Source organism: Gopherus flavomarginatus, chromosome 7, assembly GCF_025201925.1.
Source record: "Gopherus flavomarginatus isolate rGopFla2 chromosome 7, rGopFla2.mat.asm, whole genome shotgun sequence".
Taxonomy (NCBI): Eukaryota; Metazoa; Chordata; order Testudines; family Testudinidae; genus Gopherus; species Gopherus flavomarginatus.
Window position 1 is genome coordinate 9,810,558 of NC_066623.1, and position 144,179 is coordinate 9,954,736.

Below are 144,179 nucleotides of genomic sequence, written 5' to 3' on the forward strand. Positions count from 1 at the left end.
TGGTATTTACCTTCATCCCTACCCCTGATTTGGAGTATCTCTCTGTGTGGATGCAAGCTGTTTTTATAATTATTAGGTCTTAGAATAGTACATTTCTTTAGTGTAGCCTTAGATAAGTGCACTGATCATCCCTGTCTTTGCAACTATCTGTTGGTACCATTGTCACACTGTAGTTGCGTTTCTGTTGCTGCATAAGGGCCTGATACTGGGTGTACTGAGGATCCTAACTCCTTGAAGTCTAGAAACTCAGGGAGATCTTGTTCTTAAATACTTAATTGCAGCTTGGAAAACCTATTCTTGTTTGCTTTAAACTTTTCTGGTTTCTGAAAAATAATACACATCAAAGAACACTATGAAATTATGGTACTCTATTGTGTGCATGGTGGAGAGCATATACAAAGTATTTTGGTGGAAAGAAAGGTGTTCACTATGGCAATCTGGTCAAACACAACATTTGCTTAACTTATGGGTGAGCTGGTACCCATTAGAGTTTTCTCAAGGCAGTGTCCATTCTCTTTTTTTTCACAGAAGTTGATCACTTAATCTGTGAATAGATTTCATGTGGTATAATTCCCTATGGAACCTTAAGGGATGAAAGTGTTCTTAAATATGAAAAACTAATCTTGGTGAAAAGTGAAATTTTGTTTACATAAAAGTTCCCTGGCTCAATGTACTCTGGCTGAAAATTTACCCCAAAACCCCAAAGTTTCTTTCCCTAACTACAACTAGAGTTTACGAAGTGTTATGGGTTAACTGACCTTCCTTCATGGTTCCTTCTGTTAACTGATGTGTAACTCTTAGTTAAGAGGAGGTGCCTGCTTGTACATTGTGTTTAAAATGAATAAAAGCAGATTTACATCTTACTTGCTTTAAAATGCAATATGATACACAATGGAGTTAAAAGCCCGCCTAATGACCATTTGAGTTATATTTCTACAGCATTTACTAATTACTCTTTAAAATACTCAGAAAAATATGTGCTTACCTGTAATAGATATGCATATATTGATATGTAAAGGCTATGAGTAATTGCCTCCTACCCCCTTTCTGGCATCGGTCTATATTTGTGAGGAAATTAGAGGCTGTAGCAAAGTGTGTGTTCTTTGAGAATTTTCTGGCACTTTTGTGTTCTAGGCTGGGTTCTAGGTTAAAGAAGCCAAGGGAATTGGGTCCCCATCTTTCTGAGGTTCCTTTGACAATCCCACTGTAATTTTCTACCTTCTCTACTCCAAGAATTCTTTATGGAATTTCCTTAATTGATAAAAAGGGGAGGAAAGCTACAATCACTCTATACAACTAGCAGAGATCAGTTCAAATCCTAACAGCTGTTTATCTCAATATCCAAACCAGCTCCCGGAGGGAGGGAAAGAGGAGTGCAGTGGGGGTACTGCAGGAGCAAATACTGCAAGAGATTGAATAATAGCTGTAGTTTGGTCAGAAGTGACAGCTATTCCTGATTCCTTTTTTCCTTGAAAGATCTAAGTTCCAGCCTGAATCCTGCTTAGGTACAAAGACTGAACATCACAGACCTTTTAGGTTGTACCTACTGTAAAGAGATTTTGGGAGGGTGGGTGCGGGGGAGGGGGAGGAAAGGGCAGGATTCCCATAGGTGCTACCACTAGTTAAGAACTGTATACTGGACACAGCTCTGGCAGCACCCGGTGTTTTGCATTAGTGCTACCCTGGTGCAGTTAACCTGGTAGTAGCATGAGTTGGAATTTTGTGCTAAAAGTATGTTGTAGACAGGAACTTAGTGTCAGTTACTGCTGGCTGCCACTGGGACACATCAAGCTTAAAACAGTAGATATATCCTCTGTCAGCCATCCAAGTAACCAAGCCCAAAGCTCCTTAGCTTTGAAAACCTAGATATCAAGCCTGGGTTTGACTAATACCATCTGTTTTGAAGCTTCCAGTAGTTAGCTCTGGAATTCTGACTATATATAGCAATTGTGAAAATGATCAAAGCTCTGCAAATACAAGATGCATAGTTAGTCACAACCATTAAACGTATGAGTGGCTAATGAACATTATAGGAATTCCCCTGACAAGCGGAGGTGCTTCTGCCCATGAAAAGCTTTAGCAGTTTAAATGTTAATTTAAAAGGAGGGGGGAAAAGGCAAAATATTCATGCATGTCTAAGATGCCCTGTTCTCACTAGAGATTAAAGTCTGACTTCTTAAAGTATGATGTGTAATATCAGAACACTATTTTGGAAATGAAATAGTTTTTTAAGCCACATATCTTAAAGGGGTATAGTCAATTCAAAATCTAGTCCACTGCAAAAGTGACTTTAAAATATTCAAGTATTATATCTGCTAGTTTTGCGGTTTTTTACAATATTTTCCTGTTTTTTAAATTTTTTTTCTTTTCCTGTTGGTGTGGGAAAGGCCCATGGAACCAGGGGAAAGTAGCAAACATATACACAGTGGTGTCAAATATGTAGGTCCTTACCAAATTCACAGCTGTGAAAAATGCATCTAGGACTGTGGAATCTGGTCTTTCATTTACTTTACACTATACAGGTGCACAGAGGAGACCAGCATTTCTCAAATTGGGGGTCCCAACCCAAAAGAGTGTTAGTGGAGGGAGGGAGGGAGGGGTCTCAAAGTTTTATTATAGTGGAGTTGCAGTATTGCCACCCATACTCCTGCACTTCCTTCAGAGCTGGGAGGCCAGAGAATGATGGCTGGGCGTCCAGCTTTGAAGGCAGCATCCCACCAGCAGCAGTGCAGAAGTAAGAGTGGCAATACCATACCATGTCACGCTTCTGTGCTGCTGTCTTCAGAGTTGGGTCAGGACCCCTACCGTTACAACACTGAAATTTTAGATTTAAATATCTGAAATCATGAAATTTACAACTTAAAATCCTGTGACCAAAATGGACCATCAATTTGGATGGGCCCTACAAATATGCATGGTAAGCAAAGTGAAAAATGACAGTTTCTCTTTACTTGGGTCTCCAACCTCCATTGTGAGACTAGTTAGCTGTTTGATTTTTGGTTCTCTGTGACTGCCAACATGAGCCACCTCTTCCATGTTCCATTCCAGCTACCTGTGCGGCAGCTTCCTCAGTCTAACTCTGGAACTCTGTCCCTTTCTGACCACAGATAGCAAGGAAGCTGCCTGCAGGAGCTGAGCACCAAATGTAATCTGCTGCTCCTCTGGCTCTTTTTTTTTTTTTTGATGCTGCCTTTTGTTTCGTATAACTCTTCTGCTGCATCTTTTTATTGGTTTCTCCTTCAGTCGTTCCAATTGCGTCTGGTTTTGAATTGGTACTGAGCCCCAATCTCAGGTCTGAGCTGTAAATTCTTTTGAAGTATCCACAGTGTTCCTTGGATCTGTGTTAAGTACTAGAATGGGGAGAATCAGTTCCTGGTTTGTGAATTGCTTTGTCCTTGAATTGTTTCCTATGTGTAACTGGCGAAGACAGTTACTTTGTTCTTGAAGCACGTGTCAGGGCTGAGGGCAGTTGTTTCTTCAGTCTAATGACCGAGGGCTTAATGTTTAAGGGTAATTAGGTGCCTAAAAATGCTAATAGATGCCTAGTGAGATTTTCAAAAGTACCTCGGCTGCTTAAGCATTTCTGAAAATCCAACCAGGCTCCCATCTGAATCTTTAGGCACTTAAATACATTTAAAAATATCTGGCCCTAACTACCTGGTTCAGTTTATGTAGATTATTATTTTTTTAATCATGTTTCTTCCTCCTCTCCCTTGGTTTTCATCTGTTTCAGCATGCTGTCTTCCCACTTAACTGATGAGGTATTTCTTTAGGTGTGTTTGGAGGGAAGATTCCCTGATCCAGGGGCCATCTGTCACTAGATTCTTGAAGCTTAATGGTTCTGGAGTTGTAAGGCAAATTTCCCTAACTCAAGTTAGCAGAAGACTGTAGGCCATAGCCTGGATCCATAAAGGGAACCTACCTGTTGGGATGTTCAGTGTCACAGAACCTAACTTATGCACCTGTAAAATCACAGAAACAATATTGCGATCCCCAAAGTATGGGTTAGGCACCTAAGCTCCTTAAATGGTGAACAGGGGGAGAGAGGTGCCTAAGAATAGGATCCATTAATGCTGGTAGGCTAGCCAATGGGACATGCTCATGACAGGTGTTTTGTAGATGCCTATTTCTGTGAACTGGGCGGGACTTAAGTATGGCCTGTAGGGAGGCACTTCTCTGCTGGCAAACCGTGAATGGGAACCTGTTGCTTGGAGCAGGGGTGGGCAAAATACGGGCCACAGGCAGGATCTGGCCCATCTAACATTTGTCTGGCCCACCAGGCTCTTTGGGGCTGCGTGCTCAGGAAGGCTCCCTGCCTGCTGTGGCCCTACGCTGCTCCTGGAGGCAGCTGGCTGCTGCTGGCATGTCTGTGCGCCCCTGTCTTGGGGAGGTAGCTCTGTGTGCTGCCCCTGGCCTCAGCACCATCCTCTCAGCTTCCGTTGGCCGGAAACCGGACGATGGGAGCTGCGAGGATGGTGCTTGTGGGCACAGGCAGCACACGGACACCTGCCAGCAGCAGTCAGCCAGAGCGGCATGGGGCTGCGGCAGGCAGGCAGCCTGCCTGCCTGAGCCTGGCAGTGCTGCTGGTTGGGAGCTGCCTGTGGTAAGCACCTCCCAGCCAGAGCCTGCACCTTGCACCCCTGCCTGCACCTGAACCCCCTGCCCCAGGTCAGACCCCTCTCCTGCACCCCAACTCCCTCCCAGACCCTGCACCACCTCCTGCACCCGAATCCCCTGCCCTGGAACCCCCTCCTGCACCCAAAGTAACTCCCAGAGCCCATACCCCTCACCCTTTCCTGCACCCCAGCACTCTGCACCAGCATGGAGCTCCCTCCTGCACTCAAACTCCCTCCCAGACCTTGCATCTCCTCCATTAATATAGTAGAAATGTGCAGCCCATGACGACTTACCAAAGTTCGTGGAGTGTTCCCCCTGCGAAAATTATTACCCACCCCTGGCTTGGAGTCAGGCAGCTTAGGTAGCAAAGTAGTTTCTTGTGGGAATAAGTTAGGTGCCTGCTACACAATGGTCAGAAGAGGCAGCTGTGGTGATGGTTGTGCCCACCTTATAACATTTAGCCCGCTGATTGAGAGCCACTTCTGAGTTTTCCAGACTACTGTACCCCTTTCAGGAGTCTTTGTCTTGCATACCCCCAAGTTTCACCTCGCTTAAAAACAACTTGCTTACAAAATCAGACATAAAAATACATACAGTTACTAAAAAATTGCTTGCTTTTTATAAAATTGGAATATACATACTGTACTTACATTTCACTGTACAGTATATAGAGCAGTATGAACGAGTCCTTGTTTTTGAAATTTTAATTTGTACTGACTTCACTAGCGCTTTTTATGTAGCCTGTTGTAAAACTAGGCAAATATCTAGATGAGTTGATGTGGCTGCAGAAAGACCTCTGAATACCCCCAGAAATACACACACCCCTGGTTGAGAACCATGGGGTAAGTGTGCATTCATCTGGGATGAGAGAGACCCAGGTTCAGTTCTCGCTGCTGCTGGAGAAATCCTTTTCTCTTCGAGAGTGGGGAACTGAATCTGGGTCTCCCACATCCCAGTGGAGTGCTCTAACCACTGGGCTAAAAGGTATAAGGTGGGCACCAGCACCTTCTCTGGTGAAATTTTGAATAAGATCTGATCCTGCAGGTCACCTCTAAGCTTGCCAACTAGATTGGGCCCCTCACATGCCTTAGGAAGATGAACACCAGTCTTCCCCTGGTTTGTAGACCAGTTTGGGGCTTAGATGGAATATAAGTGTCTGGATGCCTAGAGTGAGGCAGCAGGACGCATGACCAGAGGCAGAAACTTGGGGACCTGGTGAGTTTAGGCACCAATGAAGTTCTGGAGTTTTGTGGATTGTGGTGGAGCCTAAAACTTGGATGACTTGTTTGAGTGGTGTCCCAATGGGCACTCCACTTCTGGTGCGCTAACACTCCTGGCGCCTTTAATTGGAGATTTTTGGTGGTAGTGCCTGTTCGGGCTTGTGCACGCTCCCTATGCTTCCTCATGCCCTGCTTTGAGCCTGTTTAAGGCTATGTGGGTGAACCATCCTCCTCTCCTTCTCAGCAGCATGGGCCTGAGATGCAATGCTAGTGTGCCTTACTTTTGAAGTCTCTTAGCCTAACTGCCATTCTTTTTGTTTCTCAAGTTATTTTATTTACTTATTATGTTGGGGGGTTTTCTCTCGATTCCTCTCCCCTGGGGGGAGGAAGACCTTCCCCTGCTAGATACTGTTACCCTGGGTCCTCTCTCTTTGGGAGATGTCTTCCTTGTTCCATGGACAAGAGACTTTCTACATGCGTTTCACCTCAATGCCCCTGATTCTGAAGGTAATCAACAAGATCAAGTGTGACAAAGCCAGAAATATATTGATAGTCCCTATGTGGGACTTCCCATCCATTCCTCCTCATCTTTCCCAGGATGCGACCTGCACTCTTCATCCCAACCTGAAGATACTTCGTCTGAAAGCATGGCTTCTCGATGGCTCATGAGATAGTCGACTTGTTCTCAGGAGGTACAAAAGATATTCTTGAACAGTAGGAAAGATTTGATGAGATACACTTGACTCTGCAAGTGGAAAAGACTGAGCCTGTGATGTCCAGAGAAGTGTTCCACCGGTTACTCACCTTGGACAGTAACTGAAACTCTTTGAGATATGTCTCTCTGTGGATGTTCCGTTACCCACCCTCCTTCCCCTCTTCTTCAGTGTTTCCTGTGGAGACTTTGCGTCAGAGAAAGAACTGAGGTCGGTTCATCTGCCTAGCCCTGTATAGCCTAGGAGTGGGGCTTGAGGAAATGTAGTGCCCGGGCTGGCCGAATGGACACTGCTACCAAAAATCTTCAATTTAAAGGCGCAAGGGGTGTGAGCACACTTGACGTCAAACACCTATAGGGGGACACATCTTAACGAACTTCAGTTATTGCACAAGGTAACTGCTCCTTAGGTGCCTAAGTATCACAGTGAATTGGGGGCTACATGCCTTGTCTTTCTGAATGCCAGGAGAGAGTATTAAAGTCAGTCTATAAAAGCATTTAAGTGACAATCATGGAGGTTGGGGCCAGCACCTTGTCCTTGCGTAAGTGCTACTGCTTCAATATATTTAACTGGTACCTCTCACTGGGCTCAGCAGGGCCCTACAGCACACACCTCTGCCTTGGTTCATCAGTGCTATGAAGGGGAGGCATGTGAGTATGTCAATATCTTCCCCCATAAGAGCATCAGCACTTATGAAGAGGGTTTTCCCGGTAAATTGACTCTTCCCTTGCAAATCAGCAGCACCTCAAAAGGGATGTGCCTTTGGTGCCTCAAATGGGGCACCCTCGGGCCAAGATAGGGAAGCCCAGATCGCTCTACCTTTAGAGTCAGTGATTCTAAGGGGAAGGTGAACTGTTGTACTGATTCCTTGCCCTTTGTGCCATGGAAGAAGGGATGCCCATGTGCATTAGTTCTTCACTCTTGGCACTTTGGTGCTAAGGAAAAGGTGCCTCATACTTAGGGTATCATATCCAGGGAAGAAGGAGCACCCCAACATGTCCATGCTTCCTCACTGGTGTAGTTCTCCACTTTCGGTGAATCAGTGTGTAGCGAGGCGGTCTGGCTCCCCGCTGCCCCGGAGGGGGATGAGCCCCAGCCAACCAGCTTACACAGCACTATGGAGTGCTAGAATGGAAGGGAAGTGGATGAACACACCAATCTTACTATATATATATATATATATATATATCTTTTTAAAAAACATGCTCTAGTTCAAGCAAGAATTTGTTTGAGGAAGTCCTATGGCCTGTGCTAGGCAGGAGATGAGACTAGATGATCATAAAGATCCCATTTGGCCTTGCAATCTCTGAATCTGTAACTGCATCACAGGAGGAGATTCCTTGCAATAGCGCCAGGCAGAGGAGGTGTTTCATCCCTGGTGTGTTGGGCTTCAGTACATCTGTCTACCACAGCAGTGTCATGGGTAGTCAGCCCTCTGGCTCTCTGATGTTAGCGAGTGCATTAGCATATAGAGAATCACCATCCTTGATGCCATGCAGATTGTGGGGTCTAGTTCAGTGGTTCTCAACCTTTTGAACACCTTTCACGTAGAAAGCCTCTGAGTGCGACCCCTCCTTATAATTTTTAAAACACTCTTTATATATTTAACACCATTTTATAAATGCTGAAGGCAAAGCAGGGCTTGAGGTGAAGGCTGACAGCTCATGACCCCCCCCCCCACGTGAGAACCCCGGTCTAGTGTATGTTTGCTTTGGCAAAGTGTCTCTTGGCCCCAGCACACTGGTCGAGTTTGTTAGACCCTTTATCACATCCCCTTGTTACATCCATTGTGTTAATGACATGATCTGTTGAGCCTAGACTATCTGGGCGTGGACACCCTGCCCATTGTGCTGTGCAAAGAGGCAGCTATGGCTCATAGTTGCTCTGATGTCCCTGCTTTGGTGGTCTGATCACTACGCACGACTAGCATAGGGACACCTATTATCAAATTTGCATTTTAGAAGTAGACACTTTGCCAAGTAGGTACTCTTGCCTCAGAATGCTGAGTGCCAAGGCTGGGTTCCCTCAATGCATTGACACTACTGGTGGTCCCTCAGGTGTTGTTTCTAAAAGGAACACAGCCAGATGGTTTATGTATGTTCTGTGCCAGTGGCTGAGTTTACTCTGGTGCTCTCACTAGGTCTCAGGAAATCAATACTGTCTGGAGGCTAGTGTGCCTTCCTGAGTACTGGGAAGCTATTCTAACTGGGACTCTAGTCAGCAATGGTGACTTGTAAGACTTGTACCTTTACTGACTGCTTTCTGGTTGGGTAGAGTTTTAGAGGAACGTGAAATTTCCTATCCTAGTGTCCCAATCACATCTGTGTGACTACCTTACATGTTGCCCAACAAAGTTGTATGCTAATAAACCAGAAACAAGACTAGACTATTGTAGGCCAATCCTCATCTCTTCAAGTGATGTGTGGTTTTGGGGTTTGACACATTCAGTCCTATTGCCTCCACCAGGCTGTTTTAAAGAATATTGACATAGTTTGATTAAGGGCTGGTCTATGTGGCGGGTTAATGTGTGGTGGACTAGTGTACTGAATGGTCACACCCCAGCTTCCTGTGCCCTAACTCTTCATGTAGGGCTGTGTAGACAGACCCTTAATTGAAGGAAACTCCTTTGAGTCATGCCAGGTTTGTGAGCTCAGATCTTCTTGAGAGTCAGTTTACGAAGTACCTAGTCTGCAGAATGAACCAACTGTGTGGTATAATGACTAATTCCCCTTATAATGGATTACATGGATAAGGGGGTGCTGTGAATTCTGTTAAGATTCCTACTGTAGGTGACAATGGTATAGCCCCTATAATATTCTCATGCCTACGTATCCTGTTCAAACTGTTTCTTTGTCTCAGTCCCGGGTGGAAGGAGTCTAGAGTGGACGATAGTGCTTAGCTAGTTCTCCTGCCTTTTTAGGTAAGTCTGCCATATTTTGTGTCAGATATTTGAGGGTTGTCATGCACTAATAGGGTGTGATGGATGTGGGCAAGATTTATTTCACAATCCTGCTGCTGTGCTTTGGCTTCGGAGGGACAAATCAGCTCATTTTCAGTATGGAGGTAGACAGTATGCAAACTTTTGTTTGCAGTGCCTCTTCCTTCTTTGAAGATATTGCCCAGGATTTTCACTTAGCCACCCACCTCACCTCACTGGCTGAGGTTTCCATTTTAGGTGGTGTGTTATTTGAAAGGCCTGCTGTATTCAGCACTGAGATGGCCCTTGTGAATTTTGGAAATATTACACTGTGGGTGTATATAATTGGTGGCTTTGGGGGAGCTCATGTTTTCTGTGCACTTGGGAACTGACTGAAGGAATGTGAGAGGGTGCTGAGAAATTGTTTGGAATGGAAATTTGGGGAGGCTCCTCTTAACTGTCAGTGCTGCAGAGGACCAAACTGTAACAGCTGGAGGTGTTCCTACCTGTGTCATGTTACAGGTTTGAGACCCAAGAGTTGGAATTCTGTGAGCTGATGCACTCCAATGAGTAGAAATACAGGTAACTGTCCATTTCCCCATATCTTTCAGTTAAACTTGTGTACTAACAATACCAAATTGTGTATTACAATAGTGGGTTAAAATAATGCACACACAAGTGTGCTTCTTGAGTTAGCAGTCTCTCCGTAAAACATTTGTAGCTGAGTCTATAGACTGAACAATGATTATCTGTTCAAAGAAGTATCAAGCTGGTTCATGAGGTAGAAGCCATTATTTAGGTGTCCGTAGACATTCTCTGAGTCTCTTTGCTGATTAAACAAACAATATGCTTATGAGACTATTAGACAAAGCAGTGTGACCATGTTTACTGGACCGCTGCAAAGAACAAAAATTGAAGGTAGGGGTGCGTGTGTGTGTGTATGTATGTGTAATATATATATATATATATATATATATATATATATATATATATATATATATATATATAATTTAATTAAAAAGAAATTAGAGGTAAAGGACATACAGGGCTAATAGATTTGGCTTGGAATGGGGGTGGTAATTTGCCCTTGTATACAACCATTTATGTCAGTATCTCAAAGTTACACTACAGTAGGGGTCGGTAACCTTTCAGAAGTGGTATGCCGAGTCTTCATTTATTCACTCTTAAGGTTTCGTGTGCCAGTAAAATATTTTAATGTTTTTAGGTCTTTCTATAATATATTACTAAACTATAGTTGTTTGTAAAGTAAATAAGGTTTTTAAAATGTTTAAGAAGCTTCATTTAAAATTAAATAAAAATGCAGAGCCCCCCGGACGGTGGCCAGGACCCGGGCAGTGTGAGTGTCACTGAAAATCAGCTCATGTACCGCCTTTGGCATGTGTGCCATAGGTTGCCTACCCCTGCAGTACACAAATATTGAGCCTCAATATGCTTATGAATTGTATAAGTAGTTTTCCCATTTTACAGAGGGTGGACATGGAAGAATTAAAGGTAGCTTTTCAAAAACTCAAATGGTACTCAACTCCAGCTGAAAGTCAATGGGAACTAGGCACTTCAGTGCTATTGAAAATCTACCCCTAAGTGACTTGGCAAGGAGTCAGTGACGTGACTGGAACTAGAACCCTGGAGTTCTGAATCCCATGACTGCCTTAGCCACTACACCGCACACCCTTCCCTAACTGGAAAATAAAATAGAAATACTTGATTTTTCTCAAGTTAAAATGTGCCTAACTCCCTGTCTATGGGCAAATGTTTAAATAGTTTATAGTTAATAAATTAAAATGTTTGTAATGTATTGTAATTTGGCTCATTGTGTTTTTCTTCTAACCATTTACAAGACCCTGGGCCCTTATCTCTGTCAGGTAGAGAAAACTTTTACCTTTGTTCAGATGTTGACATATCTTGGTGGGGTGTGTGTGTTGTCAACTTGTCTTGTGATTCTGTCCACTTTAGGGTGACCAGATGGGATGAAGGAAATATCGGGACACATGCGGGGAGAGGGGAAACCCACCAACACAGCGCCAAAAAAAAAAAAGCCCAGGGAGTCCCGCTGGCAGAGAGAGAGGAAAAAAAATAACCGAGTCCCAGAGTCCCGCCGGTGGGGGGGGGATGAGAGGGGAAAAAAAAATGGAGTCTCACCGGCAGAGAGAGGGGAAAACCCCCACAAATCCAGAGTCCTGCTGGCGAGGGGGGAAGCAGAGTCCCGTCGGCGGAACAAAACAAAACAGGAGTGCGAAATATTGGGACTAAATGCATCCCAAGCAAATATCAATCAGGACACGGGACTAACACCTAAAAATTGGGACAGTCCTGATTTTATCAGGACATCGGGTCACCCTAGTCCACTTAGAATCATAGAATATCAGGGTAGGAAAGGACTTCAAGAGGGCATCTAGTCCAACCCCCTGCTCAAAGCAGGACCAATTCCCAACTAAATCATCCCAGCCAGGGCTTTGTCAAGCCTGATCTTAAAAACCTCTACAGAAGGAGATTCCACCACCTCCCTAGGAAATCCATTCCAGTGCTTCACCACCCTCCTAGTGAAAAAGTTTTTCCTAATACCAACCTAAACCTCCCCCACTGCAACTTGAGACCATTACTCCTTGTTCTCTCATCTGCTACCACTGAGAACAGTCTAGATCCAACCTCTTTGGAACCTCCTTTCAGGCAGTTGAAAGCAGCTATCAAATTGCCCCCTCATTCTTCTCTTCTGCAGACTAAACAATCCCAGTTCCCTCAGCCTCTCCTCATAAGTCATATGCTCCAGCCCCCTAATCATTTTTGTTGCCCTCTGCTGGACTCTCTCCAATTTTTCCACATCCTTCTTATAGTGGGGGGCCCAAAGCTGGACACAGTACTCCAGATGAGGCCTCACCAATGTTAAATAGAGGGGAATGATCACATCCCTCAATCTGCTGGCAATGCCCCTACTTATACAGCCCAAAATGCCATTAGCCTTCTTGGTAACAAGGACACACTGACTCATATCCAGCTTCTCATCCACTGTAACCCCTAGGTCCTTTTCTGCAGAACTGCTGCCTAGCCATTCGGTCCCTAGTCTGTAGCAGTGCATGGGATGCTTCCGTCCTAAGTGCAGGACTCTGCACTTGAATGGTCTCTTGGGACCTGTGTTAACTCTTGATGCGTAACTATGTTTCACTTTGTATTTAGCTGTCATGCTAATTACATTTCCAAAGTTTGTCTCTTACCAACCAAGGATGGTCCAATACAAGCTATTACTTCACCCATCTTGTGTCTACAAAATTCATAGGTAGGTTGTAATCGTGGCCGCTTGTTGTCTTTAAATCCTAAATGTAAGGGGGAATGATCGGCATACGTCATGGATCATTTAAAATTAAAAATAAAGGAATGTTCCTGCATGCCACAAGCTAGAAAAATGTTCAAAAACAACAAGGAGTCCAGTGGCACCTTAAAGACTAACAGATTTATTTGGGCATAAGATTTTGTGGGTAAAAAAACCTCACTTCTTCAGATGCAGCCTTTAAGGTGCTGCTGGACTCCTTGTTGTTTTTGTGGATACAGACTAACACGGCTACCCCCCAATACTAGAAAAATGTTTTTTAAATGAGTGTGGCTTTTTGAACTAGTGGAAAACAGGATTAGTGTAAAAAATATACATCCACCAGTAGAGGGCAGCAGTCACAGAGTTTAAAAAAAATTAACATTCCATAGAAAGATTTTCTCTTGCATCTCAGTCTGGGGCAGAGTGCTTGGTCCTCAAGTTAGTTGCTTGTGTAGAAAGAATTCTGGCACATTGTCTTCACCAAAGCCTTTTTCAATGTATCATGGAAGGCAAAAGCTTAAAGCAAAGGTGATCCCAATGTTTTTACCTCCTACGCTTTCGCTACCAAAACTGTTAATTGCCTGATCTGAAGAAGTCCTTATCTTGAGCTCTTCCCAGACCTTTCTCTAGAGTATTCTGATGATTTGGGGCCTTATGATGTTAGATGTTTTGGTTGTCATTTCACTTCTGTTTGTCTCAAGAAAAAGGACAAATATTGGCTGCATTCTCTGAGTTCTGTCAAGTTTGAATATTATTTTTTCAGGTGCCAAAGATATGCTAAGCATCTCACAAGATATAGGTCAATTTTTTTCCCCAAAAATGGCCTTGGTTTTTAATGATGGAAGTGCTGGGTGTCCAAACTGAGAGAGGCCATATTTTCAGAAGTGTTCAGCACTCATACTTCTCTTGAAGTCCCATGTGTACTGTGTGAGAGAGCCTCTGAAAATCAGGCCCAAGATGTCTCAGGTTGGGCACCTAAAAATGAAGGCATGGCATCCTATTTCATTAGTTGCAGTCAGCTGAGGGTCCCTGCCCTGAAGAGTTTATGGTCTCAGTTCAGCTCAATATCCACTTAGTGTGCTTTTTTGTTTTGTTTTTGTTTTTTACAGACTGGGATTATGGACTCCAAATGTGTTTTTTTTTCTCTAATTAAAGAAAAATAATTAGACTATTTGTCAAGATGCAGATTTGGAAACACAACCACACATGCCAAATAGGAAGATAACGGTTTTACACACCCAGTTCCAGTTTTACTAGGAGCATTGTAAATGAGCCCTGAAAAATTCCACTCTGAGTAACTCTTTTGGCAGAGTAAAATATCCACTTTTTCATGACCATCAGTCCTTGCAGTAAATAGTAAGGAAGCAATTATGTGCCTTGGGTAAACGGTCATGACTAGTTTGCAAGGCTGCTGTAAAGACAATCACTGATTACTAGAACTTGCCTCTGTCCCATCCCAGGAGTTACTATCCACTGATTAGCTGTAGTCTCTGGTTTGGGATTTAACACTCCAAGCCATTCGCATCAGAGGGAATTCAAGGTTCAGTATTAAATATACCTGTTTAACAGAGCATTTAAAGGGTTGTTGGTTTAGCTGTTTGGATAGCTGTTTGTTTAATAAATGTATGCTGCTCAGGGGGTTGGCACTGGGCACCAATGGCAGGGCCTGCTCTTGCTTGTCTAGAAATCAGTTGGGAGTTTTGCCATTTGCCATTGACTTCTATGGGAGCAGGACTGGACCTTCAATTTCTAAAATATTTACTTTTCGTGTTTGCTGTGTGCCTTGAACTCTTATGCTTTCACTACCTTGTATACCATATGCCATGAGCACGTGATTGAATGGGTACTCAGTTAAACGGTATTTTCAAAGGGAAAAGATCCTCGGTGTTCTTCTGAATCTTGTGTGAAACTCTGCTTTATGCTCTGTTTTCTCTGTCTATGGGGAGACAGCTGAACTTGTTTAAACTGTAGGACTGGATGGTGGGAGACATTGACTCTATTCTGTTAAGCATCTTTGTGTGACTTTAGCCAAGTCATTTAACCGACGTGTCCTAAGTTTTCTCAGTTGTAAAATGGAGATGCTAGAACCTTGTTTAGATATTTAATATTTGCAAAGAGCTTCTATTAAAAGGCTCTAGAAATGTAAATTATTAACTTGTCATTACCAACACATTTTAAAAGACATGGAACCAAGATGGGGAACAAAAAGGGTAAGGATAATGCAACTGAGAAATTTTAAAGACTAGAATTATTTCATTGAGAAAGGAGACCGTTTAGAAGATAGTAAGTGCCCAGAAGGCCATCGCTGTGCCATATAAAACCATCTCTTTCCGTAGTGAAAGAACATTAGATGAAATGAAAAAGCAATGAAGAAAGTAAATACTTCTCTGTGCTAATTATATATTAGTTTTTGGAGCTAACTGCCAGAGAGTATGATGGAGGGGGAAAAAAACTTAATAAAATTAATAAATGATTAAAATGAGGCATAGAATCTGCAGTTAAGTTAGCTAGGGGTAAACCTAGCAAGTGTTACTGGGTCACATGCTTCAGGGCATGAACTGACTTGCACCTGGAGTCCAGAAGAAGCATTTTCTCTACCGAAGAGTGGGTTACATTTGGCCTCGTATATTATGCATACTATACGTCTGTAGGGGAGGGCTAAATACCCCATTAGTCTGTCTTGTTAAGAAATCATACAGTATTCTGCATTATTGCCAAATATACTGTAATAAGCTTCTATAATACACTGACAGTGGTTTATGTGCTCTTTAAAGATCAGTGTCCAGTTGAGTTGCAGGTTATTTTTGGTGTGTGCATCCTAATTTTACTCTAGATGGCATGTTGGTGGGTGTTTGGCAAAGATGGACCCCCAGGGCAGAGCTGTTTTAAAAGAGAAACAATAGGGAAAACCATTGGGAAAAGCATTTGAAAAAGGAAATGTCCGTAGTCAAATGTGACAGTATTTGACAATAGTGGTACAAATCACTGTAGTTTAGTCATTTTACAGCAGTGTTTGGGGCCTTTTCTGCAGTATTTCTATAAAAATAGAAGCGAGAGGCAAAGCCTCTGCTCCCTGTAAAGTGAGTGTGAATGGGGGCACCACGTGAGGGTTGCAGAGTAGCTCAGAGGCAGAGCACCACTGGAACAGTGCAACCACATCTGCTGCGTCCTGCTCTTACACCTGGGATCTGTGTAATTGTTGGGGCCCATAACTAGTCATGCTCCTGACCTGTTGTCATAAACAGATAGCTAAGGGTTAACGTCTCTTTCACCTGGAAATAAGTATCTGAAGCACCTGACCAGAGGACCAATCAGGAAACAGGATTTTTTCAACTCTGGGTGGAGGGAAGTTTGTGTGTGAGTCCTTTGTTCTTGGTCTTCTGCCTGTCTCTCTCAGCTATGAGAAGGATTTTTCTATTTCCTGCTTTCTAATCTTCTGTTTCCGAGTTGTGAGTACAAAGTTGGTTTGTTGTTTTGTATTTACATGTTTATAGTTGCTGGAGTGCTTTGAATTGTATTTTTTGAATAAGGCTGTTTGTTCATATTTCGTTTAAGCAAAGGACCCTGTATTTGTCACCTTGATACAGAGAGACCATTTTTATGTATTTTTCTTTCTTTTTATATAAAGCTTTCTTTTAAGACCTGTTGGAGTTTTTCTTTAGTGGGGAACTCCAGGGAATTGAGTCTGCAGCACCAGGGAATTGGTGGGAGGAAGAAGTCGGGGAAATCTGTGTGTGTTAGATTTACTAGCCTGACTTTGCATTCCCTCTGGGTGAAGAGGGAAGTACTTCTGTTTTCCAGGACTGGAAATAGAGAGGGTGGACTCCCTCTGTTTAGATTCACGGAGTTTGCTTCTGTGTATCTCTCCAGGAACACCTGGAGGGGGGAAGGGAAAAGGTTTATATCCCTTTGTTGTGAGACTCAAGGGATTTGGGTCTTGGGGTCCCCAGGGAAGGTTTTTGGGGGGACCAGAGTGCCCCAAAACACTCTAATTTTTTGGGTGTTGGCAGCTTTACCAGGTCCAAGCTGGTAATTAAGCTTGGAGGTTTTCATGCTAACCCCCATATTTTGGACGCTAAGGTCCAAATCTGGGACTAAGTTATGACACCTGTCTCCTCCCCTAGAGGCTAGAGGAGATGGGAATGATAGAAGAGAAAGCATATATAGATAGATCTGCTTCAGAGGGGGTCACAGATCTTAAATTCAGTGAGTAATTGACCATGGGAAGAATTTACCAATGGTCTTGGTGGATTCTTCATCGCTGGCGATTTTAAAATCAAGACTGGATGTTTTTCTAAAAGAGCTGCTCTAGGAATTATTTTGGGGAAGTTCTGTGGTCTCTGCTGTACCGGAGATCAGACTAGATAGATGATCACAACAATCCCTTTTAGCCTAGAAATCCGTGAATAAGTCTCCTCAAGTAGGAATGTCACTGTCAGGTGTCCTACATGGATTGGCTCAAAAGCAATTCATTTTAATAGTTTCATAGCCATTAAAATCAGATCTGGTCCATGATCTATTGGTTGGTTATCTTTTACATTTGCGAGGATTTCTACTGTGTGGATTACAGCCTCTAAAAGGGACAGCCGCAGGTTGAAGTGGGACCATTATCCGTGTTTTGCTGGACAATGCCTAGGATAGGACAAGCCACGGGTGTGTGTGTGTTTGGGGAAATAAGTTCCCTGCAGCTGGAGGGTATGGAAATGTGGCAAGCCAGAACCTTTCCTGAATTCTCTGTCCCCCCTTGACAAAATCCCAGGCTGGGGCTAAAGAGACTGGAGGATGCATTGTACAGAGGCAGCAGCTGGAGAGGTGTAAACTTAACACAGCCCGGGCAGTTGCTGTTGCCAGGAGACCGAGTAGCAAGCTTGGAGGGAAAGGGGAGGGAAAGAGGAGGAGGAGGAGGAGGGAGTGGGCTGCAGTAGCAGCTGCTGCAGGGAGCTCTGGGTAAGGAGGTGCTGTGGCTGCTGCATTAGCTGCTGCCGCTGCTTTTAGGAGCAAGCGAGAGGCAGCAGCTCTGAAGCGGGCGGCGGGGCAGATCCGACTGCAGCTGTGCGGGATCACAGGCGCTGATTAATCCCTGCAAGCGGCCGCAGGATTGCGAGAGGAGCGGAGTGCATGCAGAGTTCAGGCTGCAGTCCGGCTGCGCACAATGGAGGAGGAAAGGTATGTGCTGTCCAGGGCAGACGCCTTTGTGTTTGCATGGGGGCTGGCAGGGCATGCCAGGCACCCCGCAGGAGACGCAGCGTAGCCAGGCGCTTATTTGTAAGTGTCACGGCATTCTTCGGGGGGGGGGGTGTGAGGAGGGGGTTGTCAAAGCTTTGCATTGTGAGGGATGACCGTCTCCGTGAAACACATCACCCCTGGGCACTCCCCCCCCGTGCTTCCTCGTACAAATTGTCCCAGGTTAACTATCTCTGAGTGGGGAGTGTGTGTGCTTTCAAGATTCAAAATCCGCCTGTGTGAGCGCCTGAACTAGTGGACTTTGGAGCTGTGCAATACAAGAATCTCAGCTTTTTTTTTTTAAACAGTCTAAGAGGAAACATTCTCGTGGGAACTGCCTTTTAACTTAACTTGGAAATAAGCTTGCTTAGAGTTGCATAAGCTGATCAGCAAGAATGTGAGATGTGTGACTTGTAAGAACCAGATCACGTAGCCAGTGGCTCTCATTGGCATGCAAGAAGCAGTGATTTAAGTAAAGGACTGTCAAGTATGGGGGGGGAGGGCGGGGTGGCCGTGTTAGTCTGTATCCACAAAAACAAGGAGTCTGGTACCACCTTAAAGCCTAACAGATTCTCAGTGATTCTGAGAATTGACCTTAGTTCTGAAGCATGTCAGGCTCCTGTTCTTGCAAGGCCTTTTTTTCCTAATCCCCTGCACAAAATATCTGTTGTTTTATCTTCTAATTACTAGACATTGCAATATCATAGGTGAAGGTTACTTTTGCTCAGAAATGAAAGGAATTTATTTCCATGCAGAACTTTCCATAAAAAAGACTTTTTTATGAGATGTTGGAATGCATTTTGTCTTATTGACACTGGCATTTAAGGAACATACGGAGGTGAGGTGTAGAAATTTATGGCGGATTGATGTAGTGCAGCCTACCAGTAAAGTTTTAAACTCTGATTTAGTGTTTGCCGTACTCTTTAATTTCAGCTAGTTGATTTCAGTTCTGTAAATCTTGACTTGTACCCAGTGGCAGCCATGTAGAACTTTTTGTAGTTAACACACAAGTTTATGAATTTTGCAAATATACTGAGAGTATATTGACACATCCTTTGTAAGCCAAAACCACAGACCTGTGTTTTATGACAGGTAGAGAGAGACAGCAGGACCGAGCTGTATAGCTGCTCATAGGGTAGATAGGCCATTAACTATTTCCTGTGCAGTCTTGTTTTTGTCTGTGCTACCTTGGTTGCTGTAGTTTTCTAAGAAAAAGCCAAGCTCATAATGGCCACTGAACATACTGCAAATAATGAGAGATGGCTCTTGTGATTGTTGCATGGAAATGCCCTAGAGAAGAGTTTCAAAAACGGGCTCCAAGGAGAAACTGCTGAACTTGAATTGATATGCAAACTAGATACAATCAATGTAGGCTTGAATAGAGACTGGGAATGGCTGAGCCATTACAAACATTGATTCAATCTCCTGATGTAAGTATTCGCACACTTCTTATCAAACTGTCTGTACTGGGCTATCTTGATTATCACTTCAAAAGTTTTTTTTTCTATTACTTGGCCTCTCAGAGTTGGTAAGACAACTCACATCTTTTCAGTGTGTGTGTGTGTATACATACATACATACAATCTCCTCAATATATGTTCCAGTCTAAGCATCCGATGAAGTGGGCTGTAGCCCACGAAAGCTTATGCTCAAATAAATTTGTTAGTCTCTAAGGTGCCACAAGTACTCCTGTTCTTTTGCAGATACAGACTGACACGGCTGCTACTCTGAAACCTAGAGAAGAGGGGAATATAAAATATTTACCATGTAGGCATTCTTCTTTGAATCCCCTTGACGCTTTCTGAAGCCAGAAACTTAAACTTCTAGAAGCTGAAAATCAGCAGAGTGCTCCCTTTCCAAGTTGTGCTGGAGACCTTTGTGTGGGGGGAAAGTTTTCACTGAATAATATTGATGGAACTGCTGCCTTTTGGGATGTGAGGAAAGCTTTGCTTCTCCAACATACTGTACCTAAAACAAAACCTGGCTGCAGTCCTTGAGCAAAATTCTCATCGCAGCCAAAGGGGGCTGATTTTCAGGGCAAGATTGTGGTTTATTCACAGCAACTTATCCCGAGCGACATAAGTTATGCAGAAATAAGCTGTAGTATAGCCATAACCCTAACCCAGGGGTGGGCAACCTATGGCACAGGTGCTGAAGGCAGCACGCAAGCTGATTTTCATTTGCACTCACACTGCCCAGGTCCTGGCCACCGGTCCAAGGGGCTTTGTGTTGTAATTTAATTTTACATGAAGCTTCTTAAACATTTTAAAAACCTTATTTACTTTACATACAACAATAGTTTAATTATATATTATAGACTTATAGAAAGAGACCTTCTAAAAACGTTAAAATGTGTGACTGGCACGCGAAACCTTAAATTAGGTGAATAAATGAAGGCTTGACACAGCACTTCTGAAAGGTTGCCGACCCCTGTCCTACACACTTAAAAGTGGGGACCTGCGTGAACACTTTTAAGCTTAATTACTAGCTTAAATCTGGTACGCTGCCACCAGCCAGAATTTAGTGTCTGGCACACTTTCTGTTCCCCCAAAACCTTCCCTGGGGAACCCAGACCCAAACCCGCTTGGGTCTTAACACAAGGAGAAATTAACCATCCCCCTCCTTTTCACCCCAGACTTTCCCCTACCTGGGTTGCCTTGAGAGGCTTCACACCGATCCAAACTTCTTGGATCTTAAAACAAGGAGGAATTAACCTTCCCCCCTCTTTTCCTCCCCACCAATCCCTGGTGAGTTCAGACTCAACCCCTTGGATTTTAAAACAAGGAAAATCAATCAAGTTATTAAAAAGAAAATTTTTACCTTTTCTTCCTTTAATTAAAAGCCATCTCTGTAAAATCAGGATGGAAAATGCTTTACAGGGTACTCAGATTTATATAGATCAGAGGGACTCCCCCGCTAGCCTTAGATTCAAAGTTACAGCGAACAGAGGTAAAAATCCTTCCAGCAAAAAGACACATTTACAAGTTAAGAAAACGAACAAGACTAATCCGCCTTGCCTGGCTATTACTTACAATTTTGAAACCTGAAAGACTGATTCAGAAAGATAGGGAAAGCCTGGGTGTACGTCTGGTCCCTCTTAGCCCCAAGAGCGAACAACACAAAAAGCACAAACAAAGACTTTCCTCCACCAAGATTTGAAAATATCTTGTCCCCCTATTGGTCCTCTGGTCAGGTATCAGCCAGGTTTAGTGAGCTTCTTAACCCTTTACAGGTAAAAGAGACATTAACCCTTAACCATCTATTTATGATAATAGTTCTTTAAAAACTGTCAAGTACTTTCTCTGTGTGTTTTTTGCGGTGGCTTTGTTTTAATATTTGTACATGTGCTTAAAATTTTGATGGGAACACTTTAATAAAATTGCATAAAAATAGTTTAGGCTTCAAGGTTGACCTACTTTAACTTTCTTCTCTGGATTTCAATTTCTCTCTCTCTATCAAATTAAAAAAAAAAAGTACGTTATCAGGTCAGCTCAGGTCATGCCATACGTAGGTCCTAAACCTGCCAACACTTGTATTTTTAAGAAACGTTTACGCTTGGGAGCTGTTCAGTGGGACTGCTTGCATGTGTTGTAAAGTTACTCATGTGCCTAAATGTTTGCAGAGTGGGTGATTTTGTCTAAGCCAGTCAGGTGTGGCAATCTAAATTATTTACTTTGAAATCACAGTTTTCTTTTTGTCAGTGCTGGTGTGGCCATTCTTTGTCCTGCAAAACTACACGGCTGTATGATCAAAAATCTGTTGTTTACCTTTGGTGAAATTAGACACATTTTATCGTTCAACCAAAAAAAATGAACCTAAATTTTCCAATATTGTAATTTTAAAATAATCGTTTCGGATGATTTTGCATAAATGTGGTGACATCTGCCTAGTATTTTTCTGAGAAGTTTAATATTTGCATCAGAAAGCAACTGTGATATTGGTGTTTAATTTGAATAATTAATTTTCTTAATTAGGGTTAAATTTGTTATCCTATGTTGTGGAACTCTTTATTGTGATTTTTGTCAAGTTCACTTTCCTCAAAATGTTATTTTTGGGTTCTAGTGCTCATATCTGCAGTATACTCCAATTGCATGTTACCATATTTTCTGTATCCATTTTGTATTAATAGGCAATGCCAAAAATGCCTTAACAAAATAAGGGAAATATTACTGCCCTCAAAACCGAAAAATCCTTTCCTTTATATTGATTTTTTTTTTTAATGGGGGAGAGGAGCAGAACTAGCCAATTCTGTTTCATTACTTTCAAATGCTCTGCAAAATCCCCCCACAACACCTCCCCAAAAATCAAGGCTGGCATTTTCAAAAAAGCCAAAGTGAGTTAGGTGGCAAACTCCTATTGAGTATTGGGGATATTTGGCAAGTTGATTTCTCTAAGCTCATTTGACAATCCTAGCCCATTGTGTTTAAAATTATTTTTATTTTCATGTGGCCTTACAAAAATAAACATTAGCTAGTGCTCGTTCATTCTCTCTCTCTCTCTCTCTCTCTCTCTGTCATATAGCTAGCTATGTCAGCCTCTTTTATATGTACTATAGCATTGACAACAGATAGAGTGGGTGTTAGGTTGTCTTGGGGGTGGAAATATTAGGTATAATAAATATATTTGCTTCCATGTATTTCTTGCCACTCATTCTAGAAGTAAAATATTGCTGTCCTTTTTATTTTCTACTTGCTTTGTTTCCTTCAGTTAAAAGTAAAGTCCAAAAAAAAATAATTTTTGGCTATGATAAATAGATATCATAATAAAAAACTTCCTTTCTTAAATTAAAAGTAAGGAAGACAGTTCTGTCAATATGGATAGCAGTTCTGTCTTGATAAACAAATTCTTTCTTAGCTTTATAAGTCAGGTGACTGCAATTTAATATCTGTTTAGTTCCCAGATCAAACTACATTAGATTGGCATAAAGGCTGAGTACCTGTCAGCAATTTAAGGGTAAAAATCATTACAAGGATGCTGTAATTATCCCATAAATAGGCACTACAAAACCAAGAAATTCAGAGTTAAGGTTAATTTTTAAGAGAGCTGACCTGTCAAGGAATGGAAATGCACAGTTAAGGTCCCAAACAACCTTAACTCTGCCCTCTGTAGTAACATTGTGCCACAACTATAAAATTATGATTAGTACATAAGTGTCTGTAGGCCTGCTGGCCACCTATGTGTTCAGGGCCACCATCTTCCCTGAGGGCAGCTTGGCTCTGCTGCTGTTTGAAAGTAGGCCCTTTTAGCTTCAGCCCCATTGAGAACAGTGGGACATGGCAGCCATTTTGAAGGAGGGCAGCTCCTCATGGAATTCTTGGCAGCAGTAGCAGAAACACTATTCATCAGTCTCGGCTGTAGAAGAAGTTTGTATGGTGCCTTCCCTTACGGCATGGAAATCCCTCTGTGATTAGGCAGATGGCAGATCAGAGGCAGTGCAGGTTTCCAACTTCTTTCCGTGGCATCATTTTCTCCCTCTCCAGGAGATGTATGGGGATTCCTGGTCCTATCATTGACTGACTGCCCTCTACCTCCCCTTCATAAAATCCCCTTTTGTGGGTGGGGTTGTTTTACCAGCAGCAGCATCTGACAGGGCCATGGTGGCTTCTTGATCCCTGCTGAAGCTGTTCTGTTGCAGATCCTGAGTGGAGGAGCAGGACGCAGTACAGCAGCTGCTTGTGCATAGAAACCAGGGCCGTATCCCCTAGTGTCTGCATGAACCTTGGGAAGCTGCGTGGTTCAGTGAGCTGAACTTCTTGACCATTCTGTGGAATGTGCGTGTGGAAACATGCCCTTCCCCCATCTGAGGAAGGGTCAGCTGAAAACTTTGCAAGTCCAAACTCACGGAGTGAAGTCCATTGCAAAACTCCTGTCGACTTCAACAGGAGCAGGATTTCACCCTTTGAGTTTTTCAGCCTCCTGTGTGTGCCAAGGGGACAGTTTAGCTCTTAGGAAGTTTGCGTATTTGCAATATTTCGATATTTTTCCTCCCTTTTGCCTACAGAAACCATCTGATGTAGTTACTGCTGGTAACTAAAGCAGCCCAGTTCTATAGTCAGATGCGCGCGCACAGCACTGGTAAAGTTCTGAGATTTGTAACCTTTATCTTTAATACCTTTCTTGTGATTGGTTAGAAACGTGATAGTTTTATTGGGGCTCACACCGGATGAGCTGCATTGCTAGAGCAGCTGTTCCAAAGTTATGCCAGTAAAAGCTTTACCCCACCCCTATCCCCTGCTTTGCTGGTGAATATACGTATTGCGTCTGCCTTGCCCTAGATGATCAGACTCTGTCCAGAAGAGTTGATGGCCTTGATTCTGCATTCTGTGTACACCCGTGACCACCTCCACTGAATTTGCTGGGAGTTTTGGGTGTGAGAGGAATGCAGGATTTTGCCTCATTGTTGCTGCTGGTAGACAAGTTAGAAGCTATTGAGAGGGAAAAGGGCCACAATGTTTGGGTATTTATGGGTAGGGTAGAGGATCAGCATTTTCTGTGTTAATGGACCACATTTAATAGAGTGTGGCTTGAAAATCCCATTGGTAATTGGGGAATTTCTCCTAATGAATGGAGAGGAGAGGACGGGGCTGAGGCTGATTTGCTGCAGAAATCAAAGTTGGTTTTTTTTGGTAGTTGAAATACGACGTGTGAGCCATTCTGGTTGCAAAGGTGAAGCAATGCCATGATCTCCTCTGAGCCTGTGGATAGACCTTGCTAGTGTACCTCTCACTGCTTGGGCCAGAGCACCATCTTACATTAATTTCACTGCTGCTGTTTGGGGAAACTCTGAGGTCAGGGCTGCTTCTGCTTGGGAAAATTCTGAGTGGCACTGGAGGTAGGAACTGAGGCTGCTCATAGAAGAGGAGTCGTCAGAAATTGGAGGCTGCTTGAGGGGCAGAGCTGCAGAGAGGCTGGGAGAATATGGAGAACGGCAGGAGCAGCCCCTCAAATTGAAGAGGGGTTGTGGTCAAGCTCTCCTTCCCCTGAGATGGGAAACAATGTGGCACCAAGTGGAATTTAGAGCAGGCTGAACTCTAGGGTCTGCTTTATTGGCTAAGGGTAGTTAGGATGCAGGTGGCATAGAGTTGGCTACATTGGCTTTATACCTCTGAGGATTTGCCTAAACCAGTGTAATCCTTGGCTGCCGATCTTGCGTACTTTTTGAGTTGTTGCGCATGGCCACGTGCACATTAGTTCACACATCATCCTTAAATGTTCATCAGAAATCTTCATTCCATAGCTAAGCCTCCTCACTATGTTAAAGAACAAGATCAACTGGAAATCTTGTCATTTTCACAGATGTGTTAAAGGCTCTTGTCAACTTGTCCTGTTGACCCATGCATCCCACAAAGTGGGTATTCACGTATGAAAGCTTATGCTCCATTATGTCTGTTAGTCTATAAGGTGCCAAAGGGCTCTTTGCCGCTTTTACAGATCCAGACTAACACGGCTACCCCTCTGATATTTGTCAACTTGAATCTTTTTAAAAACTGACTTTTTAAAAAAAAAAAAAAATCTTAGCGAGAACCCTTTAAATGGGATGTCTTGATTTTAAAAAAGTATTAAACATGTTGGCAACAGTAAGTTTTTTTTTTTTTTTTTTTCTTTTTTTTTTTTTTTCTTCAGCTAACTCTCACGATTTTATGGTGAGCCTCAAGATATCGGATGGCTTTCTTATAGCCCCAATTCCTGGAGTCAGTTAATTATATGAGAATATCAGCTTTCATGTTAAATAACCTCGCCCCCTCCTTCCCTCCAGCTGCTAGCTCTCATGGGGGTGGAGAAAAGCTTGAAAACGTGAAATTTAAAGGCTCTCTTAGCAGAAGGCAAATAAAAAGAACCTGAATGTAGTAGTTTTAAAATCTCATGATTTTTAAACCAGTTTTAGGAATTTTGAATGCTTGGACTTGGCAATACTATGAGAGAGGTCTTTGGGCACACTCGTAATGCCACTAAGCCACCCAAGTGCTCTGAGTCCTGCTGCGTTCTCTGTATGCATCTATGCATGTGCTTGCAGCCTCTTCGTTTTCAGTTTCACTCTCAGCTCTGCTGCTGGTAAATGCCCTTTTTCAGGGCCTAGGGTAGGATGTATAGTCAGTGACCTCTATCTAGCCTCGTGCTGTAAAATGAACCAAGTAAATAAACGGGGGGAGAAGGGGAGACATACTCCCCCCCCCAACCTCATTCAGAGGACTTTTGCGGGTAATATAGGTACAAGATTGTCAGTCAAAGCTTTCTTCGGACAATTTGATGGTTTAGAGATGTTTCAAGTACTCAGGCTGCTCTAGAATGCCCCATCCCAGGGGTGTGTGTGTGTGTGTGTGTGTGTGTGTGTGTGTGTGTTTTAAATCTAGGCGCTTTCTCTCATGTTGTGTGTAAATCCCAGACTGACATAAGGTGAAATTAGCAGGTACCGATTTACACAGGGGAAACAATGGAATTGATTCTATGCAGAGTGCTGTTAAATGAATAAAGTAAGCAAACTAGAAACTGGGAGAAATATTTTTCCCTATAATCAGTAATAATAATCTTGGAGATTACTTGCAACAATAATAAGCTTTTTTTAGAATAAATCAATTTGTTTTTTAATGGACAGTGTCTATTTACAATAGTGACACTGTCCATTACAGAAGTGTTGTAAGCAAATAAATCCTTTTAGCAATATTATCACTGTAAAATATTAACAATGTTAGAGTTAAAAATCCACCTGTACTGTTCTGGGTTAAATCCAGGCCCTGGTAATGTCAATGGGAGTTTTGCTATGAATCCTTATGGGGTTCCTTTACTTCCTACATTTTTCCCAGCTTTGGAAGTGAAAATCAGTTAAATCAGTTGCACTTCTGGGTTCTTCATTATTGGGTTTCATGTACTGGAGGGGAACGTTTGGCTGCTGAAAAGTCTGGAGAAAGGACTATGGATTTAAATAGAGTCACAGTCTCTCATTCTATTTTTTTTCAATACTGGAAACATTGAGCTCAGAATAATTTTACACATATCTAAATCATAGACCTTATGTTAGTGTTGCCTCTTCTGTGCAAGACTCTGAACAAGGTAATGAGGACACTGATGTGCCTTAAACTTCCAGGTTAGGGTGATCCTTGTTAGATAGAACACGTTGGGCTAATCTGCTTCTGCTTGGATAGTTTGCTGTCCTGAAAGGAGGCTCTGGTTTAATAATCTGTCCTTTTATGTCTCACCTGCACTACACCCGGTTCCTAAAGTTAACACAGAATGAGGTGTGGCCTCTAAACTAATACAGTGGACGTTGTACAAATAATTTTGATTCCCATTTTCTGACTTATCCCTGTAGAGTGCATTCCATGCTGTCTCTTTCGGATGAGAGATGGAAAAACCACAATCCTGCTCTGTGAGTGGACGCTGACCAGCTTGTGCTTAAGTCTATACCTATGCGCAAGGCAATTAAGCACCCACTTAACTTTAAGATCAAGTGCTTTGGTGAATCAGAGCCTGTTGGGCTTTTCTTCACTGTAGTAGCTCTCGGCGAGCTAAGATCAAGTGTGAGTAGTCTTTTGGCTTTTCCAAGGCTACGATCAAATGTCTTGATGTTGTTGGTCTTTTAGACTCAAGATGAAAACCTTGTCTGTGTTTCTGGGACCTTGACGTAAAAATATTATCTAAGTTAAGTGTACTAAATCCAGCTGTTATTGCTAGGGATGCCACCTCCTCTCTCTCACTCATCACACACACGGCATACCTGTTACTTAATGCCACAGATCCAGCTGCCCCACCATTATGCCAGGGCACAGGACAAGCCTGCAGGGTCTGCCCCTGCCTCCCAGCGCTGGAGGAGGGACACATGGGTCCTAGATCCAAGCCCCTCACTTCCCCACAAGCTGGGCTCCCAAGCTCCAGCTCCCGCTGTTGGTCGGCCGGGGCAGGCCAGCTCGGGGCAGTCCGACCCTGCAGCACCCCAGGCTTCCTGCTGCAGCCACCGCCACTCCCTCTGCCCCTGGAGCCACCCCTCATTGGTGCGCTGTGCCATCTGTCTGTAGCGCAGGTGTGGTCCCCGTCTCTGAGCAGGCTCAGAGTGGTGTAGTATTATACAGCTGTTAAAAACCCACAACTTGGGAGTTTAATATCCTGGGAAGACTTGCAGATTTCCTGGCCAGCTGCCACAAAAAGCGATGATCCTGGGAAAACCTGGACAGGTGGTAAGCCTTGTTACTGCCTGTGAGCTAGCCCAGCTCTAGTGAGAGCAGCCACGCTGCAAAGCAACCTTGGAGTTACAGAATGATTTGGATTAATTGCTGCCTCCCCACTGAATTACCAGTTTGAGCATCGGTCTCACTTGAGCTTCAAGCCACGCTCCCTACCCTCCGACTGGCCAGCTAGCTCGACCTTTAAGCAGCACGTAACTCGCGTTAGAGATTTTTGTGGACACGTGTTGGGTTTGGTTGATCACGTGAGTGATCACTCAGATTAACTGGGTTGTGAAAGCACACTCTCAGGGTATGCCCACACTTTGAGCTGGGGATTGATTCCCAACTCAACATAACTGCTAGCTCAAACAGAGCAAGCGCATGCTAAAAATACAACATAGTCATGCAGGTGTGGGCAGCGGAAGGGTCTAGCCACCTGAAGTATGTTTTCGTCAGACTATAGGCATGTACTGATGGCAGCTAGCCTTTCCTGCCACTTGCACTGCTGTGACTACACTCTATTTTTAGTGCACTAGCTTGGTCAGAGCTAGTGTGGGCATGTCTCCTCAAGCAGTGAATCACCCCCTACCCCACTACTTAGACTTGAATTTGTCCTCATGTGCTTGGTTCACATTTCTTCCCCTCCCTACTCTTGTCTGGTCAGCTGCAACCATCTAACCAACCAGCGGTAGCTGCATTTCCGTGATCCTTTCCGTATACGGACACTGATCCTAGAAACAAGGATGACCGTGTCTGTGACTCTACACATGTGAGTTGTCCTGTTCATACTACTTGCAAGTGCAAGTGTTTGCAGGAGCTGGGCCATAATCTGTAAAGCACTGGGGATCCTTCAGGACAGAGCTTGCTATATTAATATGAATTATTGATATCTTTAAATTCAGTTATGCTTGATTCAACATCACTGAAAAAGCATAAACTTTCCCTTCCTTCTTATCCTCATTTTCAGCATCAAACAGAGTTCCCAGTCACCTGATGAAGCTGAAGATAAGGAGAAGGACCAGCGCACGGTAACAGTCAATCCTTCTCACATGGGAAAGGCATTCAAGGTCATGAATGAATTACGGAGGTACTTTTTCCACGTAACATGCATCATCTTTGGTTTATCAGACACATGCTGAGCAGAGCAGCAGGTCATTTGGGGCACTTTAAAAATATTCTGTGTATTTGCTTTAGCACAAAAGGAGGTCACGCAACAGGGTGTTAGCAAAACAGTAGGAAGAAGCAGCCAAAGTGTAGACACTGTAGAGCACTGCTGTTCCCACCCACACACCTGTCTACCTCTTTGTCAAAAAGAAGCCAGCTGTGTCTCAAAAAACATTTTCAGAGCCATACCTGCCATTTACTAACAATCGGTTTAAAGTTTCTTGCTACTTACAGCAAATCCACACACACACACTATATTCTCAACAGAGCAAATGGCTTGAAGACCAATAATAGAACATTACAGATACGAGGACACCTACACGTAATTACAGCGCAAGGATTGCTAAAGTGGAATTCTCATTCTCTTTGACTCACTGTCACTCAATCTCAGCTTTGCACTGCAAAGTGAAAAAAAAAAAATTCACACCACCCACAAGCCAATTTAAAAACTTTACACTGCTCAAAGAACTCCAGCACATCTTTGATCAAGGGTGTGTATGTGTGGGGGAGAGGAGAATTGTTACTTTAAGTGGACTTAAAAAAGAAAAATCAAGTTCTTTAAAAGGTGCCTATGGGTGTGTCAGCCATTCAGTGGTGGTGGATGACATTCAGCTTGTTTCTGGAGTCTGCCATCTTCCCTTGAAGCAGGTTGAAATTCAGTGAGCATTTGACTTTCATTTATATGTGACTTATTTGAGTCCTTAGCCTGCCAAACGGTATCTTTGGTTTGACACTATTATTCTGTTTTGTTTTAATGTGAAAAATGTGTATGTAACCCACATACTGTCTCTTCCCTTCCCTCTGCCCCTACCTTTCAGGGGTTGAATAGGTTGACACTTCTAAAATACATCTTCTCCAATAAGGAGAGGGACTGGAATCCTCTCCCTCTGCGGCAGATGCCACCATGCTTGGGCTGCCCAAGTGGCGGGGGGGATAACAGAGAAATATGAAGTATCGTTCCCGTCTCTCAATTCTGTGGTGTAGAGTGCGTTTCCTTTTCAGTCTCCCTCTGCTGGCACAGGGATCAGGAGACCTGAATGTAGGTGCTTGTGCAGCAGAGCACCAGGCTGCTGCGGTTATGCTGAAAATCCAATATTGTATTCCTTTAATTGAAGTGCACTGGAGGCCCTAGCAGTGCTGCTCTCTTGGTTTCTGTGTTTTGCTAGATCCTGTATGTTACTCAGCTGACTGCGGAAGGTTAGATCTGCCCTTAAGCACCTGCTTTTCAGACTGCATCTTTGCATGCTCCTTAGCATTGCTTTCTCTCAGTTTTTGAGTCTGCAGTCCTAATGTTTGTATGGTGCACTGCTTTGAACTAGCGGTCAGGAGTGCTGTCAGACAGCCTGTGGAAATGGTTACCTTGATTAACAGTGATTTAATTCCTATTGATCTAGTAATCCCTTTCAGAAAATCTAGATTTAAACTCTGAGGAGTAGTGAGACCTCTAACCTATTTGCTACGGGTTAGGTGCTTGGCACATTCATCTTCTGAATGAAAAACTCATTTGTATGAAATGCACTTTTTAGATGGTAGGATCCCAGAGCGGGACTAAACAGAGTTCCTTCCTGATAGACTGAATGTGAATGATCTCCAAAGCCTGCGTTGTATTTTGCTCACACAAAAGCTCCCTTTGCCACCACCATTCCATCAAAGCTGGCATAAATATGGAACACGCAGTCTCTTGTCTGTTTCTAGGTGTTGTCTTTCCTGCATGTTTCCAGCTTAATCTTCAGTGTTTTGGGAGTCGTTTTATTAGGTATCACAAAATCCAGGGGACATACCTAGTCTGTTAGAAGTTTGTGTGTGTTCTGTTTTGATACGGAGTTTTCTAAAGCAAAAGCGTAATAAGCTGCATAGAAGAGAAAGTGACATCTGGATTTGTAGACCCTGATCTTTTTCGTAGTATGACACCTTCAATGAGCACCCTTATTCTGCATTTTAGATGCTCAAGTAGGGACCAGATATTTTATGATGATACTGAGCACTTACAATATAAAAATGTCAATTAACAAATCCTCAAAGGAGAGATCTGTGATGGAGATAAAAATGGGCACGGATTCCTAAAAACTTACCCAAAGCCATGCAGTGAGTGAGTGGCAGAACTGGGGCTAGAACTCGGAAGTTTTTGGACTCTCAGCCCCATGCTGACCTGTGCGTTAAACTCAGTCACCAAGGTGAATAGCAGACTCCAGTGAATGAGTGCACTTTGTGGTGATGCTCGTGAGAATGACGTGAGGAACCCTTTGTGTGCTATTCAGATCTGAGGAACACGCTGTGTTGTTCATGTGCTGTAGCATCAAACCTTCTCTTTCTACTAGCCCTGTAGTGTCATGTGGGAAAGGAAGGAGCTCTCTCCCCTTTTATCCCACTTCCCCCCCCCCCCAAGGCTGCTACATCCTGGCTTTATGAGGAAAAGTGGGTGGCAGATCGATGTAGTGGCTGATCTGCTAGGAGGTTCCTTTGTCCCTTTCCTAGGCCATGCTGTGGGGGGAGATGGAGGCAGTCTGAACTTTGGGGTTCAGAACCCTGTGGCCAGCCTCCCAAATCCTTCCTTTTTGTGGAAAAGAATGTGTCCAGTTTTATTTCAGGTAGGGATCTCTGCAGCTTTGAATGGGAGCAGGATATGCTCTGTAAAGAAAAGTTGACAGAGGCTGGTTGTCTCTCTTGTGTTTCAACCTTCCACTGAGACTCCAGCAGTTGTCAGGTCTTGCTGGATGATTCAGGTCACTTGTTTGTGACGTAGGAACTCTGCTCATTTTTCCCAAGGGTATTTACAGAGGTCCCTTTGCATGGCCAGTTGTTCTAAAACCATGTTGTCTTCTCTGGTGTCTTCCAGCAAGCGACTCCTCTGTGACGTGGTGATTGTTGCCGAAGCCATTGAGATGGAAGCCCATCGCGTTGTCCTAGCAGCCTGCAGCCCCTATTTTTGTGCAATGTTTACAGGTACTTTTCTGCCTCCAAACAAAGTTCTATGGTTGAGTGTGCCCTGCAGATTCCAAGACACACAGTCATGTCTTCACGATAGACCTGCTGAGATGTTGTGGGCTCGGGGCTGCATGAAGGTCTTTTCCTGGAAGAGAAGAAATGTAGTGAAGTCCCTAGCTGCTTATACCAATGAATGTGCTTGAAAAATCTCTTGGCTAAATTCCCTTTGGACAGGGGACCATGTCTTGTGCAGGTTTGAGGACACTGGCAGCACTTGGTAAAAATTGGATGCTACCGTATGTGTCCCTCAGGTGGGAGATCTGTGCAGTGTGGGACACAGAAGGAATTAATTATATGTGGGTTGGCAGATAGCTTTTGAAGTGAGATGTTTCACTTTTCTAGACCAGAATTTGGTGTGTTAAAGTGTGATTTTATTTATATCAAACATTTATACAGTGCTGTAAATTTGCATGGTACATCGCACGTACGTCCTCCCACAGAAGTCCCCGTCTCAGAGCTTACAGTCCAAAGGCCTTGTCCTACAAACACTTGAGCACAAGGGATGGAGATTTTCCAAAGAGTTTGGCATTGGTTTAGTTCTGCTCCTGCTGAAGCGAATGGTAGAAGTGCTCAGACCAAGGCTTTGGAAACGCCATCCGTGATTATAGGATAATAATTCAGAGTGATCTGGACGAACTGGAGAAATGATCTGAAGTAACTAAGATGAAATTCAGTAAGGACAAATGCAAAGTACTCCACTTAGGAAGGAACAGTAGGTTGCACACTCACAAAATGGGAAATGACTGCCTAGGAGGGAGTACTGCAGAAAGGGATCTGGGGGGGTCATTGTGGGCCACAAGCTAAGTATGAGACAACAGTGTAACATTGTTACCAAAAAAAGTGAACATCATTCTGGGGTGTATGGCAGGAGTGTTGTAAGCAAGACACGAGAAGTAATTATTCCGCTCTACTCTGCGCTAATTAGGCCTCAGCTGGAGCATTGTGTCCAGTTCTGGGTGCCACATTTCAGGAAGGATGTGGACAAAGTAGAGGAAGTCCAGAGAAGAGCAACAGAAATGATTAAAGGTCTAGAAAACATGACCTGTGAGGGAAGATTGAAAATTGGGTTTGTTTAGTTTGGAAAAGAGGAGACTGAGGGGACATGAACAGTTTTCAAGTACACAAAAGGTTGTTACAAGGAGGAGGGTGAAAAATTTTTCTTGTTAACCTCTGAGGATAGGACAAGACGCAATGGGCTTAAATTGCAGCAGGGGAGGTTTAGGTTGTATGCTAGGAAAAACTTCCTTACTGTCAGAGTGGGTGAACACTAGAATAAATTGCCTAGGGAGGTTGGAGATTTTTAAGAGCAGGTTGGGCAAGTACCTGTCAGGGATGGTCTAGATGATATTTAGTCCTGCCATGAGTGCAGGGTCTGGACTAGATGACCTTTGAGGTCCCTTCCAGTTCTATGATTCTGTGTAAGCAAAACTACATGCACGCTTCAGCGTTGGCAAGATTCAGTCTTACGTTAAGGCAAAAAAGTCAAGAGCAGAGAGTCTCTGAGGACAGAGTTGGAATATTTCCACAACACCTAACTCAACTGAAGACTCAGCCTGTTAGCTCAGCTGGAAGACACCTGCACTGCAGTACCCTCTCTGCTCCGAAGCCCCTTGGCCATGCATATTGAATTTCCATTGGCAAATCTTTGCTCCCACCTGACAAATCATCTCTATGCCTCCAACAGATCAGTTATACCCCCAAGCAATTCTGCCCCTCTTCAAATAATTCCAATCAGTACTGCCACCCCACCCAAATCTATCTCTTTGCAGGGCTCTCCAGTTGCTGACTTTCCTCCTGTTGCTGTCCTGAGTAGGTAGACCTTTGACTTCCCCCTCCACCTGGGCCATCTATTTGCTCCTCTTCTTAAAGGAACAGCTACCAGGAGGCCACACTGTTTCCCTCACTCGCCTTCCCTTCCTGAAGAAGAACCAACAAACCCAAATACTCAGTAATAAAACAGATTGGATTTTAAGGTCCTCTGAACGACTCTTGTGATAGCTTAACTTCAGCCCAATGCGTTATGTGGGAAACCCAGTTTTGGGAACGTTCTGTGATACTCCTTGACTTGTGGTCACCAAAGCATTGGAGGAGGGTCAAACGAGAGCTGTGAGCTCTCTACATGGATGCTCCCTCCTTTAAAAGGGGCTTAAATTGGGCCTCTTTCTGTCAGCTTTATTGGAAGAGTTGAACTCCTTGCTAATCATCTGTGAAATGTGTTTTCTTTGTCGTGACTTAAAAGCTATAGCAGAGCCAGGCAAAGTTTGTGCCAGAGAGAATATGGTCCTAACTGAATGAGAAAGGGGGAGATGCAAACGTGAGTTCATGTGTTGCGCTTGTTCTGCTGGGATTGCATGTGTCAGTGGCTTTTGGGGTGTGGAAAATAGAAGGTCCATTCACTTAAAAAATAAAATTGGTTGACGTTGTGGGATGTATAGGCAGGAGTGCGTTGATAGGTACTTTGTTTACCAGGAAGTTTTTTCTCGTAAGGCTGAGAAATCTAAGCTATTAAGAAGCTAGAGAGCTGAGACGGTATCTTGGGATTGGATGTTAGCGGTGGTAATGTCGCTACGTGTAAGGAGCAAAGCAAGAAAGAGTGCGCTGCTCCGAGGTTTGCACTGAGAATATTTGTTACTGTCTGTGGTGGTAGTTACACCAGCCAACAAGAGTACAGCCCTGGAGACGCCTCTGATCCTTAGAGGGCATGTCTGCCTGAAACCAGCCATCATGATTAACTGGCATTAATAAGGGGGGCAGGTAGACTCGGTTGCTGTTCCTGTACTAGAATTCTGTGGGGCTCAGTAATGCTCAGATCTGAAAGTTAAACAGTAACCATCTAACCACAATCATGTGACTTTTTTTGTAAACTACCTTTGGCTATAGTGTTAACGATTTGCTGCTGTTCTGGTTGTAAAACAAGTTGAGCGGTAGGTCACTACCAGGCCTCTCCTTGGTTCAGTTTAGGGCTGGCTGTTCCCATATTTAAATTCTGAGTCTCCCCATTGCAAGGGTCTGTACCTCCACGTTGTTTCACTTCGTGGCTAGTGACCCTTTACAATAAGAAGCTGAATATTCTTCATTTTCTTTGTGTTACTGCTCAGAGATGAAACTTGACAGCAGTGGGGAAACTGTTCTTGTATTTATCCACGGGACCCATGCAGCAGTAGTGAGCTGTTTCTGAAAACCTCTAGTATGTGTCATGCTTGGCCTGAAAGGGACCTCTTCCGGGGCAGAGGAAGTTCACTCAAGGAGAAGAATCCTACGGCCATGACCATGAGGAAGGTGCCCATTGGGTTAGCTGGTAGAAAAGACGACTGTGGACAAGCAGGATCCAAACGAAGATCAGCCATTCATTACCTATGTACTATCATCCCGTTGCTGTTCAGCAACTCTCAATCAGTGTAGACCTGTACTGGATTTGAACCAATGACTTGAGATGAAGGACTCCCTATGCCAGCACCTTTAGCCAGCTGATCTCTTCTAGTTATGTATTGTTTAAAACCAAGACTTTGAATCTCTGGAGTAAGCAGGCACATCACCCACTGACGGTCATGGGACTTACTCCTGCTAACTCCAGAGCTGAATTTGGATCAGTGTTCCTAAACTGATTGCTTTCCCTTCATTATTTTTTAAAAGCACTTCCCATGGTGGTTTGATGGCTTTTTGTTCTGCAAGGGTGGTCATTCTAATGTACAACATTTTAAAATGAAACAAAACCAGATCCACTCCAGTCATGACTGCAAAAGCTGCAGTGATGTGAACGGGAAGTTTGGGACCCATACTGTAGAGCGATTGTGTTTTTGTTTTTTGGAAGCACAGAAGCAGTCAGCAGCAATCCAGATCCTCTCTTCAGATATTCGGCATCGCTTCAGAATCTGCTCTCCTCTTTTGTGTGTGAAAGGGCTGCTGTTGTGTTCTCTGACATGCTTGTGTGTTCTCCTCACAGGCAGTTTGAACAGATCCTTGGTTTAAAAAAACAACGAAAAAGAGCTATGAACCAAACAGTGTCCATGTGGAGCACAAGAAATGCAGTGCAGAGTGGCCTGCAGTGCTCTGCGAACAAGGCAATATCAAAGATGGGAGAGAAGAACTGACTAGCCCCCTGAGTTAATGCAGGCTAGAAAGAGCAATGGCATTGTAGTATACAGGACAGACAGTAATGTGTAGTGAGACTATATGCAAGGTATACATATGAAGTGCTTGCAGATGTGAGAGCAGTGGTTGCAAAGTCTAATCAGCAGCAAAAGGCAGCATTGTCCAGTGGGTAGAGCACAGGACTGGGAGTCGAACGCAGCCCAGGTCTCCCAGCTTTGACCCTGACCTGTTGCATGACCGTAGGCAAGTCACGTCCTGTCTGTTTCCCCTCCTACCTTTGTCTGTCTTGTCTATTTCGATTCTTTGGAGCAGGGCTTGGCTGATGTGCACACTGCTTAGCACAGGGGGACCCTGCTATCAGTTGTCTGTAGGTATAGTGCTAATACAAATAATTAATAACAGTGCTTTAGATTAAGACGTGAAGCGAGCAAGGCTTGATTCTGGTTTGTCGAAGACCTTAAGGTTTTTTTGAAAGGGTGTATGGGATGAGTTGAATTAATTCATCCAGTCATTCCAACACCTCCAAAGAGGCCTTACAAGATGCTATATTTGTACTGAATATGCGTGCTTGGGCTTGGATGGAACCATATATCACCCACTCCTATTATCTTGCTAACTTCCCTCCCCCCTTCCCTTTCAGCTCATAGTGTCAGATGTTCAGATGCTTCCTGGCTGGGAAGAATAAAAGGCATGTGAAAAGTGGTGCCTTCTGACCAGTGGAACAGGTTGGAGTGACCCACTGGAGTGTGGAGGGGCGGGGGGTAGCTGCAGCTCTACTTGGCTGGGCTATGGAGCTGAGCATAATGATCTAGAGATCTAGCAGAATGCATACTGCAGAGTTAGCAGCTTGTGGGTGGGCGTGTGAGCCCACACGATAGTTATTTTTGTTGGCTGTGTCCTATGAGTGCTACAAAGGGAGATGTTCTCAGATCCGTCTCTCTGAGCTATTCGTGTATTGATCTCTGCATAAGTGCCTCTGACTCTATCGTGCTCCTCTCTTTTTCAGTAAACCTATCCGTGTCTTGCTTGCTCTGAAGCACATATAAGGGATGTTACCATAGCACCCGGGAGACTTTTATGGCCCATTCTGTAATATCCTTTGTTCAGGACCCTTTCTTCAGCTGGGGAGAATTCTCATTCTCTCTTTTAAGCCCACCAGCTTCGAATACCACCAGGGATTTGATTTGACTTCACAGATGTGGGTCTTTTGCTTGTAAAGATGTCCTGGATTCCTTTACATGACCTTTATTATTGTTTGTTTTTTTTATTTGTTCAGTTCAATGCAAGACTTTATTGGTTTTACTTAGGGACCAGGTCCTGCTCATCCTACTCACACAGAGTGTAGTTCATCTCACTTGTGTGAATAAGGCCAGAGCTAGATGTAGTTCCCAGTGTCAGGACTTTGTTGAAACTTGGCTGCCTTCCTGTGTCTCATCCCATGCCACCTGCTGTGCTCTTAGCATATGGAGCTTTGTCATGTCATGTCAAAGATGACTTGAACATTTCCTTTACACACATGCAGCCTGTAACTGTTTTTCACAGAGGGTGAGTACAGAACTATTCCTCGGAATCCCACAGCAGCAGCACCGAGTGACTGAATTTCTCAGTGTAGTGATTATTCATATCCCGGTACAAGATTTGACATTTTGTTCAATTTCTCTTTTGTATAACTTAATTGCTTTCTTCTATTGTTTTACTTCTGCAGCTGGAATTTGCTTTTCTTCCTTGGCTTCTCAAAATGCTGATAAAACCTGGAGGTATAATGTCCCTTTCTGTAACTGATCATTAAAGGTGGCCTCAGGGATCCTTTCTTGCAACACACACAGTATTCTTTTGTTACTGACATGCGTGCGCACACACACGCACGCACCCTGTTTCTAATCAAGCTCAAAGTCAGCTACACTGAAGTATGCATGCATAGGCTGTTGAGCAGACACAGGTTTGGTTTACCTCCAATGGAGTCTCTTGTTGTTGGCTGCCTTTTTTTTAAGTTAACCTTAGATTTCCTTTGCCTGTCCCTCCGGATATGACTGTTCCTTGGCCAAAAAAAATGCTAGTGAAGGAGTGGTGATTTCTGCAGAGATTTTCCTGGTTTCCCAGTTTGTGGGAAGAGACCCTCAGGAGATTCACCCATAATTAGTTCTTATATCAAAAGACAACTTCTTTGTCACCTTCTGTGCTTAGCCCTATATGAGAGCAGTTAATTGTGTCCTATTGTTTTCTCATACATTTGAGTTTGGGCGACTCTCAGGAAGTTCTCTTCATCCAAGCACCCAGCTCAGGGGAAATGTATTTGAACCAGGCCAATCTCTTCAGTCTGCAGAACTGTGCTGGAAGCCTCAGGAGAAGAGGCTGCCAGAAGACTACCCCGTTCTAGGCATGCTATTCTTGGGGTACCTTCCCCCATTGCAGTTCTTGGGCTGTGAAACAGTGCGCACACACCCTGAGTGAAGGGAAGCCTCTCTCGTTGCCTCATGATATCGCTCTTTGATGTTTAGAAGGTGGCACTAATGGACTTCTGCCAGTCATCCTGGACCTGCAGGGATAGTGATTGGGTTCAGAGCTTTCAATATGTTTCTTAATTAGGGGTGGAGGGCATAGGGGGAATCAAAGTGGAGGGGAGGAGAAAAGCAAACAAACATTGAATGCCGATTTGAACTGAATTTCAGGAGACATGACTGAAAGAAAAGCAAAGAAGATTGAAATAAAAGACGTTGATGGGCAAACACTGAGTAAGCTGATTGATTACATCTACACAGCTGAAATAGAGGTCACAGAAGAGAACGTGCAGGTAAGCTGGGCTCAATACCTCCTGGAAACTGAAGGGAAAAAACCTTCATGGCTTAATCACAGACCGAGGAATTGTCACCGTAACTGATGCCTGCAGGCTACACAAAATGAAGGGCAGACTGTGACGCAAGCTACCTTTTTTTTTCTGTATTGTTTTGAGGCACTTTACTGCTTTTTTTCCCCCGCACATAAGTCATGTTACATTTAGTCTTCATTTTACGTTCCTGTTATAAGATTAGAGAGGCAAGGTGGGTGAGGTAATCTTTTACTTGTCCCACTTCTGTTGGTCAGAGAGAGGCTTATGAGTTTACATGCTTGTCTCTCTCACCAACAGAAGTGGTCCAGTAAAAGATATTACCTCACCCACCTTGTGTCTCTAATATCCTGGAACCGACATGGGTACAACACCACTGCATATAATAAAACTAGGCATATGCCTTCCAAGAAGCCGTGCTAACTTGTCGGGTCAGTCTGTCGGTGAAGAGACGCTAAAATAAGTGTAAGTGAGATGGTGATTCTTAAGTTCCTGATAGAAAACTCCTGTGGTGGTTAATTTTTAGTTCTTAGGGGGTAGTCATTTGAGTTGTGTGAAGCTTTGAGTAGAATGCAAATTTACAGCTAAAATTAGAGCTTGCATAGACGCTTCCAGTTCCTCCTTCCTTCCTTTGTATTCTGTCTAGACTTGAAGTTTTTTGGGGGAAGGACATTTGTTCTGGTTCTGTTCTCACACTGGTATAAATCAGGCGTATCTCGAAAGGAGTTATGCCAGTGTTAATTTTGTGGGGGAGCAGACTTGGGCTCCTCTATACCAGTCTGTAAAGCACTTAATACCCCGTTGGTGCTATACAGATGATGAAAAAATACTAGTTAGCTGAGATGGGTGGAGGAGAGGGTTATCTTATATAGAACCTGCCAATACAAAATAAGAATTACAAATATGATTCAATTTTGGTTATGAAGTCCTATTTTTGGGAGCTATTTGTGAAGAGAAGAGTCACAGGTTGATAGAGGTGATGATGTGGAGTGGGAAATAGGCAAGGGACCATCAAGAGGATCAATATGTTAAAGATTGAGAGGTGCTCAGATACAACGTTAATAGGGGCATGAAAGAGACTTGGATAGCTTCCAAATAATGTGTATTGGGAAATGTTCTCTCTCTAGCAGCTTGCATCTCATGGGCCGGGATATGGCTTACACATTGCCAAGACTGGTGTCTGTCTGTCTTATGGTAAACATCAAGTGGTTCAGATTGTTTGTCTCCTCTGTCCAAACGCTGGCTTACGGGACCTGAACAGAGGCCAGGGTCTTACTAATAGAACCCAACCACTGCTTTTGCTCTAAAGCCTTGTGGTGAGACTAATAGGTAAAGTAAGAGCACTATCTATCCTCTTTCAAAGATGTTTGCAGTCAAACTAGTTCAAACCCAAGTGGATAGAGGCCTAGAAAAGTCCAACAGGAATAGAGATATTTGCATGATCTAAATAAAACAAACCCCCAAACAGCATCAACCCCATGTGACTTCTTTAAACGTCACCCTGCCCCCTTTTGAAAGCCCAGAATTAAGTTAATACAGGAAACTGCATTAACTTAAAGAAAGTGAAACTGATTAGAAACAAAGATGAAACTGACTATTTAGTCTGTTTCAATATCCAAGTTGATATTGTAATGGAAATGTCTTATATAGAATTTAACATAGTTTTATATTGAAACCAATAGGACAGAAATTACTCTTAAACACTCATAGTAATGCACAGAGAATGATCTCCTTTTCCATGATCTTTTTTTTAAACCATTCTACATAACATAATGAACAGTTCTGTTCCTCCCATAGAGCCTGTGATGGCTATAGAAAGGAAATCATTCTTTGTCTCTTTCTCTTTGCATAGCTATCCGAAGAAGCTCAAACAGAAGAGTAAGACTGTTAATGTCTCAGGTGTATCTACTAAAAAGAAGAGAGGAATTTTTTATACCGATTTCAGCTCTCCCCCCCCCCCCCCCACCTCTCCAAGCCCTACATCACTGTCCCAATGTTTCTTGCCTCCAGCCATGCCACTCAAGGAGAGTCATTTTAAAAAGTAGTGTTATCTTGACTTGTCTCTTTTATGCTTTCAGAGTTTACTCCCTTGTTCTCTTTAGTGTGTCTGAAATACTGCAGGCTTTAATTTCTTTTTTACTCACTGGAATAGCCGTATTCTCATGTCCCAAGTTTTGTCTTTCTAGTTGGCTAGCTGTGGATTTCTAAAGGGATTTTGTACAGTTTGACCATGATTTTCAGATTTTCTCAACGGGCGAAAAACAATTTCTTGGTACAGTTGGCACCAAGTGGTGCCAAATGTTTTGATTACAGAAGTTACAAGAACTGAGTCAGGTGCTACAGAGTCAGGTAAATAAATGAAAACCTAGGATCCTGTCATTAGGAAAAGGGAAATGAGAGCAATTGAGCCTAGAAAAGATGTCACCGAAGGTAGCTTCGAGGGAGTGAATATTCCAACATGTGCCCAGAGTTTGAGCAATGTGCAGCACTTGATGAAATAGGAAGCAATAGATTTTAGCACCCACTTATTTGCTATTATGGGCTTAAAGTACAGGTAGAGGAGACATCTGTTGTGCAGGTGATGCTGAATGTTGTGCAGAGCTGCAGTAGATCTTCTGAAGTGGAATAGGCAGTATTCACGGGGTGAAGCTCCATCTTCCAGGGCACGTCTTTTTGTAATTATGCATCATTTAATTGCATGGGATTACCACAGTAGGGAAGAATTGCTTCAAAAGGGCCAAGTGACCTAGAGTCAGTTCAGGTTTTCTGTTTTCTGCATAGTAACGAATGTGAGGGTTCATGAAGTTCTCCTTGTCACAGGGATCCAGATTCCCCCTCGTGGTGAGTAGAGGGAAGCCAGGGAGTCATTCATCTTTCTCTTCTGGTCTGGTGTGGAATACTCATTACAGAGAACGGATGTAGGGGGGAATCCCCCTCTGCCATGCAGCAATCTGAGGAAATCTTCACACGGGGTTTCCACCCTGTTGCCTCTTGCTGTAATGTGGTGTGAGTTTTTGTTCTCCCCCTCTGCCCCCCCTTCCCCTTATTGTGTGTGTTTGTAAAATCTGGCCCTAACGAATTTGCAAGAACATGTGATTATTGTGAGTCCAGTTACGTACATTCCCTTTTGGCTTCATTGGAAGCAGCAGGTGTGCCTCTGAGCAGAGCCTGCGGCCCAGTGTATTCTAATTACATGGCTTGGTAAAACCCTGCAAATCTGGCTGTTCCAGCCGACTGTTATCGTGCCAATTATGTGGATTTCCCAGTGAAGAGAAGACTTCAAATTGTAGCTGAAATGAATGTCTCCCCAGTGGCTTTCCATTGCTCTTCTCAAAGCTGCTGGCTCACTAAAGAGTTACGGGGAACAAAGGCCCACTGCTGACAAAGGCTCAAGGCCACTTCCCCCGAGTGGAGATAAAGTCAAGGTAGAGAATTAAAGTGCCGCCAGGTTTCTGAAGAACCTTGTAATGCTGTGAGCTTGATGAGAGTTCACTTGAACATAAAAGGGCCCAGGAAGGGGGATTAGAGCAATTCTGCTTTGCTGAGCCAGCGCTAGTTTGCTATGGTGCTGGAACAATTTTTGTAGTGGAGGCACAGAACATGGAAACCATGTATTTGGGTGGTTGTTACTATTTCAAGCCAGGGGGTGCGGCCGCACCCTGGTTCCAACGCCTATGGTAGTGCAGCTATTTGGAGGGAGACGCAGCTCTGTCAGCCTCATGAGGGCTGGACCAGTGAGGTGCCATTAGCATGGGGCTCCCACAAAAATTGTCCCCCTCAGCCTGTGATAAGTGCTTTGACCCTGGAGTGCGTATGTTGCAGAGAGGAGTGCGAGGAACAGTAGAAGGAACATGATTGGATTCGTGTTTAAACAAAACCGCATTCTCTCCCCCAGAACCAGGGAGGGGTGCAGTGCAGCATTATATTGAGCATGTGTTCTGGAAATGCCTGTCCTGTATTTGTTGCACAGTGACCAGCTGGTGGAATCTTGGGTGGGCATGGAATCTCAAAGGGGCTGGGATTATCCTCCCCAGGGAAACTCTACCAAAAATACCTCAATCCTGGAGCAATCTGGACTTCACCAACCTCCTCGCTCTAATAAATGTTGCTCCAAGTGTTTTTGTGAGCTCCAAGGATAGGTAAATCTTCTCTGGCAGGGATGCTGTGGCAGTGCCTAGAGAAGAGGTGATTCCATCAGATGGAGGGATATTACTCCAAAAATCGTCCATTCCATTCGGTTGTGGAATGCTAATGCAGGACCCCTCCGAGGCCCCCTACACACAGCACGTCACTGGGCACAGATCCTTAACGGAGCTGCTTAATTACCTGCCTGCATCTGAGAAATTACCATCCTAATTGAGCAAGTCATTGTCAATAAGTATCATTAGGATAAACTGGTTCCCTGGGAGTGGACTGATTAAGCTGCTTCCACAATTAAACCCTTCCCAGTTAGGTGCAGGATGCTGTGTTTGAGTGCTTCCCAGTTGAGTGCAATTCCACATTGCATGAGGAATGCGTGTGTGTGTATGATATTCGTAGAATGAAAAATGCCTGAGAATACAAGGCGTGAGGAGAAATAACTGGAGTCTCTGCTGATTTTTAAAAACTATTACAGATTAATGTGGTCTGTAAAATGTAATAAAAAACCTCCCATAAACTGCAGCATTTTGGAGCCTTCAGGGGTTGCACCCTTTTACCCCACACATCTCTGGCAAAACTGGAAACTGTTTTTTAAAAACAACCTGGGCATACGGGAAAGCCGTGAATGAGGAAATGAGAGTCCTTCAGCATAGTGTTAAGGAAGCCTGATTTCTTGCTATAGGAGATATTCTTGTCTTGCATCTGTCTCTAATGGAGTACCAAAGAGATCACCTTAATATCCCTCTGCTGTGGCTGTTCAGTTTTAACAGGACCCAAAGTGGAGTTCCCCCCTAATCCCTTAGAAAGAATTAGAGGCCAGTATCGTCTGATGGAAGATGGACAAGGAAGGGAAACTCATAGCACCTAAAAATCATAGCGTGGGTTTTGCAGTCGCAATCTGATGTGGGAATAGGCTGAGTTGTTGCACGCTCTCCTAGCCATTTGCCAACAGACACATTTGGCCATTCTACACTATAAAGTTCAGGAAGGAATATTTTGGGCGAGTGAGCAGCTGGAGTTGCCTCCCCCGCACCTTTCATTTTATATCCACCAGTTTTTTTCTCTCCTTTTCTCTGGCTGTCCCTCTCCTTGTTTCTCGATGTGGAGATGTTAGCACATGTCTGTTTGGTTCGTCCCATGCACGCCCACATGGAAGCATTTCACTTGCAGTGCTGCTGTAGTATTTCCCCTGGGAAAGCATTTAAATGCAGGAGGTACTCTTCATTCCGAGCTGCTAGTGCCGGTTGGACATCATTTGGAGAGCGGGGCAATAAAGCAAATTCTGTCTCTTAGACAAACCAGACAAATCAAAGGAAGCTGAATGTAGCTTCCTCTCAGTCCCACATGCCATTTGCAGCTGCTCATCTTAACAGCGCTGTGTTTTCATCTGCCTTCCGCGTGGAGGATCCATGTGCTTCTGTGTCTGAAACTATGCAGAGCACTTTCCAGGAAGAGGCTGCAAGGAAACAGCAGCTCTTCAGGACATCTGTTCGGGAAGCAGCCTTCAGTCCTCTGCTGATGTGCAGAGTACCTTTCATTAATGAGGATGTGTGGTTTGTCAGGGAGGGTTACAATGCCAGATCTAAATCTTTGATTCAGACCTGCCCCCTCAACCTGAATGGGCTGTCTAGGTCTACCTAGTTGTTTGCTTCTGTTATATTTATCTGGCCCTCGTTACTGTAGCATCTGAGTTGCTCTCAATATTTAATGTATTTAAGCTCTCAACACCCTTGTGTGGCAGGACAGTGCTACTATCCCCGTATGACTGAGGATAAACTGCCTCTGTGCCTGATTGACTTTCCTGAGATCATGCAGGTCATCTGTGACAGCTCAGTGACCTCAACCAAACATTTAGAAAAATACAATCCCATGCAAATAGTGTTCAGCAAAACAAGAATCTGAGAACCAGCTACAGCAGCTGCTGGGATCTGGATATTGCAGCTTATAGCCATGTCAGATTCCAGATATAAGTCATCCCAATAGAGAATTTCAGTAGTAAATGTAGCAGGCTTTGATGCAACTTTCAAAGGAAGTTTTAGCCAGGAAGCTGCTGCTGTTGAGAAACCAGATGATTAGCATTTGCTGTCTCTGAATTGCATCCAGCAACTGGAATTCAAGCATTAAGAGCCAAATTCTGATGCAGTTGAAATACGTGGCAAAAACTTGCATGGATTATAGTGGAATTGAGATTTAGCTGGGGTATGTGATTAGGCAGGGCATTTCCTCCTGTTGTTTCTAAAGGAAACATACACAGTGCTAACGGATATCCTTAGCTGGGTTTTCATGTTCTCTGATAGAAACAAGACTGGAGGAGAGGCACACAGCTGAGAAAAGAGAGAGCGGCAACCCACTTATCTGTTGATACGCTATTTCTCTCTCTCTCTCTCTCTCTCTAAGCATTAGGTAATGATGGCTCTTTTCCATGCAGCAGACCAAATGCTTATGTCCTGGGGAATTTTTCCACTACTCAGAGTAAAGTACCCTTTACCTCTTACATGCCCAGTGCTCTAATAGGAGGAGTTCTTGGAAGTTTGTGACTTTGTTATGCAGTTGTAACCCAGAACAGTACAGCTTTATTATGGATGGCCTCTTTCATGCAGATTTTATCCCAAAACACACAAGGAAATCCTCTCTCTGTTTGCTAAGGACAGTACATTAGGAAGCTGTGAAGTGTTGCTACAGGCCGCGTAACCTCTGCTTGTAGTGAACCTGGGGGGATCTCTCTCCTTGGGATGGTTATGTAAGCTGCGTGCACACCCCCACGTTGATCTAAGGAGGCGGTTTTAGTAGAATAATAAAGTAGAAAGTTGTTCATAGCTAGATGTTAAGATAGTACTGCTCTCGCCTTTTTAACTTAATCAACCAGACAAACTAATCTGTTCCTGGGATCGAAGTGTTTGGCCAAAACAGCCCGATAGGTTAATTGATTTTTGTTTTATTGTTGCCTGTTAGGGTTGTAGCTGTCTGTGAAAGTTACTGCTTGATAATATTAACATGTAATCCAATTGGATTAGATTTTTTCCTTGGAATGGATCAGTGGCTTAGAATGTACCTAAGGGCAGGTTGCTGGTTTACTGCTATTCTGCTGAGATGTATGGGGGAGGGGAAGGCTTGGGGGGGAAAACCGTTTTTGCTTCTCACCAACACTGAGCTGGAGTAAGGTGAGCTTTTTTAAGAGGCTTCTGTTTCCCTTGATGAGAAATAATTTAGAAGTGGATAACATGTTTTGAAACCCCATTACTGTGTGGCTGGCGTTCCCATTAAGAGAGAGTTCCTGGCACCAGCCAGAGTTAAGAAAACATGGACTCAAAAATGGATCGCAGTGCATTGGCAAAAGACAAGAGAAAAGAAACATAAGGAGCTGATGTGACAGCTGCAGTATCCAGCCTGTCTTATCTCTGACTTCCTGTCCAGGGATTTCAAAGGCATTTTTCTTTTGCAGATGAACAGTGCTAAATGCCGTAGCTTAATCCTTGCTTTATCCTTGCCTCCACTTTTGCACACTCAATTCTTTGGGTGGAATTTCCAGTGCCTGGACACTCAAGTACCCCATTTGTGGATGATGTCGAGTATTTCAGCATCTAAATCCTATAAGTGGCATCTGCAGTTTTGTGGGTGCAAAGATGTGACCGTTGTTTGAGTATTAGGGCTGCCCACCAAGAGAGTAGTTCTGTACCTGAAAACCTTTTGAACTGAAAAGGGGTTGTGGAGCACATTAACAGCTCCTTGCCAGTACACAGCACCCGCCTGGAAATAAAGGGTTGGGTTTTTTTGGGTTGGAAACTCAGATTCCAGTTGGTTGGGGTCCTAAGCAGAATGGAATGTTTGTGGGGTTTGAGTTCTGTCCCACACCTGCAGATATTATGCTCTCCAGAATGAAGGCTGCACAAGGGACCTACTGTCAACCAACTGAGGATTTTAGGTGGTTGGCTGTAGCATGCCCATTGTGCTGTCTCTGCTCTGCCTGTGCGACTTCTTCAGTGGGGAAGAAGGGAGGAGGGGACCTTCACTGTTAGGTGCCCTAAGATGTTGCTGCTTTTGCCAGTCACTACATGAGGGAAGGAACCTCTGTCCATAGATGCTCCTAAATCCATAGCACCTCTTGTGTCCCCCTCCCCCAATAAAAACCCAGTTTATGCCAGGAATCACTGGTGCCTCTGATGCTAACTCTGGTTTCTCTTTCTCTCCTTTTCTGTCCCCCCACCCCCCAATTCCTTCCTGCTCTCAGGTTTTGTTGCCAGCTGCCAGCTTATTGCAATTAATGGATGTTAGACAAAACTGCTGTGATTTTCTCCAATCCCAGCTGCACCCCACAAATTGCCTTGGAATTCGAGCCTTTGCGGATGTGCACACCTGCACTGAACTTCTGCAGCAGGCAAATGCCTATGCAGGTGAGCAAAACATCCTGGCTTATCCCAGCCACTTAAAGAGTCTGGTCCCAAGTATAAAGAATACTTGGGGCTGGAACCATTACCAACTCTTACTTTTAATGTTTCCAAAGAACATGCAATGGGCTTCTTTATTGGACTTTGCAGGGCTCTGACATGTGATGGTCCTGCATAAGACGGAGGCCCTTCAGAATAATGGAAGCTTTGGAGGTGAAATGAAGGACTTCAGTTTAATTTGTTATGGAAAATGTAGGCAGGTGTCAGGTGAATTATGTCCTTTATGTGTTCCTAAATCAGTAGTAGAAATACAGCTGCTTCTTCTGGAAAAAACACTCTATAGAACAGAGACTGAATATCTTGTCTACTTGTCTTATCAAGTTTCTTTCTCCCCTGCTCCTCTTCTGTGAGTGCAGCCTTTCAAAGCGCGTTGTAATGGGCTCATCTATCTGATCCTTTAGGGATTTACGTTACTAAGACCAATGAGGGGGAAGTTGCTCTCAGTTTTCTCAAATATTTATCCATAAGCTAACTGAAAAGCATATCTATTTATCTTAGATGTGCCAGTATCTTGTCTTTCTGTCTCTGTACTGAACCTCATACACTGCAGTGTGTGTAATAAAGAGAACACAATCCTTAGTTCAGTCTCAATACATTTGATCTATATTCTATAGATACACTTTACGCTTAAGATGAAAAATTGTGGGGGGTGGGGCAGGGAGAGGTTGTTCTTGTTTTATACTCAGAAGCAACCTTAGGCAATAACTATTCATTAATCCCAATGGGCAATTGTGAATTTACTTATTTCTTGATATTACTTGCAGCAGTTCTCTTACAGACCGCGTGAGCCCAAATCTGTCTAGTTGCATTGGGCATTACGTTGTCTACCAAGAGCTCTCTTTAATCTAAACGAGCAAAAAGAAGGCTGAGTATCTGGACGGCTAAAAGCCAAACCCTAATGCAAGGTGCTCAGTTGCTGAGAACATTTTCTACTTATTTGGGAGTCAGTCCAGTTACAAAGCTGCTGTTAGAATTTACAGCTGCACCATAGGGCGCCCAGTCATGCTCAAGCCTCCCTGACTTCGACGAGTTCCGATATACCAAGTCATACCAGAAGTTAACGTCCATGCTCTGGGTAACACCTGATGACTGCAAGTCTTGGAGATTAATGCTGGGCTTGGATAGAAAGGTTCCCACTATTAGCAGCCGTGCCATCTGCTACAGACATTGTTCAAAGTGTGCCAGGCTCTGTCTGTCCCAAACACTGTCATTCTGCTCCACCTCAGCTAAATTCAATTTAAATGGTCCCAGCACACACCAGACACTCTTTTGGTGGCCTTCGGATGAGGAATGCTAGCTGCCTTGTGCTATCAAGGCCCTTTGGCTAGTTACTGAGCAGTGTCAGCCATGTTGATGGAGCAGTCCGTATTCCTCTTCTTTGGCAGCTGGTAGCCAACAACAAACCTGCACTAGCTTGATGTGCATTCTAGGAGCAGTTATCTAGGGAAACAACAGGCTTAGGGACAAATCCTGAACTGATGTACATGGTCATCGTTCCATTGACTTTGACTTTGAAGGAAGTATGACAACTGCCACCTGTGGAGGAAATGTCTCTTCAATTTAATGGCAGACTTAATTGGATGATAACCTGTTGCATAATACCGATTTCTCGATGACGTCAGTTTATACTCGCTGCCTGCTTTTCTGCCTGCCTGCGTCGTCCAGGAGATTTGTTCCTGTATCTGTTAGCTGGTGCCCAAGGCAGAAACCCGAGTGAACCCGAGCAAGAATTCCCCTGCGCCCTCCGTTCTCCAGCAGATTTGCCTTTGAGCTTTTGTGTGCTGTGCTGTGCCTTGTATAGGCACAGTAGTGCTATTCTCCCAAATCCTTCCCCAATCTGGCTCTGCTCTCACACTTCCTCTCCTCCTTTGCCTGGCATTTATGGTTTTCAATCATATGGTAAGTAGGCTCTTCCACAACAACAAAAAAAACAGGGTAGCCACCAAATTCTTCTGCATTCTCCCTCAAATCCAGACACAACCTTTCAGCCGCTCTTGTTGCATTATCCCCTGAAGAAAAACATACTCTGAAAGGAATGGTTCATTGTGTAAGGGTTTGCTTGTAATACCTCATTATCCTTGCTTCCAGGACCCTGTTTAATCTTTAACCGAACAAGCAGTGTGTTCTGTATATATTTATTTGGTTGTTTGGCAATTAGAAGGCCTGCTTTATTGGCCTTCATGAGTCCTTGTTAATACAATAGCCTATAGAAAGTTAATGAAACCGCCATTAATAAACATGCTGTTAAAATTCTTTGAGTTGTTTATGTAACAGCATTAAGCTGAGCCAGAAATCAGAGACACCCCAAGGATTTTTAAAAGCAGCAGCAGAGTCCTATGGCACCTTATAGACTAACAGACATATTGGAGCATGAGCTTTCGTGGGTGAATACCCACTTCGTCAGCATGCATCCGGCGAAGTGGGTTTTCACCCATGAAAGCTCATGCTCCAATACGTCTGTTAGTTTATAAGATGCCACAGGACTCTGCTGCTTTTACAGATCCCAGACTAACACGGCTACCCCTCTGATACTTGACCCCGAGGATTTTGTGAGATCAGTTACTCGAAAATGCCTAGTTTAAAAGCTTAATTTTAAATGATAGATAACTTAGGCAGGTGAAGTCGTCCTCTTTGAGAGGCCCGAAGCTGTAAAATATGTTCTGATTTTACACATTTTACATGCTTGTAACAAATAGCAAGGAATGAAATATTCATTGTCAGCTGCCCAATCCCTGTTCTGTCTTGACTGAAATGTAGATTGCATTATCCACAGCATGTGCATTGTGCTGGATGGAGTCTTGTACGGTCCGCTGGCATAGGCACCAGGTATCAGGGCTCAATTCTCATTTACACTGAAGCCCATTCGTGTGACAATGCCAGTTGTAATGTACACCCATCCTTATGCAGTTAGTGTTCTATAAAGCGTAGGTGAGAATCAGGCCCATTAGTGTCTGAGTTTGCCCCATTAGCTGGAGTAATAGTCCTTTGTGGTGGTCGTTTCCTAGAGGACAGCAAGAGCAGAGCGAGCGGAAAAGGAGGGATGTGAGGGAAGCCATTGCCACCTGTTCTCTGCGTTTGCTGTCGTTTAACCCACATGGCACCGCGCGTGCAGTACGGAACAGAACACAAGCTGCGGCCCTCACCCCGATGAGCTCACCTAGGTGCTCGTGGCTGGATTTCTCAGTGCTTGAAAGTTGCTGCTCCAAGGAGAATCCCCAGCAGTAAAGATTCGTGTTGCCATATTTTAGCTAAAAGATAAATGGGGCTGTACAAGCGATGGGTGAGACTAAGTGCCTTGGGGCAGGGGCGGTCTTCGTTCTCTCCTTTAGAGTACCACATGCATGATGTGATATATATACACAAATCCTATCGATTTACATCATAATATAAAGCACCACCCTCTTGCAAAAGATTATAATAATGGATTGGGCTGTATAAAATAGAGGCAGCTTGCACTAGTATGGATATTTGTCCAGCAATAAAATTGTCTGCAAACAGAGCTCAGCTGTTTTAAACAAATGTCCAAGTCTTTAATTGTATGGACCTGTGCCCTTCGTTAACCTTTAATATGTAACGGAAAGCAGTGTCAGATCTGAAGAGCTCTTTCACAACTGCATTGTAGCCAGGGAGATTGCCCTCTGTCTGATTATTTGTGACACACAAATATTGTAGGTTTTTTATACAATACCTCTCGAAGTCAGAATGGAAGGGACGGGGGTGGTGGAAAGGGACTTGGGCCAGGGTTGAGTAGGTAGGTGGATGGGTAGTTGGTGGGGTCCGTAGTCAGAATTATGAGGATGGAGGAGACTAGGCTTATAGGTAGTGGTGATGGAGCCTGAGGACAGTAAAAGGTTAAGTAGGTGGAAGAGAGCGATGAGGGTGTGAGCAGGGGCAGGGGAGGTCAGTGGTCAGGAAAGCTGGTGGATGTAGAGACCAGCCTAGACTGGAGTTACTGTTAAGAGGGATTTTGACCCTGGGCTTTTGGCTCCCTGGAGCAGGAGAGGAAGATGCAAGTATTGGGTATCAGCCAGGATGGGGGTGGGGGGGAGAGGTTAGTGGAACTGGTGGGGTGGCACAAGAGAGGGGTCAGGGTGGAGTGTGGCTGACAGCTGTTGAGATGCCTGGGATGTTGATGAGTTGGAGGTGATGGAAGGCCTAGGAGTGGAGATGGGAGGCTGATGATTTTCCATGCTCTATTTAATCGCCTCAAGCTGCCTGGAATTTCAGCAGGATACTGTGTAATTCTTCACTTCCTGTGTGGCTGTCAGACAGCCGCTCGGTTACACACACCAGTGCCGACAGTGCCAGTCTTGTTGAAATGATTCAAGTCAGTGTTAGTGGTTTGGTTTTTTTTTGTTTAATAACTGGCAATGTTCAGAGCCTCCGTTCGGCAACACAGCATTCCTTAGTGCTGCCTTATTGACTCACCAGCACCACTTCCTGCCTCACGGTGGGGGGGTCTCATCCAAGTACGGAACAGATCTAATGCTGCTTAGCTTGCGAGAGCAGACCAGGATCACATCCAGAGGTGGCATGGTTGCAGGTTCCCTATTGGCCTAGAAAAGAGCTCTTCTTTCTGAATTGCCATTAGTAATTGTACCTGTCACTGGAGAAAAATAGGTAGCAACACTGCAGAGTTTTTTGTGCCATTTTATGATTTATTGCAATTAGTGAATGAGTCTCTGAGGCGGCATAAATAGTATTTCAAATAACATCAGGTTGCTTTAATCTGCTCTGAAAATATTTTTAGTCTATTCAGCGTTTTGATTCCAGTGTAATCATATTTGTCTTGGGGGGAGGGGGCGTTGCTGTAAGAGTAACAATTCCCTGAACACTGTAGTCCTTCTGTTGACTGAAAGCATGGATTTCATTATAATTTTCCTTTCCAACCTTTGATTTTTTGAACAGAGCAGCACTTTCCCGAGGTGATGCTAGGGGAAGAATTCCTTAACCTTAGTCTGGACCAGGTTTGCAGTTTAATATCAAGTGACAAGCTCACTGTGTCTTCCGAAGAAAAGGTACAGTAAGTTATGAAGTAATAGAGAATCTGTTTGGGCATGTTTTGAGTTTTTAGTCATTTTATTGGTAACTGGTCCCATGTTATGCTGTCTTGGAGGTCTTTTTCCAGCAGTGCACCGCGTCTCAAAAGGAGAGGAAATTTATAACTAATAAGAATTCTAGAATTCTATCACAATTTCTTCTACATAAAATCTTGACTGTAAAATCCAGTGTTTTGTCCAGCTCCTCCCAGGGTAAGGAGGAGATTCTGTTTCTCTTTGGAAAACAGGAATCTCTCTCTTCCACAGGTGCAAAGCTCCTCTTCTAGACCCAAAGCATGAGAGATCCAACCAATTCACTGGTCCAGGATGTTGTGCAATTCAGAACTGAGTAATTCGGGGAGGAGGAGAGGTCCACAATTAGGAGGAAATAAGGAAACACTTTTTTCTCTGGCAGTGTGATTTTTTGTTTTTCAGAAAAAATCATGGTGGCTGCTGCCGTTTGCAATGTCAGGCACCATACCCTATTTGTAAGGCCCTACCAAATTCATTGTCCATTTTGGTCAATTTCACGGTTATAGGATTTTAGAAATCATGAATTTCATGATTTCAGCTATTTAAATCGGAAATTTCACAGTCCTGTAATTGTAGGGGTCCTGACCCAAACGGAAGTTGTGGGGGGAGGGGTTGCAAGGTAATTATAGTGGGGATTGCTGTACTGCTCCTTCAGAGCTGGGTGGCGGCAGCAGCACAGAAGTAAGGCTGGCTTGGTATAGTATTGCCACCCTTACTTCTCTGCTGCTGCTGGTGGGGCACTGCCTTTGGAGCTGGGCTCCTGGCCACCGGCTGCTGCTCTCCGGCCTCCCAGCTCTGAAGGCAGTAAGGGCGGCAACACTGCAAACCCCTAAAATAACCTTGTGAACCCCCTGCAACTCCCTTTTGGGTCAGGACCCCCAATTTGAGAATCGCTGGTCTCCCCTGTGGAATCTATATAGTATAGGGTCAAAGACCAAATTTCACAGGGGGAGACCAGATTTCACAGTCTGGGGTGTGTTTTTCATGGCTGTGAATTTGGTAGGTCAAGTGCAGATGAAATAAGTGGAGGGAAGGATGGTCCAGTAGTTGTGGGACTAGCCCAGGATTTAGGAGAAACGGATTCAATTGCACCCACCCCCGCAAGCTTTCCTCTCTCACCTTGAGCGGGTCGCGCAGCCTATGTGCCTCCACTCCACACGTGTACGATGAGGAGAACAGCACTGCCCTGCCTCGCAGGGGAGTTCTGGGGATGAATATAGCAAACCGATTGTGAGGTGCTCAGATTTTATGAAAATGGAGGCCAGTTAAGCACCTAAAATGATGATAAACTACAATCACCACGTTCTGGTGACAATTGATCTATCACACTGACATGACCAGCTCACTCCAGGGTTGCCAACTTTCTAATGGCACAAAACCAAACACCCTACCCCTGCCCCTTCCCTGAGGCCTCGCCCCCACTCACTACATTCCCCCTCCCTTGGTGGCTTGCTCTGCCTCACCCTCACTCACTTTCCCTGGGCTGCGGCTTGGGGTTTGGGTTGAGGGGAGAGCTCCAGCTGAGGGTGCAGGCTTAAGGGTGGGGCCAGGGATAACGGGTTTGGGGTGCAGGAAGGGGCTCCAGGCTGTGGGATGAGGCCAAGGGTTTTGGAGTGTGGGAGGGCTGCAGGTTGAGGTAGGGGGTAAGGACTCTGGGGTGGGGCTGGGGATGAGGGCTTTGAGGTGCACGATGAGGCTCCAGGTTTGTGGAGGGCTCAGGCTTGGGCCTAGGGTGCAGGAGTGGATCAGGGCTCTGGGCTGGAGATGTGGGTTCTGGGGTGGGGTCAGGGCTTTGAGGTGCAGGAGGGCACTCTGGGTTTGGGAGTGTCTCAGGGCTAGCACAGTGGGTTGGGGCACAGGCTTACCTTGGGTGGCTCCTGATCAGCAGCACAGCAGGGCTAAGACAGGCTGCCTGCCTGTCCTGACACCGCATTGTGCACACCCCAGAAGTGGCCAACAGATCCGACACTAATAGGCAGAGGGGACAGGAGGTTCCTGGCCAATGGGAGTGTGGAGCTAGTGCTTAGGGCGGGGGCAGCATGCGGAGCCCCGTGGCTCCCCCTGGCTAGGAGCTGGACCTGCTGGCCACTTCTGGGGCGCAGCATGGTGCCAGGACACGTAGGGGCCTGCCTTAGTGCTGCTGCACCACCAACCAGACCTTTAATGGCCTGGTCGGTGGTGTTGATCGGAGCCACCGGAGTTCCTTTTCTACTGGGTGTTCTGGCCGAAAATCGGACACCTGGTTACTCTAGCTCACTCACATGCAAAATCTGAGCGATAGATGTGTAATGAATTTGTCATCAGGAAACTAAAAGAGAAGAACAAACTGTCATCCTGTACATGTGATTTTGCCACAGATTTGCTCTGCTTGTACAGAGCAGCGTGCACAGGGTTTTACAAGCTCTTCCCACTGCTGTGTTAATAAATAGCCTTTACTGTCCGTGTTCCCACAGTTTGGAAAGCCAGCCTTTCACTCGTCTCGTCTGGACTTCATACAGTTGAAAACATAATTTTGTTGGTAGGTTTTGAAGTTCAGCGTGCAAGACTGTAAAAGAAAATGTAAGCTGAAGCTGCACATTCAAAACAACAGAAGTTAACAGGCTAGAGATGCAAAAAGAATGGGATTAATGTAGACACGCAGGATATGTTCTGGCATCCAAAGAAAATTCCAGAAATTCAGGTCATATTGACACAGTAGTCCATTAGCTAGTGTAAACTTCAGTATTGTAGGCAGTAACATTTCTCTAACCTTGCATATTCATCTCTTCCAATGTTCTCATGTAGCAGATTCTTTTAAAATAATTTGATGCAGTAAGTAGACAAATGTTTAAAACGACGTAGGGCTAAATTGTCATAACCAGATTTTATGACAAGCGGTCACTTTTAAAGTAGGTTAAACTCTTCATGGGTAAAGAAATAAGTTGAAATGCCTATTCTTGATGTGTGTTCTGTGTATAATGGAACTAATGAACCAGCAAATTCCATCTTCCAGAATAGATGGACGTGTCGTAGTCAAATACCTGTAGGCTCGACTGTATCAGGGCATTGGGAGGCACTGCTTTTGGAATATTCCTGTCACCAAAGTAATCTGACTTGTTCGTATACATTTGGTCAGCCTGAAGGGTTGTCCTCTTAGTACCTCTGCTGTATGTGGGTGCATCTGTCCCTCCTTACTTCATTGCTTCTTTAACTGCAGACATGAAACCTAGAAAGAGAGACCATTTTTTACAAAATGAAGTTTGTTCAGACATATAAAAGCTAGGCGTGAACAGTGCATGAAACTGGGACTTTGCAGTAACCTGCAGAAGTGGTAACCCAGCCCCCATTACTGTGTGCCTAACAATGTTTCATGTATTGATCCTCAAACACCTATGTGAGATAGGGCAGTGCTGTTATCCCCAATTTACAGAGTGGGGATGACTGAGGCAGAGATTAAGGTCACACAGGGTACGTCTACACAGCATTTTGGAGCAAGCAGGAGCAAGTCTCCCAGCCTGGGTTGATGGACTCGAGTTAGCAGGGCTTGTGCCAGTGCTCTAAAAATAGCTGTATGGACAGGGCTTTGAAGTTGTGGCTCATGATAGCGCTTGGGTTCTGAAGCCTGCCCCTATCCTTAGGCCTGGGCTGGGAAGCTGCTCACTCACTCCCGAAGTTCTGTGTCGCTGGACCTGCTGGGAGTCTGTGGCAGAACAAGGGATTGAACCAACGTCCCCTATGGACATGCACCCCATGCCACGCTACAGAAGCTGGTGCAGAACTTCCCCTCAGAATCAGGGGTCATCAAAGATTTCTGTATGGGAAAACACCAAGGCTCACTCTCTTTTCTCAGGTAGTGTGCACAGAGGTGATATTCCAACCTCGTATAAAAGCTTTTCGGGCAGTCCCAGTCTCTTCCTGCACTTCGTTACTCAGCAAGTCAGAGCTCCCCTTCTCCTGAACTCGAGAGCTGCACCTTGGGTTGGGTAGGTGGCTCTCATTGAACTGAATGGAAGGAATTGCCCCAATTCAGAGAAATTGACTTTCTCACATCCAGGTTCTCTGTGGTGTGTAGCTGGAGAGCTCCAGTATAAACTTCCTTCACACTATACCAGCAATGTTCTTCATTCTTATTTTGGATGGCTCGAGATAGCCATCAACTATTTTTGATCAAATACTGACCAGTAGAATTGGTGCCCTCACATGACCTTAATTTCTCCAAACTGGAGGCCTTGGACTTAACGTGGCTGCCTCCCAGAAGAAACTAAGATACTTTTAAATTGTGGGACTGATCATTTGTGACTGCCTGGAAAGGTCAAAACTGGAAGGCATGTACTCATTACTCTGAGTATTCTAGATTCCAAGATTCTGGATGTAAGGGGTACACTTGAAATCTCTTAGAGTGGGGCTATTTTGGTAACTGTTGATGGGAAGGACAAAGGTCAGCACTGGGACATTTCACATGTATTTAGTGGCCCACACTGAATAAATGCCAAATTTCACAATTCTGGCTCAGTGGGAACATGGGAATTGTCAGTCAGTCATCCTGTTGCAAGGATCTGGATTATATAACATAATATCTCCAACTGCCCTGCCCCCTTTCCCTACTCAGCAGGTTTTCTCTGGAATGCCTTTTATGTTTCTAATAGGTTTTTAGTCCCTGTCTATACTAGGGCTGTAGCTGTTGTGGTTTCAACTCCTTCGTGGATGAGCCTTTACTAACTGATCTTTGTTAACCAAATGTTGAACAATATGGGTAGAATGAAATGCCCTTAGATACTCCTCCAAGCACCACTCTCTACCCAACAGTTGAGTTATTTTAATTTTTTTAGTACATCACAGCATGCGTATTCTTCCAGGATTCGGTGGTGGTGGTGGCTTATTCCCTGGCGTACTCTCCACCGCAGCTACTGCTATACAAAGTGTCTGTCTGTCTATTTACAGTTTGTTCTTGGCCTTAAGTTTTGCTGCGTATCTGAACCTGTTTGATCTGGAAATGAAGCCGGAATTCTGGTCAGACCAGCCTTCCTCACCAAATTTCCAACACCCCCTTTTTTCCCCTCCTGGAAGCACAGGTTTTTTGTGTGTGGTGTTTGGATCTATTTAGCTGCGCTGCCTTGTTTCAACTATCAGAGGAAGGTGAAATTTAAGAACTGGAACAACAGTCAAAACAATAGGGATTTCATTGCTCATGTTGTGAGAATGTTCCATAGTGTTTAGGTTTTGGAAGGAGGCGATGAAGGGATTTAAATTTGCACTGAATTAGCATGTGATCCCAGAATATATGTGAAGTTGATCTGCCTGATCTTTCCTGTATTACAAATAATAAATCCTTGTGTGTTATTTTTACAAATAATGCCTGGCATAAATGCTGAAAGACGAATTGGTTTTGTCTTCATTCTAATGCCTAATGTAACAGAGGTGTGTGCTGGTCTAGATGGACCTGCTTCACTTTGAGAATATCATTGATCAAATAATGATGAAACAGGGGATTTATCAAAGTGTGCAGCCCTGTTCTCTTGACACACATGATCAGGGCTTGGGAAAATGTTTGTGCTGTGCATATATGCAGCATTATTACCTGCTTTATCTCTTTCTGCATTATTACTTATCTCTGGTGCATCTTTTATCCCTTTCTTTAGATACTGCAAACCTGATGCTTAGACCACTGAGCCTCTGGCTTTGATAATTGATAAGAAGGCACGTTCTCTTTTCTATAGTTAATTATACTCTCTCTGCATAGGTCTTTGAAGCTGTTATATCTTGGATAAATTATGAGAGAGAGTCTCGCTTAGAACACATGGCTGAACTGATGGAGCATGTTCGTCTGCCCCTTTTGCCCAGAGATTATCTTGTACAGGTTAGTGCATTTAAAAAAAAAAATCCTCACATTAAAACTGAGTGTAGATCCTTAGCCTGTGCACTCGATTGTTTGAGCACTTCTGTTGCGAGTGGTTTGGCATTTATCTGTGTCAGTGGGCGGAAGACCAGAGTCAATACTTTACAGTGTGCCTTCAAACTGAGTGAGACCTAAAGATAATTCAAGCACTGAAAAACGTTTTTCTCCCTGAATGTTTTCTGTGTTCTACTGGGCAATGCAAAAGGCAGTGATGTGCACCTTAAAACTACCACAAATGTGGAAATAGGTTTTGTGTGTTTTTTTTTTTTAAAAAAGGCATCCACTTATCTGTTTTTATAGCTGGCTAAATTAAGGGCCTGATTCTGAAGCAGAGCCATGCACATGGGATTCCTGCGGAATCCAGACGGAGGCTTTTGGGAATATATATGCTTCAAGACCATACAGAATCCAAAAATGCTGCTGCTGTTAGGTATCACCTTTGCACTTCAAAGTATTTTATCTTAGGTTATATCTGCACTTCAAGCTGTGGACGTGATTCTCAGCTTGAGGAGGCATAGCCACGGTAACTCTGATGGAGCTAGCATTGCAAAAAATAGCTTAGCCGCGGTGGCATGAGAAGTGGGAGGGGCTAGCTGCCCCAGGTATGTACTTGTCCGACACCATAAGCACGTACTCAGGGCACCTAGCACTTCCCACCTCTTGTGTCACCATGGCTATTCTCTATTTTTAGCATGCTACTTCAATCAGAGCTATTAGGCACTGGTGCTGGGCTAAATTTCCTGAAAGAAAAGATCAGCCTGCATGCTGTTGGACCACCTCTGTACCAGGATTGGTGTATCTGTGTAAATATGTTAAACTTAGACTAGAGACAGACTCTACACCACTGATTTTCTCCTTCACTGAGAAGCCGACCTGCAAGGTCCTAGAAGTCAGCTACTGCTTGGCAGAGAGGGAGGGCTGGGGTCAGAACAGACACAGGTGTTGGGAGAAGGGGCAACAATAATGCAAGTTGTAGTTGCTATGTGTTAGCTGGTTTTATGTCAAAAGCCTAAAGTCTCCTCACCCCCAATATTCCCCAAGCCTCCCTCTGTATATAGCTCAGCTGTTTGGGCACGATGTGAGTGATGGTCAGGATGCAGGACTCCACCCTCCCCAGCCAGAAGCTACACTATTGGTGTAAAATGCCAATCCTTATGTTTGAACTGGGTGCAAAGTGATTCCTGTCCTTTCAGGAAAATCAATGCCTTTCTGCAGAAAGGATTTAGTTTCCAATATGAGGATGAAAGCAACCCTCACTGTTTGGATGCAATTATGACTTCAGAACAGATAGACCTGCATAAACAGATCTTTGAAGATCTGGTGAGAAAGAGAGTGAACTTGAAAGTAAATATTGTGTGCCATAGCGGTCCTTACCGAAGACTCAGAATTCTGCCCACTAATGTTGCTGCTATTCTATCTTTCTCAGTGCGGTACTTTTACAAAAAATCCCAATCTCTTTCCTATATTTGCGCTGAAAACTCCCTAGTGAAATACATCCATTCAAATAATCTTTATTGGCATTCCCAGACAGTTGAAGAAGAAGCTTTAATCAAGAATAACAACACGTGTAAAGACTTCCTTATTGAGGCCATGAAATATCACTTGCTTCCTCTGGATCAAAGGCAATTGATAAAGAACCCTAGAACAAAACCAAGGACTCCAGTTAGCCTGCCAAAGGTAAGCTAAATTTCTTCCAGAATAGAGAAACTTAAGAGGGAAAATGTATGTCTTTTTAAATTGGTTTTGATATTGCATCATTAGAGGCATCATTCACCTTTAAATGGCTAGAGCTTGTTCTCTTACGAGATTTAATTTGATTCCTAATTCTGTTGCGTTTCAGTGGTTCTGATAGGGCCTGATCCAAAGCCTGCTGAAGTCAGCCTGACAATGGCACAGATACTGGAGATTTCCCCGTGCCAGGGAAATGCCCAGCAGAGGATGTGTGGCTAGTCTCTGATCCTTTTTGTGTTGCCTGAGCAAAACAGGGACAAGAATCTGCCTTACAGTCTCCTTAAAATTGGCTACTATCCTAGAAGCCTGGAGGATTGCAAATATTCTACCTGTCTTCAGAAATAGTGCTAGCATTTATCCTGGGAATTGCAGACCAGCGAGCCCAATTTCAGTAGGAAGGAAACTAGTTGAAATGACCATTTAAAAATAGAGTTCGACACTCACATGCGTAACGAAGACAGCAGCAGTTCCATTAGATAGGCTAACTGAGAGCTAGAAAACCTTCTGCACTGGAACACGAGCCAGTCACTAGCTGATGAGGGTTATGAAGGTACTTCCTTTATGGGCGAGTAATTCCATAGTGGTCTACTACAGAGTTTTATTGCACCCTCTTGCGGTACTCTCTGTAGTATCAGGGACATGGTACTGGAATAGACTGGTCTGATCCAATATGGTAGTTCTTATGTTCCAATTTCCCACTGTTTGGTTCTCAAAATATTTCATTCTAGACCACCAGAAGTGTTGGGGTGCTGCTGGTCGCCTTGGGACTATAATTGAGAACCACTGGTCCATGGGATAGGCAGGGGTTTACAGTGCTCAGAGTGTTGGCTGAGACTTCTGCTGAGTGAAACAGCATGGATATTGTGCAGTTGGAGAGGGCTATGGTGTCTTTAGCTCTCATTAGTTCCTCTGCATGTTGGAGGCAGAACCTGATATAGCAAAAAAACAAAGAACCTTATCTGAAAACTGTCTCATAGCAGATTCTGAGCAGCGACTAAAAATAGATGTGGCACAAGAAGAAAGAACTCAGATTCCCTGTATTCATATGGGAGCTGTGCGCTGCTCTGCACCCATGTTCATTAGTAAGAAAAAGATGAAGAAGAAAAATGCTACCCCATCCCGAAAGTATACAGGCGGCTTGCACAGAAAACTGAAGTTATTAATGAGAATTTCAGACTGTAAGATGTCAAATCACGTGCATATTCCTCCAGATATAAACCATAGGAAGCTGGATTTCGTGAGACTATGTACCAGTTTTATCTCAGGAGGTAGTATTCAGATACTGATTTGCTGGATTGTGGATACTGTTAGTTTGCAATTCTATAGTGTGCGCATTGTATTTGCCTACATATTGTGGTTCTTAATAGGAATTAATCTACAGAATCTACCTTTTGGGTTGTCACGATGAATGTGTCTGTCCTTTACGGACCATGCGCCTGAATCATAGAACTGTAGAAACGAGAGGTGGAAAAGATTTGAGGGCAATGAGTTCAGAGGTTCTCAACGTTTTCTATACCATGACCTCAAAGTACGAAAGAAAAACCTACTAGCCGAGCCCCCCACCTCTGCCTTCCACCTAGCTGTAGAGGGAGGTTGTGATCCTGCTGGACCTTCCTCATTGAGAAACTATATGGTCTTGTCTATTGCCCCTACCAATGTGGGATTGTTTCCTGCTGTATAATCTCCACTGCTTTGTCAACTCCTCGTTTTAAATGTCTTAAACTCCATGGCTTTCCTCTCTTTTTTTCCTTGGGAGTCTAGTCCACAATTAGGAGGTCACCCTTGTTAGGAAATGTTTCCTGATAACTTTTTACCTTGTCACCTCAATTTCATGCTATTGCTTCTACATTTAAACAGTTATACAGAGGTCTCTTTCCTTGTTTTTTATGCCCAGTAAATACTTCTAGACTGTTATCTAACCATCCCATTCCACCCCAACCCTTTGGGACTTGAACTCAGGACCTTTACATACTAGGCTACATAGTTTTTTCTTAGAAACAAGAGATCAGGGTTTTATTTTGTCCGCCAGCATGCTGTTTGTCTGTTCCTTCTTAAAATATGATTGTCTTGTGTAATGCTTGCTCCTGCTGTGCTGTGATAAGAGGAATAAATCTCACTCTCAGTAGCTGGGGAGAATAAAAAGCAGTGTATTCAGAGCAATGCACAAATAAAACTGCTTTCTCAATGAAGGAGCCAGTGACTGTTTCAAAAATCTGCCTGGGTTCCGCTGCTGCTTGGTTGCTATGGGCAGCCACCAACTGCTGAGCTCTCATTGGGAATGTTCCTCTGTTCCCAAACACAACAGTCACATGTACGAAATGTGCATATTGGGGGCTTCAGAAAATGCACTGGGATTTGATTTTCTTTTTTTTCCGCCCCCATTGATCAATATAAAGTTTACTAAGATCTACGCAATTTAGACTTAAAATGCACTAGATTTGTATCAGTGCACATGTTGCACCAGAGACCTTAGGAGGCTGACGAGGATCCCTCTCTGCAATCCACAGACAGACCTAATAATCCAATGGTTCTCAAACTGTGGGTCGGGACCCCCAAGTGAGTCACGACCTCATTTTAGTGTGGTTGCCAGGGCTGGCTCAGACTTACTGAGGCCCAGGGCCAAAGCTGAAGCCTGAGCCCCACCATCCTGGGGCCGAATCCTGAGGACTTCAGCCCTGGGTAGCAGGGCTTAGGGTACAGGCCCCCTGCTGGGGCTGAAGCCCTGGAGCTTCAGTTTTGCTCCCCTCCCCCCCCCCAGGGTGGTTGGGCTTGGGCTTTGGCCCCCCATCCTGTGCCGTGGGGCTCGGGCAGGCTCAGGCTTCAGTCCCCACTCCTGGGATCGTGTAGTAATTTTTGGTGTCAGAACAGGATCGCGGTGTAATGAAGTTTGAGATTCCCTGTAATACTCTAATCCCTTATACAGACATGGTGCTTTCTGGGGGAGTGGTCCACCTGAAGTTATTTATCACTTATTTATCACCACTAGCATGGTGAAGCACTGGAATGGGTTACCCAGGGAGGTGGTGGAATCTCCTTCCTTAGAGGTTTTTAAGGTCAGGCTTGACAAAGCCATGGCTGGGATGATTTAGTTGGGGATTGGTCCTGCTTTGAGCAGGGGGTTGGACTAGATGACCACCTGAGGTCCTTTCCAACCCTGATATTCGATGATTCTATGGTGGTCTACCTGAAGTGCTTCACTTATTTATCAGCATCAACTTTTGTCAGCATAACTCTGAAAACAGCAAATAAGTGGTGTTCTGGCCACTGAAACGACATTGAGGTCTTCTCCGCTTAGAGCACTGGTGCATTATGGTGTCTGCAGTGGGATAAGAAATGCTGCGTTGGTTTATGCATGACAAAGGTAAATGTGACAAGGCACGTGGGCAGTAAATAAAGAAATGAGGTGATGGGCTGCTGGATTAAGCAGGGCTGCCATGGCTGGGTCTACGTTACAAAATGGGGGATAAACTTAGAAAAAGAATCTTCAGAGGTCATTTGAGAAAATTCTATTACAACAGTCCTAGGAGACAGGACATCCAGCCAGGAGTATTCTGATTAGCTTTCAAATATATATTTCCTCCCTTAAAAGCAAACGATTTCTGTTCCCTTTGGTTCCTTTTCCTTGGCAGGGTGGGAATGGGAGATTTCCTTGAATCTCTAGGTCTCTTTTTACAACTTTTCTGCTGCAGTGGGAAAGGTTTTGAGGGAGAGTCCATGAGGAAATCCCGATTGCATAAGAACATAAGAGCTGCCATACTGGATCATATCATGGTCCATCTTGCCCAGTATCCTATCATGGACAATAGGCCATATCAAAGCTTCAGAGGGAATGTACAGAACTGGGTAGTTATGGTGTGATCCAGCCATCTTCCGTTCCCAACTTCTGGTAGGCAGAAGTTTAGGGTTGCCCCAAGCATGGGGTTGAGTCACGGACTATCTTGGCTAATAACCACTGGTGGACCTATATTCTGTGAATTTATCCAGTTCTTTTTTTGAACCCAGTTATACTTTTGGCCTTCACAACATCCCATGCCAATGAGTTCCACAGATTCATTGTGTGGAAAAAGTTCTTCCTCTTGTTTGTATTAAACCTGCTGCCTATTAATTTAATTTGGTGACCCCTGGTTAGTGTATTGTGTGACAAGGTAAATAACACTTCTCTATTCATTCTCCCTCACACATAATATTGATTTTTATAGACCTTTATCATATCCTCCTGGTTGTCTCTTTTCTAAAATGAAAAGGCCTAATCTTTAGTCGGTCCTCTTATCGAAGCTTTTCCATACCATTGGTCATCTTTGTTGCCCTTCTCTGAATGTTTTCCAGTTCTGCTATATCCTTTTTGAGATGGGATGACCAGAGTTGGACTTAGTATTCAAGGTGTGGGTGCATCATGGATTTATACAGTTGCAGTAAGATATTTTCTTTTTTTAATACCTTTCCTAACAGTATATTAGGAACTATTAAGCTTTTTGACTGCTGCTGCTCATTGAGCAGAACCATCCATGGTGACTCCAACAGCTTTCTTTTGTAACAGTTAGTTTAGAACTCATCATTATATATGGATAGTTGGGATTTTCCAATAGCCATTACTTTGCCCTTATCAACGCTGAATTTCATCTACCATTTTGTTGCCCAGTCATCTAGTTTTGTGAAATCTCTCTAACTCTTCAGTCTGCTTTGAACTTAATTATTTTGAATAATTTTGTGTTTGCAAACGTTGCCAGTTCTCTATTTACTCCTTTCCAGATCATTTAATGAATATGTTGAACAGCGCAGGTCTCCATATAGATCCTTGGGGGACCCTGCTATTCACCTCTGTCCATTGTGAAAACTGCCCCTTTTTTTGCTCATACCCTTTCTCTCATCTTTCAACCAGCTACTGATCCAGGAGAGGACCTTCCCTCTTATCACATGGTTACTTAGTTTGAGCCTTTGGTGAGGGACTTTGTCAAGGCTCTCTGAAAACCCAAATATACTATATTGACTCAATCACCCTTATTCCAATGCTTGTTGACTCTCTCAGAGAATTCAGACAAATTGGTGATGCATGACTTCCTTCTACACAAGCTGTGTTGACTGTTCCACCACAAATTGTTTACCTGTGTGTCTGATCATTCTCTTCTTTACTAAAATTCTGTCAATTTGCCCGGCACTGACACTTGGCTCACTGGCCTGTAATTGCCAGGATCTCCTCCGGAGCTCTTTCTAAAAATCGGCATTGCATTAGCTACCTTCCAGTCATCTGGCACAGAGGCTGATTTCAGTGATAGTTCTGCAATACTACTAACTGTGGTATTTTACCTGTCGTATGGGCATAAATCCCAGAGATCAGTCCAACTAAAAGAGCATCTGTCTCACCAACTGTCCCTCAAAAACCATGTTGATGCTTTGTGTCCTCTGAGCAAGAGCCATAAGTGAGGATTTGAAAACATAGGGATTGCATTAGAGTGAGAAAAAGGGTACAGCAACCCCATAGAGATTGGCCACAGAACAAGATTTTTTAAGGGAGACGTACCCCATCTACCAGAGGGGGAGAATGCAAAGAACTCTGGGCAGTCTTTGGGGCCGTTGAAGTTCTGCTGACCCAGTTGGGTTGCTTGAAGAATGATAATTGGTGGGCTGGAACACCCTGATGCAAGTCAAAAAACTGCTTGCAGACCAGCTTGCGTGAGGGGGAATCTTTTGACGTATATTGAGGTCAGCATAAGCACACTGCTTTCCTTGTAGGTTTTCCCCCCTAAACAGTTTATAATAAGCTGTACTCCCAGGTGTATAGGTCCTCTGGGGGCAGATTCCCAAAGGGACCAACCCTTTTATGCCTTTGAAAAATCTCCCCTCCTCCCTGCACAGACAGCCCCTCAGGCATCAACATAGCTCACTTTGACTAGGTTCTGGTAGCGGTTTTTATTTTGCAGGATGCAGCCCGCTCTGTAAACAGTCCTTGACCTGAGGGTTTCCCTTTTCTTGTTTTTTCCCTTCCCAGGTAATGATTGTGGTTGGTGGGCAAGCGCCCAAAGCCATCCGGAGCGTGGAGTGTTATGATTTTGAGGAGGATCGGTGGGAGCAGGTAGCTGAGCTTCCGTCCCGGAGATGCAGAGCAGGTGATTGGAACATGTTCAGTGGCCGTCATCATTTTCCCACTAAATTCCTTAGGGGAGAAAAGTGTATTCAGCCCCTCTCTGTTCCCAGCCACCAACAGCTCTGCTGCCCACTAAGATCCAGGAGAAGGCTTCACTCCCTCAAATGGGCACACAGACATCTCACTCCCCACTACTTCCTCTATGCTAGTCTTCCCATCTCCTCTGGCCTGGCTTCACAGGGGGAGCCAATTTTACCTGCTGGCATTCCAGTAAAGAGCTGGGAACAGAGGTCATTCACTGGACTTGCAGTTTGAAAGAGACGGGAGGTGAGATATGTGGGGTTGGGTTGAAACTTTTTCCTCCGTGGAGATCTGACTGGCCCTACCATTCAGCATCCAGAAGTGCCCTCCGGAGCCATACTTTTCTCCCCCTCTGAGGCACCTTGAAATTAACTGGGTCCCATACCCACCTCAGAATTAGCAGGTTTCCCCTGGGTTGGTTTGTCTGTGTGTGTCATGCATTATTTTCCCTACAATCTGCACGTGCTCTCTTATTCAGATCTGATGGTCGTATAGAGCAAGTAAATGCTAAACATTTGCAAATGTCCTATTCATCCCTTCTCTGTTACAAATACCAACAAAGCCATCTGATGGCATCTCTTTTCCAAGCTACCCGTAGCTGCGGTCTGATCTCTAAACCTAACTCGGAGACTTAACTCTCTCTCCCCTTCTAACAGGTGTGGTGTTTATGGCAGGCAACATTTATGCAGTCGGGGGGTTTAACGGCTCTCTGAGAGTGCGAACTGTAGATGTGTATGACGGCGTGAAGGATCAATGGACGTCAATTGCCAGCATGCAGGAACGACGAAGCACTTTGGGGGCAGCGGTGCTGAATGAACTCCTGTATGCTGTGGGCGGATTTGATGGAAGCACTGGTATGTTCTTGCACAAAAGCCAGGCAGCCAAATGAAATGGATATTGTACTAGTTCTGTGTTCTCCAGGTCCCTCGCAGGGAATGCAGAGCTCTGCTGAAAGTGCTGTCATTGACCGGCAAATTCCCTCGCAGTAGAAAACAGCAGTTAGTTCTGACCAGTTCTCCACACCTATGTTTCTAGCATTGTGTTTTGACGTCTTGTGCTTATTTTTTTCCTCTAGAAAGTAAGAATTTATTCAACAAGAATCTGATGCTTTAAAAAGAAATGTTTTCATAGCAAACATCTTTGTTTTTTGTAGGGATCTTGCTGTTACAAGGCAAGTGATTCACTGACATTCATTTTTTTTAAAGTGACCATCCACAGAAGCAGCAAAAATCCTGATTTGCTAGTAGATCTGGTTATTGAAGATGGGATTGGAAACGATGGAGATATTTTAAAGTGCTTGTTTCAGAGGCAGCTCACTGTTGGAAAGTATTGCTATTATTGTCAGGGTCTCTCCCCCCCCCCCGACCCCTCCCATGAAATAATAGTTACATTGGCTTTGCAGTTGTGCTTGAATGGTTCAAACTAGAGCTGAGCAAATATTTCATTTCTAAAAACTCTTCCTCTTTCTTGAATGCCTTAATTGTTCTGAAATTCTACCCACCGTGATGTCTGCAAACATTTCTTGATCTGTAGTTTGCAGGTGAGCTGTTAAAATAATTGCATTTATACTGAAATTTTCAACTGTATTGGTTAATTTGGTTTTGCCAGAGGTCATATGGTCCTGTTTTCTTTCCTGATTGGGTTAGATTAAAACTTCTCTCTTAGAATCAGTTTTCTGGTGTAAATACTCCTGATTTAGCTTTCTGTAACTATTCTCTAGTATACACTAAACATTTTTTTTTTTTTTAGGCAAATATTCTTTCTGGTAAACTGTTCACTTTCCATGTATGTTCCAAGTGATCACAGAATGCAGCACAAATGCAGTCAGAGCAGCCTTATTTAAGAATTTGAATGAACATTAATACAAAAATGTTCTGAAGTATTTGGCCAGCTCTAGTTCAAACCCCAGATTGGCCATAGTTTCGTGCTGTTTTAAATGGAGATGGGTGAACTGGTTTGGATTAAACAAAAGCCTTCTCCGAACTTGTCAAGGTGAAATACTTGCTTGTTACTTCTCCCACACCCTTCCTTGTCCTTCTATTTTGCACACTTCAGTGCTTCCAGGTTCTGCCCAGGACTGGAAAGGAAAGTGCTGAAGTTACTGCAGGAGACTGCTTTTGCTGTATTTCCAGCTATATTTCTGAGACCTGTGCACTTTAGAAAGTTCAGATAAGCATCCAGATTTTGGGTGTTTATGCAAAACTAACTGCCCTTCCCGAAGGGCTTGTCTACGCAGGCGAGTTTTACCAGTTATACTGGCATAGTTACTGTAATATAGTTATATTGGTGCAACTCCCTGTGTGGACACTTATTCTGGAAAAAGAGAGGCTTTTTAAACCATTGCTAAAGTAACAAAAGCCAAACCAAAACACAGCACTCTTGTATTGGAATAAGAATACCTGCCTAGCTGTTATCCCATTGTAAGCACAGTGGTTTCAGTTCACACTTAGCTTGTGCTGGTATAGCTTTGCAATGTAGACAAGCTCCCAGTTACCTTTACAAACTTGTGATGAGCCAACCTCTGATGGCTTAAAGGGGCAGATTTTGAAATCTTTGCATTGGACTGATTTTAATGCTGCTTGAAAGGACATTTGCTGTTGGACTGTCCCAGCTGAAGAGCTCAGGGTCTAGGCCCCAGATCCAATCTCTTATTCCAGCACATTAACAGTGGCGCAGGCCTGGGACAGGGAGTCATCTGGTAAGGCTCTATAGCAATCTTCCTGGCTGCAGAAGGAGCAGCACTGATGGGCCAGTACTAACCTGCTTTTCCTTGCCTAGCAGGGAAGTGGCCACGCAACTGCTATGGGGGCGGGAAGGGAATTGAGAACCTTGGGAAACTTGAGTCCAGATCACAGGGGCGATTCATCTCCTAAGGGGGAGAACAGTACAATGCTAATCTTTTTAATTAGAAAACTTCTGTATTCCCTTTTTAACTAGGTCTGGCATCAGTAGAAGCCTATAGCTATAAAACCAATGAGTGGTTTTTTGTGGCTCCCATGAACACAAGAAGAAGCAGTGTTGGAGTTGGAGTTGTGGAGGGTAAGAATAACAGCAGCCATTTCAGTCACTTGAATACTGCTATTTAAAACGAAAACACAAGTGGTTAAAGTCTGAGTTCCTGCAGCGAAGGGAGGAGCTGTTCTCGCCAAACAATCCCTGAGGTAACCTGTTGCCAGATGAGCACAGGAACGAGCCAGGCCAGTTTTTAAAAGCTGCATTCTAGATGTTTGTTCTTTGGTAAAGATTTTTTTTTAAATGTGACTAAATTGCTGCAGCTTTGAATAGTCTGTCTTTTGCATGTCTTGCCATCCATGTTACATGGCACGGGATCTTGATACTGATGCTGGGCCCAACCTCAGCTGGACACCTCTCCTGCTTTGCATGGGCATTCTTAGTTTTTTGCTGGGACAATAACGTTATCTGAGACATTTCTGGTCCGTGAAACAAGGCACCGTGAGGGTGTTTTCTGTTGTGGTCATCAGCAAGCATCGTGATAGACAATGGCAACCGCAAGAAGACGACAATTAAAAATCTGCCCTCCAAAATGAAGGCTGACGTGCAGTTAAAATCCTGGCACCTTAGTTGCGGGGGCGCACTGCCAGAAAAATCATAAGATTCTGCAGTTGTGTGCATCGGACTCACGTGTTGCATTGCCCATCCTGTGTTGTGCGTCAATAGGGAATTTACAGTAACAAATTTCAGTACCATGCCAGCTCAGAGATGGGGCTGGGAAGGATAAGGGGCAGTGGCATTTGTTGAAACAGCCATCAGCATGAACATGTAAGTATGAAAGTCCTGAGATCTGGTGCCAAGTGGGTTGATTTCATTTTACCTTGTTTAGAATCCAGGGGAACAATCACTTTAGAATATGAATTTCTTTCCATTCTGTGGAACTTTGTGGCAGTGTTATTATGTAGCCCTAACTGCAGTGGGTTGTAGCTGTCTCCCATCAGTACAGTATGTAGTGATTGGTTGGTGGAGTTAGCCCCAGTATGTCACAAACTCCAGTTCCTGGGATTGCAAATGGGCTGGTTTGGCCAGTAAACGGGAATGGATTGGACCTTTTTTTTTTTTTTTTTTTTTTTTTTTTTAAATGGGAGGCGGAGGAGGAGAGGAACTGAAGTCAGTTTCTCTTTAAGTAGTGATAGAGCGGCTAAAAACTGCTTGTGGATTTTAATAATAATTTCCTTGATTATTGGCATATTCATATGTTTATGATGTGCTTAGTAAACACTGATACTTATGAAAAGCCAGAGTGGGTCATACTCAGTTCAAGTGCTTAACAGAGATTTAAGAAATACTATGGTAACTTTTTTCTTTTAAACAAGGCAAACTAAATGCATGTGTAGACCCTCTGGAGCAAAAATAGCCAAGTGTCTTGGAGTTGAACAGTTTTTAAATCCAGCAGGAGCTAATAACAAATTTGATATACGGCTTAAGCCACTTCTTGGAGTTCAACAATACCCCCCGAGTTCTAGCAACAGAAATTGGATATGATGAAAATTGACCTGGTGCCTACAGTTATTGACAATATTTAATAGTTGATGCAGACCAACAAATGTTCTTCTTCGAGTGATTGCTCACATCCATTCCAGTTAGGTGTGCGCGCCGCGCGTGCACGTTCGTCGGAAACTTTTTTACCCTAGCAACTCCAGTGGGCCGGCAGGTCGCCCCCTGGAGTGGCGCCGCCATGGCGCCCAATATATATCCCTGCCGGCCCACCCGCTCCTCAGTTCCTTCTTACCGCCGTGTCGGTCGTTGGAACTGTGGAGCGCGGCATAGCTGTCCTCCACGTCCCTAGCTCTCCTTGTTTTTCTATCGTTATCTCTATTGTAGTTGTTAATTAGACTGTTAGTTAGATAGTAGTAGTTAAGTGTTAAGTAGTTGTAAATAGTTTTTCGCCGGGGGCTTAGCCCTTCCCGGCACCCGGCACCGGGCTCATGCCTGGTTCGCCGGGCTTCAAGCAGTGTGCGGCCTGCAAGAAGCCTATGCCCACGAGCGACCCCCACGACGCGTGCCTGAAGTGCCTGGGGGAATCGCATAGATCCGACAAGTGCCGCATCTGCAAGGCTTTTAAGCCAAGGACTAAGAAGGAGAGGGATCAAAGGCTCCGGACTCTCCTCCTGGAGGCGGCACTTGACCCGGCGGCTTCGCAGGCCGTGATGTCGGCGCCGGCACCGGATCGCACCGGCACCGAGAAGACTCCCCGGCACCGACCTTCTCCGGCACCGGGGACAGAGCCTAGGCCGTCGAAGTCCACTACTCCGGCCAGGCACACCCGAGTGGAGCGCCCGGCCTCAGTATCGGCCGCGGCGCCGCCGGCACCGTCGACTCCGGGCCCGGCGGGTCCGTCGAGTCCGGTGCCGCCAAGCTCCCCCATGACATCTGGGGTTGAGATAGTGGTGCCATCTACACCAGAGGCCTTCGCCTCGGCACGGGACCTCATAGCCCTGACCGAGCCCACGCAGCTACCACCCCCGGTACCTCCGGTGCGGGTTGTGTCCAGAGGCAAGCCTATGATGTCGGCACCGTCCCGGGACTCTCGTTCTCGCTCCAGGTCCCGACGTCAAGGTCGCTCCAGATCCCGCCGCCGCTCGCAGTCCCGGCACCGCTCCCCTCAGCGGTACCGGTCGCACTCGCGGCGCCGGTCGACACCGAGACGATCGCGGTCGGACTCCAGCCGCCGTTACCGGCACCGCGAGTCCAGGAGCCGATCCAGACGTTCGCCGCACCGGTCGACCTCCCGGCGCCGAGCTGGTGGCAGGTCCCGGTCCCGGTCGACCTCCCGGTACCGAACCGGTGGCAGGTCCCGATCCCGGCACCGAAGCGGCGCCCGGTACCGATCCAGATCCCGGCACCGTGGCAGAACTCGGTCCCGCTCCCGGCACCGTTACGACTCCCGGCACCGGTCCCCGGCACCGAGACGATCGCCCGTGCCGACCCGCGCGGACCATTACCATCCAGGGTCCGCTCCGCCATGGCCCTCGAGGCAGCCGTCCGTGTCTTCGCTGGCGGACAGTGGCTACGCGCTGGGCACCGACCGGCAGGCGGCGCTGTTCAGCGAGCCTCCGCAGCAGGACGCAGCCCCACAGCAATGGGGTTTCTGGACACCCTGGGCGTATCATCAGGCCCAGGGCCCCCAACAGCTCCCTGCTAGGCCGCCGACTGCAGAGCGCAGGGCACCTGAGGCCTCGTTGTCTCGCCCCCCTCCCTCCCCGGATGGGGAGGAAGGATCCAAGCAACAGGACTCCACTTTGGCTCCTGAGGCAGAGGCGAGGGCCGAGGGAGACCCCCCTTTAGACACCCTCTTGCCGGGGGTCTCCTCATCTTCTTCCCCTGATGAAGCGGTGGCTGGGACCTCCTCCAACAGCCCCCCCCCGCTGGACCTCAGGGCGCACCAGGACCTCCTCCGGCGAGTAGCCCAAAACCTGAGTCTACAAGCCGAGGAGGTCTCGGAGGTAGAGGACCCTATTGTCACCATCCTCTCCGCAGACGCTCCCACCAGGGTCGCCCTGCCGTTCATACGGACCATCCAGGCCAACGCCACCACCATCTGGCAGTCCCCGGCCTCCATTCCTCCCACTGCGAAGGGCGTCGAAAGGAAGTACATGGCTCCTTCTAAGGGCTACGAGTACCTCCACGTACACCCGACTCCGTGTTCCCTGGTGGTCCAATCTGTCAATGATAAGGAGCGTCATGGCCAGGAGGCTCCAGCCCCCAAATCCAGGGAGGCTAGGCGGATGGACCTCCTCGGCCGTAAGGTGTACTCGGCGGGGGCGCTGCAACTCAGGGTCTCCAACCAACAGGCCCTGTTAAGTAGATACGCCTTTAACTCCTGGGTGGCAGCAGACAAATTCAAGGAGCTGTTGCCACAAGACGCTCGTCAGGAGTTTGCGGCCATTTTAGAGGAAGGCAAGAGGGTCGCACGCACGTCCTTGCAAGCCTCTCTGGACGCTGCGGATTCGGCTGCCCGTACCCTCGCGTCGGGTGTAACAATGCGTCGCCTCTCCTGGCTGCAGGTTTCCGGCCTTCCGCCGGAGCTCCAGCACACAATACAGGACCTTCCTTTTGAAGGCCAAGGGCTGTTTTCGGATAAGACAGACCCTAGACTAAAGAATCTAAAAGACAACCGCGTCATCATGAGGTCACTGGGGATGCACACTCCAGTGACGCAGCGCAGACCCTTCCGGCCGCAGCAACAGCAACAACAGCGCAGGCCGTATCTCCAGTTCCGCCAGCGGCAGGACCTTAACAGGCGCCGCGGCAGGAACGGAAGGCGCAGGCATTCGGGGAACCAAGGGGGCCAAAACCAAGGCTCCTCTAAGCCCCCGCCTGGTCCCAAGCCTTCATTTTGAAGGTGCGCCCGAGGGCGCAGTAACAGTTTCCCCATTGGATCCTTTCCCCCCGTTTTCCAACCGCCTTTCTTTTTTCCTCCCGGCGTGGTCCCTAATAACATCAGACCGCTGGGTTTTACGCACGGTGCAGTCGGGATACCGCCTGCAGTTTGTTTCATTTCCTCCTCCCCGCCCCCCTTCCTCGTCCCTCTTCAGGGACCCCTCTCACGAGCAATTCCTTCGGCAGGAGGTGCAGACGCTCCTCCGCAAAGGGGCTATAGAGGCGGTGCCGGAGAACGAGAAAGGCAAGGGGTTTTATTCCCGCTACTTTCTGATCCCCAAGGCCAAGGGAGGCCTCAGGCCCATCCTCGACCTGCGAGAGCTCAACAAGTACCTGGTGAAATTGAAGTTCCGCATGGTTTCCTTGGGGACCATTATCCCATCCCTGGATCCGGGAGACTGGTACGCCGCCCTCGACATGCAGGACGCGTATTTCCACATTGCTATCTGGCCACCCCACAGACGTTTCCTTCGCTTCCTTGTGGGGTCTCTGCATTACCAATTTGCAGTCCTCCCATTTGGCTTGTCCACGGCCCCGAGAGTGTTTACAAAATGCATGGCAGTTGTTGTGGCGCAGCTTCGGCGCAGTCGTATCCACGTGTTCCCGTATCTAGACGATTGGTTGATTCGGGGCACGTCGGAACAACAAGTCTGCAACCATGTCCGTGTGATCACCGACATGTTCGCCACTCTGGGCCTCTTGGTGAACACAGACAAGTCCACCCTGGCCCCCACACAAAGGGTGGAATTCATCGGGGCCGTCCTGGACGCCACTGTGGGCAGGGCCTTGCTGCCATTGCAGCGGTTCCAGGCCTTGTCGGCAATCGTGCAACGACTACAGACAGCCCCCCTGACGTCAGTGAGGACGTGTCTAACCCTGTTAGGCCACATGGCGGCCTGTACTTTCGTGACCAATTACGCTCGGCTCCGCATGAGGCCACTCCAGTTGTGGCTCATCAGTCATTACAGGCCGACAAGACAGCCACTAGATATGTTAATCACGATCCCCCAGAGGGTCTTAGATTCTCTCAGCTGGTGGCTGGACCAGTCAGTGTTGTGTGCGGGTCTCCCCTTCCACCCATCTCAGCCCTCGGTGTCCCTAACAACAGATGCCTCAGATCTCGGCTGGGGGGCCCACGCAGGGACCCTGAGGACGCAGGGCCTGTGGTCCCAGGAGGAGGTGGGGCTACACATCAACATGCGGGAGTTGAGAGCGGTCCGTCTTGCTTGTCAAACGTTCTGTCATCAGCTCCAGGGTCGTTGTGTCGCGGTGTTCACCGACAACACGACGACCATGTATTATATCAACAAGCAGGGCGGCACCAGATCCTCCTCCCTGTGCCACGAGGCGATACGACTCTGGGACTTTTGTGTAGCCCACTCCATTCACCTCATGGCTTCCTTCCTCCCCGGAGTACGGAACACGCTGGCGGATCGATTGAGCAGATCCTTCCTGTCACACGAGTGGTCCCTTCGCCCGGACGTCGCCCTCTCCATCTTCCGGAGGTGGGGTTATCCCCGGGTGGACCTCTTCGCGGCCAAGGGGAACAGGAAGTGCCAAGCGTTCTGCTCCTTTCAGGGCAGGGAACCCGGGTCGATAGCGGATGCCTTCCTCATCCAGTGGTCGACCCACCTGTACTATGCATTTCCCCCATTCCCGTTGGTCCACAGGGTCCTTCTGAAGGTGCGCAGGGACAGGGCTCATGTGATCATGGTAGCCCCGGCGTGGCCCAGACAGCACTGGTACCCCATGCTGCTGGACCTGGCCATAGCCGACCCAGTTCCCCTGCCCCTTCATCCGGACCTGATTACCCAGGAGCACGGGACCCTCTGTCACCCGGACCTGCAGTCGCTGCACCTAGCGGCGTGGCTCCTGCGTGGCTGACTGGCTCTGAGCTGCGCTGTTCCACGCCGGTGAGGGAGGTGCTCTTGGGCAGCAGAAAGCCGTCCACAAGGGCGACATATTTGGCCAAATGGAAGCGCTTCTCCTATTGGTGCGTGGAGAGAAATCTCCGCCCTATGGAAGTTTCAGTAGCCAACATCTTAGACTACATTTGGTCCCTCAAAGGGCAAGGTCTGGCCATATCGTCGTTACGAGTCCACCTAGCGGCTATCTCCACCTTTCACCCGGGTGCGGATGGTCACTCTGTTTTTTCCCACCCGACGGTGTCTAGATTCCTTAAGGGGCTGGAACGTTTATACCCTAACGTCCGTCCCCCTGCTCCAACCTGGGATCTTAACCTGGTGTTGTCCCGACTCATGGGGGCCCCCTTTGAGCCGTTAGCTACTTGCTCCCTGCTTTATCTCTCTTGGAAGACGGCCTTTCTAGTAGCTATCACCTCAGCTAGACGGGTGTCGGAACTCCGGGCTCTTGTGGTAGACCCCCCATACACGGTCTTCCACAAGGACAAGGTGCAGCTGAGACCACACCCTGCTTTTCTCCCCAAGGTGGTCTCAGCCTTCCACGTCAACCAAGAGATATTCCTCCCGGTTTTTTTCCCGAAACCTCACTCCTCAGGCAGGGAGCAGCAGCTCCACTCGCTTGATGTCCGTAGGGCTCTCGCGTTCTACGTGGAGAGGACCAAGCCCTTCCGCAAATCCCCCCAGCTTTTCGTGGCAGTAGCGGACCGCATGAAAGGGCTTCCTATCTCCTCCCAGAGGTTATCCTCTTGGGTAACGTCCTGCATCAGGACCTGCTATGACTTGGCCCACGTCCCTACGGGCCGTGTGACTGCGCATTCTACCAGGGCGCAGGCGTCGTCGCTGGCTTTCCTCGCCCGTGTGCCCATCCAGGAAATCTGTCGGGCAGCGACCTGGTCATCGGTCCACACCTTCGCGTCCCACTACGCCCTGGTCCAGCAGTCTAGAGAGGATGCGGCCTTCGGATCTGCTGTGCTCCATGCCGCGACTTCTCACTCCGACCCCACCGCCTAGGTATGGCTTGGGATTCACCTAACTGGAATGGATGTGAGCAATCACTCGAAGAAGAAAAGACGGTTACTCACCTTTGTAACTGTTGTTCTTCGAGATGTGTTGCTCACATCCATTCCACACCCGCCCTCCTTCCCCACTGTCGGAGTCGCCGGCAAGAAGGAACTGAGGAGCGGGTGGGCCGGCAGGGATATATATTGGGCGCCATGGCGGCGCCACTCCAGGGGGCGACCTGCCGGCCCACTGGAGTTGCTAGGGTAAAAAAGTTTCCGACGAACGTGCACGCGCGGCGCGCACACCTAACTGGAATGGATGTGAGCAACACATCTCGAAGAACAACAGTTACAAAGGTGAGTAACCGTCTTTTACCTTGGTAGAGCATAGTCGGCACCAAATTATTTCCTGCTTTGATTTGTTAACCTAAAACACCAGCTGGGTTGACGTAACTGCACAAATAAGTGTCTGAAATGTCTAAAGAAACCATAACAATTACCTGTGCACATATGGAAGTGTAAGTAACTGATCTTGCCAGTGAAGTGTGATGGGACTGACTTTGACTTCAGCCAGTCTTCACCAGTAGGAAAAAGGGCTGCGTGTCCTCCAGGACCTGAGTGCAGGCAGGCTTATTAGCGTTCATATTAGGCGAGGTTCGGACTGGTGCACGGGCCCCCACCACACTTCAGTTGTGCTTAATTTGAGACTCAATTGGTACAAAGGGCTTTTCAGGGCCCCTCTGTAATGGGTGAGCTCAATACCCTGTACTGCTGAGATTAAAACAAAGAGGATAATTAAATGCTTTACATGGCAAATTGGGGAAAGGTGGCAAGGCTTATGGGAGGGTGTTTAAAGTGAAATTAGAGAGTATCTATTTATTGAGATGTATAGTACACTAGCCAAAAGTTCACGCTCTTGTAAGCCCTCGGCACCTGTGGCACAGTCTCTTAAAAATCCCCATAAATCCCCAGACTCCAGCAGTTACCCACTGATGATACTACCCAGGAGCAGCATTGGGAAAGATGTAATAATCCCCACCAACAAAGTCACTATCAGAGTCACCCTCTGGAAGGACACAGGTTTCCACTGTCACTTAGTATGAAACAGGATAGAAGGAACAAAAGACTGGTGCTGGTTCAGGTTCTTGTGAACCTCTCCCTTGCATGAGTCAGCAGTTACTCATGTACGTTGTCACATAGTCAGTGGTGCTGTGTGTGTAAGGGTCTGTGGTCGGGACCCAGCTGTGTGTGATAATGCTATGAGAAGGAAAATAACCTGCAGCCTCTTAGAGTTGTAAAGTCATTAGGGAAAGAAGATGGTAGAAAAGACCAGAGTGATTGTAAAAATGAACAGCAGGAGGGTCACAGAGCAAAGGGGTGAGCAACCCATTTAGGGCCATGTTATACTTCACAGAATATAAGTACTGTAATCCTGTTCACCTCAGGAGGGTTTTGGGCAAAAACTGAGGGTAGAGTTTAATTATTATTTTGTTGACAATGCTGCTCCGGGATGCAGCCTCGCTAGATGCCTGTCTTTTTATTTGTTTGTTGGGGGTCCCAATCATACATGTGGCCCCTGGCATGCGTCAACACAACATGATGCTATACGCTCAGTCCAAAGAGCAGACAACCTTGAGCTGCAGTTACGTCATCAGCTCACTTTCGACTGGCGAGGATTCTTCAAAATAGAGATTTAGTGTTTCTTAACCATAGCCTGTTGTGGTAGAGTAGGTTATTCTGTGTTTATCGCTTTCATGGCATCTTAAATATTGCACTGTTTTTTCAAACTGGAAGGTGCTATTGAGGTGAATGTAATTTAACTCCTATGTAAGACCACTGTGAGGTAAATATTAGCTCCATTTTATGAAAGCCGTGAAATTGGAATGTTGTTCCCAAGGCAACATAATTGGCCAAATTCATGGTTGTGATAGTGTCCTAAATAGGTGACACTTCCACATAGTTCTGTATGTTACACTAGCTTGGTCTCCCTCTGAATCAGTTAGATTCATACCCACTTACTAATATGTAGCTTGCGGTATATTGCCTTTACGCATCACCCCTGCATTTGGCTAAGTGAATATAAGGGAGCATAATGTACGGAACAGACAGAAAATCTAGCAACTGAACGGGAGGATGTAAGGTTAAAGCAAGAGAAAACCTGCTTTAAATGGACACCTTCTCCTGGGTTCCTGGGGGTATCAGCTGCAGCAGTTTAGAGTCCCTTACACATCATGAAGTGAGTGTTAGTAGAGCTGAGGATCTGATTGTGTTTTCACACTACCTCTGAATCTGGTGCAGTGAATCACTTGGTAGAACTGGATTAGAACTCCGGCCTTCTGGGATCCCATGCTCCTGAAATCCCTGTGGAGACCGTGTTAATCTTAGCCACTTAAAAATGGGCACATCGATGGTAAATATGCTCTACCTTGTGTATTAGAGTGCCCCCCCCCCCCGAGACCTAGCCAATGGCACCCCAGTCTCAACTGGTTTGTCTACAAACTTACGGTAGTCTACAAATGATTGATGATGTACCCTATTATCCTCCTCAGATATTGAATGCACCCATTTCTTTCTGATTAGTCTGTGCTGTGTGTTTCTTGCAGGTAAGCTGTATGCTGTAGGGGGTTATGATGGAGCGTCACGTCAGTGCCTTAGTACTGTAGAGCAGTATAATCCGGCTACAAACGAATGGACCTACGTTGCTGATATGAGCACTCGGCGCAGCGGTGCAGGTATCGATTGAGTCACCTTTAAATAAATCTGTTCCCTGCTTCTCAGAAGCATTTAATTCACATACATCTGGCTTTTATTCCCGATCACTGCATGGTGATGAAGTGAAGAAGGTGTGTTCTTGGGCTGCTAGTTCTGACTCTGAGAAATGGCATCACGTCTATTGTTTCTGAGTAGCTTCCATATCAAACTTGCCTTGTCCATATGGTAAAAAGACAGCTTTTCTAATTGCTAGCCCTGCAAACTCACCCTGGGACCAGAAAGCCAGGCTCTGACTACACCATCACTTGCACCTTCCACCACTTCATTTCTTGTCCTGTGGGCTTTCTCTTGATTTCCATACGTCACTGTATAGTAGGTGTTTCATAGATCAAAATTCACCTGCAGCGAGTGACCTAAAAACCAAGTTAAAGCAATTTATTCCAGCTTAACGAGTGCTCCATCTTGACCCAGTTTTAATGAGTGGACAGGCCAGAGGATTGTAGAAGAGAAGGAACAAGGGATTTGTTTCCATTTTTGACTGTTACTAAATTTCTCAGTGCATTTTCCTAGTCTGTTGGAATGGGGATGATAATACCCACAGTGCATAAGTAATTTGTATCCCTGGACGAAAGATGCTATAGAAGTTTTATCATTGTGGTGTAACACGTGCAGTGGAAACTCACTTTTGCTGCATGTGAACATAGTGAAATTGTGTTTAATAAGGTGCAGTTCCCACCCTGCTCCTAGCACTGCAAATATACACTGACTAGGGCCCCAGATCAATGCTTTCCTAAGGGCTTGCCTTTATTACTAGCTGAAATAACAGCGCATAAGCCTCAGTAAGAATTTTCTCCTTGACTGGTTGTAGCACTCTTCTCTGCAGGACCTCTCTCTGCCCCACCTCTAATTACCTCTGTCTCTGATATGCCAACCCTTTAATGCTCCTAGGTTGGAGTTAATGGGGCCCACCTGGTCTGACATCTGGGGGAGTCAGCAAAAGAACTTTACACCTCTGTGCAGGGCCGTTGAACCTGCCCCACCCTGTCTTACAGGGAAATAGAATGAATATCCCACTGGGTCAGTCCATGGCAACATGCAGTTGATGTTCCTTGTATAGCAATTCTGGTTATAATGAATCTCTGCTTTTGGTGAAGTTTCCTTATTTAACTGACTGTGCTGGGAATCTTGCTGTACACGTACTTCTAATAGGAAATGCAGAGGAAGGAATACGGTCTCTAATATTCTGAACATGCTCTCAATTTCCTGTCGAATACTGTTGTTCATTTTCTTTTCCTCAACTGGATATGAGGTGCAGCAAATTACAGCAGTTACCAAAACAGGCAGTGAATTTTCCTCTTCTCAGGGGAAAATACCAGTAATGGAATTCACTACTTAGAGCAATAAAAAGTGACTATCAGTATAACACTGCTCCAATAAATAAAATAACATTCAGTGCCTCCAGCATCTTTGACTCAATGCTGCCATCTAGTGTTCTTTGGGAAACAAGTACTCCTGTATATGGGATAGTTGCAGTTTAATTTGGATTGCTAGCTTCAGGCCCTGTACAGACTAAAAAATACATGTATTCTGGCAGTGCATCAGCAGGCCTCTTTCTGTGTATGAGGTCAACAGTAAAGAGTCCCATTCATTCCTGGAAGGGATGTCCTCTCTCTGGATCTGACATACCCTGCATTGATGTAGATGGAAGCCTACAGGCATTGCAAATTTTTAGGCTGGATGGGACATTTCTAACTTTATTTTTCGTCTGATAATCTAACCAGCTTCTTTAATGTTTGGCTGCACTTAATATCTAAAAAATGATTCAGAAAGTGTTGCAATTCCAATGTGAATATTCCCAAGTGTAACATATGTTTTCTTATTAGTTACGATTCTGCCCATTTCCCACTGTCTCCCAATAATCACAGTATCAGAACACACACACTGGGCCAAATCCAGAGTTACTCCCCTAAACCTGGAATTTGGCCTAATATTGCTGATAGGTTTGTTTCTCCAGCGAGCAAAAGTGAAATACAGTATGTAATAGAGAGTTGCCATGGGCTAGGGCAGTTTTGTTTGGCTGCTGACATCTATCTGTCTTGCTTTCTTTTGACTCATCTGGCGGTGGTCCAAACTATCCCAGGTGTGCAGTAGGGATTGGGGCATACATGTGAATGAGGCCCACTTGGCTAAAACTGAGGTCCAATACGATGGAAATGATGTTGGTAGGTCAGGGACAGCATAGCTACCACCTCTGTAGGGGTGGTTGTTTCTGCCTTTGGTTACTCACGTTCTGTCTGGTTAATTTCTCTCCTGCTGTTAGCTTTTTTCCCATCAGTTACTGCAGCACATCCTAAATCTAGTGCAATGGCCAGTGTAGTCCCATTGACATCTCTGGGATATGGGTCAGGCACCTAACTGAGCAAGTTGAGGGTGAAATACAAGAACACAATAAAAACCAGCGGGCCCCTTGTTTAAGGTGGGGGCTGCAGCTTAGTTCAATTGGAAACTGCTGCTGGCGGAGTGGCATGTTACAGCCCTGCTCTAGAATCTGAACTTGCTGCTGATTGGTTTTCAGTGCATTAAGACGGTGATGTTTTGATTTGTTATACCATGAGACCTGCTTGCCTAAAACCACTCCTCTCCCCATGTCACTGTACTACAGTTGCTAATTGCGGGAGGCACTTGAGCAGGGGCCTGCTTGGCTTAAAAGAGAGGGTTTGGCTAGCAGGGAGCTCCCTGGGGGACATTTGACTTTAGAACTCCTTCCCTCGCCCCAAACAACCTGAATGTGTTGACCTCTAGGGCATGGGGGGTGGGCCGAGATGGAGGGGTGGAGCCTCTCATTAGTGCATTTTGGATCCGTCTTTGTTTTATTAACATTCTGGCTGGTTCCTTTTGACTGGTCTTGCCACTGCAGCTGAGAGTAAGTTGCTGGATGTGCTAATTCACATGGATTGTCAAAGGCACCTAAAACAGTGGCTCCTGGCATCAGTCTGTGGCCAGTGGTACAGTGCATATAGCTGGCTGATCACATGAGGCCAGCCCACCTGCTTCCCTTACAGGGTCAAGGCCTGAGGCCCTGCGAACGCAGTGGCGGCCAAGGAGGAGCCAGCTTATTTGTGTCTATTCAGGGCAGCTGCAGCTATGTTCAGGTTAAAAGAGGAGGCATGAGCTGGACTGGAGCCACCAAATCACCAACCAGGGAAGAGGCGATGCTAGCCCATTGGGAATATTTTTGGGGGGCCCCCTACACAACACGCTGGCTCTGGGTGGGGGGAGAAGAGAATGAAGCATCCAGGCAGTATGCACAGGAGGAAGAGGAGGGAGAGAAGAGGTTTCAGTAGCTTGGGGCATCATGACCAGAGGAAGAGAGAGAAGGGAGCCAAGTACAGAAGGGTCAGTGCAAAGGAGGTGAAGGAAACCAGCAGACAGAGCAGCTAGGGGAACAGAACAGCTGAGGGAGAGGGGAAGAAATGAAGAGCAAAAATAGACCACGTGGTTAACTGCATTTCAGAAAGGCAAATGCACATGAGGGAGAGAGCTAAATATGCAGTAAATACCTTCCCACCGTGACTGCTCGTATATAGAACTGTTGTGGCTGCAGTCATGCTGTTCCACAATCACGAATGGGAAGGGAGGTGTCCAGGAGACAGACACCCTCTTGCGCTCTTTCTCAGCGCGTGATCCGCATTATGGACATGACTAACCCAGCACACTAGACAGCCCTATTAAGTTTGCGGTGCTAAGGATGTGAAATGTCTGTCCTATCCGGGTCTGGCTAATTCTGTTCTCTGCTTGGCAGGCGTCGGTGTTCTCAGTGGACAGCTGTTTGCTACTGGAGGGCACGATGGTCCCTTGGTGAGGAAGAGCGTGGAGGTTTATGATCCAGGAACAAACACCTGGAAACAAGTTGCAGACATGAACATGTGTAGAAGAAATGCAGGTAACCACTGTTTGTGTTCTATCTGTATCTTCATTTGTTTCTTCGGTCTTGGGAGTGTATTTAATGGTACTGTGTGAACACTGTTAAAATGCAAGACTTTGGATGTACAGGCTCCTGTAATGAAGAAAAGGTTAGGGGTGTAGTAGGATATTGTATCTGGAGTTTAACAGTGTGTCTGTTTTATTCGTAGGTGTATGTGCTGTAAATGGGCTACTCTATGTGGTTGGAGGAGATGATGGTTCTTGCAATTTGGCCTCTGTAGAGTATTATAATCCTGTCACTGATAAATGGACATTACTGCCAACGAATATGAGCACTGGAAGAAGTTATGCAGGTAAATAGTCAGGGGAAGAGGTGAGAACAGAACTTGGGACGTGCCAGCTCCCACATATGTGCCCAGCTGCCCCTACCAGGTGAAGGAGTGTCTATTCCTTAACCGGAGGACTGTGCCTCCTGGCTGCTTGGTCTTTTCATTTGATGCCCTACAGGGCTTCCACTGGAGAGGATCTCGTCACAGAATTGGGGATGCAGACTTTCTTTGCACACCCTAGCTGGTGATCTTGGGCTTTGCAGCATGTGCTTGTTGCAGCACAACCCAGCAGTTGCACCGAAGCTTACGTGAGGTCTGTTTGTCCGTTCTCTCAATAGGTGTGGCTGTGATTCATAAACCATTGTGACACCTACTCCAGCTAATGCAAGGAGCAGCAGTGAAGTGAATCTCAGTGGGTGTTCTCGAGGAGATGCCTGACACCTGATTTAATCCAACTTATTGCTGTTGAACTCCTAGTGTGGCAGGTGCTACATTAAGAACTTCCCCTTCCGTGAATAGTTCAGCAACGTGCCAATTCCAAGGTGTTGCCTGTTGTCCTTGGTGCAATCAATTCTCTCTGAACAGCCGGTTTCCTGGGATAAACATTGTGCTTAAACTGATACCAGAGAGACTGAATTTCGTGTGTGAAACAAAATGCTACTGTAGGGGATGTGAGTAAAAACCAATATACTGAATGTCTTCACTACTGATCCTTTGTACACACCTTGAGTTAAGCTATTTACTCACTGCTCCTGGAACTTACTACTGACAGTGGAATCTTCTAACCACCAATCATCAGAAATATACTGGACCAGAGTGCTGGCTTGTGTTTGACACTGTCTCAGTCACATGTATGTATGTCACTGGACAACTGTATGTGTCCCTAGCGCACTTATGGTATGATTGGAGATGTACATTGGGTGATTGTTTTGCTAGTCACATAGCTGCTTTTATATACAGGATAGTATGTGCTGGGCAGTGGCTTGCCCAGAGAAAGGTGAATACCTCGCCACCCAAAGGTGGTTAATCCCACAGAAACATGCTGCTCTGGAGGGGCTTATTGCTCCCATAAAACATGTACTGTTCGAACTAAAAATCGAGGGAGAAAGTCATACTCTGTGTCCTGCATTTCAAGGCCATTTTGGAACAGAGCATTTAAACATAAGGGTGTGTCTTACTGAGTCATTGACACGTCTTGCCTGTATCCAGCCAAATAATCCTCCCTGCCCCCCAGGAAGTGATTAAAGACCAAGATAAATTGCCTACAGTGTCTTAATGCTTCCAGAAGAGGGGAATCGTATTCTTCAGTGTGATTGTTCTCATTTTTAAAGTGTTTTCTGTGTTAAATACTTTCTTCCATCCATACCAAGTAGTTAGCAGGAGCCTTTATAAGATCCTTCCAAGAAGGGATTTTAAACAGTGAAATGTGGGCTCTGCTGTGACTTTTAATAATCTCACTTGTACCAAAATCCTGCCAGTTTGTTTTCCCTTTGAAAGGATGGAGTCAGCTTGCAAATTGTTTGTCTGACTCCCAGCATACCCTGCTGCTGGGAGTCATGAGACACTTCTGGGTATCTGCTGTAGTTAAAAGTAACACCAAAGGGTCCTGAAAGATATTTGGGGGGCAGGGAGGGGGGAATAAAAGGTTTCCTCCGAGGTTCTCTCCCTCCCCCATCTCACATAACTTTGTGCATTTTACAGGACTTTTGATAGTTAGCTTCACTGTTTTCCCTTAGAGCCAGTCAGAGCTTTCCTATACAGGGAAATAGACCTGCAAAATTACAACAGTATTATTATTCTGTCATAGCTATAACAGTATAGCTCCCAAAGTAGACTCAGAGACTTGAAGGTCAGAAAGAACCATCATGATCATCTAGTCTGACCTCCGGCACATTACCCACCCACTGACTGTATTCCAGAATAAAAGTGACTTTTTCTAGTGTATCTTATATTGCTTCGGAGGCAGTTTAAGCTTACTGAAGTTACTTGCATTACAGTATTCTCTTTGAGAGTTATACCACTACAGCTATGTCGGAATATTTATACCACTATAATTCTGTTGGTCAGTTTTCCCATGTAGACAAGCCTTCAGTATCTCCCTTGCTCTTAGAAACATCGACATGGGAGTAGAAAAACCCTTTAAAATGGTTTTTAAAGAATATAAAAGTAGGTCACGATGTGCTGATTTTAAAGGGAGATGGATCAGGAAGGGGACTATTTTAAAATGCAGGGCTTGTCTGCATGGCAAACTGGAATATAAATCTACGCTGCATTAGTTTGCCATGCGCTAACTGGCTGTGACAACAAAGTGCACTAAGGAACTTCTAGTGCATGGGAGCAGGGTCCATATGCCCAGCAGGCTAGTGCACTGTAGATTTATGCCCTGTCTTGTGCAATAGGTCTCCATGTAGATGAGCCCAAGTAGACTTTAAAAATGCACAATGATAGTGTCCCTTTAACCTGGATGCCTGTGGCTCAGCCCCATTGACTTCAGTGGGAGCACTGCGCAGGCATCTGAGCGGTGCATTTGATCCTCTCTAGGGAATGTTCAGTAAAATCCACTCATTCTGTGTTGTAAAGCGAAAAGTGAACTGCCCACTGGAATGACAGTATTGATATTAGAGAGACAAGGTGGGTGAGGTAATACCATTTATTGGACCAACTTCTGTTGGTGAGAGAGACAAGCTTTTGAGCCTCACCGAGCTCTTCAGCTCTGGGAAAGGTACTCGGCGTGTCAGAGCTATCAACAAGGTGGAACAGATTGTTTAGCATCAGTAATTAGCACATCTTCCCAACCACTACAACTACACTGCATACAATATTGATACTGGCAGCTGGGGGGTTTTGGGTCAGGTAAGGGGGTTCTAGAAATAAGTCAAGCAAGCAGAGCCTCCCATAAACCCTCCTCCGCCCCTCACTCCATGCTCCACCATCTGTATATCTGAACGAAGTCAGTGAAATTAGTAAAAATAATGGCTCTGCCAGCTGATGCTTTACTATTGTGTTTGGCTCCATAACTTGCTCGCCAGGAGTCTGATGTAAAGGCCGTTGAAATTGATGAGTCTTTCCATGGACTTCAGCGGGCTTTGGCTCAGGCCCTAAGAGGCATCCTCACCCCTGACAAATGAGATCCTGTCACATGTCACCGAACCACCAGCGTTCATCCCTAAATAGCTACTCACCAGCTCTAGGTAGTCTGTCCAATACTACATAAGATGAAGTAATTCTTAAATTAATTGCATAGCCCACAGCAGTGTGTGTGTTTGAGTAGTTCTAGAACATCTCACATGGTTTTATAATGCACAAGATGAAAGGTTAGCTTCTTTAACTATGGAATTGGTGCACTCATCTTTTGGGACAGTGGGTTTTGGTGTCTTATTGCTATTCTAAAATGGCATTTACACATACACGTGGCCTGAGGAAAACCACTAGCCCCGTGTGCATACTGGACATGGCTAGGACCCTGATGGTTGGTCAGGGATCACTAATTGTGTTTTCATCTCCAAAGCTGTTTCTTATCAATAGGAAATGATCCTTCTTTCCTTCCTTCTCTAATGTTGCAGCGTTATGCAAGTCAAGTGACCTCATTTTTCAGCTATGCAATATTAACATCTGTAACACATGACAAGCCACTTGTAATATCCCCTAAAATGCTGTTGAAGTTGTCTTACTGGATGTGTGGTCTGTTTGTATTAATTCTGAGCACCTGAGCCAGATCATTTCAAATATTGCCTTTTTTAGGACTGAAAATGTAGCTTTAGAGCTAACAAATTCTAATGTAAATATTTTTATAAGATAATTTTTAAGAATTTTTGGATTACTTTTTATTGTCCTTGATGACGTTATGTTCCATTCTGTATCAAATTCTTACACTCTAATGCAGTTCTTGCCAGCTGTGATGTGGGTGTGAATTTGAACATTTTCTGCACAAGAAATGTCAGCGTTGTAACTAAGGTGGGATAAATTCTCTTTGCTCTCATGTTAATTCTAACACATTAAAAGGATACTGCTGGGTTCAACATTATGAATTTAAAATGATTTCATTACTTCAATTGCTAAGAACAACATCGTAGATTATTAGTTGTTTTTTTGAAGAATTTTAAATGGCTAATTCAACTTTCTCCTTTTCTGCTGTGGATTTAATCTTTGCTGTTCACTCAGCTCAGACAAGGAAACCAGGCTGACTCTGGTCAGTTTCATTTTCAGTCTCATTCTTATGAACTGAATGCTGCAGTTGATTGGGTTGTAATGTCAAGAGATGTGTTTGAGCCCAAACCTAATTATGAAAGCAAATCTGATAACTGCAGGAGGTTATGCAAGGCTCTTTTTATTTCTTTCCAAGCTGAGCACTGATCCCTTTGCAGGGTCAGGGCCTTAGGCCTGGTCTACACCTAAAACTTAGGTCAACCTAGCTGTGTTGCTCAGGGGTGTGAAAACCTCATACCCCTGAGGAATGTAGTTAAGCTATCCTAACCTCTGATGTGGACACCACTAGGTCAGTGGAAAAATTCTTCTGTCAGCCTAGCTACTGCCTCTCAAGGGGTTGGATTTACTACAGTGACTGAAAGCTTGTAGCTGTGCCACTAAAATGTTTGTAGTTTAGAGGTACCCTTGGATTCCCTAAGGGTGGCTTGTTGGGACCCCAGTGAGTGAGGAAGCCTTCTTTGGATCTAGGATGTATACACAGAACCTAACTGCTTTTCCTGCAGACAAATGCCTGTCAAGATGTTTATGTGCAAATGCAAAGTCACTTCCAACATAATTGGTTGCCTAAAGTCTTCGGTTGTTTTTTAAAGTGAGTTTTGAATCAGCTCCAAATTTTCTATTTGGGACCAATAGGTAATTTGGGGTGATCAAAACCAATTTTCTGTTAGTTTTATCTAGATCCTTTTTCTATATATAGTGGTAAAGCTCTGTAATGACCATAAAGACACTTGGCAATGTTGCATGACAATGCAATGAAAGCTGACTACTGTTCTCTTGTTTGTGCTATTTGAAGACCAAAGTAAACCATTCAGCAATTTGTGATGCCTACTGATCAAACAGGAGCAATGGCTAAACAGCACGCTCCATTTTATGGTTTAAATTTTTGGGTGGATTCATATCTAATATCAGGGCTCTTACACCATTGATTTTAACAGAGACACACACAATGGGATGGGCGGATAAATACTATCCGTGTTAGGATAATCTATTGCTCCAGACTACAGTATTTGGGAATATATCATGTATTATAGTGTGGAAGTAAGCTAAATGAATTCATTAATCTTTTCTATTCTTATCTTTGGTCATGAGATCATAAATTATTTTATGTCCCTCTGCAGTGGCAAAAAGGAAATGTTAAGGTTTAATTTGTATGTTTTTTTAGGTGTAAAATAATTTTACAATAATGGAAGAGCGTGAAAGAGTTTATCTGGATGCAGAGTTTTGTTTTTGTAAAACAGACTGTCAGGATAATGGCTGATGCTGCAACACAGTCAGCTGGTTGATTCCTTAAACCTGTCTTTATTTTTTTTTTGCATAGGTGTCAAGGACCAAATCTCTTGTGAAGTGATTCACTTGACATGTGTCTTGTCCATTTTGGCAAACAACTCAAGAAATGGTTTTCATAGAAACACTTAGAACTTTAACAGGAAATTACATTATAGTTTCCAATACACTTGCTTTCATTTGAATAAAAATTGACTAATGAAATTCCTCCTGGTCAATTTGATTTGTGACATTGAGGCACAGCTGTATTGAGATGCAGGGATGGGATTTTAATTTTTTTTAATGCAGCATATACAGGCTCTGATCTTGCAACTCGATCCGCACAAATGGACTCTTACTACACCTGGAGCCCCATTACAGGATTTGGGCCACATTTGATATAAATAAACTAAATTGCTGTGGCAACTGACAAGAATCCTGGAAATCGCTCGAAGACTCCCATAGAATTCCCTCTGCAGTCCACAGAATTTGTTTAAAAAATCATTTTACGAAAACGTGTAACATGTTCTGAGTGACCTACCTGCTGCTTGCAGCATTGCCACGTTGTCAGTGGTCACTGCAACAGATCTGAAGGCTCTGTGTCTCAAGTTGGGTGGAGTAGAGGTTGCTCTCAGACTCCCCATTGTTATGTCAGCTTACAACAGAGTGAGGGACATGCTCCTTGGGATACATGTGCAGAGCTGCAGTCACAGCCACTCAGAAGAGCTGGCAATGCTGGGGGTGGTTCAGCCGCATGGAGGGAAGGACCCCTTCCTTCGTAGGCTCCTGCAGTGATCCCGACTGCACAGGTCGCCCTCTTGCGCTGGTGCCAGGTTTTGGCCTTAACTGCACTGAGAGACTCTTAGCCAACCTGTTTAGCGTCAGTCTCTTATTTTCAGGCAGAGTTTGAGAATCATCCTAGAGGCACCAGCAGTTGTCCTGCTTCCACTGTCCCCTCTTGCCCCTCGTAAAAGAAAAATGTTCTTACTGTACTTGCATCACAACTGTTGGGTCATGTGCCTGTCTTGTGATCACGATGACCATTATAGGGGTTGGTTTCTCTAGGTCATGGTTTTGAAATACATAGGCAGGGCTATGTTGAATTTGTTTGTTTTTTTAATGCAATTTTCATGGGCTCTCTATGAAGGATACTTCTTCGCATCACCAGTTTCCTTTTCTCCTCCTTAAAGGCCCCAAATCATGGTGACTGGCCTTCCCACTGAGGAGGAATGGCTGAGATTTCCCTTTGAAACCTATTATTGGGCACCTAGGTTGGCCGGAGGATTTTGTGCAGCATGAAGTGTGCTATCTTTCTCTAGTTACTGTACCTCTACATCCCACATTGCTCCTGTTAGAGTGGGGTCAGACTGAGCTAATACTGACCATCAACTCCTGGGGCAGGTCCAGGCAAAAACTCTACTGATTGAATCAAACACATAATCATTTATTTTGAATGATGTGTTTTTTACACTGGACTGAGGATCAAAAAAACACTTAGTGCTTTATAGCCGTTTTCCGTGAGAGAATGTGTTTAATATAACCCGCTCCAACTTTAATTTCTCCTGGATTGTTCCTAGGCATTCTCTTCTTGGCAACTGCTTTGGATATACTTTGCTAGAAGTAAGATACCTGTAAATATTGAATGCGTATGTTAATGCAGAACAGAAGCATACCCAAGGACATTCCCAAACTCCACCGTAGTTTTCTGGTAAGGAACTGAGAGTTGTGATTCAACATAATTGAAACAGGTCCTTGGATCCTGTGGTAGGCCATAGAGACCTTGGTACATAGACAGCATGCGCGCATATATGCTGTCTGTTTTCTTAATGCTTCCTGTGGGCCTGCAGTGCTGGAAATAGGCACTTCATTGACATTCTCTAACTTTTACAGTCTGCTGTAGATTTGGCAGAGTAATTTTTTGCTGGAAGCCATTGATGGACACTGCTGTTTAATCAGATGTACCAGTCTGTCTAGAATCAGACTGTCAGGCTGCAAATGGTTTTCTGGAAGATGTCGATGCAACATTGGTCTGTGCCAGAGGATAGGAGTGAAGGTAGGATTTGGGGGGGGCGGGTGGGATTGTGAATGTGGTAAAGTTACAGTGTTCAGGAAAAGCATTTTGTCACTTGTTCCTAACCAAGGACCCAATGCTGAGCTCCTTCCTCAAACTAACCCTCAGTAAAGTCTGGGAGTTTTGCCTGACAAAAGACTAATTAATTAGACTTTAAATTAGGGTTTGACCCCCTGGTACCAAATCCTTGGTGACTCCAGTATTTGAAATATGATGCGACTAGTCAGGAGGGCTTGGGAGTAAAAAGGTGGTTGTAGGTCCTGTTTCTTTTCTTGCCAGAACAAATGTCCTTTTCCCTGTGGGAATGGGAGGGTGAGTGGAGAGAAGATACTGAGCATTTTAAAGCTGGAGGCAGAGCCCATGCATAGAGCAAACACCCTAGACAAGCAGTTGAGTGCAGTTACTCATGAATGATTTCTATTGCACTAGCATCTAGGAGCCCCAAGCACAGCCCAGGACCCCATTGTGCTAGGTGCTGTACAAAGCTAGGACAGATTTTCATTTAGTTTCAAAATCCATAGGGCATGTCCATGCCTAGATCAAATTCCTCTGGTGGAGATGTGTTTTAATACTCCTTCCTTCCTTTTGAATAGCGAGGGACAGATCCTAGGAATCCAAGCACTGGCTTCAGTGACGCACCTAACTCTGGAGACCCTGTTCCAAGGTAAGTGGGAGCTTCATAGACGCAAGGGGTGGTGAACTGTGAGGCGCACAGCTGGGGCTTGTTTCCTGTACCCAGTGCTTTCTAGTAATGCTACAGACTATGGCACATACCCCTGCTGGGAGCATTCCATTCCCAGCTGAAATTGGAGTAAACTTTGTTGATCACCCAATAGGAGGTTCCAGTGATAGTGTGACTTGAACCTCTCACAGCAGCTGAAGGATGAGCAAGGTGATTCTTCATAGGTAAACCATCTGGGAGCAATGCAGTGCTGCCTTATGTTGTTAAACATACTGCTGCAGCCTGTGTCAATTGTCAGCATGGGTGGATTTGTGTGAGGTTTTCAATTCATACTTACACCACCAGAGGCCACCACACATCTAAACAATGGGCAAAATGATTCCAGACAGGAAAGCCATTTACAGGCGGAGCCAGGCAATGCTCAGGTTCCCAGGTGAGTGGCTGCTCTGAGGGTGTCCTTCAGCGGAGATCAGAAGAAATTCCTCTATGGCTTTGCTGTGTTTTTTGCTCCTCTCCCAGTGTGAATCCTGCTTGAGCTGGGGGCTTGTCCCTATGTGTAGTAACTAGGTAATATATTGTCCCTTTACATGCAGCGCAGGCGCTGGGCAGTGCAAACACAGATGCATTCAGTGATGGAATTGTACGATGCATTATGCCCTGAGCACTCAAACAGAATTAATAGAGCTGCAATTATCCAGTAAACCACTGTGGATAGGGATGTGTTCCTTTATCTTCCTCTACAATTAGTTCCCTCATTTTGAACATTAAGAATTTCCAGTGCCAGAGACGGCCTCCTACGCCTGTCGCGTCAGCACCTTTCTGTGGCAACTTTGCACATCAGAATTTCACAGTATCTCAGAGGGACTGATAAACCCTTTATGAAGCTGCATCCCACACTAACCTGCTGCATGCTCGTTATTGCTACTGTTTGTACTGTCCTGGCACCCAGAGGGTCCAAATCAGGATCAGAGCCCCATTGGGCTAGGCACTGTACACATCTATAGATAGACATGGTCCTTGCCCCTATGAGCGTATACTATAGGAAGACAAGCAATATATAAAAGGTAGGGGAGTGGGAAACATACATAATCTCCGATTGTTTCCCACTCCCCTACCTTTTATACAGCTATATATAATATGATCTTATACATAAAGTAAATTATGGATTCTCCCCCAATATGATGAAAATTAGGAATACCTATATCTTACATAGCATATTTTAGCTGTAGATCTCCAAGCGCTTTACAGAAGAGGTTAGTGTCATTATCCCCATTTTTACAGATAGGGAAGCTGCATAACTGAATGGTGGAACTCATTGCCACAGGATGTGGCTGAGGTGAAAAACGTTGCAAAATTCAGAGTGCACATGCATATGGATAATAGGACTATCCAGAGTTATAACAGTAAATGCCAGAAAAAAAGTTTGAAAGCGTTTTAAAACTTGATGCTTCAGGGCTTACACCAGTCTCTAACTCAGGAGTGGGCAAACTTTTTGGGCTGAGGGCCACATCTGGGTGGGGAAATTGTCTACAGGGCCGGGGCAGGGGTTGGGATGCGGGAGGAAGTGCGGTGGGAGTGAAGGGGTTGGGGTGCAGGTGCGATGTGGAGTTCAGGAGGGGGCTCAGGGCAGGGGGTTGGAGTGCAGGAGTGGTGCGTGGTGTACAAGGGGGTTCATAGCAGGGGTTGGGGTGTAGGAGGGTGCGAGGTGCAGGCAGGGGGCTTAGGGCAGGGAGTTGGGGGGCTGCCTGCATGCCCTGTCCCTGGCCCCGCGCAGCTCCAGGAAGCACTGCAGCCCCTGGGGGAGGGCGGGGGCTGAGGGCTCCATGTGCTCTGCCCTTGCTGCACCTCCAGGTACCTCCCCCGAAGCTCCTGTTGGCTGTGGTTCCCCATTCCCGGCCAATGGGAGATGTGGGGGGCAGTGCCTGGAGGCAAGGGCAATGCACAGAGCCCTCTGCCCCCCTACCCAAGGGCTGCTTCTGCAGAGCAGCGTGGGGCCCACAGCACCACAGGGGGCAATCCCATGAGCTGGATCCAAAGCCCTGAGAGGCCGGATCTGGCCCACGAGCCGTAGTTTGCCTACCCTTGCTCTAACTAATGGTTGTCTGGAGGAGGCCTTCCCTGAGGGAAGATTATTCCATTGGTATCCACTGAGGGTTTTTGTGCAGTGTTTGAAACATCTCTTGCTGGGCATGGATGGAGATGAGCTAGTGGACTAGATGGACCAGGAGCCTGAACTAGTGTGGCCGAGGGTCCTGGAGGGGAGGCTGAGGGGTGGAGTGAAGCATGGGGGGAAGGTCCTGGAGGCAAGGCTGAGGGGTTGGGGGCAGAGGGTCCTGGAGGTGAGGCTGACGGTTTGGGGGCAGAGGGTCCTGGAGGTGAGGCTGAAGGGTGAAGTGGAGGGTCCTGAGATGAGGCTGAGGGGGAAGTGGGGGGAACTGATTAGTATCTAGGGGCTTTGGAAGGGATGCAGGGCCATGTTTGGCAGCAGGAAATGGGTTTTAGGTGAAACTGCTTGTCGCCTCCCCCCCAGTTGTCACCTCTCCATCCCTTTCCCTCAGATACTCCCATTAAAGTCAATGAGAATAATAATGTCTGAGGTCAGGGTTTAGAGCTCATTAAAATGAATGGAGAGACTCCACTTGAGTTCAGAGGGTTTTGGATCAGGCCTTTAGACTGTAAGCTCTTCGGGTCAGGGACCTTGTCTGTCTATATGACCGTTACGTGCACCTATGGCATTTTTAAATAACTAATACTGATTCTCTGTAGATAGGGCAGCAAATAAATGGTTAATGAGGGGCAGAATGATCTGTCTGGGTGTAAGATGGGAGTAGGAAGTTGTCTGTTGCTGCATACGGAGGTATCACCACATGGACAGACTTACTCAGCAGCTTCTCCCTTAACCATCGGGGGAGTTCACTCATCACTAATGTCATGCTAACCTTCAGTTCAGTGTCTGTTAGCTGCCACTTAAAAGCAATTGTCAGTCATGTCCAGAATGCTCAGGCAGAAATAGTAGCATCTGACCAGTGGTTTCCCCAGGAATTGAAATTGGGGGGGGGAGGTGTTTGAATTTACAGGGGGGGTGTCAGGATCAAAGATAAATAAGACATATGAATAAAGTAAATGTTTTGTTAGGATTATGCAAGTTTAACATAAGAATAATGCAAGTTAAACCAAATCACATAACAGGTCTAGATTTCTAAAAAAATATACATTTAAAAAAAAAGAATTTAATTTAAATTGACTTTTGAAAAGTAAGCCATCATGGGGTAAGAGGAAAGTCCTTTCATGGATCAGTAACTGGTTAAAAGATGGGAAACAAAGGGTAGGAATAAATTATCAGTTGTCAGAATGGAGAGAGATAAATAGTGGTATCCCTGAGGAGTCGGTACTGGGACTATTACTGTTCAACACATTCATAAATGATCTGGAAAAATGGGTAAACAGTGAGGTGGCAATATTTGCAGATGATACAAAACTGCTCAAGATAGTTAAGTCCCAGGCAGACTGCAAAGAATTACAAAGGGATCTCATAAAACTGGGTGACTGGGCAACAAAAATGGCAGATGAAATTTAATGTTGTTAAATGCAAAGTAATGCACATTGGAAAACAATCTCAACTATACATACAAAATGAAGGAGTCTGAATTAGCTGTTAACATTCAAGAAAGATCTTGGAGTCATTGTGGATAGTTCTCTGAAAACATCCACTCAATGTGCAGCGGCAGTCAATGATTCCCAACATTCTGTTTGCTTTTTAAAAAAGAACAGGAGCACTTGTGGCGCCTTACAGACTAACAAATTTATTTGAGCTAAGCTTTCGTGGGCTACAGCTCACTTCTTCGGATGTAGCCCACGAAAGCTTGTTGTTTTTGCAGATACAGACTAACACGGCTGCTACTCTGAAACCTTTGCTTTTTTAAGAAAGGAATAGATAAGACAGAAAATATCATATTGCCTCTATATAAATCCATTGTACATGTACACCTTGAATACTGTGTGCAGATCTGGTCACCCCATCCCAAAAAAGACATACTGGAAATGCAAAAGGTACAGAGATGGGCAACTAAAATGATTAGGAGTATGAAACGGGAAGAGATTAAAATGACTGGGAATTTTCAGCTTAGAAAAGAGATGACTAAGGAGGATATGATAGAGGTCTATAAAATCTTGACTGATGTGAAGAAAGTGAATAAGGAAATTTTATTTAATCCTTCACATAACACAGGAACTAGCAGTCACCCAATGAAATTAATAGGCAGCAGGTTTTAAAAAACAAAAGGAAATGCTACTTCACACAATATAAAGTCAGCCCAGGGAACTCTTTGCCAGGGGATGCTGTGAAGACCAAATCTATAACAGGATTATAAAAAAAACTGGATAAATTCCTGGAGAACAGGTCCATCTGTGGCTATTAGCCAGGATGGGGAGGGATGCAACACCATGCTCTGAGTGTCCCTAGCCTGTTTGCCAGAGGCTGGGAATGGACAACAGGGGATGGATCACTTGATGGTTACCTGTTCTGTTCATTCCCTCTGAAGCACCTGGCATTGACCACTGTCAGAAGACAGGATACTGGGCTATATGGACCATTGGTCTGACCCAGTATGACCATTCTTATGTAAAAATTAATTATAATGTTTAGTACAGAAATCCCCAACATAATGACTTCCCAAGGTAGCAACAATGTGAGATGACAACCTTGGCAAATAATGCATTTTAAAAATCTTGGCCTACTAGGAAACATATATTTATATAAGTTTCCATTCCCAGTCACAAATTTAGCATTCTGGAGCAAAGTGACTAAAATATAGTCCAACAAACAAATGTTTATTTAACATGCCCCTCACTTTTCCCTCCACCGCACTCCACTCACGGGTGTTGTCCTTGGTCAGTGGAGACTCAGAGTTCGGAGGTGCTTTCACGTGAGTACACCTTCCAGGTGGGGGACAAGAAGGCACCTTGCTTGTTCCTTCAGCTGCTCGCTGTTCGCTCTGGTCACGTCTGTTCGTTGTGCCACTGTTCACTCCACCGCTCTGTTGCCAATGGCCTTGTGCAGTCTCCTGCTGCCACCTGCCACTGTGACCTCTGCGAGTTGGTCTCTTGAGGTTCCACCGGCTCTCAGTGATTTCAGCTGAGCTCTCAGTGTGGGAACTCGCTCGCTGCTAGTGCAGTCTGGGCTGTCTCTTACACAAAAACACTCTACCCACAGGCACACTGTCCCCACAACAGGACTAAGCACTTAGACCTGATGGTCAGTGATTTCAGCTGCAGTGGTCACTTAACAGAACAAAAGTCTCTCTATGGAGCCTAATCAGCTCTGTCTTTAAACAGTAGAGAGGGACAGGTCCCCACCCCTCTCTTGATGCCTTCAGATCATCATAGGCTAAGTACAGTTCTACTGCCCTTTACTCATACAATAAGAACAACATTTCATCCCTCATTTCCCCCCACATTCAAGTGACTTGTAACCCAACCCCAGCCAAAATCTATCACTTGGACAACACAGCTCTGTTTGCTGGATACCTAGGTAGATTAGGTGTGAATGTAAATATAATCTGGCCCTGAAGCCTTTCCCCACAGCCCCAGCTTATCACTAGCTGTCAGGGAGAGCTCATTTAGACTTTAATTTCAAATGATGATTTGTAAGCATTAGGTTGGCCAACATCACCGAAATGAATGCACCGACATCATAAAAAACAGCTGTATAAGGAAGCTAGTCTATGTTCATACTTTTCAAATCTATTATACTTTTTCAGATACACATTTTATCATACACTGTATAAGCTTTTAAAGTGTGTATTAATGTTTCAGTTTAAATTTAGATTTCCAAACAGTCACTAAATTGTTATGTAACTAGCTCACAAAACTGAGGAGGGGGTGTTGGGGAAATTCAGGGGGGGTGTAGGGAAATCACTGCATCTGACCTTTAAAAATAATCCTGTCTGCTAGTCTAATTTAATTTAGGAGAAATTTATCCTGTTGCAAGAAGCTGTCTGGGGCTTGAACATACGTAAAAGACGTGCAGAGCATAAGCCATACAGGCATTAGCGACACAGAGCTCCAGGGCCCCCATTAAATAAGCCAAGTGGTTTCTGCATGTCTTTATTTAATTCCTGTCCTCTGCTTGCTGTATTCATAGTGTGGCAGGGGGAGTATTTCAGCTTTTTCGTGCCAAGCCTGTTGTCATGGTATAATTCCCCACTCTGAACCTTAGCGTCCAACAGATGGGGTACCAGCATGAATTCCTCTAAGCTCAGTTACCAGCTTAGTACTTGTAGCGCTGCCACCAACCAGGAATTCCAGTGCCTGGTACACTCTGGTCCCCCCAAAACCTTGCCTGGGGACCCCCAAGACCCAGTCCCTCTGGATCTTAACACAAGGAAAGTAAACCCTTTCCCCACCATTGCCTCTCCCAGACTTCCCCTCCCTGGGTTACCCTGGAAGATCACTGTGATTCAAACTCCTTGAATCTTAAAACAGAGAGGAAAATTCACCTCCCCCCTCCTTCTCTCTCCCCCTCCCAGACTCTCCCAGAGAGAGAAAGTAATCCTAACACAGAGAGAAAATTAACCTTTCTCTTCTCCTTCCCTCCTTTCTCCCTACCAATTCCCTGGTGGATCCAGACCCAGTCCCCTGGGGTCTCACCAGAATAAAAAAACAATCAGGTTCTTAAACAAGAAAAGCTTTTAATTAAAGAAAGAGAAAACAGTAAAAAATTATCTTTGTGAATTTAAGATGGAATATGTTACAGGGTCTTTCAGCTATAGACACTGGGAATACCCTCCCAGCCTAAGTATACAAGTACAAAGTAAAATCCTTTCAGCAAAATACACATTGCACTCCTTCCAGCCAAATACACATTTGCAAATAAAGAAAACAAACATAAGCCTAACTCGCCTTATCTACCTAGTACTTACTATTCTGGACATATAAGAGATTGTATTAGAGAGATTGGAGAGAAACCTGGTTGCACGTCTGGTCCCTCTGAGCCCCCAGAGTGAACAACAACCAAACACTAACAGCACACACAAAAACTTCCCTCCCTCAAGATTTGAAAGTATCCTGTCCCCTGATTGGTCCTCTGGTCAGGTGACAGCCAGGCTTACTGAACTTGTCTCTTTTGCCTGTAAAGGGTTAACATGAAGTACTTCTGTTCTATTAACCCTTAACTATCTGTTTATGACACCTGTAGTGCAGTATCTCACCTCAAGGTGAAGTGACACCAGTCTCTGCATTTTGACTAAAAGTTGCTTCATCAGCAAGCTTAAAAGTAGCATCTGTTACCTAAAAATAACTTGGTGATGTAACAGAAATATTAATTTTTGCTATTCACTGCTTAACCCCCTCACCCCCCCCTGTTTTCTGTAACCAATTAGGTAACATTCTTACTAATTGGGTCTTACAAAATCCTCCTTTAAAGTGGAGCCCAGTTGTATCACCAGCTGCTGCCTTTCATGCTTTAAAAGACCAGCAGGGATTCAGCCACAGGCATCAACAGACCCCTTGCCCCAGTCCGTGAGACTCCTCAGTACAGATAAGTGGTCATTGCTATATGAGTGGTGCAACCATCCTTAGATGTGCACTTTGATGGAATTAACCAAAAAAACAAAACACAACAAAACCTGGACATGAACAACATGCCATTTTTAAAGGGTCACTAAGTCAGTCAAGTCTAAATCCGACTTTATTGGAAAACTCAAAGATTCTTTGAGTGCTGTTTCTATGCCAGATGTCTACTTTCTGCTCCCAGCTGGCTAGGCCTTAAGGATTTTTTTGTTATAGTAAAGAAATTCCCCTCCCCACATCACTCTTTTTGTATTCATAATAGCTGAACTCTTTTTTCACTCAAAATCCACCTTAAGGCAGAGAACAGGTCTAAAAACATCAGCCAAAATGTGCAAGTGGCAGAAAGTTCTGCATGACTGAAAGCAGGGGGCTTAAAGTGGAAACCATTAAGTAACCTTAGCTATAATGGTTGCTACCCCTCCAGCTAGAACACAGTTTTCTAATGTATTGTTCTGCTGAGGTGAGATTATATATACACACACACACACAGATATTATTTAATATATTGCATTTATGTAGCACCTTTCATTGAGTGAGTTTTGAGGGTGCGCCCAGGAGCGACACCTCAGTCAATTCTCCAAATCCCTCCCGCCCCTTCCTGGATCGCCTTCAATCTTTCCGCTCGGCCTGGTCAAGGGTAACCTCAGACCGCTGGGTCCTGGATATAGTATCCTACAGTTTGCAGCTGACTCTCCCTGTCTTCCCTGTCCCTCTTCAGGGACCCTTCCCACAAGCGACTCCTCGTTCAGGAGGTTGAAAAACACTTGTGTTTGGGGGGCAGTGGAGGAGGTTCCTTGGGACATGCCCGGAAGACGTTTCTACTCCCATTATTTCCTCATCCCGAAGGATCAGCTCATTTGTGCAGAGGAGGCCTCCCTGCAGGACATCCTGGACTATCTGCTGCACCTCAGGCTCCAGGTCTTGTCGTCCTCTGTCAAGGTACACCTGGGTGGCCATTTCCGCATTCCACCCTCCATTTCAAGGCAGGTTGGTTTTCACCCATTCCATGATGGCATGTTTCCTGAAAGGTCTGGAGCGCCTTTACCCGCATGTCAGGGGCCCGGTCCCCCCGTTGGGACCTGAATCTTGTGCTATCATGGCTCATGGGTACCGCTTTAGAGCCCTTGGTATCCTGCTCCCTTCTGCTTCTCTTCTGGAAGATCATCTTCTTGGTCTCTCTATACCTTTGACCCGTCGGGTATCTGAGATCAGAGCTCTCACATCGGAGCTGCCTTGTGCAGTATTCTACAAAGATAAGGTCCAACTGCGGCCGCACTTAGCCTGTCTGCCCAGGTCATTTCCCAGTTCCACACGGGCCAGGACACTTACTTACCAGTCCTCTGTCCAAAACCTCATGTGATGGATGAGGAGTGCAGGCCTTCTACATTGATAGAACAAAGCTGTTCTGTAAGTCAATGCAGTTGTTTGTGGCTGTCACTGACAGAATGAAAGGTTGCATGATGTCCACCCAGAGACTCTGTCTTGTTCTGGATCACGGCCTGCATCTGCTACTGATACGGGCTGGCAAAGATGCCCCCGCCAGCTGTCATGATGGCTCACTCAGTTAGGGCACAGACTTCCTTGGCAACCTTCTGCGCTCAGGTGCCGATCCAAGAAATTTGTCGGGTTGCGGCTTGGTTGTCTGTCCACACCTTCACTGCATACTATGCATTGACCCAGCAAGCTCGAGATGACACTGGCTTCAGCAGAGCAGAGCTCCAATCTGCAAAATTGTGAACTGCGAGCCCACCTCCTGGAATTCTGCTTGTGAGTCACCTACAATGGAATCGACGTGAGCAAGCACTCGAAGAAAAAACGGTTACCTACCTTTCATAACTGTTGTTCTTTGAGATGTTGCTCGTGTCCATTCCATTACTCACTATCCTGCCCCTCTGCAGGAGTTGTCAGCAAGAAGGAAATGAGGGCATAGGGATGGTGGCTCCTGATATACCGCGGCATGAGCATGGCACTCCAGAGGGTGCCACGGCTGTCCCTCCGCATACTGCTAAGACAAAAGTCTCCAATGACCGCCCACGTGGGCGCGCATGCACCTACAATGGATTGGACATGAGCAACACATCTCAAACAACAATTACGAAGAGTAGGTAACTGTGTTTTTGCTAAGCACCAACAGAGGACCTGTACCTCTTCAAGACGCTAATAAATATATTAGCCCAGACTCTTCACTGCAGCCAAGGAGTTCATAGCACAGCTTAGTTGAAGATTTTACAAGGTGGTTTGAAAGCACGGCCAACTGAGTAGTTTCTTACAAAATCATTGTAGCCAATGTAATTTAGAGCAGTTGATAGGCTGCTCAAAGTTAGGCTGGGAGCTGTTTTGTTCCTCAGTGGCTCCAGGATTGGGGGAGCAGAAAGGTGGCATCGGTACTGCAATGTGCAACTTGCAGTTCTAGTTAAGTTCAGAATGCAATGTGGAAGAAATGATTTTTGTCTGAGAGGGCTCCAGGGTCCTTGGAACGAGCCTAGTGTTGCTGCAGGAACAGCAACCAAGGTGACTTGAATTTTATGACTTTGCTGGTGTTCCTGTCATCTTGAAGCAAAGACTGTACCTGTACAATGATTTGTGTGCCATCATCTAATCAAGCTTTAGGTCATTCCACTGAGTGAATATGAATAAGGTGTGGGATGACAAATGCCAAATAACTGTTTGCCTAGGTTCCAAGATACGTATTCGGATTGTCTGACAATTTGCCATTATTTTGAGTCTGCCTAAATGCGAATCTGTCAAGTGCAAGTTCTCAGGTGAGTGATATTGTAGATTCTTCTTAATATTTATTATGAATTCAGAATATATTAGTTTTTGTATAATAACCTGGTTCTTGTCTTTGTATGATTCACTAATGACGCCAATTCATAATGCTCAGAGTACACAGGAATTACATTTTAATGAAACACACAAAATTACCATCATGTATCAATGGTTTTAAAAAGTGTTAAAATTATATTTTGATTTCTAGATACTTTTGGTGGAACATTATTATACAAATTCTTAAACAGAGTACGCAAGAGATTGCCAACGTTCTGATATTACTAAATATTGCTGCTAGCCAAGTACTGTCTTAACAAGGAAGAGGGTGAGATTAATGAGTCATATGATAATGAAGGTGTAAGTGAGCGAGATGAGTGCTATGCCTGGAGGCTTATGAAGTATTTCGAGAGGCTACAGCTGTAAGACTGAGATTTGCACAATGATATTTTTACCATTACGTGCTATAAAACACATCCCAGAGCTTTTAATAAAACACCACAATTTAAGTCTCAATGAATAAAATATTATCCAATGGGTTCCTTCTTTCATAAAGCAGGTAGATCCTGTTCCTGGCGGTTGCTCTCCACGAAGCCTAGCATGTCCGCAAGCTGAAGCAGTGAGCAGCCACAGCAGAGGCGTTTTCACCATTTATCTTTGTCACATCCTCCCCTGTGAATGAGGCAACAGTCGCGAGAGCTGGGTAGGAGCCCAAACAGGAGATGCCATGCTGCTGATGGTTATTAGCTATGTGCAATTTTTAGTCAAGCTAAGGAGGTTTCTGCTGACAGTAAATCAGCGATATCATCATTTTGTTCTGTGCACGCTCTCCTGCTCCTGGGTGCAGTTCATTAATAGGCAAGACTTGAAAGTGAAGTTGTCCCATCACCTGTCAGATCATTAGGTAGAATTGCTTGCTTATGTATTCACAGGGGTTTCTTTCTCTTGTGTGCCTGGCACTACGTTGCTGTTATTAGAGGGTAGATAAATAGCTAACTTGGCCTGTTACGAGGGACAAAACAAATTTCAGGCTACGCCAGAGATAACTCTAAGACTCCTTGAAGAGCCAAAGCGTTACTAGAAACATGACACTCTTATGTTCACACATGGTTTCCTGGAAGGTCCCTTTTAGCATAAATGTAAAGTTAGTGAGGAAACTTCCCAGTTGCATCTGGGTTCCTGTCCCCATTATTCTGTCTTTTCTGAGTGTGGTTGTTAGCAGTTGATGTTGGTAGTGCTTTTGGTTTCCTGAGCGCTCTAAACAGTTATCTGCAGGGATTGGGAGGATAGTTATGTTTGGAAAGGGTTTGAGATTTTCTGATGGGAAGGACTATAGGAGTGAAAAAACACCATGGAATAGACTAAATGTACCAACCATCTCAATCTCTGAAGTGCCACCATAGTTTAACTGTCTTTACCTTTGGGGGTGATATTTTTGATGGTCTTGATACTGTTACGTCTCCTGGCAGGGAGTTCTCTGAGACAATTGTCCACTGCCCATGCCGCTTGTGTGGGGGACTGCTTGCTTCAACTTCCCCATGAGGAACAAGATGACAAAAAGTGGGTAGGGACAAGGTCATGCCTCCCAAGCCCACAATGGCCAACAGTGCAGGGTTGGTGCATCATGGAGCCGATGACATAGCTCCAGCAGAAGGAGTATCTCTCTGAAGAGCAGGCTTTGCAATGACTCCTACTTATGACAGTAGCATAAAAGCCAAAGTCCAGCCTTTTGTGATGAAATGTTCAGTATCTATTACCATAAGGGTCCAGTCTTTCAGGGGCCCCAAAACTACATGCATGCATCTCCTCTGCCATATTGATGGCAAGCTACCCAGAGTGACGTGAAGAAGACGGTCTGAAATGTGGGGCTAGAATGAAGAAAAGTGGGGTGTGGAGAAGCAGATCCATGAGTCATCAGGGTAGAGATAATTGGATTAATTGAGTATGTGGTTACAAAAGGAGGAGGAGGAGGAAGAGGGAGGGGGAAACAAAGAACAGATCCCTGTGGGATTTCAGCAGGAAAGGGAAGAAGCCATAAGGAGAAAATGTCAAAGGAGACAGCAAAGGAGAGATCAGAACACAGGAGGAGAATCAGGAAAGACAACAGTACAGATGTCAAGGGAGGACAGGATACTGTGAAGAAGGGAATCAGCAGTACCAAAGACCATAGAAAGGTCATGGAGGATGAGGATGAAGCACAGGCCTGAATTTTGGCCAAGAAGTTGTCACTGAAGCGTTTGGCAAGAGTGGTTTCACTAGAGTGGCAAGGACAGAAGCTAGACTGGAGTGGATCCAGGATAGATTAGAAGCTGAGACTGCAACTGTAGGTAAGTCTGTTCAGTGGACGTAGAGTTGGGAAGGGAAGGAGAAGGATGAGACAGTAGCTGGAGAGACTGGGTCATTTTTTTGAACATGGGGATACTAGCACGTATTTGTATGCTGTGGGGAAGCAGCCAAAGCCAGGGGAGAGGCTGAACATGAAGGAAGTGAATGAGGTGGGGGGAGGGATAGCTCAGGGGTTTGAGCATTGGCCTACTAAACCCAGGGTTGTGAGTTCAATCCCCGAGGGGGCCATTAAGGGAACTGGGTTAAAAATCTGGGGATTGGTCCTGCTTGGAGCAGGGGGTTGGACTAGATGACCTCCTGAGGTCCCTTCCAACCCTAATAGTCTATGATTCTATGAGGTCAGCAGCTGTGAAGTGATGGTACAGGTGGAGTGACTGGAAGCAGGAGAGAGATCTCAGGGTCAGAGACTGGTGTAAAAGAGGAAAGAGTGAAGGGAGGAGAGGTGGCAGTGGAGGAGAGAAGCCATCTTTCCCCTCAAAGAAGTTGATAAGATCCTGGGAAAAGAGCAAAAGTAACAAGGGAGTGGGAGAGGGCTGGAGGAAGAAGTTGAAAGATGCTGATAAGCAATTAATGTGTAGGTGTGAGGCTCAGTGAGAGAGGAAAGTCAAGATCTGTAGCAGGGAAGATGGTGTTGAAAAAGGAGAGGATGACTTTGTAATTGAAGTCCATCTGTTCCTGGAATTCTTGCTGAGGCATTCAAGGAAATAATTTGGGTGCATTTGGTTCATCAGCTGTTAAGAAATAAATCTTCATATGCTTTCGGTCTCCAAAAGACTGCTCGTCTACTAATTCCAAAGGTTGTGAAGAACTACTTAGTATTTGGTGGGAATAGAACCCTGAAGGCTGAGGAGGAGGATGAAAGAGAGACATAAATTTGGAGTATGATCCTGCCCGACTTTCTTGACTCAGGGTTAGTCAAGCCACAGTCAAAGGATTAATTTCTTTATAAAGACTGATTTTGTTCTATGCCTCAACTTTCCCACCACAAGATGGCATCAGTGTGCAGTAGCCGCATCCACTGGAAGGGTTCCAATAAAACCCCAGGTGGGAAAGGAGGATCAATGTGAAACAAAAACTGTTTTTAAAATAACAACAAATGAGTAAAAAATGGGCATTAGTTACTCATTTCTCTTATAATTATATTCTCAATTAGCTAATTTTTAATGCATAAAATTACCACTCATCAAATTAGTATAGGATGGCTGCTCATTGCAATACTGGTTGAATGAACACAATTTTGCCTGTATGTTAACTGTCAGTTGTTTGTCTGTTTGGGATAAAGACAGTTTTAGGTTGCAAGAGGGCTAGGAAAGGGTCTATATGGGTCCACTGCTTTTCCTGTGAGCTAACGTTTGCATATCATATGCTTCTAAGTCTTCTCTAATTTGTTTCTACAGATGTTTATTTTAATTAGTTTTATTGAAGTCCTAGGTATTTTATCCCCAATGCGTAAAATCTTGTAGTCCTTACATTTTTTTTTTCTGTGCTTAATCAGGTAAAACTCCCTTTTGGCCTGATATTGTCTAGAAGAATTCCTTTAAAATAAAAACCACCCCAATTCCTTTAGTAACTCGTTAATCTAAGTAATGTACCTATCTTGCTTAGATCTGACATGAATTCAGTTTGTTTTGTAGCATCTTCTAGTGATTTCAGAATGCTATATGTCTCTTGGTCTCCTCTTCCCAGAGACTGCAGACAGATATGTCTCCTGTAACTTTTTGGAGAAAGAAGATTCTTGAAATTCTGTATAATACTGCAGTGGTATGCGCTCACCACTCTGGCGCCTCTCCGCCGTCATTCCTGCTCTAGGACCCACATCTCTCCAAGGGCCATAGCCATGTCACACACTGTGTTCACCTTTCTGAGAGTCTGCTGTTCGGCCACTTCCCTTAGTGATTACTACAGCAAATTATCTGGCCACTTCCTCATGGCCCCAGCATCCTCTTTGCCCTTGCCCAAGGACCTCAGCCTGCAAACCCTAGTAGCCAGCTAGGAGCTGTCTCTCGCTCCCCTGGTTCCTGCTCATGACACTGCCCTGTCCAGGGTGCTGGCAGTTCTCTTAGCTGTCCAAAGACAAAGTTCTTCCTCCCTGGGCTCCCAGCAAGAATTGCCTTCCTCTGCCCTGCAGTTCCCTCTTTATATGGGCCTGCTTGGCCTTGATTGGCTGCACCCTTCAGCCCTTCTCTGATTGGCTGCCTCCTGTGCAGCCTCCCTAGGCTGCTTTTAACCCCCTTTCTGCCAGTGAGGGGCAGCTGCCCCATCACAATTACCCTATTTCTATGATATTTTATTAGGTGGCTAAAGCTTTGTACAGTATTCCAAAATGTGTCTGTTTCCATATGTAGAGCTAAAATGTTGGCTTCTGTTAATAACTGATGTCCTCAGGTTTTGTTTGCTGATTTGCTTCTCATGACTCCCAGGCATAAGTGAGTTTGACTGCTGCCAGTTATCAAAAATGTCACGCTGGGAGAATTTAACTTCTAGTATCACAGGATTATACACCATACCAAGGAATGTAGAGCCTTATCAAGCATTACCCACACATTCCTCTTTTTGTTCTGTTTTTTAATGTATGACCACTTAAGGACTATTCTTTTACATGCCGGTTGTCCCTAACCTCACTGCTACTGGACTCCTCCCACTATTTTCGTGGGAGTCATGGAATCCATGATTTAAAAAAAAATCAGTGGCATTCTGTGCATAGTATAAATGGTTGGGAGCATGGGATGGTGAATCTTCCCATCAAACACAGTATCTGGACTTCAGCAAATGCATAATGGCCCCCAGAGGAAAGCAATCCTGACCCTCCAGCCAATTGTCCAATAACATGCAAGTTCTTTCCCGCTCCCCCTTGCAGCTATCAATTTGTGCCCCAGAACATAGTGCTTTATAAGTGGTATTATAACCATAAGTGTGGAGCCTGATCTTGCATGCTTTTCACACAAAGGACTCCCACTCGAGTCAATGGGAATTACAGGCACCGAGGGCTTCCAGGATTGGACCTGGTATTGGTCATGAAATTATCTAGCTCCTTTATTAAAAACAAACAAACAAAAAAACCACTTTGTTTGACTTAATGAGCCACTGCAGCAGTCAATGCTATTAGAGAGGTGGGGATTGCTACTAGAGAGGGAGGGAGAGACTTTTTGTTCTTAAATGTAAAGAGCTACATCAGGGCTCAGTCTGGCTTCTCCAAAACATGCCCACTCTTCATAACATTCATACCCTGCCTCCTCAGCGACTTTTGTCCAGACAGACTCTGATAAACTTCTATACCTGTTTGCACTGCTAACGGAGCAGGTGAATTACAGGAGGGCGTTGCCTTCCTCTGAAGTATCAGACTAGATGGTCTAATGGTCTGCTGTAGCACAGAAACTATTACATTCATAACTCTTCACTATGGGTGAGAATCTCTCCAGTTCAGAGGCTCAGGGCTTTCTGTACTTTCATGTAATCTGTGTATTTATACTATGCATACCAGCATTAACCCACATTAAAGGCTTAAATGGTGCATAGGGCTTTGTGTGGATTCTGTGTGTGTGTGGGGGGGGTGAATTTCACCCTGTTGTCACTGGTTTGCACTAATTTTATTTGTCTGCAAAGCAGTGACCCTGACTTCATTTTTGAAAATTGCCTCTCATGACTTCTGCCCTTTTCAACCCCAGACTTTTGCTAAACTGTCCCATGACAGCCACCATAGCACTAATTCATTACCTTCCATTTCTTCCCAGTGAGCTGAATAAATCGTTTATCGGCCCACTCCTGCCCTGTCCAAGTCATTCTGAAATTCTCTTGCCGTTGCCTTTTAAGTTGACAATGATTTGCCTCTGCAGTTTGTCATTATCTGTTCTTTATCACCTTGCTACATTGTTCTTTTTCCAGACCACTGACACAAAACGTGAATAAAACCAGCCCTAATAGAGATCTTTGTGACTTTCTCCAAGTCATTATCCACCAGCCCAAACTGCAGCTGTCATAAGTAATGTCTAGCAGTATGAATGTCAAGGGAGAGCTGGCCCAAATTCTGTCCTTAGATGCACCGGTGTACATCTGGAGCATTGCGAGCAGTAGAGTTACTTGGGGTTGGATCTCAGCGGGAGGTTTAATGGTTAAAATGGGGCATAGGGAGGGTAGGACACCTTGGTTCTGTCACTAGCTCTCTGTGGAGCTGTGCTTTATAGGCTTTTGCCGAAGGAAGGAGTGGTATGAAGCTGCATGGACCCAGAATGACGACTGAGGAGGAATTTTGCTAGACTCAGCACTGTTCCTGAGCTGCCTGCATTGCAGGGGCATGGTGCAGACTGGACCACAATTTGGATTGGTGCAGCCTGTTCTGAAAAGTGTATCTGTTCCCCTCTGCAGGCCAGTGTAGCGGGAACTGGGGTGATGGTCTTGTCTCCTCCATGCCACGCTCTGCCCCTTGTGGGACTCGAGGGGAAGGGGGAGGCATAGTCTCCATGCTTCTGCACCACAGTGGTAAGCCACTTTGTGCTTTTTCTCCAGTGCCCCTACAGGAGGGCCCAGCACAATCTAGCTGTCTGTCACTAACTGGCTATGTGGCCTTGAGCAAGTACCTTCCCCTTTCAAGTGTCTGTCCTCCCAGCTGTAAAATTAGTGTGTTAAATCTTCTGTTGGGAAGCTTAATTGACAGTTGCAAAAGCCCAATGAGCACCTTGGTTGAAAGGCACTACATAAGGGGAGCCTGATCCTCCAATGCCCTGCACCTGGTGTAGACGTTAAACTATGCAACTGTGTGTCAAGTGCTAGCCGTTCAGGATTCTCCGCTCGCTCACACCAGTGGCCGTCTGTTTCTGAACCCCCTTTGCGCTGATGTCTGTGACAACCCAAAGTGCAAGGGAGGGTAGAATCAGGACCATGAAGAGGTAAGAATTATTCTGTATTATTATTACATAGTCAGTTAGTTATTTTCTGATTCAAGTTGCTCCAGCACAGCTTTGTTTACTGACTGTGGGACAATACATCTTTTTGTAAAGTCCCTCAAAGAATTCCATCAGGTTCACAAGACGAGGCTGATGTCCTTTAGCCACATGCTGACCATGCCTAATTAAACAGTCGCTTTCTAGTTCTCACCCCATTATTTATTTTTTTTATCAGCACTGGTGTCGAAATTACAGGTCTTCAGTTTTATGTTTACATACCTGAGATCAGATCTGGACAAAAGGTCTGACATGCAAATATTGAAAGGCCATATCCCAAGCCACTCCAACAATGGTTTTTACCAACTTGGCCAGATGCTGTAAAAATTAGACTGATTCTGGAATAAAATTTTACTCAATTTTGAAGTAAGAAAATTCAGCAACCACTGTATTTTCAATTTCATTGTTTGTGTAAGTTGTGAATGTTAATGTGATGGATGAGATGGCAGCTTTTGCTTTAAAAATCTTTGCAATGGGTTAATTTCTCTTCTCACCAACACCACCTCAGGGTCAGGACGGGGTGAAAAGTGACAGAGACAGAGAGGAAAGGGAAATGGGGGGAGAGAGAGAGAGAGGACACGGGGTCAAGAAAACAAGAAGGCAAAAGAGGAAGAAGATGGGCAAAGAAGCGGGGAAAATCACTGCCTAGAAGTCTGAAGCATTTTTTCTCAACCAGATGCACCCTCCCCGTTACAAGTGGAAGTTTAGTTTTGTGAAGTCTCTTCTTTCCATAGCTCTTCTTTCTGTCTCTTATGCTCTTCTTTACTCCCTTCTTTTCCTGTCTTCCCCCACCCCAACTCCCTGCATGTTTTCCCTACTGGCTGCAAGAGAACACCTGGAAATGCGCTCATGCCGAGTCAGGAATGGCTTCCTCTACCAATTTGGCCTTTATGATAGTTCTGCTTCTAGTGCTAGACTTCTAATTCTACTTGTTAATTTTTAGCACTAGCTGGTGTAGCTCAGGAAAACACACAAAGACCATTGTGATTATATGGCATCTTTTTCTGCAGAGAGGGCTTGAATCTCTCAGCTATAAGTTTTCCTATCTGTTTCCAGCAGTAAACTTTCAGTAGATTTTCCTTGGAAGTCTCCCTCTATCCAAGTATAAGTTATCCAAGCTTTGCCTTAGTTTAGCAGATCTGGGAGGAACACGGAACAATGTGGCGTGACTGCTGACTGGGTATTAATACCATTCTTCCCCATTCCTCCAGAAACATTTTTCCTTTCCTGCAAAATTCTGCATGTATTTTCCCTTTTCTGCAAAATTCTGGGTTGGGTTGTGTCTGCTATTGGAGTTTTATCAAACTCTGGATGTTCTGTTTCCTTCATGATCTCTTTTGGATTTGAGCCTTTAGCATTTTCTACTGGGAAAATGTTTGTTTCTGGCATCTGTCCCCTCTCTTGTGAACAAGAGCATTTCCTTGAATTGTTCTTGTTGCAACTGCAACTGTATTCCTCCTTTATGGTCCAGCAAGGGCACCTGCTTCAGGCATCCAGCTCCCCTAGCCTTCACCTCTCTGGGACAGAGACATGTCTCTCTCCCTCCTCACTGAGGTATTTTCAGGCTGCACAGTTCCCAGTCAACAGTGTGATATCCCAGCAAGCCAGACTGTCTAAGCAGGCCAGCGTGTCTGCTTTTTCTCTTCAAAGGCTATGAACAGGTTAATTGCCCAGTGTTAAGTTAACACACCGCTCTTTCTAAGCAAGCACATTTATTCTAAGGTGAAAGCATTATGGAAAAAACACATCAAGAACAATAAAAGAACCTACATGCATGCTAATAAGCTTACCAGATGTCAGCTCCTCCCCCACCAATGTCCACAAGGGCTCTGGTTGGTGTCAGTCCTTCCACCCCTTCCCTAAAGACTGGTGCCCTCCTCTTGGACTGAAGGTACTGTCCATTTTCTGGATCAGAAAGATGGCCCTGAGTCAGTGTGATGGGGTATACCTGCCCCATATGCTGGACAGGAAAGGGTTAACCTCATACTGTGGGCTGAGGAAGCCACACCCCTCACCACTGCTGGGCATGCTCTGACTGGAACCTCAGTACTAAAGGGAGTAGCCCAGGCTGCCCAGCGCAGTCTGCTCTGACTGTGGAGGAGAGAGGACATGTGTTGCAAGCTCCTGGCTAGGAGCTGTTGGAGCCCTAGACCCTGGAGGCCAGCCATGCCAAGACCCAGGCAAATACCCACCTGGCTATGGAAGCCAGGGAGGAGGATGAGCTATCAGGAGCTTCACCTACCAACTACTCTGGAAACCCAGAGGACCTGTGGACTATAGAGTGGGAAGACAGGGCAGAAAGTAGACCAGGGGAACCAGACATTGATCAGTCGGTGGAACTAGGACCTGACTCAGTGTGTTTCGGAGGGATCCCTCCTGACTCAGTGGTGGGTACGCTCACCACTGATAGGGCCCTGGGCTGCAACCTGGTGGAATAGGGAGGGCCTGGGACTGCCTACCCTGTCTGCCAGCCCATCCACCTTAGGCTGTTAAGCCACACTGTCCTACACAGAGGGGCAACTCCACTGACTTTGGCCACTAGACCACACCACCTCGTTTATAAGGGCAACCCTACTGAACTGGCCACTAGGCCACACTGCCCCACATAAAAAAGCAACCTAATTGACTCTGATCACCAGGCCATACTGCCCTCAAGCTAAGGGCAGCACTATTGACTCTGGCCACTGACCCATACTGCCCTACATTGAAGGGTGGTCCTATTGACTCTGTTAGATCACACTGCCATGAGGGAAAGGGTGGTTATTTGGAGTCAGCCATGGGGCTATAATGCCTCCCCCTTCTCCCCGAAGGGTTGACAGGGTATACCTGCCCCGCAACAGCCTGAGTTTAAACTATTTATCCCAAAGTCCTTTTTTTGTCTGTCGGCCTCTGGAGAATCAAGTTTTGAAATAGTATATGTGAGCCTCCCCAGGAACTGTCCAGGGTATGGAACCTCTCTGAAGGTGTTATAACCTGAGTGAATGTGCTTAATCACTCTCCCCTGTTTTTAGTTCTTGGAGGGCAGTGATTACCCTCCCCCTATGGAATTAGATACAATCCCTGGCCTGCTACGATAGGCAAACTTAATACCATAAGAGATCCCAAAGATATTGCAGGAAATTGCCATCTCTATCACAGTTTTAACCAATACTACTTCTGTCAGTGAGTTTCTCCTTCGATCTCAGAGAGACTCGACAACTCTTATTACCACCTGTTTGTTTGAAATGTACCAAAAACAGTCCTATTATTTGTCTTAACCTTTCATTTGCCACTTAAACTTTTCTCATCATTTGTACACAGCGAATCATTATGTAAACTCTCCAACCCTTCCAGGTCCTGATAGTTGACACCTTCTGTGTGCACTTAACCACTTTTACTCTTTCAAGTTCAAGGCCTTTTTCTTTTCACGCCTTAATCTTTTTATTGTACATATGTGTTCCTTCTACCTTTTAAGAACGGAGATAGTGAAAATAAAAAAGAAGTTGATATAATTGCAAACCCAAGATTTTTAGACATCAAAGCCTTTGACAGAATACCTGCAGGACACCAGAGCCTGCTATAGGATAACAATACTTCCCACTGCTTTGCATTCACGGCAGTATTGTATTTATTTTAAACACAGAATCTGGCAGTTTTTTTTTTTTTTTTTTTTTGCAGAAGTTCTGTCCTGGAACTTTGGTAGTGAATGCTATGTGCTTCAGCATAATTTTGTTTTAGTACAAAGCATTGTTTTATTTTAATGCCAACTTTCTTCTTTTCATGAAACAAAAGCGTCTTTCAATTAGTGTGCCACTATAGCTAGCCACGATCCTTTCTTGTTTTAAATCAAGATTTCTCCTTCTCATTTTGAAAACAGTTGCTGCCGTCTGAGTAGCCAAGGACATTCATGCTTTACCTGCTGAAATATCAAAGCACAGGACTGTGTACTGTCATCTTTTCAAATGCACAACATAAAATGTGAGCAATTGAAACTCTGCTGAAATTGTGGACAGTAGTGCTGGAATTGAAAGGAAGCAACGTTGTGCTTTCCTCAACAGTGACAGATTGCGTCAGCTTCTAGCTCCACCTTTTTTCCCATATCCAACTGTTTCTCTTGGATATAGAAAATTTGTGATCTTACGAAAATCTGATCTGAAATAGAAAAGATACAGAAAAGGGCAACAAAATGGCAGAAGAAATTCAATGTAGATAAATGCAAAGGCATATTGAAAAACATATTCCCAATTATACATACAAAATGATGGGGGTCTAAATTACCTTTTACCACTGTCACGGAGTGTGGGGCAGTCAGGGCCCTGCCCCCACCCCACTTCCTGCGATTCGCCGTGACTCTCAGCCAGCCAGTAAAACAGAAGGTTTATTAGACGACAGGAACACAGTCCCAAGCAGGGCTTGTAGGTACAACCAGGACTCCCCAGCCAGGTCCCTCTGAGGGGTAAGGATCTTAGACCCCAGACTTGGGGTTCCCTGCCTCTTCCCAGCCAGCCCAAAACTGAAAATCAAAAATCCCTCCAGCAGGTTCTCCCCCATCCTTTTCCCCCTTCTCTCTTTGTCCAGTTTCCTGGGCAAAGGTGTTGCCTCGCCCCACCCCCTTCCTGGCTCAGGTACCGTCCCTCACCGAAAGTCATCCCCTGCTCTCCCATCCCCCATGCAGGCAGTCCCAGTAAAACTAAATGACATTCCCAGGTCAATCCACCCTGCTCCCTACTGCGTTACAACCACTCAAGAAAGGGAGCTTGGAGTCTTGGATAGTTCTCTGAAAACATCTGCTCATTCTGCAGTGGTAGTCAAAAAAGCGAACAATCTTAGGAACCATTAGGAAAGGGATAGCTAATAAGACCATAAATATCATAGTGCCACTATATAAATCTATAGTATGCCCACACCTTAAATACTGCATGCAGTTCTCGTCACCCCATAGCATAAAAGATGTATTAGAAATGCAGAAGGTACATAGAAGGGCAACAAAAATGGTTAAGGGTATGGAACAGCTTCCATCTGAGGAGAGATCAAAAAGACTGGGACTGTTCAGCCTGCAAAAGAGATGAAGGGGGAATATGATAGAGGTCTATAAAACTATGAATGGTGTGGAGAAACTGAATAAGGAAATGTTATTTATCCCTGTACATAACACAAGAACTAGGGGTCACCCAATGAAATTAAAAGGCATCCGGTTTAAAACATACTACTTCACCAATGCACAGTCAATCTGTGGAACTCATTGCCAGGGGATGTTGTGAAGGCCAAAAGTATAACTGGGTTCAAAAAAGAATTAGATTTAATCATGAAGCATAGGTCCATCAGTGGCTATTAGCCAAGATGGTCAGGGATGCAACCCCTTGCTCTGGGTATCTCTAAGCCTCTGACTGCTAGATGCTGGGGACTGCAAGACAGATGGATCCCTTGTTCTGTTCATTCCCTTTGAAGCATCTGGCACTGGTAGCTATTGGAAGACAGGATACTGGCCTAGGTCGACCATTGGTCTGACCCAATATGTCCATTTTTATGTCTTCATGTTTTATTTTTTACAAGTGGATTTAGTGAAGGGTAGGGATTTGACCCCAAACATCTGTGCTCCATACCCAATTCCAGAACAGAGCTACACCACTCTCCTGCTTAGTCAGGTTAGGAAGCAGCCGGTATGTGCTTACCTAGAACATCTTTCCAGGTGTACAGTACTTCATTTGACAGGACAGTTTATACACAGCTGGGGGTAAATCGGAGCATAACTTTGCCCTGTGTGCAGAACCTATATTGCCACATGACAACACCGTGTATCTAGAACCATTCTCTGTGAATTAACTTCCTACAATGTCATCAGGGTTGCACATGGTGTCAATCAGGATAGATTTTGGCCCTAACCTCTTTTAGTATTCAGTTTTTTTACTAGCAGTTTTGCTAAAACTATTTTTTCTCTTTTTTGTTTAAATTAAAACTAACATGGTACTCAGGAGTTACAGAGAGTATGTTCTAGAACCCAGCAAACTCATGAAATGATCCCTTTGTAGTGACTCTGCTTTGGGTGTGGAAAGTGTACAGACAGGATTGATAGTCAAGCCTCTGGCAATGACTATGATCTTAACAGAAGGCTTATGGAGGAACATGTGACTGCACAGTACCTGAGAAGTGTGCCTGGACTACAAAGTTAATAGTGTTGCTGTTGAACTGAAAAAATATGCACACAGCACTGCAGTGCTCTATAAAAGAAACAGAGGTACATGGGATGAGGAGCCAGTGTTTGGATCCATAGTTAATGGTGAATCAAAGCTAGGCATTGTGTTCTGATTCTGTGGTGCATAGGGAGGATAGTTCAGTGGTTTGAGCATTAGCATGATAAACCTAGGCTTGTGGGTTCAATTCTTGAGGGGCCATTTAGGGATCTGGGGCAAAAATCTGTCTGGGGATTGGTCCCACTTTGAGTAGGGGGTTGGACTAGATGACCGCCTGACATCCCTTCCAAATCTGATGATATAAGATGCCCCCTGTCACCTAACTAAATTAGAAATAGGCACTACACCATTTTTGGATCTAATCTGAAACTAGCCAGAGGAAGCTAGTTGGGATCTGAGGCCAAGCTGCTGAAATTCAAAGGGGTTTGGATAAAAAATCCTGGTTTGGCCCATCTCTAAAAGGAAGATAGTTCTTGCAGTTAGAATCTTGAATTGTGTGATCATCATCTGCAGTAAAGCAACCAACCAGAGAAGTAATTGCATTTTAGAGGTTGCTAGTCAGGTTCAGTGGTGTGAAGTGCTATCCTAGAGAAGCATAACATGGACAAGATGATAGATGTAAGGTTAACACAGGCAGTTTTATCACAGTATTTGCCATGAGACTTATCATACCTTGAAGCACCTGTCTTGGGCTGGAATAAAATTTGCTGTGTTTTATTCTGGAGATCAAAGTGCCTGCTTCAGACCGAAATCATGCTAGAAACTAACCCAGGCTCATTGGACGTAAAACTACACACACGTTGGGGCCATACTGCAAGCACAAAGACCTCACACTCTATTACTACTGCACTGGCACCTGATTTTGCAGAAGACAATACTGATTCTGTGAAATTGCTGTTATATTTTTTTTTGGCTGTTATTTGATGAAGAAGAGGAGAAACTTCATGATCTAATAGACACTTTTTGATACTAGGCATGAAGGTTCTTTGTACAGCTTACTATTGTCTGTGGAATGTCATTTAAACAAGGCTCTGATAGATGCTTGGAAACATTTTTGTCTCAACTTTAATTGTTTTTTTAATGTTCAGCAATTTCTTAGCAACTATTATTGGGATTTCCCCCTTATTCTGTGTTAAAATTAATCTGAGACAGGTTAAATGAAATAAAACTTATAGACAAAGGGCAATATTTTCAAAAGCCCTTTAATCCCATTTTCAAAAGCGAGTTAGGCACTGAGGAACCTAAGACCATGTCTAAAACTCAGATCCTCAAAGATATTTAGGCTTCTCGTCCCCGGTGATTTAATTGATTTAGGTGCCTAACTTCTCTCTGAAAAGAGATCCCTAAAGTGCAACTACTTCTCAGTTTAGTTTCTTTACTTCAAATTAGAATCTTGTATTGCATGATCATAACTTTTTGATATTTTAAAAATGATTTTAACCTTTAAACATCTGAAAGTAAGTCACTTTTGAAAATGGAACATGGGATCTTAATCCACTAACCTGTGTTTGAAAATTTGATCCAAAAGCATTCTAGGTGGCTGTATGAATTCTCCAACGCTATTCGGTCTCCTGCCAGGTCACTGAAGTTATCCCTTACCTCAGCACAGTGAGCTATTTTTCTTCCTGTATCTGCATCTGCTGCTAGTCGCCCCCATGCAGCTCAAGTCTCAGAGGTCTCTGAGCCAACAGGGCCACTCTAAGCTTGATAAACTTTGTTTTTTTGTAAAAGCAGAACATGTAGTGAGGCTGGGGTGGTCCCCTTGGGTTTGTTGTGTTCACAGAACAGGCAACAGATGCTGATTCATTTTGTGAACCATAACCTAATTAAGCTTGGAGCAGTCCCACAGGCCTAGAAAACTCAGATTTATGGATTCCAGTGATCACTGATGTCAGATTTTAAAGTGGCAGAACATGTTTTTCACTGAAGTTACCGAGAGAATAATGCTGACCTGAGGGAAGGAGGCAGTTCTCTGTATCTGAATGATCCCTAATTAGTAGTGACGGAGCATTCTGTATGTTCCAATGTCATAACTGTGACCTGTGCCTTGTCACTTCCTATTTGAGAAGCGAAGTCCTGACGGGAGCAGAATGCTGAGCTGCTTGTTTAGCAAACACAGTGTGTAGACTTTAACTAGTTACATTCAGTAAGTGTCTAAAGGACATAAAGCTGCTTCTGAAGTGTTTTTGGAAGAGGCTTGTCAGATTATGTTGTTTTTGGTGTAGATTTTGCACACCTTATTATCGCCACTGTTTCTTCTTAGCAGGTATTTTTTGTTTTCAATTATATTGAGCCATTACTTTATTCTTATCAAAATGTCTGCTATGCGACTCAATTTAACTGAAGAATCAAAATCTGATCTTCACTTTTCTTCTCCTCTAGGCTTCCAGAGGGTCCAGCAAAGGAAAATAAATATGAAAGCTCAATCCCAAGAAAATATGGATAAAATAGTGAATTGAATTTCTCTGGCTAAGGTGGAAGAATGGTCTTGCATCCCAAGTGCAGGAGAAGACCTATGTTGAAGAAGAGAGAGGCATTTGCCAGTGATGTGGGATATTCTACAGTTGCTAAACTGGAAATTCTCAAAGTGCTTCCTCACTGGGTTCTCACTGTGACAGAAATGTCAATTTCCTGCATATCCCTGGGAGACCTTATTAAGTTTAAGTATCTTCGGGGTCCATTGTATTGAATGAACAGTTTACTTGTTATCATAGGCTGGAATAGTATGTATGTAACCTCTCTGGGCATAGGGTTTGGCAACTTTCTGACTACAGAAAACCAAACACCCTTGCCCCTGCCCCACCTCTTTCCTGAGGCCCCACCCCCACTCACTCCATCCTGCCTCCCTCTATTGCTTGTTTTTCCCCACTCTTGCTCATTTTCACCAGGATGGGGCAAGGAGTTGGGGTGTGGGAAGTGGTGAGGACTCTGGCTGGGGTTGTAGGCTCTGGGATGGAGCTAGAAATGAGCGGTTCAGGATCCAGGAGGGGACTCAGGGCTGGGCCAGAGGGTTGGGATGCAGGGAAGTGAGGGCTCTGGCTTGGGGTGCAGGATCTGGGGATGAGAGGTTTGGAGTGCAGGAGGGGGCTCTAGGCTGGGGCTGAGAGGTTTGATGTGTGGGAGGAGGTGCAAGATGCAGGCTCTGGAAGGGCATTTGAGTGTGGGAGGGGGCTCTGAGCTGAGCCAGGGGGTTGGGATGTGTTGGGGGTGCAGGAGATGCCTTTGGGCTGGGGCAGGGGGTTGGGGCATGGGAGGGAGGTGCAGGTTCTGGGATGGGGCTCAGGGTAGGGGGTTGGGGTGTAGGAGGGGGTGAGGGGTGCAGGGTCTTGGAGCGCTTACCTCAGGCTGCTCCCAAAAGCAGCCAGTATGTCCCCTCTCCAGCTCCTAGGCAGAGGCATGGCCAGGCAGCTCTATGGGCCACCCCCACCTGCAGGTCCCACCTCCACAGCTCCCACTGGCTGTGGTTCCCAGCCAATGGGATCTGCAGAGCTGGCACTCAAGCCTCCATGGCCACACCTGAACCTAGGAGCTGGACATGCCGGCTGCTTCCAGGAGCAAGGGCAGGCAAGGAGCCTGTCTTAGCCCCTCTGCACCACTGACTGGACTTTTAATGGTGCTAACTGGAGCTGCCAGGGTACCTTTTCAACCAAGCGTTCTGGTTGAAAACCAGATGCCTGGCAATCTATCTGGACAGATGAGAGACCTGATGGTTCAAAGGACTGTTTTGAACAATGTGCTAGAAAAGAATGGACTCCTGGAACAGCAAGTATTAAGCAGGTTCCCTGGGGAATTCTAGGGATGCTCAAATGCAAATTCCCTACCTACAGTTATGCAAACCCCCCAGCCTGAAGAGTGGGCCCTGGTCTGCTGATTCCCTATTAAATGACACCAAGATCAAAGGCCCAGGCTGTATAAAGGAAAGACTGAACTAGTTATGGTTGTGCTGGTTCTGAATCTGACATAGGTATGAACTTGGTAACCATGGTAGCCGTGGTCAGGAGGAGAGAGGTCAGGAGGAGAGAGGTGACAGCCAAAGAGCTTGGAGCCTATAGTGGGTGCCCTTAGTGGACCATGAGGGGTTTACAGGTGCAGTTGCCATAAACGGTGACTCTCATATCTAAGCGGAAAGGTCTCACTAACTCGGGATAACTTTTGATGCAATTGCAGTGAGAGCTAATGTCCGCTTCCACACAACACAAGATGGGTAGATTTGTCTGTTTTCAGAGGTGTCAAGCATCCAAAATTCACTGAAGTCAAAATCATTCCACGTGATTAGGGTTCTAAATATGTAGTCAAGTGCCTGATTCTAGGTACCCAAGTTTCAAAATATTAATCTTTTCCTTCGGCCTAACTCATCAGCTAATCCAGCTAGCAAGATAAATTATATAAATTCTAATTTATTAATCTTAATTTCTTTCATGTCCCTCGATATAAACTAGTTTAAGAAATTTCTTTGTTGTCTGGCCCGGTGGTAGAACAGTTGCAGTATGTAGTGCAGACAGGACCTTAGCTATGTTCCATAACCAGGCTAAAACTTGGAAGTACCTGGATGTGGTAAAGGCTGTTACCTGGTTCAGGGACATAGTCAAGTCTCATCTATGCTGCTAATTAAAACTGTGTGGTAACGGCGGTAAGGCAGTAGCAGGTCTTCAGTGGATCTCTTGAATGTGTTGTGGCTGCAATGTTGGCAGCCCATAAATGTATCAGGAGTTGGTATAAAAGGGCTGTTTCCTTCAACTTACAGGCACTTTGAGTGTGTGTGTTTCTGAGAGTTAAACTACAGCATCTCTAGTGATTAAATATACTTTATAGAAGTAAGGTGGCCTATTCTTTCCATGTACCAATCAATAAGATTGAATCGATGATTCATGTTACCCCCAACCATCCTCTTTTGTGCACCAGAGAGCCTGTAAATGAAATATGGCCGGGAAATAGGCTGCTCTGGCCTCCTGCCAGCAACTGTGTTTGAAAGCAGGCCTGTCACCTGTAAGATATGAAATGCTGGAGAAAGAAACTGTCATGTATAATGTGAAATCTTTGAAGGGTGAGTACAGTCTGCAGTGCAGACAACTCTTTCTACTGAGTCTTTAAGACTGTTCAGCAGTTATGAGCTTTTTATAGCAAGTCAAATTTCTTCACCCGTCTGCTTGTCTGGTTATGAAAATGTATCCCCGAGGTGCACTTGTTCCATTTCACCAGCGTTAACAAAGTAAAATAAAAAGCCTACATACCTTGCCTGCTGGTTTATTCATCTAGGGCCATTTCTAATGAACTATTCCTTTTTAAAAATGAACACAGACACCTCTTGATGTTAAATGTAGCTCACTGCTACCAGTTCCAGCACTCTAATCAAGAAGTTGTGTTCCTTAATGAAAAACGTAAAGAGAGCACACTCCAACCATCATAAACCTAGTGGAAGATTTTCAAAGGGGAACTACAGATTCAAGTTACAGCATGTTGCCTTCTTTGAACAATTAATTTTGCCTTAATTACATCCTCCCAAGAAGGATAGGTAAAGAAAGAGGCAAAAGAGGTAATATTGATGGCCTGCTTTATTCCGAGTTGTTTAAGTGCCAATTAGTAGACAAGATGCCACAAAAGGAGGCACTGAAATTATTTGAATAAAGTTTTGAAGAGTAAGATGGGAAACTGAAAGAAACAGGATTATACCTGTGTGTGCACATGCAGACATTCACAGACACACCCGTGAGCTTGCTGTCCAAAGACAACAGAGGCTATGACCCCACCTGCCACCTGTACAGTATCATGAGTCCTATCTTCGCTGTGCATATAGGGACCATGCAAGCCTTTGCTGAGAGCAGCAGCCATGGTAGCCAGTTGCAGTGTTGTCTCATATTATTAAGTCTTTAAATGCTGGGCATGGTTATCCTGTTTTATTTAAACTGTCCACTCTCAGTGGGAAGTCTAATTCAGGTGGCTGGTGCCTCACATTGCCAATGGTCTTAATTGTGCTAACTTTCTGGGACCTGTGATCTTCTGAACACATTGGTCATAGACAGCCCTGTATACAGACCCAGACATAAACGGATATTGGTACTTATAAGATGATGTTAGTGCTAAGGTCATTAGTCATATTTAAGAATACAAATATCTGCCTGAGTGGAGTTATAATATATACCTATCTCCTAGAACTGGCAGGTCATTGAGTCCAGCCCCCTGCCTTCCCTAGCAGGACCAAGTACTGATTATGCTCCAGATCCCGAAGTGGCCCCCTCAAGGATTGAACTCACAACCCTGGGTTTTAGCAGGCTAATGCTCAAACCACTGAGCTATCCCTCAAGTGCAGGCAGTGTTTTGTAGTATTGGGGGCCTTAATGAGATATTGCAAGTGAGGCCATTTGTATTAAAATTGTGCACTCTGACCTCAGTTCTATTGCTATTGAAATCAATAGCAAAGGTCTCATTGACTTATATGGGAGCAGGACAAAGCTTGCAGTATTTGCTGCACTACAATGAAATACTCGCACTACTGGCCAGTTTTTGTGTAAGTATACATATAATACCAACAGAGCCCAGGTGTCAGTGGGCAGGAATAAACCTGTAACCTCTGGAGCTAAGTGTTTGAGCCTCTAGTGCTTGAGCTAAAAGTCCCATGGCTCTTAGCTAAGGTTGTAGCAGACTCATTAATTTCTAAATGGTCTCAGTGCCACTAGAGGGGGACAGAGCACCACACCCAGGAGGGTATATTTTGATACTAAAATACTCTCTGGGAGCCCTTTTCATAAGCCCCCATCAGAATTAATATATTTTCAGAAATGAAAAGATTTAACATTGGTTTTTGAGTTGAAATGCTGATGCAGCCGTTGGTTCAGTGTTTTCTTTTCTTCGGGATCTTAAATATCACGTCAATATAGCGTCATCGATCTATTCAACAGAATCAGCCTGGCTGGCCAGCTTCTTCAGAGATCTGCTGCTGCTCTCATTCAGCAGCTCCAGTCTGGCAGTATCTAGGATCTTGGAGACAGACTGAAGCACTTCTTCGCTCTCCCTCATCTTCAGGAGGTTAACTATGGCTCGGTCACTATAGGCCCTCACACTGGTATTTTTGTCCTTTGTATTGTCCAGAAGTGATTTGAGAATTGGTTTAATTATCTGCATAAATAACCTCTGACACACACATCACTTGAGGTTTTTGCATCTGCGTTTTGTGTGTGTGTGTGTGTGTGTGTGTGTGTGTGTGTGTGTGTGTGTGGACTCTGACATGTATTTGAGTGGGGAGTTTGTGTACCTCAGTTTGGACGTGTATGCATGTGTATTTATGCATGCATAAAATTAGTCTTTATATTTTCTGCTTATGAAAAGAACATTTATTATCGAGAACAAAAGACAATTTGATAGATTTGTCTCTGGACAAATAATGACAAAAGCTAAAATATCTATTTTCAATTTTCTTGACAATTCTAATAAAATTTAATCACGCTTTTGTTCGATTTTGTATCTTCTGGAGATTCTTCCTGCATCCATCCCTCTCCCAGGCACTGAGATCCAGGCTATCCTATTTTTGGTTAACAGGCTTGTAATTTACTTCTTTCCTAGTATTTCATGTTGAGTTCTAATCTAAAGCCTGGGAGGGAGGAGAAGCGAAGCTGAAGCATGCTCATGGAGGAGGTAGAGCAGAGGTGAGCTGGGGTGTGGGGGGCCCAGGGAGGGCCACAGCAAGTAACGGGTGGGTGCAGAGGAACCGCTTGCGGTAACATGAATTTGGATATAACGAGGTAAAGCAGCCCTATCACCCGGAGCGCTGCTTTACCACATTATATCCGAAGTCACGTTATATATTCACGTTATATCGGGGTAGAGGTGTTTTTACTTTTTATAAATATTGGCACAGTATTAGCTTTCTTCTAGTCTTCTGGAACTTTTCTGGTGTTCCAAGACTCGTATTGAAGATCACCATTAATGGTCCAGAAAGCTCCTCAGCCAGCTCTTTGAAAACTCTTGGATTCAAGTTATACAGGCCTGCTGATTTAAAAATATCTGACTTTAGTAGCTGCTGTTTAATATCCTCCTGAGATGATAGTGTTATCATAAGATGTAGTCACCTGTTATAACTACATCATCTGTTTTCACTGATCTGGATTTTATTCTGTGTGCACATTATAAATGTAATCAAATCATGATCACTTGTACCTAAGTTACTATTAATTTTTAGTTCTGTGATCAGTTCCTCTTTATCTGTCAAGATGAGGTCTAATATAGAGTTCCACCTTGTTGGATGCAGCACTTTTTTTTGAGCTATGCCATTGTCCTCTATAATTAGAAATTTCAAGGATATTTTAGTACTAGCGGTGTGAGACCTCCAGTAAATGTCACTCAAATTGAAGTCCCCCATGATCATACAACTTTCTTTCCTACACATTATGGATAGGTGTGTAAGGAGTTGGTTATCTTGTTCCCCAGTGTGAGTTCCTGGTCTGTAGCAGACACGAACTAATAACCCATGTTGTGTTTTATCTTCTAGAACATTGATCCAGAAGCATTCAAGATCATTCTATTTGGTGTTATCAGTGACTCAGAACCAGGTAATGACATTTTTGACAGAGTGCCACTCCTGTTCCCCGCTCAGTCCTTCCGAAATAGATATAAACCATTGATTTTAACATTCCAGTCATAGGAATTATCCCACAAGGTTTCAGTAACACCAACTAGATAAAATATATGCTTATAAATGAGCAAGTCTAATTCCTTGTGTTTGTTGCCCAGGTTCTTAACATTGGTGTATAGACAATTAAAGAATTTGTTCACTTCGTGTCCTTTTTGTTCCTTGATAAATTTTGGTCTCATCTTGATTTTGTACTAACTGAGTGCTCATATTTTTCCTTTTTTTACCTTCCCCTGTTTGTTATTAGTTTAATGCCCTCCTGACTACTCTAGCCAGCCTACTGAGCTGGAGGCCATCCAAAGTATCCAGCCCCTTCTTCCTATAGAAGGTGGACCAATGTTTTACAAAACCAAAACCCTCCACCACAGACCATTTACCTAGCCAGCAGTTCACTTCCAGAATCTTGTGCCTTCTGTCTGTCTTCACTTATGGGGCAAGAAGAATCTCCAAGAAGATGGCTTGGACATTCTTCTTCAGCATGCTTCTGAGTTCTCTGAAGTCATCTACCATCAGATAGATGTCCTGCGATACCACATCATTAGTGCCGATATGAACCATCTCCAATGCATCCTTTCCTGTCGACTTCAAAAGCCTATCGAATCTTAGAGTGATGTCTTGTGTCTTGGTTCTGGGAAGGCAGAAGATTGTCCTGTTGTCTGTCTGCCTGTCTCTTGCAGAACATGCCTTCGTTTCTACTGAGTATTAAATCCCCCACAAGAATCATCTGTCTTCCTTGGAGAGTTGGAGAACTCTTTGTGGACAAACTTGATTTTTCTTGATTTTCCCACTCTCCAAAAAACAAACTTTCCAATAAAACCCTTTTTGAACCAGTTCTTCTATGTACAAAATAGAGGCCAGAAAAGCCTTGTGCCCCAAGGAGTTTACAAAACAAAGTGCCTGCTAAAACGCAAGAAATTGGACCTTGCATGTGAATGGTGTTTTTCTGAATGGTTGTCCAGATTTTCCACACTTCTAAACAAAAACCATTGTCGACATGTTGAGATGTGGGATAGCAGGTTCAACCAAATGTCTGCAATCTTTGGGTTCATGTAATAGAAATGCCAGCATTTCATATTGTTTGTATTTAGAGAGAGCACATGTCTGAGGTATGGTAAGCTGAATATCAGAGGTTGCAGTGCAGCCAACATAGGAAAGCTACTTAGGGCCCCAACAGATTTATTGGTTTCCACACTATTTTATTATTGCTTTTATTATCAGGCTAAGCAGAACATAATACTTGAATAGCACTCTTTATTTGTCATGCTGTTTTATTTCCTCTGAGATTAGTCCTACGTTTGAGTTTCCCTAAACCTACCTAAAGAGATTAGATATTGTCTGGTTGCTATAGGAAATGCCTGCTCATGCAAGATCAGTTACAGTGGGGCTGCCAGTGTTTGAACTGATATGGGGAATGCAGGGGATTTCTTGTTCCTGGTGGCATTCTTCCCCTCTGTGACCATGCAGAGGCTGATTTTCATCCCTGTTTCAATGCTAATTCCAAAGAGCAAATGGTTTTGCATTCAGATTGCACCATATTGCAGCCAGAGAGCAGAGATTTCCCAATAAAAAATTCCACAGGAACGATTACCCTGGGCTCCACACAAGGACTATATTCATTCCATTCCCTCACAAATAAAACACATTTAACCCCACTCTCCAAATGCCTCCTGTTCTCTTTACAGAGATGCCTCTTCCCTCCACTTCTACAAATCACTCAAAGAAAACATTGGGCAATACCATAATAAGTAATGATATCATATTTTATAAACTTTTCATCTTTACAAACATTACATCCTGGTTAGTTGCTCTATCATATGGACAAAAGCAAGTTATCTTTCTTAGTGTTCTCCAGTTAAAGATTTTTGCCTAGCACAATGTCTTTCACTCTGACTAGATGCAGCTAGACAATAATAAAGATTTGTACACATTTTCCATTAGGCTAACTGATCAAGAGTGGCCCAGACCAAAAGTCCAAGTGCAGCATGTTTCTCTTTCTGTGCCCTGCCATCCTTAAAATGCCCCTTTGTACTATGTACTTTGTACCATGCTAACTCAAGCACAATATACTCCACGCCATATAAACTTTGAAGTACTCCCTCACAGGCAAGGCTCTGTGTTAGCCACAGATGTCATGAGAGCTCTAGCCGAGGTGATCACAAATGCGGCAGGGTCACTTTCAGTGGAATGGTAAGTAAATGTCTTGTTTGTTTATACCTAGAGTGTAGAATGTACAGCTAGGCTGTCAGCCCACAATGCTATATTGTCACTAATGCTATACCGAGAAGCTGATTTATTAGTACATAACTTCAAAGGGGAACTTTTTTAAAATGTTAGATTAAATAGTAAAGAAAAACAATTACATATGGTGATGCTACACAGAAGAATCCAGGACCTGGTAGAGTAGCTATTTCAGGAGTACTGACCAGCATTGCCCCGTAGAAGGTGTCTTTTGTTCTTGGTAGGTTACACAACTACAAAGTTTCAAAGGCTCCTGCTGTGTTTCCCAACTTGTCGCCAGAGACTAGAGTGACTTTAACCAATCAGGGTGAAGTTCAACCTGGTGAGGAGGAGGAGGAGGAGGAGGGTCTTTACAACAACATTTAAGCACTGAAGTGGGAGATGTGCATATACCTGTATCCATTGCACTCTTTGGAAAATTCTGCAAAGCTGATGCAGCGGGTGGCAATTGAATATGGGAAAGGCAAGCGATAGGTCAAAGAGATGTACAGTTAGGCAAATCTAATAGCCCCAAAACCTCCAAGACAGCCAGGATACGCCCCAGCAGAACTGGGATTGTCTGGCACAACTTGTGCACATCCTTCAGCCCAGGCTACTGTCCCCTTTTACTCCCACCCACCATGGACCTGATGTAATTCCACTGTGTACAAGTTTGGCTAGGAATTATCCATCAAAGTCCTACTCAGGCAGTAACTGACTCATGAAGCAGTTCATCCTCATGATCCTAGGATTTAATGATCAGTCTCTATCAATCAATATGGATTTTTTTTAAAAATGGCACCTTCAGAGACACTAGTAAAGCTGAGGGTTATACATAGGCCTATTTATTCTTGGATGGTTTGAGGTGAGGGTCTGGCTATGCTATTTATAAACTCACACAGGCAGCTCATGCTCCTCCTTTGTAACAGTGCAGATTCTGACTGACAACAAAAACACCAAACATACAGAGATGTGTTCTGGCATTTAGATGAAGTTAGTGGCCACACACAAAACTGCTGACAGAATTCAAAAACAGCAAGAGGAACATCTAAAGGGGAAGGTGTAAAGGGAATTGTCAGGATAAAGGAAAGCCTCAGAACAATTCAGATGGCGGCATTCTTGCTTGTGAACCATTAGACTGTAGGCTTGAAGTCTGGCCACACAAGTATTCAGGAATCCGCCTAGTGCTGATAAAAGCCAGGTGCTGAACTGAGGGGGCTATCTTTCAAAGCTGCCTTCACTCTATCCATTCTGATGCAAGTTAAAAGAATCATAACTGGACTCGATATTTTATTCAAACCTCCATTTAGCTCATCGTATTCCCTTCCCCAGCATTGGTGATTGTGCACCGCTGCCTCCTACTACCTGATTCAAGCATTGTTGCTATTGCAGTAGTGCTTTGTAGAGCTCTGCTAATCCATACTTTACTAATCTGCAAACAAAAAACTGGTCACTCCCTCCCCATGTCTCAGACAAGATTCAAAGTTAGAATGAGGCTTTATAATACCAAGGAGCGGATTCTGCTGCCCTTACTCATGTTGTATATTCCAACAGAAGTAAATGGGCCCACTCCAGGAGTAAGCTACTAATCCATATCAGTAAGGGCAATGGGATCTGGCCCCAAATATTTTATTGCTTTTACAAGATCTACTATAACACACTTACAAATCTAATGGACTACAAAGTATGTCATGTATAAGTACAGCTAAAGTACACATGTGAGGCGTTATACTAGCTTTTTTGTTCTGGTGCTTTGCTTATCCATTATGCCAATTATTTTGTAAATTCTACCTTAGCCTTCTTGAGGGTCCAACTTGGGCAAGACTGGTTGCAGGGGCTCAGGGGCTAGAGGAGAATATGCACTTACTGACAATACCTGTACTGTAACATAGATATGACTTTGGAGGATGATAGGATAACTACACTAAAGACTGTGAGGCACTCACTACTGGGGACCAGCTATAGAGATGAAGTGGGTTAAGTCTAAACCTATATTATTATTATTGTCCTTCTCCTTTCACTCTCTCGTGGCTTCCTCCTCTTTGATTAAGGCTGACACAACTGTGTTCCTGGGGTCTGCCCACTCAGAATTTCACTTATTGTTTGTCAGGCACTTGGGGATACTGTGAATCAGACAGGCACTGTATAACCCCTGATTCTACTGTTATTTTCATCTTGCAGATATAATGCCAACCCTGGTTAATTTCAATAAACAGCACAGTACCATGAGTCATTATTTCCTGTTGAAAAATTGGCTTCTAGCCCCAATAACATGCACTATACATGCAATCCCATGGTGGGATTGAAATTAACTCACTTCACCCTGTACCGTAGTTTGTCTTGTGGAAATAATATACCAGGCTATTCACTTACATAGACGCACACAGAGGAATAATCATTAATGTTTACTGATGTAGAATGTACACACTACATTAGTCACAATCCTACAAATAAACATGCTTTTTATGCACACTACATTAATCTTGATCTGATAAACAGCTAAAGCACAGTGACAGCTTTCTAAGGTACCCCCTGCAGAGAAAGTTAGCACACCAGAGGTTGCAAACAGTACCAAACACCAGTTATTCGAAATAAAGCCATTTCTTCAACCATTATTTTATGAGGAGTGGTTTATTGAAGAGAAATGAGGAGGGTTTTGGTTGGGGAGAATGAGTAAGTTTACATACTATGCTATTGACATTTATTGTTGCATGTTTGATGATTTGTACTGGTGCCTAAAAATTCACTGTCCCAGGAGCAGTATCTGAATGACTGTGTCACACACCAAGACTATTTTACAAGATGAAGGATAAATAGTATCATCTTGCATTCACATAGTAGTACATTTATTTTTATTTCAGCCTGAAGGATCCCAAACTGCTTTTCAAACAACTGCTTTGCCAGCCACTAAATGTAGAGATCTCTGGAGTGAAATGTGGCAGCTGATTAACAGTGTTCAAACTGCACAACAGTTTGGGATCAGAAGTCTATCATATCTTAATAAAACCACAAGGAAATTAGCATGTGCAACATGATACCCAAAGTGGAATTTAAGGAAAGCGTGAGTGGTTATTAATGCCTACATGGAAACTGTGGAAAATACCTCCCAAGATCCAGCTAATCCAAGGGAACAGAAAGGTGTATTAGACACACTTATGGATGTGTATATGACAGAAAATGGCTTTTCCATCTTTTTTTAAATGTACATTTTGCTCAAAATTGTAAAAAAATTCAATGTTGAAATGAAAGATATTGAGGTTTTTCTTAGAAATGTTTTGTCCTCTTCAGGTTTTTGCCTCATGTTCTCTTTTCACCTCTCTTGCCAGAACACCGGAGGCAATTGAAAAAAGTGCTTTCTCTCATTTTTTGACGTTTACCATTCTGTATCAGAGGAGTGGAACAAGTGGGGTTGGGACTTCAACTAAACCCCCATAGCCTTTAAAGAAATCTAGAAAAAAAATGTCAGTTTGAAACAAACGTTGGTTTGATTCATTTCAAACTTTTTCCATTCAAAACTTTATGGAAAATTTGGGAACAAAACAGAATATTTCAGTTTCTTCAGAAGCATTATACAGCAATGAAATTCTAATTTTTGACTGGCTTTAATAGTCAGATGGTTGTAACTATTGTTTGTTTATTCTTGAGATGGGCCCAGGTCATGAGAACAAAGGAGCAGCCATACCGAGTCAGATCAAAGGTCCATCTAGCCCAGTATCCTGTCTTCTGACAGTGGCCAATGCCAGGTGCCCTGGATGGAATGAACAAAACAGGTATCATCAAATGATTCATCCCCTGTCACCCATTCCCAGCTTCTGGCAAACAGAGGCTAGGGACATCATCCCTGCCCATCCTGGCTAACGTCACGGAGTTTGTCTGGATCAGAGATCAAATTTCCCCAAAGTTCAATGGATTGGGGTGGGTTTGGATCCACAGTCCTGATTCAGTTCTCTGTTTGCACAAAACACAGGAAGTGGTTAGTGAATCAGAGTCAGGAGACTCTGGGTTCCGATCTTGTCTTCAAAACTGTACGATGTTGGGCAAGTCATTTTCTCTTTCCCCTCCTACCGTTTGTCAGTTGTGTTTAGTTCGCTGCCTGTTAGCTCTTTGGGGCAGGGACTTACTGTGTGTTTGTACAGCACCTAGCACAATGGGGCTCCAGGCTCACTTGGGGCCTCTAGTGGCCAGTGTAATACAAATAATAATGAAGTGCCCTGTGCAGACCACGCTGGGCCTTGTGCTGCAGTACCTCTTTCCAAGAGTTGTGACCCTTTCCCTGAGCACAAGTGCTGCTCCTGTTCTATTCTGTCTGCAGTTTTTTCCTCTCCTTTTTGGCTGTACAGTAGGATTGTTTTGGGACTATATTCATAAAACCATGCTGCTTGCACATGCAATCTCAGCGAGGTCTCCAAGGTTCAACGATAAAAGCCTTCCATGTTTTATCCATTATTATATCTAGTTAATATTTTATCTTTTTTTTAAAAAAAATCTCAACAAGGTAATTCCTTAAGGAAATCCCTTAAGGAATCAGTGATAGTTCTGTCTGGCTATGGTTTGATTTTTTTGCTTTGTTGTCTATCTTAGCAAAGCTGTGTCTCCAACTCCTGCAGCAGATAATGGTCAGAAGATTCCCTTTGAAATGATAGCTTTTTGTGTGTGTTAGTAATGTTATCTATAGGAGAACAACTTTCCAAATCTGTTTGAAATATTTACAAGCTTCTTATTAATATGTAGCATTAAAATCCAGGACTAATTCATATTAGCCAAGGGTTCGATTTCAATTCAAATAGTTATAATATTTTAGTTAGAAAAAAAGTGTAATTTAACAAATATATTTTTAAACAGAGTAAATGCATTGGTAGTTTCTGTGGAAAAATTACACATTGCATTCCATTTATTTCTCACACAGAGTTCATTACATATCTGTTTGAATATCAGTAATTAGTTTCTTTCTTCCTTCACTGTAAACCTGTCTAATCTTTCTTATTAGCTTGATGATTAATCTCTTAATTTCTTTTTCTAAACAAAACTGTTTAAATTTACACTTCTTTTGAAACTGGTGTCAGAATGATAAAAAGTCAAAGATGATAAAGGGTGTTTTAACTGATCCATCAAAATACAGGGACTTGGAGTGAGGCAAGATGTTTTGACCTCAAAACTAAGCCTTGGATTCCTGAGATCAGTGCACAGTTCCCAGCTTTGCTTTAGACTTCCTGTGTGATTTTGGGCAATTCCCTTAAAATGGGGATACTTCCTTTCTCCATCTGTTGTTGCTGTTGTCTGTTTACAGTGGAAGATTTTCAGAACAAGATCATATCCAGACTAGGAAAATATGTCATGTTAAGAATTGGTTACCTTACACATTTTATTTACCCATTTGATACTATGGGAGACAGGATTTGATGTCTTCAAAATGTGATAGCTAGTTATGATCAGTCCTAGAATCCCCACAATCAGCTAATAACTTTTTAAAGTTGTTGAATCCGGTCTATACTAGTGTTTAAAAGCAGGCAATTTAAAACATGTCAGAGCACAAGTTCTTTAACATGATGTAGTTTCCTGGTCTAGATGTAGCGTTTGCCAGAAGCTGGGAATGGACGACAAGGAACGAATCACTTGATGATTACCTGTTCTGTTCATTCCCTCTGGGGCACCTGGCATTGGCCACTGTCAGAAGACAGGATACTGGGCTAGATGGACCTTTGAGCTGACCCAGTATGGCCATTCTGATATTCTTAGGCACTGTTCAGAAATATACATATCCCCATTGGTGCCTTGTAGCATATATTTCTGTATAGTGCCTTTAGGAAGGGCTTCTACGTGTTACTGTAATAAAAATAACTAATAATAATTGGATGAACAAAGGGAGTGGAGCGCAGGACAACTGGGAATCTACAAATGAAATATCTGTGCCTTAATGTGGACTGAGGATGACTCTGTAGTTCCAGTGTACATTATCACACAAACGTCACAACACAGTGTTGTGTGTGTTTATATGTACCATACCTGGGTAATGTGTAGATAAGAAAGTGGAGATTAGAAAACACACTTCACAATGTGCCATCAGGCTGAGTTCAAAGGGATTACTTTTACCATTTCATCTCCCAAATTACTTGAATAGTATTCACTCATTTTCCTATATTTTCTATGTACATTTCACATTTTCCCTGCAGTGCAAGATACAAATAAACTTCAAAGTAGAGAAAATAATTTGGCTTTGTCTTACTTTTGGATGTCTCCTTTTTTGATATATGTATAATACTGGCAGTAGCCTGTTGGTGTATTTTGGACTTCAAGCATTTTAAAATACAGTGACATGGATTTATCCTCCAGAAGAAATGGAAACTTTTAAACTTATGTGATCAGATCCTGAAGTTATTATTTGAGGCCCATTTGCTCCCTGCTGTAGGAAAAGCCATGGCTAAGGAAGAGATCTCCAGGAAGTTTCCTCACTGAGATTTCTCCCCAGATGCTTCTCTGAAGGCAGGGTTGCTCCCTATGATGCAGGCCTTGGGACCCACACATAACTCTCACATTTCCCCTGTGCGCCAGGCATCCTTCTTGGGTCTTGGTGTTGGACAAGCTTTGTCACCATGGCCGCATGGTTCCATTGACAGGCTTCCTGCAGTTGCCCTGGAAACTCTCCTTACAGAGGATCCCTGCTGGTGGGTAAAGGCTGGATTACATTTCCTTCTTGATCTCTTTGCCCAGCTCACCTCCTTCCCACTCTCACAGCACTGGATGCACAGAGAGCGCTCAGCAGGGCCGAAGAGAAGGAAAGAGAGTTGGTGCCAGTGGTTAAAACTGACAAACAGATGTGTGTGTGTGGGGGGGATGCTTCCTGCATCAGGTGGCAATTTGGAAACTCAACTATTTTTCAATATGAAAGATAAATAAATATTAAATGTGTCACTAATTAGAGAAGTTGGGAAGTTCCCTGAGTATCTTAGCATATTTGCTGACTATTTTGAGGAGATAGGTACATAGGAAAGTATGCATGACCTTTGGAAAGGCTTGTTAGGGGTTTATGGCAGAAAGCATTCACTTTTGCTTGCGCATCGCTTGCTACTTTTCATGTCCTTACAACTTGTTTTAAAATCTTTCAACACAGAGGGATGAGCCCAGAACTAACCCCAAATGTATTAGCACGTGCGTAAATATGAGATCTGGCAGATCTGTCACTCCCGAGTATGTCCTAGAAGTCACCACACTGGTTGCTGGGGTAGGGTGCAGCGGGGGGCTGCAAGGTCTCCTGTTTGCCTAGCGCGTAATGACCATGTCAGTCCTAACACTACTTTAGCATCCATTTAGAAGCAGTTCCTGCAGCAGTCACTTTATGGCTAGCTCCTGGATATCTGTTTGCTTGACTACCGCTTTCAATTATTAGCAAAATAACACCTACAAGGTATATAACTGTTCCACAAGGGCACTTTGAAATGATGAATGCAGAATGCACTATCACATCCAGCTCAATCTCATTTTCACCTGCTTATCTGCTGCAGTGTGTTGTCTATGCCCTTTGTTGCACCGTGGGTGCTCTCCCAGGCTAAATGTGGTCTCCTGTGAGTTTTCCTCAAATCCATGCGGCAACATATTTGATATTTTCTCGTTAGAGTAGGATAAAGTCATCTAAGATTAGGTGTTTCATTACTTGAGTTATGCTGGGGACATACAGTGCTTAATGGCTTTGTCTCTGTTAGACTAATGGTATCCGACTGGCCTATGGAACATGACCCATAGCAATACTGCCAAATTTGCAGCCTACTAAAGGTTTCCTTATAATGTTGATGCTTCCTTATACTCTACTCACAGATTTGCAAGAGGGTAACGTTGCTATTTTCATGATGAAAACTGTGTCATTTTGTCAGGGGTACTTCTGACCTCCTCCTCACCAAAAAAAATAAATAAATCAACCCTACACTATGAGCTAGACAATTACATTGCTATCTTCAAGAATCAAATACTAATTGGCTAGCGAGGAACTGAAATGAAAGGACTTCTGTAAAGAACAGTTGGTGATAACTTAATCTTTTTTAACTTATTGCTTATTTATTTACTCACTAATTTGTCAAATTCTGTAATTTGCAACAAAATCCCAGTTATTAGTGGGAATTAGCAAGATTTTGCTGTATGACATCTCACAACCAGATTTCAAATATTGCAGGAAACACTGCAAAAATCCCAAAGTCCCTGTCATAATTCTAGCAGCACCATCAAAAAGCAGGAAACCAGGTATCCTGGCACCCTCCCCCTCCCCATGACATGAGGGCTTTGGCTTCCTCAACCATGGGATGCTGTTCTGAGAAGGAGGCCTTCTGGAAAGATATGTGGTCTACTCAGTGGCATAGCCAGGTTCTAAGATGGGTAGGCAACTTATGGCACGGCTGCCGAAGGCGGCACGTGAGCTGATTTTCAGAGGCACTCACACTGCCTGGGTCCTGGCCACTGGTCCCGAGGGGCTCTGAATTTTAATTTACTTTTAAATGAAGCTTCTTAAACATTTTAAAAACCTTATTTACAAGAATAGTTTAGTTACATATTATCGACTTAGAGAAAGAGACTTTCTAAAAACATTAAAATGTATTAGTGGCACATGAAACTTTAAATCAGAGTGAATAGACGAAGACTCGGCACACCACTTTTGAAAGGTGGCTCACCCATGTTCTAAGAGCAGTGGGGAGCAAACATTAAAAAAGCACACCCCTCCTTGGCTCCTCCTCTGACCATGCCCCCTTGGCTCCTCCTTTGGCCGCTCGGCGCCACCGCCCCCCACTCCTCTGGCCGTGCTGCCCCCCTCATGCCCTCCCCATGGCTGCTCTGCAGGCTGATATGCTATGCCCCCCTACCCTCGCTCCTCTGGCCATGCAGCCCCTCCCCATGGCTCCTCCGGCCGTGCTGCGGGCTGTCATGCTGCGTGCCCCAGCCCCCCTCCTCTGGCCACTCAGACCGGCCCCGGGGCTCCTTAGGCTGTGCTGCCTCCCCTTCCCTGCAGGAGCCCAGAGCCGGCCTGGCAGGCCAAGCTTCAGAGTCGAGCGTGGGCCCCGCCCGCTGGTGCCATGGTAACCCCTAACTAAGGCACGGCTTTTGGAAACTGTGCTGAGGGGAAGCGGCTGCTTCGCCTGCACCCACCCCCTCCACCCCCCGCCCAGCTAGGCCACTGGGTCTACTTGACCAAGAAGAGGACGAGCATCTTTGGACACCAAGTTGCCAATCTAGTGAGAAGATCTTTAAACTAGGTTTAAAAGGGGCAGGTGACACCAGCCCACAGGTGAGGGTATATAAAAAAGGTGACCTTCACGATGGATAACTATTGGGGTCGTGATGAAAAATTACAGTAGAGTTATTGCAGCAACACGAGGAAAACAGTGGGGGCAGCTGCTCAACAGCTTAGGTATCTATCCACATATGCAAGGAGTATGGGGAATAAACCAGAAGAACCGGCAATGTTAATTCATAAGCTAAAATATGACGTGACAGAGCCATGGTAGGATGAAATTCATGATAAAAATATTCATATGGAGGGGTACAGAAAGGACAACCAGGGAAAAAAGGAAGGCGATGTTGCATTATACATCAATATGGTTATTCTGCAGTCCAAAAAAGCGCTGAGAGAGGCAGCTGAAAGTTTCTGGGTGAAGCTAAAAAGAGGGGAAAAAAACCCATGGGCAATGTCATGGTAGCCTTTTACTACAGAACACCAAATCGGGAGGAGGAATAACAGAAATAGCCAAAACACAATATGCGGTAGTAATGGGGCACTTTGATGACCCAACTAATATAGCAGAACACAAAATAGCCAATAAGTTATTGAAAAGTGATGTGGACAATTTCTTGTTTTACAAGGCGAAGGAAGTAAGCTGGGGCCAAATCCATTTTAGATTGGATTCTGACTAATAGGGAGAATTGGTTGCAAAGCTGAAGACTGAAGGCAAATTGGGTGCAAGTGACCATGAAATGCTAGTGGTCATGATTCAAAGGTGTGAGCGCAGCAGACTAAGCCCAGCAGACTTTAACAATCACAGAGAAAGTAAGGTTCCCATATGACAAAAAAAAAATATAAGGGAAAAAGGAGTTCAGGAAAGCTGTTAGTCTCTCAAAGGGACACTATTAAAGGGACAACAGAAAACAAGCCTGTTATGAAGGAAAGCCCTCTTGACATTAGTTGCTCTTTGGGCCTACTGATGGCCCTTTGGCAGGGCCAGCTCTAGGCACCAGCTCGCCAAGCATGTGCTTGGGGTGGCACTTTCTAAGGGGCGGCACTCCTTGCCTCTCCGTCATTTTTTTTTTTGCTTGGGGCGGCATTGCCAGGAGCCAGCCTTGTCACAGCCACTCGCCCTGTCAGCGTGCGAGCAGGGCTCTGTGCCCCCTGCACAGCCCACTCAGGGAAATGCCACGCCGCCCTGGGGAGACTCGGCGTGGCAGCAGCAGCAGCAGGACCCCTCCTCCCTCCCTGAATCCCAGGCCCTGCCTCCCTCTCTCCCCGGCTCCTCACACATTCCGGGAGCCTCTCTCAACGTTGCCACAGCCTGACCCCCCCCCCGCAGCTCCGAGCCCTACCCCTCTGAGCCGGGAACCCCCCGACCCCACCTCCAAGCCCAACCCCTCTGAGCTGGGCATCCCCCCTGACCCCATCCCCCCCACAGCCCTGACCCCCAGCTCTGAGCCCAGCCCCTCTGAGCCAGACCAACACCATCTCCCCCCCCCCCCCACAAGCCCTGAGCCCAGCTCCTGTGAGCCAGGCACCTCCCCCCACCAACCCAGAGCCCAGCTCCTCACGCAACCCTGGGCAACAGCAGCACCAACTCCAGGCAGTGACAGCCCACTGGCACCAACCCTCACTAGCACTCAGCAACAGCCCATTATGTATGTAATTGCAAATGTATGCAAAGCATTTAATGTTTTAAAATAACATTTTTAGTGTATTTTCAAATTATTACAAATTAATTTTTGAATGTATTGCTCTAGTTATTTTTTACATTTCCAAATACGTGTTATTATAGTATTGCAACTATAATGGAAGGGGCCCCTGAAATTGCTTTGCCCCAGGCCCTCTGAATCCTCTGGGCGGCCCTGCCCAGAGTGTGTGAGGAGCCGGACAGGGAGGGAGGTGGGGGGTCCCCTGTGGCTGAGCCCGGGCCACGGCGGCGAGAGAGGCTCCTGGAATGTGTGAGGAGATGAGCAGCCGGTTGGGCTAATCGGTGCTGAGCAGGTAGCCCTGCAGCTGGAGATCCTTGTCTTCCCGCCCATCAGGGCTGGGCCAGGGCACTGTGAGGCTGAAGAGCAGCAGGTCCAGGGCGGGCTCTCCAGGTCCTCGGCTCCAGCAGCATCGCGAAGCCCAGGGAGGGGGTCGTGTTCTCCCTGCCACCCCGCAGCCACACCTCTACCTGACAGTACTCCCGCTCCGCGCTGCCCAGCAGCTCCACCCGCATGGGGACAGAGTCGCAGCTGGGCCAGGGCTCGGCTGCCGTGTGCTGGTAGTGGATTCCCACGTTTCGGGGGGAGCCCAGTGCTGGGGTGGCAGGGAATGTGGGTTGTGGGCCGGGGGGGGGCAGAGCCAAGTGCTGGGGCGGCAAAGGGTGCGGGTGAGGGAGCACTGGTGGGCAGGGAAGGAGCAGCTCAGGGCTGGGGAGACGGGGGGGGGGGGGGGCAGCCAAAATTTTTTTTGCTTGGGGCAGCAAAAAAACCTAGAGCCAGCCCTGCCCTTTGGTTGGCTGTCTTAGGTTCTGCATGGTTGTAGAGAACAGGAAACAGCAGGCAAAAACTCCATCCACTGCACTGGCTGTGACCAGTTGCCACAAAGCTATGCTAACAGTGGCGGATTACTACATAGACGCAGCGGCCCAAGGGTCCCAGCCAATTTGCAGGCCCCAACAAGGAGTGGGAATTCTGGCTCCAGCCACTGCTCTTCCTCTCCTCCCCCCCCCCCCCCCCGTGGCCTCTTAGCCCTGCTCCTCTCCTCTTTTCCGTGAGGCCCTGGCCAGGCCAGAAGATGGAGCCTGTATAGTGTGAGGATATTCACTCTCCCATGGGGCACTGATTGAGTCCCCCCCGCCCCCGCCCCAAATGCATACTTCTGTTAGTCACCTTTCTGCACTAGCTGGTCTTTTCGCCAAGGTTTCTGGTAGCCTTCAGAAAATAGCTCTTTATATGCACATCTCAGAATGTCTTTTCCAAGTGCACTGGAACATGAGCATTTGTGGGAATCCAAAGAGTTTTGAGACCACAGCAAGCGTTTATTTATTAATGCAGGTGTGAATAGAAGGAAAGTGCTGGAGTTCAAATGGCCCTTAAATGCTGTTAAGGTGACCAGATGTCCAGATTTTATAGGGACAGTTCTGATTTTTGGGTCTTTTTCTTAGAGAGGCTCCTATTACCCCCCACCCTCTGTCCCAATGTTCCACACTTGCTGTCTGGTCACCCTAAATGCTATTAATTATGGTGAAAAGCTGCATGCCAGTGGAACTCAGTTAGGCAAACCATTAGAACTACAAAGAATGGGTCCAGTTATGAGAAGAAGGCATCATGTCTCTTGGTAAAGTATAGCTTTGATGGTTTATTTACAGCAGCATGTTTGGGAAGCCAGATTACACACACTTTATGGGCAAGAATCAGATTTTTATCAGTGAAAATAAAATGAGCTGGAAAAGCTAATATAGTCACATGAAAGCAGAGGCCCTGTGTGGTAGTGCAGAGCTAGCACTGAACGCTGCCAGGGACTGTGTATGTGTGAGACAAGGTGGGTGAGATGCTAGCTTTTCTTGGCCCAACTTCTGTTTGCAAGTGAGACAAGCTTTCCAGTTTACACACAGCTGTCATTCAGAGTTGGGAATTGTACTTGGAGTGTCACAGCTGTTACCTAGCAGCTCTGTGTTCTTGGGGCACCAGGGCACAGTACCCAGCCTGCCTGATTCATGAAATACTTCCCCTCCCCCATCCCATCCTCTGCTTGAACCAAATCTGCATCAGAAGAAAGACTTTTAAAAAAGGAAAGAAAGGCAGTGGGCGACACACCTAAAGCCTTGGGATAAGGAGGACAGGATTAAGGAAACGCCTAGCTTCAGTTGCATCGAAGCTTGGACATGGCGGCACCTCCATTAGCATATAGAATGGAGAACAGAGATTCGAAGGCAAAAACCACATGGAACTCTGGGACCAGAAAAGCACTGCATAATGGGGGAAATCTCTACTCCAGATGTTAATGAACCCACGCCTGGACACACCCAGCTCAGTAGTTATCAGACCAATTCTAGCAATAAATCTCTTTATTGGTATCCAAAATAGCGAAGCTCCCTAATTGCATTGTGAGCTCCCTCCAAGGCTCACTGCCCAAAGCCAGGAATGATCAGCTCCCATGTCTAGCCTGAACAAAACCACTTTGGTATTCTCCAGAAACAAATCTCGTGTTCTCTCTTGAACCGTTGTTGTTTCTCTACAAAAACCCCTATCCATGTTCAAGTAAGTGTTCTGATGCCTGGATACAAAATCTGCATCAGTTCCATTGGGCCTTCATCTTCTCTTGACTGACTGACTGTGCTGGGGGTTCTGCCTGACTCCAGCACTCTGGACCTTCAGCTACCACCACCACCTAGGACCCCTGATCGCTTCAAGCTTCACAGCGTGGTGAAAACCCAGCTTCCACACTCTCTCTTTCTCTCTCCCCCCTCTCGGTATAGCCTTCTGACCCTGACTTGTGTGGTCAGATATAGTTTTGTAAACCTGACTTTTATAATCAAATGTAAGTTAGATTTATTATAATTGGTTTGTTTGGCTCCCCTATGGTTATTACCTGGCAATATTACCTCGAGGTTTTTCGCCTTCCCCTGCAGCGTGGGGCACGGGTCGCTAGCTGGTGGTTTCTCTGCAGCTTGAGGTCTTCAAACCAATTTTGAGGATTTCAATAACTCGGTCCTGGGATAGGGGTTGTTATAAAATTGGATGGGTGGGGTTCTGTGGCCTGCCTTGTGCAGGAGGTCAGACTAGATGATCAGATGGGTCCCTTCTGACCTATGAGTCTATGAGTCTATGAGTAATAAACAACTTTCACGATTAAGCTGGTTGTGTCTCTGTCTCCTTTGTGTGTATGTGTGCGTATGTGTGTGTGTGAGACCCACCCCTGGGGAACCTAGGTCCTGCAGGTTAGCTCCATTGGGAGGGAACGTGCATCAGGGAGGAGCAGATCTCTGTATAAGAACACAAGTGACACAAGCAGTAAATTGATAGAAATATCGATCCTCCCCACCCACCCCTAGATAAGGAACCCTAATAAATGAGCAGACCCCAAGGTGGATCAGATTGTTTAGCAAAATTATTTAACTTATATTTCAAGGGAGCAGGCAAGGTGAAGCAGCCAGTTAACACTTCTCCAATCACAGGCAGAAAGGAGAAGGGGAAAAATAGTTGTGGGGTGGGTGGGCAGGGTTTAGTGGGGTATAGTGTGTTGTAATAAGCCATAAATCCAGTGTCTCTGTTCATCTGTGTGGTTCTTCGAAAAATCATTCAGATTTCAATTGGGTTTAGATATTTCAAAGATCCCATTTCTGGTTCTCTTTGCAGTTCAAATAATGGGTTTTCAATTTTGTTTCCTTGGTGTCTTTAGGAAGCCTCCACAGATCAGCAGCAGGACTGTAAAAGCCAGCCTTGCTGCAGAAACCCAGACTGGCTACGGGACAGGCAAGGAGGGCAAGCTGGCCTCTCCGCACCTCCATGACCCCCGGTTGGCTAGAAAGCTGGCAAGAACTCACACTCTTACTTTCTCCTGCCAGCTCTCCTCCGAGTGAAGGATGGGGCTCTGATTTGATAACAGATTATGAGGGCTGCAAGACAGCGCCTGGGCTGGCTGACAGCATGGGGCTATGGGACAAGCTCTGACACTTACCTGGAACGTGGTGCGAGTCAACACTATCACTCCTAAGATTAACCACAGCCCAAAAGAAAGGTGGGACTTTAATCCAGGTGGTGGGGAGAGGCAGGGAAGGCAGTTGAGCAGCTGATGGATATAGAGTTCATTTTTGGCATCTGGGATTTTTGCCACATTCCTGTTGACTGCTCTTTGCAATAACATTAGGGTTCTTTATATGCTAATAAAGACATTGGGATAGAACTGTGTGTTAGAGCAATTCCTGGGTGAATGCCTGCTTCAGGACCGGCTCTAGGCACCTGCAAACCAAGCACATGCTTTGGGCAGCACAATTCTAGGGGCGGGACTTGCACTCGGAAGATTTTTGGTTTATTTGTTTTTTGGTTGGGGCAGCAAAAAACCTAGAGCTGGCCCTGACCTGCTTCTTCCAGGAGTGTAAGAGACTAGGACTAACCCAGCCAAGAAGAAAGCCCCCGTCCCATCCCGCCAAGAAGAAGAGAGGGGTGGATAGTGGGACTATTCTTGGGTAAGAATATTTGCTAAGTGGGTATAAAGACACCTCTTTCTTATACTCGCACTTCCTGGCTCTAGTCCCATCTCAACAGCAGAGGGCTGTCACCTTGCTCTCCTCCCTATTACTACTCAACGTCTGTTTAGGCCTCCAGGAAGAATGAGTGTAGAGCTTCAGCCTCGCTGGAGGCTTCTGCCTATCTAGTTATCCCACGCGACCCTCCCTTAAGACTGCAAAGATGCCTGTTAAGAATTAAGCTGTATTGCTTGCAGTGTTAAAACCATGCTGGGGTCAGGCTGTTGGAACAAGACAAGGTGAGTGACGTAATGTCTTTTATTGGACCAACTTCGGTTGGTGAAAGAGACAAGCTTTTGAGCTGCACCGAGCTCTTCTTCAGCCCTGTATGAAGTGTATTGGTCAGTCTTTGCCCTCTGGTTGATGGATTTCCTTAATACTTTTTCTTCTCACCACACCTGCGAGTGACTGTGTGCGCACAATGATAGAGTTGCCAACTTTCTAATCACACAAAACCGAAGACCCTAGTCCCGCCCTGTCCCTTCCCCAAGGCACTGCCCCCTGCTCACTACATTCCCCCTCCCTCAGTGGCTTGCTCTCCCCCCCCCGCTCAGTTTCACTGGGTTGAGGCTGGGTGCAGGAGGGGGTGAGTGCTCTGAGATGGGGCTGGAGATGAGGGGTTTGGGGTGCAGGAGGGGACTCCAGGCTGTCGGGGTGGGGCCAAGGGATTCGGAATGTTGGAGGGGGCACAGGCTCTGGGATGGGGGGTGGGGATGAGGGTTTCAGGGTGTGGGAGGAAGCTCTGGGTTGAGGCAGGGGGTTGGGGTGCAGGGGGGGTGAGTGGTGTCCAACTGGGCGTGCAGGTTCTGGGGTGGAGCTGGGGCGTTGGGTTGGAGGGGCTCTGGGTTGGGGGGGTCTGAGGGCTCAGGCAGGGGGTTGGGGCTCTTGGTTTGTGGGGGTTCAGGGCTCAGGCAGGGGGTTGGGGCTTGAGGTTGGTGCGTGGGCATACCTCAGATGGCTCCAGGTCAGCAGCAGGGCTAAAGAAGGCTTCCTGCCTGTCCTGAGAGCAGGTCTGGCGCCTAGTGGGAGGGAGGCTCCGCACACTGCTCTCACCTGCAAGCACTGCGCAGAGCCCCATACCCGCCCCCCCCAGGTGTGCTGACTGGAGCTGCCAGGGTCCCTTTTCGACTGGGTGTTCCAGTTGCAAACCGGACACCTAGTCACCCTACTCAATGATGACATCAGGTCTTGGGATGTAGTGGGGTTGCACTGCATGCACCACACTTTTAGGAAAGAATGTGTGACGGGTTGGATCACAGAAGCTCCTTGGGAACTACCAACTGATGTGCCAAGACTACTTCTGCTCCTGTTTTCCCTGCCAGCCTGGGACTCCAGCACCCTGTCTTGTTGAGCCAGACATTCCAGTCTGCTCCAACCAGGGCCAGCTCTGGCTGTTTTGCCATCTCAAGCAACAACAACAAAAAAATAAAAAGCTTATACAGGGTAAACTCATAAATTGTTTGCCCTCTATAACTCTGCTAGGGAGATATCCACAGCTGTTTGCCCCCCCCCCCACCCAAGGTATTAATACATACTCTGGGTTAATTAAAAAGTGATTTTTATTAAATACAGAAAGTAGGATTTAAGTGGTTCCCAGTAGTAACAGACAGAACAAAGTGAATTACCAAGTAAAATAAAACAAAACATGCAACTCTAAGCCTAATACAGTAATAAAATGGAATACAGATCAAATCTCACCCTCAGAGATGTTCCAGTAAGTTTCTTTCACAGACTGGATGCTTTCTTAGTCTGGGCACAATCTTTTCTCCTGGTACAGCCCTTGTTCCAGCGCAGGTGGTAGCTAGGGGATTTCTCTTGATGGCCACTCATTGTTCTGTTCCACCCACTCATATATCTTTTGCATAAGGCAGGAATCCTTTGTCCCTCTCTGGGTTCCCACCCCCTCCTTCTCAGTGGAAAAGCACCAGGTTAAAGATGGATCC

The 144,179-nt window shown here is 44.9% G+C and overlaps 1 protein-coding gene across 3 annotated transcripts; it reads left to right on the top strand.

Annotated features, from left to right (window-relative positions):
* Positions 1-17,753: 17,753 nt before the first annotated feature.
* On the top strand, positions 17,754-89,613 carry KLHL3 (kelch like family member 3). 3 transcript variants are annotated; one of them, XR_007775465.1, is made up of 16 exons: positions 17,754-17,958; positions 29,140-29,259; positions 32,173-32,279; positions 39,083-39,204; positions 47,606-47,768; positions 52,731-52,840; positions 58,614-58,730; positions 60,297-60,446; positions 66,487-66,604; positions 67,320-67,517; positions 69,601-69,702; positions 79,585-79,713; positions 83,496-83,636; positions 83,827-83,970; positions 84,285-84,797; positions 87,830-89,613. XR_007775465.1 is itself a non-coding variant. In XM_050962243.1 (15 exons), exons 1-15 carry the CDS (start codon positions 17,945-17,947, stop codon positions 84,311-84,313), a joined length of 1,764 nt encoding a protein of 587 aa, XP_050818200.1. In that variant the 5' UTR covers positions 17,754-17,944; the 3' UTR covers positions 84,314-89,613. The 3 variants fall into 3 exon arrangements, 2 of the variants coding, with proteins under 2 accessions (XP_050818200.1, XP_050818201.1); XM_050962243.1 differs by having other exon boundaries at positions 84,285-89,613; XM_050962244.1 differs by lacking the exon at positions 29,140-29,259 and having other exon boundaries at positions 84,285-89,613.
* The last annotated feature ends 54,566 nt before the right edge of the window (positions 89,614-144,179 follow it).

Bases quoted from the DNA above. Each gene is read 5' to 3' on its own strand.
- KLHL3 (XM_050962243.1), top strand. The intron at 32,280-39,082 runs GTACTTTTCTGC...ACTGAATTTCAG, and splicing joins TTTTTGTGCAATGTTTACAG to GAGACATGACTGAAAGAAAA. The intron at 67,518-69,600 runs GTATGTTCTTGC...CTTTTTAACTAG, and splicing joins CGGATTTGATGGAAGCACTG to GTCTGGCATCAGTAGAAGCC.